The sequence below is a fragment of the Mauremys reevesii genome, linkage group 1 (genome assembly GCF_016161935.1).
Source record: "Mauremys reevesii isolate NIE-2019 linkage group 1, ASM1616193v1, whole genome shotgun sequence".
Classification (NCBI taxonomy): domain Eukaryota; kingdom Metazoa; phylum Chordata; order Testudines; family Geoemydidae; genus Mauremys; species Mauremys reevesii.
Window position 1 is genome coordinate 169497429 of NC_052623.1, and position 132278 is coordinate 169629706.

Genomic DNA, 132278 nt, shown 5'->3' on the forward strand with positions numbered 1-132278 from the left:
GAGTGATCAGGGATCAATTTTATCGCATCTACACTAGTCGCAATAAATCGATCCCCGATAGATCAATCACTCCCCGCCGATCCGGCGGGTAGTGTAGATGTACCCTTAGGGTGGATACACTTCACTGGTATAAGGCACCTTTATATCAATATAACTGCATCCACACTAGGAGGTTTGTACATTAACCCAATATAGTTAAAGCAGTGCAACTTTACTGTGTAGACTAACCTTAGCTATATTAGTACAACTTCTCTAATATACATAAGACATAACCAAAAAAAAAGCAAACCCCACAAACAAAACCCAAAAACAAATATAAAATCTCTGTGAAAGTGCAGTGTGCGGTGCTTCATTTTACCACAAGCTGCAGCAGCTCTGATAGCAAAATTGCTGCAATCTCTGTGCACAAGCAGAGTCCTTGGAAATGCTCATGGTGCAGTAGCCAGAAAAGAAAAGCAGCCCAGTTTCTTAGCCTGGTCTATGCTACGTCAACCTCTTTGTGTACATGCCTACAAGCACATTTTTTTCTGACTGATGTAAGCGCCTCTTACAGAAATGCAGTAAAACCACTTCCCAAAATGGCATGTTGCCATGATTGACCTACTGAGGTCAATGCCGCATCAGTGTAGATACTGCATAACCTATGTCAATCCTAACAATCCTCCAACAGCTGTCCCACAGTGCCCCCATTCCCTGAAAGTGACTATTCCATTCACAATTGTAAACTCCACTGCCCAGCTGTCAAGAGACCAGAAGTTACATCCCTCCTTTAAACTCTCCCATGTGTTTTTTTAAATGCTTTTTCCCAATTTCCCACCTTGGCAAGCACACCTAGCAGTTCACTTTTGTTGTGTGCAACCGGTCGACCACCATGCCAGCTCCATGCACTATATGTCCTCCTGCTTGGAGTAGACAGGAGGTACCTGGTCTCCTGGCCTGTGGCAAGAAGAGGATGTGCAAGCACAGCTATGGTCCAGCCATAGAAATGTGAACATCTACAAACAGATTGTAAGGGGGATGCAGGTGAAGGAATATGACAGGGATCCGCAACAGTGCCCTGTGAAAGTGAAGGAACTTTGTCAGAAATATCACAAGGCCAGGGAGGCCAATGATAGATCTGGTGGAGCCCTGCAAACCAGTCACTTTTACAAAGAGCTGCATACCATACTTGTCGGAGATCCACCAGCACCCTGCACACCACCATGGATACCTTGGAGCATCCCAAGACAGAAACCCATACTGTCAATGGCAAGGAGGGGGAAGGGGAAGATGCAGCAGGGGGTTCAAGCTATACTGCAAGCCAGGGCCAGTTCGAAAGTGTGGCAGTCTAGTCAGTCCCACCAGGTAAGCCTGGATGGGCCTGATGAAGGGGAAGGGAACTCAGGTGAGTGTGTACAGGCATTTTCCCTTTCAATGTTTTAATTTAAAGATGCCGTCCATCCAGCCCATCCCCAAGTTCACAAGACAACTTTTCATAGTTTTACTCGTTTTCCACTCGTTTGAGAAGCAGTAGAGGTATAACAAACAGAGGTAGAGTTGGCATCTGCTTTTCATTCCCCTGTTGGGTTGGGGTGGTGGTCATGCAGAGCAGTTTATGGACATAGGAATGTCCCTTTTCTCCACCTGAGAGATCTCAACGAAACTATCATGGAGGCACTCTGCAATCCTTTCACAAAGGATTCTAGGGGTGGCTTCCTTATTTCTTCCTCCATGATAGGACGCCTTCCCATGCCACTCTGTGATGAGCTCATCTGGCTCCATTGCAGTAAACAGATTAGTGGCATAGGGGTCCAGGCACCTTCAGGATGCCAGTAACAGCTGTGTTCTCGGTGCCTTTGTGACCCTCAGGAGTGAGATATCAGCTAAAATCACCACTGCCTGTGGAAAACAGTGCCAATATTCCACGCCATTGCTCTGTACTCAGAGCCATAGAGCAGGGACTAAATTTTTTTAGCTTCAGTCAACAGAGCAGCCTTCCCCCCATTCACCCCTGGAGGGCCAAACTCACCATGACTGGAGAGCAGTGCTGTGCCAAGCCACTCTAAAGCTGAAGTGTCAGTAAGCATTTCCTGTTAAAAGTGTTTGTGGGAATAAGGGAAGGGAGTTTTGAAACGTATCTTTCCTTTGCTGTTGTAAATCCAATGACACATCTGTGATGCTGTGTGGAACATGGGAGACCATTCATAATAGTAGTGATACCAACATTATACACGAACAGCACAGTTAGCACCACATAATTCATAGCCACAGGAAAACATTTATAAATGTACAGTGCTGATGCAAGCAGCCAAGTATGCATATGCGCAAGCAATATACAAAGTTCAGTGGCTGAACACCAACATAATTTGCATCAACCAAAGTTCGTAGTGTAGACATGGCCTTAATTACATACCCAACAGCATTGATGGAATGTAGTTCTAGAAATCTTGTGCTGGCCGCCCTTCCTGCAGCCCCCATTGGCCTGGAGCACTGAACCGTGGCCAATGGAAGCTGCGATCAGCCAAACCTGCAGACGCGGCAAGTAAACAAACCGGCCTGGCCCGCCAGGGGCTTTCTCTGAACAAGCGGCGGCCCTAGTTTGAGAACCATTGGTCCAGAAGACAGGGCCGGCTCCAGGGGTTTTGCCGCCCCAAGCAGCCAAAAAATTTTTTAAAAAAGCTGCGATCGCGATCTGTGGCAATTCAGCGGGAGGTCCTTCGCTCCGAGCGGGAGTGAGGAACCCTCCGCCGAATACCTTAAAGTGCCGCCCCACTCCGGAGTTGCCACCCCAAGCACCTGCTTGATAAGCTGGTGCCTGGAGCCGGCCCTGCCAGAAGATCTTTGCACACAAATTATCACTTATTTTGCAATAAGTAGTTCATATGCCAGGTTTTCATTTTTCCCTTAATAGAAACTTTTTTACCTCAGAAGTTAATTTAATTGAAGAACACCTTCTTGTGGAGTCTTGCATAGATTTCAGGGCCTGGAAGGGGTTTAATCCAGATTTTGGAACAACAATTCCAGGATATCCCCCAAACTAAGGTTAGAATTAGATCTGACAGTTCCTCAATCCTAACACACAGCACACATTAATGACTGACATTTTTAAATGAAATCAGTTAAAAGAAAATTAGATTCAACGGCGATCCTGTAACTCGACACACTGAGACCTTTTTGCTTGGCTCTCTGAGATAAATGTTGTACACTTGGATCTACTTTTTATATAACTCTGCCACTTAGCCTGTTTTCCAGGGATTAAGGATAAATGCGGTCCAAATGCACCAAAATTTTACTCCCATCCCCACCCCTAAGACTGATTGCTCTCAATACATGCCATCCCAGCCCATCCCAGCCTATATCATCTATATACATCAGCAGGCAATGTGATATATGAACACTTCATTTCCCTTGTCTCCCCCAGCTCCTCTCCAAATTAACTGTCTCTCTCCCACTCCTGAGGCCTTGATCTCCCAAGTGAGGCAAACCCAGCCCACCCTACCAGGCAGCGGAAGGCCAGCAATCACTGAGCACTGCATTACCCCTTGATATTCCATCTCACTACTCTGTCCAGGGGCCTGGATCCCCAGCATAAAGCTTAATCCACTCTTTCCATTTCCCACCTGGAGTTGTAGTGCTTCCTCTCTCTTTGAGGCGCAAATATGGGTTAGATGGGCTCTGGGGCCTACGCTTTAGGTCTCAACAGTCTGGATCTTTGGGGAGGTTCAGCTCTGGATTCAAAATGTGTGGCTTTTGTCTATATAATGGGCTGATCCCAATCACGGAATCCCAATGCATCACAACTATGCGGAAACTCAGCTTTGGAGCCGAGCTTTGCCCTGGCTCCTCCACCTACAATGAGCTGCACCAAAATGTCAGATCCAAACACCCCCCAGGATCTGAATCTGACTCTTGAAGCAGCTTGTGATAAGAATAGCCAAGTCATTTTCTTTCCCTATAATAAATAAATAAATAAATAAATAACTACACAAATAATGTAATAAAAACATTCTCCACTTTGACTGAAAAGTAAAGTTGGTTTGAGTATTTTGTGCAGCAGTTTTATGAGAAAATGCACAATGTGTGTGCTATCTGTTTATTGTCTCTAAGGTTCTGGGAATCATTTTAATAATTTAAATCAACAGATTTACCAGCCACCTACATAGAGACTCCGCGTGAATAGCATCTTCTTTAGACAGCAATAAACATTCTCAACGCAGTAGTGATTAGTAATTAAACAAAGAACACACACAGAGAGCAGCTTTGCTTCAGTATGTGGAGCTTATTTTATAGCTAACCAATAAAGGCTAATTTTGTGGACAAATTAGGCCATTAAAATTCTGTGGTAAAAACTTTAAACCTAACTGGATTGCACATATTCACATGCAGATTGAAAATATCAGTCAGATCAGTGTAGTTCTAAGCATCACACCTATCTCCCATAGCAAGCCCTAAGCAGGCACATATTACAAGACTCCTTGGAAGGGATTCTGCCCTCCTGCTCCAGGGCTCCTTTACCACCCCATCCTTCACATACTCTACAAAATGGCATCCTTCATGAAGTGTGACCTCGCACATACATTGTGTGTGAAGTCACACTGAACAGAGGACACAATTTTGCTCTTTAAAACGGTGTCCTCCATGGTGTCTCAGGTCCTGTGAGTTAATAATTAATTAAAATGGGATCAGGCTGGCAAACAACTTGGGATTCCCTGCTCTAGAGAAATTAAGGGCCCTTGTTTTCCCTTATTTAAAGAAACTAAACTTCCAAGTCTAAAATAAGTGGCACATTATGGGTCAGATCCTGTTGCCAGTGAAGTAAATGGAGGTTTTCCTATTGATTTCAAGAGAAGCAAGATCCGAGCGCTTCTTCTTGCCAAAAAACAAGCAAGTTCTGGAATAACCTTAGGATACTGCAGCCTGCATCTTCTGTGTAAACCAGGAGACATCAGGCTGTGCTGCAAATCTTTAAGGCTGGCTCTGTGTGTCTCCCTAATGACAATGATGACATGATCTCCTCTTAGTCTTGGAAAAATGTGCTACAAAGTGTATTTGTTCCAGGAACACCTCATGTGCTTAACATCAGCTGTTTACATCACTTCCCTAATTAACCTGAGCACTGCACCAAAAAGATCATCATGGGCTTGGTGTACAGACATCCAGCATACATTACAGCCAAATGACCCTTCTATATGTCACTTTGTTGGCTGTACGTCTTAGGTTCATAGAGCATTGAGAAGGCTACAGATCATCTCATAAACCTCCACTCCCTACAAAATACCGTGCCATGAGGTTAACTGCTTTGGAGTGTGTTGGACAGGATGCTGTTTTTCATTTCTGGGAGACAAGTAAAGGACTTGACTGCTTTCCAAAGAATGCTGCAGCACATAAATTAACTGGAGTGTAGAGCATTTGGCAAAAGGAATCCCCCATAGCAAGAAAATAAACACGCTGGCCTCTAGCCTCAAAGTTTATCAGAACCAGAGGAAACGTTTAATAGGCATGTGATTCCCTACAAAGTAGTTATTGCTGAAGGAAACATAACAACTAGCCAGAGCTAAGGGGTGGCGGCTAGGGGGAGAGAGATGTTAATCTTACTTTAATGATTTTTAGAAAGACTGATGCAATTTCAGTAGGCTTCAGTCACTTGGGATTACATTGGATTGGAACTGCACTGGAATGCTGCTCCAACTCTTCAATAAGAAAGGAGATTGTGCTAAGCTTATCAAACTCTAATCATGCTGTATTTGTTTGATTGTTTTTTAAACGTCTGTTGGGGAATTGGTTTCATAGGTGAGATAATAAAGGTGTGAATTTTTTGTTGGTGGTTGTAATATCTGTGATGTTTTCTGACTGGCTCCCCGGCTCCACCTAAAGAGGAGTAAGGGAAGGAGAAAGAAAAGTGGAACAGTGGCAACTTTAGGGGCAGATCTATATGATGTATAGTGCACTGGATCTTTATGGGGTTACAACCTCCTGGAAATTTCCTTTAGCCCACTCATCCTGCTGAAACAATATATGTGATACTCACCCATCTCTGCTGATAACGGTGATAGGGCCCTTTATGAAGGGATCTATTTAGCCATCAGTGCCATTCCCGGAAGGTCAGATACAGTGTCATCATTCCATCAACCCTGAATTTCTCTGCCAACAAGATCATAAATCAACAGGCGCTTGAGTCACTAAAAATAGGACTGCACATATATGTAATTTTCCCAGGTCCCTCTTGATTTCTTCGCTAAACAATGAATTGTATTATATTAGACTGAAGGAATTTCCTTCTTTCCTCAAGGTACCAGTCTACTGGTAACTGCAGAATTAACAGTGGATATTTTTACACCTGTGTGTCGTACCTATCAAGCTTAGGAAAATATTGGGCTGTGAAATAGAAGTAATAAACAGGCAGCGGAAATCTGCTAGAGGCATCATGCAGGCATCGAAGCACCACTGAGGAATATTAAAAGTTTTCAAAAGTAACAGAAAACACTCAGAGGCAGAGACATTTGCTGGAGGCTACTGCTTATTGGTTTGCATAGCAACGTGCTGGTGAAGCTGGGAACATCATCCCTTAACTTGTATTCACATACAAGGTAGCTTATTGCAGTCTCTGGGCGACTGAAGCAGGTTAATGCAGACAACTGAAAGTACTTTATAATCTGTACAGCCACAGTTTGTTTGTTTTTTTAATAGTACAACCCATTTGTTGCTATGTTACCACTATGGGGAAATGTAGAGGGTGTATCTATCTACACAATAGATGGGACTGTTGCAGATGTGGAGCTGCTTGGTAATCATTTATGAACACTGTATGTTGACCTAATTATTAGGATGTTTACTGCATGACTATGTTACGTTAATTTAATAGTGGGCAGTATGGAAAACCATCAGGAAGATAAGATAAGCCTCCCACTAGCAAATTCTTGAAGGTTGTTATGGAACAATGGAAGAGCCATTGGCTCTTTAAAAGTCCGACTTGACTTTCTGATCTTGCTGAACAGGTTTTGACAAGCCAGGCCAAAGTCTAGGAACTGACAAGACCAAAGGGACTCTGGCTGGAGTAAAAGGGATACTATTGTTCTGTCAAGAGGGAAGGTTCTTGCTGGGGAGCTGGGTGGGGGAAACCATACTACCACAGGCAGCTGCTGGGATGTCTGAGGAAGGTAGGCCTTCCTAGTCTGTCGCTTTGACCATGTCATCCCGCTCTCTCTGCATTCTTCTACCGGCTCTCCTTTCTTTATCTCATCAATCATAGCTAATTGTCTTCACTTTCAAGGCCTTTCATGGCCTATCCTCACCGACCTATCATCTCTCATTCACTATTGAGATGTCAACTCCCACTTCCAATCAACACATGATAACAGCCTCCATCACACATGTGTTACATTTTCAAACACTTTTCTCCCATGCTGCCTCTTTGTGTACCCAGGAGTGTCGGTCACCTTGTGACCTCCTGCCTCCAGCGTGGGGGAGTCTTGCCTGTGTCTGGCTGGATGTCCAGTCCATAACACCATCAGCCTTTCCGCCACCCAAGCTGTGCCAGCCCTGTCTTTGCCTTGAAGGTTAACAATAGGTGCACCCCATTCCCAAGTTCCTTTCATGCGTTCCCCTGTGATAGCCAACCTGACATTGGCTACTCACAGAAATTCCAGATCCTCTGCACCCAAAGGTGCAGTGTACCCCAGTTTTACCTTAAACCACCACTCCTGTATACCACATGGCATTTGTGAGTGCTTATAATAAAACAAAAGTAAGTTTATTTAAGAAAGGGTAAAGATTTACCTAGAAATGAAAGGGCTTGTCTACACTATGCAGCTTTTAGCAACAAGACTGTGTCGACACAGCCTTGTCGCTAAAAGTCAGTGTGTGTGAACGCTCTCTATCAGCATTTTGTCGGCACTTTTGCCGACAAAATACTTCCAGCCCCGCAAGCAGCATAAGTTCACACTGCCACTTGTGTCGGCAAAACTTTTGTCTTTCGTGGGGGAGCTTTTTTAAGTACCCGCAAAAGACAAAAGTTTTGGTGACAACGACACAATGTAGACAAGCCCAAAGAAAGTGATGGAAACAAATGGTTGCAATAGAAAACAAAACCCAATTCTGAGCCTACATTTATGAATAATTATCTTTCCTACCTAATAAAGTAGATTTTCCACACCACCCCCCCAAAGTTCAGTCTCTTACAGAGCTGGCTATTTCATAAGAACCAGGATCCAAACGTTCCTGAAAACACTCCCATTCCACAAGGGTTTTTGGCAGTGAATGGATACAGAGTGCTTCTCCCTCCTCTGTGATATACTGAAAAAAGCATATTGTTTCTATTCCAGAAAGGATGAACCCATGTCTTGTTAAGTTCCCTTTTACCTTCAAGTGGTTTTGATTGTTTGCAGTTGCCTCTGATGGGTTCCCATTCAAAGTCTATGTATTGACTGAACAATTGAGCCTGAGGCCTTGGCTACACTTGAGAGTTACAAGACAGGGGGAGGGATAGCTCAGTGGTTTGAGCATTGGCCTGCTAAACCCAGGGTTGAAGTTTAATCCTTGAGGGGACCATTTAGGGAACTGGGATAAAAATCTGGGGATGGGTCCTGCTTTGAGCAGGGGGTTGGACTAGATGACCTCCTGAGGTCCCTTCCATCCCTAATACTCTATGGCTTTGGCTACACTTATACTTCAAAGCGCTGCCGCAGCAGCGCTTTGAAGCGCTAAGTGTAGTCAAAGAGCCAGCGCTAGGAGAAAGCTCTCCCAGCGCTGTCCGTACTCCACCTCCGTGTGGGGAATAACGCAGGGCCGCCCAGAGAATTCCGGGGGCCCGGGGTCTTCAGCGGCGGGGGGCCCCCGCTCAGGGGCGGCTCTAGACCCCAGCGCGCCAAGCAGGCGCGTGGGGCGGCCCTTTCCCTGGGGGGCGGCATTTGGCTCTGGTTGAGCTCCCGCAGGCATGCCTGCGGCAGGTCGACCGGAGCCCGGAACGAGTGACTGCGGCGGGTGCCGTGGTCCCGCGGCTCCGCTTGACCTGCCGCAGTCATGCCTGCGGGAGGTCCAGCCGAGCCGCGGGACGAGCGCCCCCTCCGCAGTCATGCCTGTGGCAGGTCCACTCGTCCCGGGCTCCGGTGGACCTGCCGCAGGAAGACGGGAAACACTCCAGGGGCCCCGGAAAACACTCGTGGGGGCCCCTGCGGGACGCGGGGCCTGGGGCAAATTGCCCCTCTTGCCCCCCCCTCTGGGCGGCCCTGGAATAACGTACAGCGCTGGGAGCCGTGCTCCCAGCGCTGGGGCTTTGACCACACTGGCGCTTTGCAGCGCCGCAATTTGCAGCGCTGGAGAGGGTGTGTTTTCACACCCTGCTGCAGCACTGCAAATTTGTAAGTGTAGCCAAGCCCTACGACAGCACTGTTAGTGGCTTTATAGCACTGTAACTCACTCCCCATCCACACTGGCAAGGCACATACAGCACTGTATCTCCCTGGCTACAGCACTGCTTGTACTCCACCTCCACAAGAGGAATAAAGAGAATAGCACTGGGGTGCCAGTGAAAACAGGGAATAATCTTAGTACACTGTAACTGACCTCCAGAAGCTTCCCATAATCCTTTTAAGTGAAGGTTCCTCTCTTTGTTTTGTTGTGATGCCTCTCTTTATTTTGTTGTGAACTCCGGGCTCCCGAAGCTGCTTATCAAAAAAACAAACACAGCTAGTGTTTGCAGAGGCAGCAGGGGGGCTCCCTTTGGAACCCCCACAGCTAGTGTTTGCTTGAGGAGAGAAGCAGCACTGTGCACGGGAGGGATGGAGCGGGGGTCTGTTTCGGGGATGCTGCTTATCAGCTGCTGTTTGCTTTCAGTGAGTGAGAGAGGGGTGTGGGAGGGGGTCGGAACTTGCAAGGCAGGGACCTGACACAGTGTTGGCTCCAAAAATCCACTCTCTCTCTCTCCCCCATGCTCCCTGTCACACTCCACCCCACCCCCCTCTTTTGAAAAGCATGTTGCAGCCACTTGAATGCTGGGATAGCTTCCCATAATGCACCGCTCCCAATGCCACTGCAGATGCTGCAAATGTGGCCATGACAGTGCGCTGGTAGCTGTCAGTGTGGACAGACTGCAGCGCTTTCCCTACTCAGCTGTATGAAGACAGGTTTAACTCCCAGCGCTGTACAGCTGCAAGTGTAGCCATACCCTGAAATTGCATCACCAGCTAAACAGGTGAGGATGACAACTCCCCCACTGCCCAAATGAGCCATCACTGAGGGCAAGTCTACACTTACAATGCTGCATCGGTGCAGCTCTCCCCTTGGCATAGTTTCCAGCTCACTATGAGGTGGTAGCTATGTTGGCAGGAGAAGCTCTCCCATTGACATAGTGCCGTCTACATGGGGCGTTAAGGTCAGTATAACTACATTGCTTAAAGGTGTGGATTTTTCACACCCCTGAACAACGTAGTTATACTGACGTAGGTCTGTAGTGTAGACCAGACCCAACACGTTATGCCTTGGTAAGTAATTTTTCCTCCAAGTGCATAAAGCATATTTTCAGTATAAATACATTACTCCTTAAATATTACCCATCACACATCTCACAGTGATTATAACTCTTGACAAATTACAAGTTTCTGTCGCTACATAGCATGTTACTCTTTATAGATAAATACCCTGCAAGATATGTATTTGGTGTGATGAGGTTGTCGGTTCCGAGATGAGTGGTGTTTGGCACTGTAGATACTGTGATAAACTCAGGACAGACAGCTGCAAGGGAGGGGTAGGAATCATTCCCAGAGGGTTAAAAGACCCTCCTCCTTATCAACTGGGAGGCAACTACAGGGCAATCAGGTTCAGCTGAGAAAGGGTTACCAAGGTACAGGGCCGCCCAGAGAATTCCGGGGGCCCGGGGTCTTCGGCGGTGGGGGGCCCCCGCTCAGGGGCGGCTCTAGACCCGAGCGCGCCGAAGACCTGGGGGGCGGCATTTGGCTCCGGTTGAGCTCCCGCAGGCATGCCTGCAGCAGGTCGACCGGAGCCCGGGACGAGTGACTGCGGCGGGTGCCGTGGTCCCGCGGCTCCGCTTGACCTGCCGCAGTCATGCCTGCGGGAGGTCCAGCCGAGCCGCGCACGACCGCCCCATCCGCAGTCATGCCTGCGGCCGGTCCACCCGTCCCGGGCTCCGGTGGACCTGCCGCAGGCATGCCTGCGGGAGCTCAACCGGAACCGCAGGGGCCCCAGAAAACACTCGTGGGGGCCCCTGCGGGACGCGGGGCCTGGGGCAAATTGCCCCTCTTGCCCCCCCCTCTGGGCGGCCCTGCCAAGGTAGCAAATTAGAATCAGCTGGGGGGCAGCTACCTGAGGGTAATTAGGATCAGCTGATTCCAACTTGGGGCTGCCTGAGACCTTTTTAAACCCCTCCCTGGGAGGAAGGAGTAGGGAGAGCAGAGAGAGAAGGAGCCCTGCTGCCAGGAGTGTAGGAGCAGCAAGACAGCGAGCCTCACCAGGAGGAGAGGCAGTACTCTCTCCCACAAGAGAGTAAAAATACTCTAAACAGGACTGGTGGAGATACGGGGAGCAGACTTCCCCTGTGTCCCAAGGGGGACCACATTACCCAAGCCTGTCTCACCAGGGCTAAAAGCAGCAGAGGCTGGGGAGACTGAGAAGGTGCTTTGCCACAATACACAGTGTACTGTAGTCCAGAGCCAGGCTAAGAATGGGAGAATCACAGGATTTCACCCCAGGAAAGGTAAAGACACAAGGCCTAATACCTGAGGAGTGCACTCAGAGAGACCAGCAAGCCCTGTAGCTGTGTCAGGGATTATATATGTGTAATCTGGTCCTGAACAGTCATACACTAGATTTTTCAGCTGAGGTTGAGGAGCACTCAACATGGCTAGGAGTGACAGTTGCAAAGGTGGCTTTAAGCCATTTTTGTGTCCTCCCAATCCTGAGCTCTTCTGCCTTGGTCAGGTTCATGGCACAGGTTAGAGTAGCCTGAAGGCTGCTTTAAATTGCACTTGCTGACAATGTCCCTAAGGGGCCATTGTGGCACCTGAGGCTTTCCAGAGCACAAGAATGCCTCAACTAATCTCCCTGTCCCTTGGCCACATGCTTGGCAATGGGGTAGCAGATAGCCCCTCTGCAAATTTGATCCTCCAGTGCCCAGCTAAGTCACTTTAAATTCACTTTGCACCCATAGAGTTGTGCAAAGCTCTCCTAATGCAGGAGAGAACCTGGTGCTATATTTGTGCATGGCAAATTACCCCTATTTTGGATCTCAGTGTATCTAGGAAAACAAGAATGTTTTTCTTAGAATCACAAGGGACAGAGCAGGGTAGAGGTGGAGCTGAACTGCTTGGAGAAATAAGGTTCATGCAATGTGCGGTGCAATGTTTCGCTTTGTTGAATACATGTGCACTAATTATTTGAAGTGGTGCTGGGAAGTACGTATCCAGGTAGAATGTTCATAGCCCTCCCCAATGCCTTGCTGCCAGCAGCCTCTCCACATGGACAATGGGTGCTTGGTGCTTTGGGGTGAATTCAGAGCGAGTGGCTGTCCAGAAGGGGAAGGAGCTGGTTGCAGCAGCTCTAGGCAGAATTTTCCCTTAGGGAACCCTCATTTTTGCAGCAGAAACACAGTGGACATTACTAGCACTCTGAGTCACATATGGCCTCTACACCTTTTGGCAGGGAGTGATCATTCACAGGCACATCAGGCTTCTGGGAAAGCCATACCGTAAAGCTAGAAATTGCACAAGACTACATGCTGCATCTAGAAGACCCAAGAACCATGGGTCTGTCAACAAGATTTCTTGTGGGTCTTTGTGTCTATATAGGGATAAGCTTGGCCCTGCCACTGCTCTAATACTGCGAATACCCCTCTCCTGGCTGAGGGGACAACATATCAGCTTTCCCACTGCTGAAATGAGGGAAGTTTTCCCCTTTTGTGTGTTTTCCATGGAAGGGTATAATGGTACTGATCCACCAAAGCACTTAAGCACACACTTAACTTTAAGTGCATGAGTGTAATGGGACTACTCACATGATTAAAGTAAAACAGTGATTTGCTTGATCAAAATCAATCTGGTTTTTTGCTAGTTTATAAATGGAAGCATTATGCTGCTTAGGAGGATTTAAAGCTCTCACAGGACATATTACAGACATGCAGTAAGGTTTTATACTGTCCTCACTTTTGCAGAATTTGAACAAAAAGCATGTTGCTGGGATGTGGCTCTTTTACTTAAAATTGCCAAAGGTTGTTGCAACAGTTCTCAGGGTACCCAAGATTGTAAGTCACCTCGCTACCCTCTACCTCCTGTGTGAGGGAGTCTTGCTTGTGGTAACTGGGTGTTCGCTCCCTAACATCACCAGCCTTGCAGCCATTCAAGCACTCTCCCCCGCAGGCAAGGTGGGCCATAGGGAAAATGGTGCCCTGGGTGAACTTGTATTTTGGCACCCCTCCATACCTAGTCCCCATGGGCTCCCTGGGCTCCCTCCCCATCACCTCCGGGCCCTGCTGCCTCCCACAGTGCTTAATTTGTATTGAAAGAGATGCCAGAGCTCAGCTCCAGCACAAATGAAGCATTGGCTGGGCAGCCTGATAACAGCGGCTGCTGGCCAGGTGCCCAGCTCTGAAGGCATTGCCACCCTTACTTCTGCACTACTGATGTGGCTCATGGTGCCTGGCACTCATCCTGTTGCTCAAGGCAGGCTTCACACTGTCACTTGGGGGGCTGCATCTTGCCAAAGCCCATGGCCCTCCAGCCACTCCTGGCTCACCAGGAGCACCATTTCAGATTGGGGGGGAGTGGGAGGTGAGGGGCAGCTTTAACTGTGATTCCAGGGGCTACTTAGGCACCTGAAAACTCTGGGGTTTTTTGCTGATAATAATTTAGGAATTAGCTGACAGTAGTTCTGTACCTAATTCCTATATAAAGAAAGAAAAAGTATATACAAAGTCCAATTAAAGTTTATATGTACATTTAAAACAATCAGGGATAATGCAACAAGATATTCCCAATCCCAAGCCTTGAGGTATCAGTCCTGGAGCTTTAACACAGATATCAGAAATAAAAGTTGGATGCTTTGTACACTATGTTTAGTAGAGGGTTACCAGATTTGCCCATTACTTTGGGGTACGCTCATTTATTAGGGTTACTCTTCGGGGGGGGGTGTCTGTAATCCTATCAATGTGCTGCTTGTGTCACTTGTGTTCTCATACGGAGCTCTACTTCTCCCTTCTGCAAGTTCCCTCCCAATGGAGCTATCCTACAGGGCCTAGGTTCCCCAGGGCAGGGTCCTCCCCAGAATCACACACACACACACTAACAGAGCGTGTCTGAGAGGACCGGGTCAATCAGCACTTCCAAGCTGACCCATTATATGTCCCTGGACTCAGCAGGCTGGGTCGAGCAGCACTTCCAAGCTGTCACCCTCATATGCCATGGGCACCGCACCAGAATACAGTATGCCTGAGCAGGCTGGGTTGAGCAGCACTTTCAAGCTGCCACTCTTATATGCCCCTAACACTAGATTTGTTTATGGGTAAACTGATGGCTCAAGGGAGTAAACCAGAGTTGTTTTGCTCAGGCTAGACAATGGGAGCTGATCATTCCTGGCTATGGGCGGTGTTCCTTCCAGGGAGCTCACAATGCAATTAGGCAGCTTCAGTATTTTGGGTATCAATAAAGGATTTATTACTAGAATTGGTCTGATAACTACTGAGCTGGGTGTGTGCAGGCGGGTTCGTTAACATGTGGAGCAGAGATCCCCCATCATGCCGTGCTTCCCTGCTTTTCTGGTCCCAGAGTTCGGTGTGGTTCTTGCCTTGGAATATCTGTTCTCCATTCTGTAGGCTAATGGAGATGCCTCCCTGTCCCATCTTTGATGCAAATGAGGCTAGAGAAGGTTCCTTAATCCTGTCACCAGGGGTTTAGGTGTGTCTTCCACTGCCTTTTCATTGCTTTTTGTAAGTCTTTCTTCTGATCGGCTTTGATTCAAGCAGAGCCTGGGATGAGTGGGGGAAGGTTTTTCATGAGTCAGACAGTCTGGGTACTGCGCCCTGGTTCCCCAAGAGCACAAAGCTGATAGGTAACAAGTAATAAATAAAATCTGCTTACTTTTTCTAACAGACACACTCTGTGTTAGTGCCATTATCTACGTTCTTTTAGTCCATTGTTTTTCACTCCACTAAAAATGTATTTACTTAATTTTTTCTCTTTTATTAAGAATGGGAATTTATTTTTCTAATTATTTTGGCATTTATGTTTACCGACCACAATCATGTACGTGACTCACTAACATTTGACTCCGTCATTGCTATTAGGCTCATACTTGGAACTGCATTTATTTTCATACGGATTTCAAGTTATTTTACAGATGTAACTTAAAATACAATTTGAAAATAAGCAACCTTCATCTGCACAGTGGCTAAAGTTATGTGTTTAGCTAATTTTTTTTTAAACTGGCACTGCTAAGTTTAGTACAAGTTAAATTTACATTCTAGAAGGATACTGTTATTTGATTGCACCATGTGAAATCATGAATGACAAAGCACAGTATGGTAATAAAAATAGTAATGATAATTACTCCAGCCAGGACAGATTAGGCATTTTAGAACTCACTACTCAAGAATTAAATTTAAACATAAGAGAGAAATAAAATTATGAAATGAGGGCGTGTGAGAGACACAGTGTGTGTGTTGGGAGGAGTGTGAGAGACAGAGAGAGTGTCTGTGTATGTGTGTGTGAAAGAGAGAGAGACAAAGTATGTGTTGGAGGAGTGTGAGGGACAGAGGGTGTGTGTTGGGGGGATGTGAGAGAGACAGAGTGTGTGTGTGTGTGAGAGAGAGAGAGAGAGAGAGAGAGAGAGAGGGTATGTTGGGGGAGTGTGAGAGACTGCGCGTTCTCTTTAAGCACGGCACACACTAGTCTGAAGCCTTGTTCAGTCCAACAGCAGCGGCCAGTAGCTCCCGCTCATGTCCCAGAGGCAGCAGCACAGACTCAGTTCAGTGGAGACCGGGTACACAGATGGGGGGATGGGGATAGATCAACATCAGCCCCACACCTTGCTCTGCACAGCAGACAACAAACTCCTGGGAACAGCCTGGCCAGGGGCGACTCCAAGCCAGGGGGGAGGGGGCAGGAGCAGCAGCGGCTGCAGAACAGCAGCGGAAAGAGGGACAGGACACCCATGCTCCAGAGGTGCCTCCCTCAGCAAGGGTCCCTGGGTGGTCACCCAGCCCACCCACCCCTAAGGCTGGCCCTGCCCCAGCTATGCCAGCCCTGTCTTTGCCTTGCTGGTTAACAAAGGTGCACCTCAGTCCCTGAGTTTCTCTGAAGCGTTCCCCTGTGGTATCCAGCCCCTGACCCTGGCTACTTACAGAAATCCCTGATCCTCTGGCCCCAAAGATGCAGTATTCCAAGTTTACCAGCTTTACCTTAAACAACTTTTGTCTCTATTCTTAGACAGGGCAATCTTCTGTCTATTGAAATGGTCTGTGTTTACCTCCAAGTGGTTCTGATTGTTTGCTGTTGTCTTTGATGGTTTTCTCTTGACTGGTCTGCAACAGGACAACAGTAGACAATTGAGCTTTGCATTACATCATCAGCTAACCAGGTAGCGGTGGCATCTCCCTCCTGCATGCGTAGGCCACCACCGAGTATTATCACTTCCTGGTGACTCATCTTAACCTTAAGACCATATGGGCATAAGCTTCAATATAATTCCATTATTTCTTAATATTACCCCTATATACATCACACCATGAATATGACCATCAATAAATGTCCATCTTTCAATAGAGACCATCATGTTACCTTTTATGGACAAGTATCCTGTAAGATGGGTTTGAGGTAATGAGTTTGTCAGGCCTAAGATGAGAGTTGTTTGCAAAGAACAAGGGACCCTTTGCCGAGGGGCCTATCTGTCTCAGCTGTATTCTCCCACCTGCAAATATGTGAGCATCTCAGGAAATTTACCATGAACCTGAGCAGCAGATGATAAACAAGAAAAAAAAATTAAAATACTTAGCATTTCTGTAGGTAGCGCTTCACATCTATCTCCCAGGCATTGTACAAAGATTAACTAGTCTTCACCATGACATTAGGAGGTAGGTGAATATTATCATTATTCTCCAGATGAAAAAACTGAGACACTCAATGCCGATGCTAGCCCATTAGGGGCCCTAAGCAAGAATATTTTGAGGGGTGTCCCCCCCACCACAACACATACTAATAATTAATAGGGGACCCTCTTCAGCTGCTTGAGGCCCTAAGCAGTTGCTAGTCTGCTTACGCCTAGCACTGGCTCTGACTGAACGAAAGAGGTTAAAGGCTTGATTTTCAGAGTTGATGTGTGCCCAAAATTCCTCTTTACGTCAACTGCTGGTCAGCACCTTTGAAAAACAGCTCCTAAGGACCTGATCCAACGCCCAACAAAGTCAGTGGGGGATCAACCGGGTCAGATCCTAAGTGACTTGTGCAAAACCACACATGCAATCACAGTGTTTCATATGTGTTATAGCTGGCCTTGGGCAGCTTGAATAACATGACCATTACGTACCTACGCAGCATGTGGCCCTCAGCTTTGCTGGCCTTGTTTTTCAACAAATTGTACAGCATGTTAGACACACAGCTTTTCTTTCCTATCAGCTACACGCGTCTTCCCCTTCAGTTTGCTTCAGGACAAAGAGTTATTGTGGGCCTACAAGAGAACTCTTACTGTCTCTTAATATTTAATAGAGCTGGTTGAAAATTTTCCAGTGGAAGATTTTTCCATCAAAAAATGCTGATTTCATTAACTCAAAACATCTTGCGGAAATTTATCCATTTGGTTGAAATTTTCAATAAGAAATTATTAAAATGTTTCATTTGGATAGGGTCAAACTATTTTGTTTTAACTTTATCATTTAAATTTTATATTGTAATATAATTTATAGTATAACATAAAACCCTTAACAAATATATAATGTAATAAGTCAAAACAAAATACCTCAACCCAATTAAACCAAAACATTTCAATAAGGTCAAAATTTTGGAATATGATGGGGTTTGGGGGGGGGAAGGGCGGGGGAAGAAAGGCCGAGATCTCTACTTTTCATCCAGATGCAGCATGAAATGAAATCTTGGAATTTCCCGTGGGATGGGAATTCCATTTTTTAAGCAGCTCTAATATTTAACAAAAACAATGAGGAGTCCTTGTGGCACCTTAGAGACTAACAAATTTATTTGGGCATAAGCTTTCATGGGCTAAAACCCACTTCATCAGATGCATAGAGTGGAACAAACACTAGGGAGGTATAAATACACAGCCTTACCAAGTGGGGGGTCAGTGCGAACAAGCCAATTCAATTAAGTTGGAAGTGAACTATTCTCAACAGTTGACAAGAAGGAGTGGAAATCACTTTTGTAGTTCTAATGGCCTAATATTAGGTTCCCTTATGTTCCCCTTATAGTATCCACAGAGTATGATGATGGAAAATAGATTAATGTTTTAGGAGCCCTGGTGTTCGAAAGATCAGTGCCATCGAGTAGCTGAGAGTGTCAGGGAGAGTTGTTATCTGGGGAATTGGAGTAATTTGCATTCTTCATTCTGCAATCTCTGAGCATTTTACAAGTGTAATGAGTATAATTGGCTGATTAACTGGTTAATTCAGGTTCACAGGAAAATGAGCCAGAGGCCCCTCACACTGAAATCACATACCCTTTGGCAATTTAAAGTCTCCTAGGCTTTCCCAGCAAATATTAAAACATATTTGTGGGGAATGGGATACTTAACACAATTTATTGTCATAGATCAGGAATTGAGGGTAAGCCAGTTATTATTGCCCTAGGCAAGCATTTAAGGCCAGCTTGTCACAGGCCCTTACACAGGAGGAGCATGAGGGTGACAAGAAGTGTGTGTGGGGGGGAGATACAAGAAGTCTATTCCCCCTTTCACAGCCCATTCAAGCACCCATCTCAATAGCATCACCCTGTGAGTGGTGGAGCACAGGACCTGCTCCTTTGGATCACCCCAAAAGTGGGGGTAGGGAGGTGGCAGGGCCACAGCCTTGTTCCCCCTTCACATCAACCCATGGACTGGGCCTGTGCACAGCAAGGAGCAGGTTGCACCATCCAAAAAGGTTGAGACAGCCTGTGCACCCCAGGCTGCTAAGGGAGGGATTGTGACTCCCTGAGACCCAACCCCTTCCAGAGCCCCTCCTGTGGTGAGGCTGACACAGCTGCACATCAGTCTCACTCAGACCATACATTTACCAAGCCTTCTTAGGCAGTGGGTATAAGAGGCCAGGGGAGGCTAAGCTCCCCGAACAGCTGGCCCACTGCCTTTGGAACGTGCCACCACCGAAAGGGTGGGTGCCCCAGCCAGGGCTCTGCCCATGTTCCACCCCAGGGCCCCACTCCTGCTTGTCCTCTTCCCCCCGAGGCCCTGCCCTCCCTCCACCTCTTCCCATCCCAGCTCTGCCTGCATGGCGAGGGGGTGAAGAGGCGTGGGTGAGGGGAGGCCTTGGGGAGGAGGCTGAGCGGAACGGGGGTGGAGCATGGGGGAGGGGGAGGCTGAGCAGAGTGGGCCTTGGGGCAGGGCTACAGTCTGGGCGCACCCAGCCTCCCCAAATGAAAGAGTCACTTGCCACCCATGCCCAGGGGCGGCTCCAGGCCCCAGCACGCCAAGCGCGTGCTTGGGGTGGCATGCTGCGGGGGGCGCTCTGCCGGTCGCCTGCAGGAGGTCCACCGGAGCCGCGGGACCAGCGGACCCTCCGCAGGCATGTCTGCAGGAGGTCCACCGGAGCCGTGGGACCGGCGACCGGCAGAGCGCCCCCTGCGGCGTGCCACCATGCTTGGGGCGGCGAAATTGCTAGAGCTGCCCCTGCCCATGCCAGCCCTTTACAATCCTAGAAAAGCCACACTCCTTGCCCAGAAGAGCATACACATCCAAATGAGACAAGAGAAACAAACAAGACACAGGACAATGTGGTGAGAGAGGGGCCTGAGGATGACTGATGAGGGGAGGGAGGGAGAAGGGATTGCTTGAAGAGGGAGGTTTTATGACCTAATAGAACACAATGGGGCAATTTTGTATCCATCTATGCTGCTGCTTTGTGTGACCTGTGGCAAATCAAATTCAGCCCTGTCTGTGCCTCTGGGAAATGGGAATAACAATACATAGATGTCTGTGGAAACCTTGGTAATTCTCAGATGAAAGGTGCTCTGTTAGCATCAGTATCATCAGTCATTGTAGTTAGCATGGTAAGAAATCCATCACCTAGCAACAGAACAGTAACTCTCCTCTCCCTCTTCCATGCTCCCAAGTACTTGCCCTCATCTCAGCTTTCCAGCAATCTTTTCAGCTGGGGCAAGTTTGCAGCTCATGGCTGTTGGTGATATTACCTCAGACCTACCCAGTTCTGGACATTCACAGCTGGTGTCATTTCACTCCCTTCCCCTCCCCTCCCCCCCCCCACCATCATTGTTATCTTCTTTCAGCTCTTTCTTTCCCTTTTCTCCTTCACTTCTCCCCTCCTCTATTTCCTGCTTTATCTCCCTTTGTTCCCAAGCAATTGTGCATTGAGGCTCATGGCCCCCAATTCCCAACGCTTTGGTTGGGTGGTGGCTTTGTGACATCGATAATTATTCAGCCAGTCACCACACACAACAGTTTTATGCAGTGTAATTGTAGCTGTGTTGGTCTTAGGATACTAGAGACACAATGTCGGAGAAGTAATATCTTTTATTGGACCAACATCTGTTGATGAGAGAGACAAGACTATGAACAGAAGTTGGTCCAGTAAAAGACACCCACCTTGTTTCATACACAACAGTTGACATTTGATCCTGTTGGATAAAGTGCCAAAAATGTCTTAAATCTTTTTTTAATCAAGTAAATCTGTGGTCCGAATTTTTTATTTTGTATTTGTTTATTTTAGATTACAGAAACACCTGGCAAAATATATTATTTAGGTGATATCTCACTCACCTAAATCCAACCAGACCTCTGGGAGTAGCTGGCTTCATATATGTGCAGTACAAACAGCTGGACATTATTTTTATAAGCTAGGAAAAAAAATTGTCTTTATTTTACATAATAGTGTTAGGATAGTCAAATTGCTCATTATTATGATTTTGGCAATTCCATTAGCCAGCATGGTGCTTTAGACATATACAAGGACAATGACCCTACCCTGCAGGAGCTCACAATGTAAATTAAACAGATAAAATATCAAATAATGACAACAGACCAAGGTCAAGGGAGAGAAGGAAGGAAAGGAAACACCAAAAGATGTAGATAAAGAGAAAACTACTCATTATTTTACATGGTCAGCAATTCCTTATATCTGTTCTTTTAGCAATGTACCTTTTATCTGTCTATTCTTGTATCTAGTCGGTTTCTTGTTTCATTTCTTTAGGGGAGGGAACAAATCAGAACCTCATATCCCAATCAAGTCCAGAATTTGGAAAAGTTTGGATTTTGAGCTGATTCTGAATCCACATGTTGAAATCCCGACCTATTTCTATGGGTAGATCCCCAGCAGGTGTAAATCAGCATTGTTGCATTAAAGTCAACTGAAACAGCAATTGCCTCCCTTGTGAAATAATGGATGTCATTCTCTATTGCCAGATTCTCAACTGCTTTATTGAAGTCCATTGACTTCAATAGAGCAACACCAATTTTCACCAGCTGAGGAGCTGGCTACAGTGTTTTTGTTACCTTAATCATTTTGTTAAATGATCACACACACACACACACACACAAACCCCAAAGCCTGATTTTAAGGAGGATGTATCTACAGTCTAAAAGAAAGAGAGTTCTGCTCTCCTGCTTGTTATTCCAAAATGCTGGAGGGAGCAAGGACTTAGACTCTTCTACTCTTTGGGAGAAAGGGTTCCTTTGGTAGCTTTAGCTTCATTACTTGAGAAGGGCAGCTCATTGCCAATAAACCAGCATGGTCCCTGTAATGTCTCTGCTGGTGTGTGGAGGCGGACACTTGACAGGAGAATAATGTGTAAACTGGACATTTATTGCACAGTAAAACCCATGCTACTCCCTTAAATAGTCATTAAAGGGGGGATTGTTGGAAATCAGCATTCAATGCATGTCCAGCCAGCCCTCACGTAAAGGACAGCGAGAGAGCCGTCATGCATTGCAAATGTTTCTTGGGCACAATACCGTGAAGCAAACCCACCCTTTCTGCCACACAAAAGATGTCTGGGAGTTGGAGGGGCGGGGGACACTCACAGAGCTACTGATGTATCTGCCCATTGTGAAAAACCTATATAGAGAAAGTTTTGTTTTATCTTTTCAGGAAAAAAAAATCTTCCCTTTTGTTAATTATACTGGCCACATGCAGGAAAACAGGCTCTTTCTTTTATTTACATATTTATATCAACATTTTTCAATATTTCCTTTCTATGTTCTTAGTTAGATGGCATCCATCAATCTTAAAGATATTACTGCTGTGCTGGGTAGAAGCTACGCTTGGTTAGTGGCTATGCTCTTACCATACAAACCTTGTTTGCTGCTCTGGCAATGTCCAGATCCTCATTACATTCTTTCATCCCCACCTTCTGCATCAAATTTAATATCCCCCACTCCTCATCCTTACAACCCTCAACAGTTTAGCTCCATTCTGTATTCACTTTTATCCTTGTCACCATTACCCCACCCTCAGGTTCTTTGCTGCACCCATGCCTATGTCTGGGACCACTTTCCTGAGCCTGTCTGCCATGCTTCCATCCACTCCTCCATGTCACAACTCAAAGGAGACTTCTCCCAGAAGGCCTATAAACCCCAGCACCCTTTTTCCTTCACTCATCACCAGATAGATTATAGGAAATAACCAAATTGTGTAATGAGCAAGACTCATGCTAAGCTTCACTGCTTACTCACATTGCTCTTTCCTGCATCCCATCCCATCATCTTCCATTCATACATCCTCCATCTAGAGTTCCACCTCTTTGGGACTTTGACTTTGTCTTCACAGTGCTGGTACAATACCTAGAACACTGTTGGTGCTCTACATATAACAGGAGCAAACCAGGGGAAAGAATTCCATTGAACAGAAGACATGTGTGTTTCCAGAGGTCCCTTGCCACAACACGGCTACAGGAAGCATTTTAATGGAAGCTAGGGCTCCTAACTGAAGATATACAGTGTATACAACTCAACACCAGAACGCTCATTTGAGTTAGGGGCACGATGATTAATGTAGGAGGCATCAGCAAGACTTAGTTTAAGCTTACTGTGTGTGTTCAAAGAAACATGGCATTTGCCCTCCAGATATTAAATCAAACCTGTAAAGGTGAAACTGGAATAGAATGCAAGCCTTCAAAGGCAAAGTCAGCACCATAGTGAACTCTCTTGGTGCAATATAGACCCAGCCCATCCAGTGTAGGCCAGTCTCAGTGTTAACAGGGTTGTCACTAAGCTGTATTTATACACATGTAATCAAGTATTGCTGGGGGACAGGAAGCGAAGTCTTGAGGGGCTTGACTCAGGGAAGCTGAGGGAGAAGACAATTGTGACTCAATCTGATGCCTGGAGTTAAAGGAGGTGGTTTTCAGACTTGAGAGTAGTGGTTGGAAGACTGGGAAATGCTGATGGTTGGTGATGGGAGCTAGAATTTGTGCTTGGTTGGTGGAAATTAATATATAATATTCTATGGTCATGGAAAGTGCGAAGAAGTGGAAATCAGGACCCACTGCATGGAGCCTGGTGAAGGAGGAGTGTGGGTGAGTATTGGTACCAAACTGAAAAATGCTGATGAAGGGAAATTGGGATTTGAGGGGTATCTGGAGAAACGTGGATTTTGGACTTGCCAGGAGAAGGGAATCAATCTGTACTGGAGTATGGGAAGTCCTGGGAGAATAGGTAGAGAGCCAGAAAGTTTGAAAATGATTACTGGTTGAAGGTTAAATGTGAATAGTATACAAAAAATAGCTGAAAACCTGCATGCTTGCACTTGTTAATGAGGCATCAGCCATCTTGGGTGACCCACCAAGGATTGAAACAAGTATCTCCAGAGCCAAAAGCATGAATTGCTATAGCTTGAGTTAAAGCTTGCTAGTTGGGGCTGCAGCTAGGATTCCCAACCCTCCAGGATTGTCCTGGAGTCTCCAGGAGTTAAAGATTACTCTTTAATGAAAGATTATAGCATGTGATGAAACCTCCAGGAATATGTGCAACCAAAATTGGCAGCCCTAGCTGCAGCACACAGGGAGACCTCTAACACACCAGTGGGTTACAGTAATACCAAAAAAATGCCATACAATCAGTAAGGCTTTAGCATCATTGAAGCCATGGTAGCAGCTCCAGTGTATCAATTACTTTGTCTTTAAAAGAACACAAACACACATTATCCTTCCAGCTAGGTAAATTAACATATGTGCTGCCACCATGTTGCTACGTGGGAATCAGGAAGGACCAAGGCATCAGTAAGTCTGCTCTTATTTCCACAAAAAATATAATCACAACAATAGACTTGTATAGTTTTGGAGAGATAAATTTTGATCTGAAAACCGATTTTGTTTAAATTCTCAGGGTTTTATTAGTAAGGAAGCTTAGTGTAAAAACATTTTAAAGAGTATTTCATGGATGTCAGTGTCCCTTTAACTAGAGCCACAGTATAATCCTCTATAATCACAGTACAACCCTACACTTCTGCTTGGGAAGCACAAGTAACTAATTGGTTTGTATGCTGAGGATTTGATTTCTTCATACAAAGAGTGTCAAAGGTAACTGAATAAGGACTTAACTGGACTTGTCAAAAATGACACTTTTCTAACAGGCTACATCATAGAAGCCACAATTGGAGCAGAAGTGGGAAATACCTAATCAAAATGTTGTAGTGGAAGGCAGCTGTCAAAATACGCAGACCCTATGCTTTCCCAGCTAGTCCACAAAGATACAGATTTAAGATACTTCTTTGCTGTCTAACAGATCTCATGGCTATCGATTTACTGTCCTTCAGTTATCCTAATGAAGTGCTCATCGTAGCAAGACAAAACCACTAATTGACAGTGGATCTAGATGGGCTTCAAGCCCTTACTTTCTAGAATGAAGGTTAAACTTCTCTTCAGTTACTGCTAGGGAAGCCTAGGGCGTGTCTACACTACGGGATTACTCCGAATTTACAGAATTTGATTTTGGGCAACCGATTGTATAAAGTTGAGTGCATGAGGCCACACTAAGCACATTAATTAGGCAGTGTGCGTCCATGTACCGAGGCTAGCGTTGACTTCCGGAGCGTTGCACTGTGGGTAGCTATCCCATAGCTATCCCATAGTTCCCGCAGTCTCCCCCGCCCATTGGAATTCTGGGTTGAGATGCCAATGCCTGATGGGGCAAAAACATTGTTGCTGGTGGTTCTGGGTACATCTTCCCCCTCCCTCTGTGAAAGCAATGGCAGACAACCGTTTCGTGCCTTTTTCCTGGGTGAACTGTGCAGATGCCATACCACGGCAAGCATGGAGCCTGCTCAGCTCAAGACAACAGTCATGAACATTGAAAACACCTTGCACATTATCATGCAGTTTATGCTGAACCAGGACCTGAAAAACCAGGCGAGGAGGAGGCGGCTACGGCAGCGCGGTGACGAGCGTGATGAGGACATGGACACAGAATTCTCTCAAACCACAGGCCCTGGCGCTTTGGAGATCATGCTGGTAATGGGGCAGGTTCTAGCTGTGGAACACTGATTTTGGGCCCGGGAAACAAGCACAGACTGGTGGAACTGCATAGTGTTGCAGGTGTGGGACAATTCCCAGTGGCTGCGAAACTTTCGCATGCGGAAGGGCACTTTCATGGAACTTTGTGACTTGCCTTCCCCTGCCCTGAAGCCAGAATACCAAGATAAGAGCAGCCCTCAGAGTTGAGAAGCGAGTGGCGATAGCCCTGTGGAAGCTTGCGATGCCAGACAGCTACCGGTCAGTCGGGAATCAATTTGGAGTGGGCAAATCTACTGTGGGGGCTGCTGTGATGCAAGTAGCCAAAGCAATCACTGAGCTGCTGCTACCAAAGGTAGTGACTGGGAAATGTGCAGGTTATATTGGATGGCTTTGCTGTAATGGGATTCCATAACTGTGGTGGGGCAATAGATGGAACCCATATGCCTATCTTGGCACCGGAGCACCAGGGCAGCCAGTACATAAACCGCAAGGGGTACTTTTCAATGGTGCTGCAAGCACTGGTGGATCACAAGGGACATTTCACCAACATCAACGTGGGATGGCCGGGAAGGATTCATGATGCTTGCGTCTTCAGGAACACTACTCTGTTTAAACGGCTGCAGCAAGAGATTTACTTCCCAGACCAGAATATAACCGTTGGGGATGTTGAAATGCCTATAGTTATCCTGGGGGACCCAGCCTACCCCTTGATGCCATGGCTCATGAAGCCATACACAGGCAGCCTGGACAGTGGTCAGGAGCTGTTCAACTACAGGCTGAGCAAGTGCAGAATGGTGGTAGAATGTGTATTTGGATGTTTAAAGGGACGCTGGCGCATGTTACTGATTCGCTCAGACCTCAGCCAAACCAATATCCCCATTGTTATTGCAGCTTGCTGTGTGCTCCACAAGCTCTGTGAGAATAAGGGGGAGACCTTTATGGCGGGGTGGGAGGCTGAGGAAAATCGCCTGGCCGCGGATTACGCACAGCCAGACACCAGGGCGATTAGAAGAGCACACCAGGAAGTGCTGCGCATCAGAGAAGCTTTGAAAACTAGTTTCATGACTGGCCAGGCTATGGTGTGAGAGTTCTGTTTGTTTCTCCTTGATTAAAACCCGCCCCCTTTATTGACTCATTCCCTGTAAGCAACCCACCCGCCCCCTTCGATCACAGCTTGCTTTCTAAGGAAATAAAGTCACTATCGTTTAAAAATCATGTATTCTTTATTAATTGATTATAAAAAGAGGGAGAGAACTGACAAGGTAGCCCGGGTGGAGTTTGGGAGGAGGATAGGAGGGAAGGAAAAGGCCACTAAAAAGTTCAAAATAATTACAGCCTTTTGCTTGGGCTGTCCACTGGGGTGGAGTGGGTGAGTTCACGGAGCCCAGGGCCAGCTCCAGGCACCAGCCCAGCAAGCAGGTGCTTGGGGTGGCCAACGGAGAGAGGCGGCATGTCCAGCTCTTCGGCAGCAGGTCCCTTACTCCCTCTCGGAACGAAGGATCAGCCACCAAATTTCCACCAAAGACTGAAGCAGCGGCAGTAGTGCTGCAGATCGCGATTGCGGCCTTTTTTTTTTTTTTTTTTTTGCTTCTTGGGGCAGCAAAAACCCTGGAGCCAGCCCTGACGGAGCCTCCTCCCCACGTTCTTACACGTCTGGGTGAGGAGGCTATGGAACTTGGGAGGGGGGAGGGTTATACAGGGGTTGCAGCGGCACTCTGTGATCCTGCTGCCGTTCCTGAATCTCCACCAGATGCCGGAGCATGTCAGTTTGATCACGCAGCAGCCCCAGCGTTGCATCCCGCCACCCCTCATCTTGAGCAGCTCTCCTCTCCTCATGTTCGTCCCTCATGGCCTCACGTTCACTGGCAGCTTTCCTGTACTGGGATAGGGTGACCTTCCACTCAGTCAGATGAGCTCTTTCATTGCGAGTCAATTCCATGATTTCTGAGAACATTTCGTCTCGCATCCGTTTTTTTCGCCACCTTATCTGAGATAGCCTTCGGGATGGAGGAGGGAGGCTTGAAAAATTTGCAATTGCAGGAGGGAAAAAAAGGAGAGACGTATTTAAAAAGATTCATTTTACAGAACAATGGTTATACTCTTTCACGGTGAACAACACTATTCACATTACATAGCACATGTGATTTCAGTACAAGGTCGCATTTTGCATCTTAATATTGAGTGCCTGCAGCTTTGGTGTTAGAGATCACAGACGCAGGTCCGGGCAACAGAATTCAGCTTGCATGCAGCCATGGTAAGCCATTGTCTTTTGGCTTCCACAGCCTTCATAAAAGCAGCGCCCTCCTTTCCCACATACCAAGCAAAGCCCATTGAGTGCTGCGGTTTTCCTGTTAACATGCAGCAGCAGAAACCAAACTAAACTCCCACCCCCATCCAATTCTCTGGGATGATGGCTTTACCCCACCACCACCACCACCACTGCGTGGCTGGTATCAGGGAAGATCCCTGCTAGTCAAACACGAAAAGCTCAGCGCCAATGCTCCCCCTCCCCCAGCTTGGCTAAACTGCAGGGAAGGATTTCTTTTCAGCCACAGGCAAACAGCCCAGTAGGAACAGCCACCTCTGTCCCCTTAATTAAATTCCCGTATTTCAACCAGGTTACCATGGACGATATCACTCTCCCGAGGATAACACAGCGAGATAAAGAACGGATGTTGCTTGAATGCCAGCAAACACTGGGACCATACACTACCAGGCTTTGTCAGGCAATGATACCAGATTACTTGCTACTAGCATGGCATGGTCAAGTGTCCTACCATGGAGGATGGAAGAAGGCTGCCCTGCCCAGAAACCCTCTGCAAAGGTTTTTGGAGTACCTCCAGGAGAGCTTCATGGAGATGGCCCTGGAGGATTTCCGCTCCATTCCCAGACACGTTAACAGACTTTTCCAGTAGCTGTACTGGCCGTGAATGCATCCCAAGTCCTCAGGGCAAATTAATCATTAAAAAAAATGCTTCCTTTTAAACTATGTTTTATATTTACAAAGTTACACTCACCAGATGTCCCTTCCATGGCTTCATGGTCTGGGATACTGCCTTGGGAGGGTTGGGAGGGTACTTCAGTCAGGCTGAGAAAAAGATCCTGGCTGTTGGGGAGAACGAAGTGCTGTGTTCTCTCCGCAAACTCATCCTCCTCCTCCTCCTCATCTTCTCCGTCTGCAGAATCTTCAGGCATGGCTGAGAGTAACCCCCTCCTTGGAATCCACAGTCAGAGGTGGGGTAGTGGTGGCGGCCCCCCCCTAGAATTGCCTGCAGCTCAGCGTAGAAGCAGCATGTCTGTGGCTCTGATCCAGACCTTCCGTATGCTTCTTTGGTTTTCTGGTAGGCTTGTCTGAGTGCCTTAACTTTCACACGGCACTGTAGTGAGTCCCTATGTGGCCTCTCTCCATCATGCCCGTTGAGATTTTTTCAAATGTTTTGGCATTTTGTCTTTTGGAACGTAGTTCTGCTAGCACGGAATCCTCTCCCCATACAGCGATCAGATCCAGTACCTCCCGTATGGTCCATGCTGGAGCTCTTTTTCGAATCTCAGACTGCATGGTAACCTGTGCTTATCAGCTCTCCACACTGGGCAAACAGGAAATGAAATTCAAAAGTTCACGGGGCTTTTCCTGTCTACCTGACCAGCGCATCCGAGTTCAGATTGCTGTCTAGAGTGGTCACAATGGTGCACTGTGGGATAGCTCCCGGAGGCCAATACCGTTGAATTGCAGCCACGCTAACCCTAATTCGAAATGGCAATGTCGATTTCAGTGCTACACCCCTCGTCGGGGAGGAGTACAGAAATCGATTTTAAGAGCCCTTTATATTGATATAAAGGGCTTCGTTGTATGCACGGGTGCAGGGTTAATTCGATTTAACGCTGCTAAATTCAACATGAACTCGTAGTGTAGACCAGGCCCAAGTCTCTTCCTGAGTTGCCAGTCTCGGCCTTTTCAATACTGAGGCTTTTGGTACAGGTAGAGTAGACATGAAAGATGGCTGAAGTGTCACCTTCTGTGAAGTCAGTACCTCAAGGTATGAAGAAAGTTTCCATGGCAGTGTCAGACTTTTTTTTTTTAAATGCTTTGACAGTCTCCACCAAATTCAAGATTCACAAATAGAGCAAGAATGAAAATGAAATACACTGTGATTCCACAAAGACTACAGAATGTCCTGTCTCTGACACTGGGATACCCATCTCTAGATCTTTATATCCGAGGGGTTCTACTCCTATTTTTTATTGACCTGACAAAGTCATAATCCTCTGTTTGTGACATTACAGTGAATTGCTATGGAGATTATTGCAATGTTACAAACAGAGAACTAGGGCTTCAACTTGCTAATACGCAGCCCAGATGAGCTCTTAGGAAACAAGAATATTGCTTTCATGCAGTTGATCTTAGTAATAACAAATGAAGGGAGAAATTCTCTCTTCCCTTCCCCATTCCCTTGAAAATATGTGCATAGGCCAGGGGTAGGCAACCTATGGCACAGGTGCCGAAGGCGGCACGCGAGCTGATTTTCAGTGGCACTCACACTACCCAGGTCCTGGCCACCGGTCTGCGGGGCTCTGCATGTTAATTTAATTTTAAATGAAACTTCTTAAACATTTTAAAAACCTTATTTACTTTACATACAACAATAGTTTAGTTATGTATTATAGACATATAGAAAGAGACCTTCTAAAAAGGTTAAAATGTATTACTGACACGCGAAACCTTAAATTAGAATGAATAAATGAAGACTCGGCACACCACTTCTGAAACGTTGCCGACCCCTGGCATAGGCAGAATCATTTCTGTGAGGCATTAGCTGCCCATTCAAGTCCTGATCTAAAATGGTGCAGAAGTCAGTGGGGGTTGGAAGTATTCAGGACTTCCCCGGATCTAGTTTAAAGTCCAAAATGCAAGGATACAATCTTTCCCTAGAAGAACACTGAGAAAGTTGGTCCCCTTGTTGTCATTTACACACATGACTATACAGTGAGCACCATCTCATGCCTAAATTATAACTTCAGACCACCAGCCAGCCTACCTCTTAATTCAGGGGCTAGGGCAGTAGCATCTTTCATCTCTCCACCTACAGCTCGGGGAATGAGTTTCCTCCTGAAAGGAATCTAAACTACAAAGCTTGATGTGAACATGTTTTTGTATTACAGAGAACCGAGATCAGAATTTAACTTTGAAATTGACTTATTTCCTGCACCCTGAGCCTGAGCAAAAAGTCAGCCTGTTGCCAATGAGTGCACACTGCAGAACTGTAATCAGCTCTAAGCAGTTTAAACTGTCCTTCTGGAGACTAAAGCTAAATGTGTCACTGTCTCCATTTGGACCAGAAGGCTCATGTCTGAGCTAAAGAAAATTCTGAACATCCACAGGATTTACAAGATTAGTGACTTACTGTGCCAGTAAATTTTAAACATCATGCTAAACACACTAGGAAGTCCTCCACCTCCCATCCCCCTCTATAAAAGTAAATCTGACATATGACCCGCAGGAGTGGGAGAGCTCTAGATGTGCATTACAGTGTATGAAAAGCAGATGAATCCCCTCTGCACTACAGCAGTCTCTGAACAGCTGAATCTACAGTCTGACAGGCAAGGGTGATGAATAAATGCATCCAAAGGCCCCATGGCTATGTAAGTCAAACATTTCATAAGCAGGTGCTTCTGATGTAAAGCCGTCATCACTATAACATATGGAACTCACGGCATTGCCAGAAGTTGGGATACTTATCCAACCAGTGAAAAGATACAGAAGGGTCCAAATAAATTCAGGGATGCAATGTTTACATCGATTACTGTGAAAGGGACTACTGAAGTCTGTTAATGAACTAGGTGCCTCATTTAATCCTCGGATAATCTGATTGTAAAGGGGCATGGTCAGCAATCCCAGACTAAAGTAAATGTAAAGGAGGTGTACAACTACCTTTGCCTCCCATCCTGTTGGGTCCTGCGCCAAGTTCAATGTGAGCCTACTAATGAAACTGGCCCATTGGCTTTATTCAGAAATAGGCAGCAAACCTCAAAAGCTTTGATGGTTCAGAAGAGCACCCAAAATGTAGATGCTTATCCAAACTCTTAGAATTTTGTATGGCTGAAAGATGAGGCTGAAAAATCTCACACGATGCCCCACCCCTTCATGGTATTTGAACACTTCCTATATGTGCAGCATGCATGTCCATTGACTACCATGGAGCTGAACAGTTTGTGAATCAGGGTGCAATTTGTTCCAGTAGCTTTATAATGTGGATTCTTTTCCTGTGCTTAAAGTGGTCTGAGAAAGGTGGCATGGTCTATCATAAACTGGTTTCACTTCATGCACTGGTTTTTCCCCGTCTAAACATCAAATCCTTTCTCTTGTGCACAGCCTACCTAAATGAACATATTTTGCACAGGGGAACTCGGTTGGTGATGGAATTCCCAGTTGAAGTCATTCTGCAACCTCTATTACAGCCTCAGAACTCCCATAATTTTAATAGCAGCAAAGAGTCCTGTGGCACCTTATAGACTAACAGGCGTATTGGAGCATGAGCTTTCGTGGGTGAATATCCACTTCATCGGATGCATAGTTTTAATGGTACCTATACTCCCTAATCTCACACATGGAAGATTTTTAGTTGGTGGAACTTCATAATTTCTGATCCACCGGCCAAACCCTTATCCTGACCTAAATCCACCGCCTTCCGCACATATTACTATACTTTAAGCATCCAATGAAGCACAGCTCCACAGTAGACGAAGTATGGGAATCTCTTTGCACAAGCAGTCTCTGCATCCTAACTCCCCAGCACAGTGGCTCCACATAGCTTTGCTACCTTTAGAGCCATGTGCACCCAGGCAGGGTTGGGCAAGATTTGCCCCTAAGGCTGAACAATTGGTACTAAAATGAACAATAATGACCAGAGAGCATTATCTGGAAGTTAATGACTGGCTGGGGAAGTTCAATGCCCAAGACAAAGCAGAGAGATCTTAACCAAACCACTTCTTAACTGTCAAGAAAACCTCAAGTTGGAGGAGGCAAATCCCATAAAATATTATTTTCCTTTCTTCTATCTGTTGTTCTGACTTTGCTGCTGTGGATGTGAAGGGTTTCTCTGTTAATGACACCAGTCTTTTTCTACAAGTTAGTAGCCAGTACAGTAACCAGTGGGAAAGCAGAACTCGTATCTTCTGCTGGGTTTATAATATGCCTTAAGATGGATCCTGCTGTGCCTTTGATTTACATAGCCACAACCAAGATATATGGACCTGCCCAGCAAAGCCTGTCATAGGATGGGTTAAAATTAGATCTTTCCACTCAGCACACAGAAAATAAGCCCAAACCAGACAGAGCTACTTCTCTCTTTGCTAATAGAGTCATCAACTAGCAGCGATTTCAGAGTGGCAGGTCATATCCTTATGCCATTTACACTCAGCAATAAATGAAAGGGTTTTTTTCTTTCTCCTTGGATGCCTGCCTCTCTGGGAGGTGTTACTCGTTAACTTTTCTCTGCTGGCCTCCATTTCTCCCTTAGGCACTACTGATACTGTTAATGTGATGGGTGACTCTTGGTGAGTTACTGACAAGTATGCACACCGTGCCATCTTAAAGTGTGGCTCTACTCTAGAAAGAATCTGTAAAAACAGCATCTTCATACTCATCAGATCATCTCCTTTGTGTATTCAGAGTGCTGCCTTCAGGGACAATTAAATGTTTACTCCCATTGAACTTGCAGAGGTAACGGGTAAGAGTGAGAGTTAGCTGGAGTCTAATCCTTATCAATAAATCCATCAATAAAATTGGCCCTGCCATTGGAATTGTGCAGCCCATTGAAGTCAAGGAGGTTGCTGCACAGATGTAAGAGCTTGGACTGAGGGACCTTTATTACTGCTGCTACTGCATGAGGAGGAAAGAATTCAGTTGGGCTTTCAGATCTCAGGCTGAGTTTGCAAGGCTGGCTTTAGGGAAGTACTTGTAAACAGTGCAGAGTTCATATGGAAATTATTGAGATACATATATGAAACTTGCTTGCCACAATGCCAATTTTAGTCACTGCACAGAGCACTAGAGTCTAATTTGACATCCTCACCTCTGGGACTTACCACCACATAACAGAACAAAACCTTCAGCTCACAATTGGACCTTGCCTTCAGTCCAGCCTCCAGCCTGATCTCAAATGGTCCAGGAACCCTGTCTGCCTGAAGAACTAGCCCCACAGTCAGCTGAAAGCTTACACTAACCACCCACCTAACAATAGAAGAGACACCTATTCTTTCTTCCTTCTCTCATTGCCAAATGTAGTTGATAAACTAACAGCTGGGCAAGTTAGAATGTCGGTTGCAACCCCATCAACATCATTGAAAAAAAAAGATTTAAAATAAAAGCTGGTTTTGTAACTTGTAATTTTGCTGAATGCCTAAGTTACTAAATAAGAAGGCTTACGTGATGCGTGTGGTTATTAAGAAGTTAAGCTTTAAACCGTAAGTAAAAACCCTGAAGATTTTAGCAGTAGCCATGGGGTTCAAAGTAAAATCTAATTAATCCATAAATCACAGCAAATTGGAGGCTTCTACTGGGACAAGTGATTTAAGCAATTTACTTTTGGGGTGGCTGACTTCTCGCTATGGAAAGCTCGCTGTGAGAAAGTACTTGTTTCACTTCTATGAAACTGTTTTGCGCTATTGTTTTTCTAACTTGGTCTTTGGAATGTAGTATTTGGTAGTGTGTGAGAGAGAAGCTGGGAGAGTTATGATGAAGGCCCTAATTAAAACATTAGCATGGATGACTGTCCCATGTTCATTAAAATATTCTCTGGAGGAGTTTATTCCATAGAATCTTCATGGGACAGCTAGAATTCCAGTGTTCTATTTCATGGGCTTTTAAAGAGACACTGCACCTGTTTTCTTCAAACTAATATATTGATCTTTCAAATGAAAAAAAAATACCTCTCAGTAGACTCTTTTTAACACCCATTGAAGTTGCTTGGGAGTCTTTCCACAGACTGCAGTTGGTATTGGATCAGACTCAGTAAGATCAACTCAGAAATGGATTTGAAAACCCATTTGATCTAATCATTTGAAAATTCATATGTCTCAAATGAGCAAAATCTCTTTTTTTCCACTACCCTGTCAGAGATACCAAGAGAGGGGAAACTGTTTATCTTTAGGGCTGTCAATTAATCGCAGTCAACTCACGCGATTAACTAAAAAAAAAATTAATTACGATTAAACACAGTTTTAACAGCACTGTTAAACAATACCAATTTACATTTATTAAATATTTTGGATGTTTTTCTATATTTTCATATATATTGTATTCTGTGTTGTAACTGAAATCAAAGTGTATATTATTTTTTATTATAAATATTTGCACTGTAAAAATGATAAAATAAATAGTATTTTTCAATTAATCTCATACAAGTAGTGTAGTGCAATCTTTGTCGTGAAAGTGCAATTTATAAATGTAGATTTTTTTGATTACATAACTGCACTCAAAACCAAAACAATGTAAAACTTCAGAACCTACAAATCCACAGTCCTTATTCTTATTCAGTCAATCACTAAGACAAACAAGTTTGTTTACATTGACAGGAGATAATGCTACCCTCTTCTTATTTACAATGTCTCCAGAAAGTGAGAACAGGCATTTGCATGGCACTTTTGTAGCAGGCATTGCAAGGTATTTACATGCCAGACATGCTAAACATTCGTATGCCTCTTCAAGCATTCCAGAGGACATGCTTCCATGGTGATGATGCTCCTTAAAAAAATAATCCATTAATTAAATTTGTTACTGAACTCCTTGGAGGAGAATTGTATGTCCCCTGCTGTTTTACCTGCATTCTGCCATATATTTCATATTATAGCAGTCTTGGATGATGACACAGCACATATTCATTTTTAAAAACACTTTCACTGAAGATTTGACAAAACACAAAGAAGATACCAGTATGAGAGTTCTAAAGATAGGTACAGCACTCAACCCAAGGTTTAAGAATCTGAAGTGCCTTCCAAAATCTGAGAGGGACAAGATGTGGAGCACGCTTTCAGAAGACTTAAAAGAGCAACACTCCAATGCAGAAACTACAGAACCAGAACCACCAAAAAATAAAATCAACCTTCTGCTGGTAGCATCCGACTCAGATAATGAAAATGAACATACATCGGTTCGTACTGCTTTGGACTGTTATCGAGCAGAACCCATCATCAGCATGGACACATGTCCCCTGGAATGGTGGTTGAAGCATGAAGGGACATATATATTTTTAGCACATCTGGCATGTAAATATTTTATGACACTGGCTACAACAGTGCCATGAGAACACCTGTTCTCACTTTCAGGTGACACTGTAAACAAGAAGTGGGCAGCATTATCTCCTGCAAATGTAAACAGACTTGTTTGTCTGAACAATTGGCTGAACAAGAAGTAGGACTGAGTGGACTTGTAGGCTCTAAAATTTTACATTGTTTTATGTTTGAATGCAGGTTTATTTTATACATAATTCTACATTTGTAACTCAACTTTCATGATAAAGAGATTGCACTACAAGTACTTGTATTAGGTGAACTGAAAAATATTTTTTTTTTACAGTGCAAATACTTGTAATAAAAATAAATATAAAGTGAGCACTGTACACTTTGTATTCTTCATTGTAACTGAAATCAATATATTTGAAAATGTAGGAAACATCCAAAAATATTTAAATAAATGGTATTCTAGTATTAGCAGTGTGATTAATCGCAATTAATTTTTTAATCGTGCAATTAATCACGATTAATTTTTTAATCGCTTCACAGCCCTATTTATCTTACATATAAGTGTGGATTTCTGCATCATATAAAATATTACACACACACTCTCACACACAACCCCCTCTATTAAAAGAACACTATTAAGGTTGAAAAGTCAAGTACTCAAAAGTTAGGAAATGCCAGAATTAAGATTGCCCGCACAACCTCAGTCTCCTTGTTTATATGTATTATGGTACAGCCTTTAATTACATGATCACATACTATTTTTTCCACAGGACCCCTGCCTCATTCAGATTTTGATATTCAAATACAAATTTTGAAATGTATTTCTTTATGAACTAAGTCTGCACAATCATTCTGGTACTACTTAGGATCTTAACCTTATTTTTTTAAACAAGCTTTGCAGCTCACCTTTAATCAAGGCAGCTTTCCTTATTCCATCTCTCTGGGGCATACCATTGCGAAAGCATTAGCAAGCCACAGCAGAGAAAGTCAAATTAATTCCAGGTCATATTTTGCATTCTATCCTTCTGTCCTTTGGAATTGTGTTAATTATAAATAATAGAATGCATAATATTAGAAGGTTCTTTTGCTGCTAAATATTTAAAGGACTCCAAGTGATCTAACCTATCTCTCCCACCCCGCGAGTCTGCAAGTCATCATAGTGAAAGACAATTGTGTGTAATGAAAACATGTCCATGGAAAGATGTGCAAATGATAACCCATTTGTCTTTCAAATCAAATGCTTAAGAAGCTCTGTTGCAGAAAAACTGCTACAAATAATACACTCATTTACTGCTGAGGGAGCACGTTTCTCTCATTGAAAAGAGATATCATTAAATGAACCAGCTCCCAGTATTCCTCTGAATTATCCTTGCTGAGCCTTCAGTCTTAGAGAAGGAAAACAAACAGTCTAAGCAGGGGAGACTTACAGACCATAGGAGTCACAAGTGCTTTATGAATTTGACACACTTTGTTATATTTCTGCATACCAAATGATTTATATATTTTATTCCAAAGAACTATGATGACTGTTTAGTAGGAAAAACAGGTGTCTGCAGCATACTCAGTAGTTTCATTGTGCTCTGGAGTTGGGATGGGGGGGAAGGAAAACTGACCCGATGAGGAAACTAAGTATTAAAGAAAATGAGCAGCCAGACAGTCAAATTCACCACTGCTGTAAGCAGGAGTAGCTCACTTGAAATAAATGGAGTTGTGCCCACTTCTTGATGAGTTTGGCCAGAAATAAGTAAGGAGTTAATTTGCTCCTGCCTCAAGAGCTCCACTCAGCACAGGAAATGGAGGAAGGGGGTTGGGGGAGGTTGTCTGTGTCAAGGAGCTAGTTACAGCTCCCTGATACTAAGTCACAGCTCCTGCCCCAATGCCAGGAAGCAGCAATAAGATGTGCCACTGTCATAAAGTCTTTAATGGCCCCCATGCTAAGTGGTGGCCTAACATTGTGGAACTATGCTCTGCCCTACCTGGGCCTCACCCTTTCCTCCACAAAAAAGGCTCCCGTTACCAGCCATAGGTGCAGCCCCAGTTGTCTGTTGGGAATTTGAAGGCAGATTACCTTAGTGGTGCACAGGGGCCATAACCTCTGGCCCACAGATTGGAATCATTTTTAAAATTTGCATTATGCCATGTTATGTCAAGGATAAAGTCTGGAACATCAAGTGTGGAAGTATGGAGGTAATGTTGGCTTTAATAGCAGCGTTTCCTTTAGCACTCATGTTCCCTGGTATTTTAGAATTCATTCCTGGGAGAAAGTGAAGACCAAGTCCCTAAACAGCCTTCTCCGCCTTGCTGAATACATCTGACATTTATTGTTATAGATTAGGCGAATCTGGACAAAGTCACCGTACTGTATATTTTCTGCTATGGTGCAAGTTCATTATGGACTTGATGAAAAGCCCTTTGAAATCAATGGAAAATTTTCAACTGATTTCAAAGGGCTTTGGATCAGGCCCTGTGACAAAAAAAATGTTGTGGGAATAACAACCAAAGAAATATTCTGAATGAAATACTAAGTTTGCCAGCCAGGCTGTAGGGACCAATCTAGCAAAGTGTTAAGCTTACGCTAACTTTAAGTATGTGGGTAGTCCCACTGATTTACCATCAATGACTCCATGCTCACAGTAGATGCTGATCCAGCAAAAGAGTGCTTGCACACATGCTTAAGTTTAAATCAACAAGACTACCTATGTCAGTCAAGTTAAGCATGTGCTTAATTCGCTTCTTAGTTGAATCAGGGCCTATATGCACCAGTCAACTGCTGGATTTAAAGCAAAAGCTTTTGATGGGTGAAGTTAATGTAAGTGATAATCATCTAGATACCTTCATTTTTTGTGCAGGGTAGACATTTGCAATGTAAACATTTAGGTGCATATGCTGCTGGGTGGCCTGGCACACAAAATCAGCATTCCGTTGAGATCTCATTTAAAAAGCACATATATTTAATAGTGATAGCAAATACATTCTTTTCTAAAGAATGAGAAAAATGGATCCGTTGTTTTTTCCTGGAATTTACACTACTATAGTTCTGTAACTTTCTTCTGTGGTCACTGCAGACTGATGGTAAACAGCTGTTGGCTAATTTGGGAACATATTTATGCTTACCAATGTAATACTCATATATTCTATATAAATATAATAAAATAATAAAAGATTTAACATTTGTTTTCATTCTGTTACTTACATATATTTACTGTGAGTTCACAAAAATACACTTCTCTTTCCTGTCTCCCCCAATCTTCTATTGGGTTCCAAAGAAACCTGAGTTTATAGTTCAAGTTAGTATTTGCAATGTATTTAGGTACACAAGTCTGAAGCATGCAAAGGATTCTTCTCACTATGCTGGACTTGAATGCAAGCATTTTTGAATGCAAGCATTTGAATGTAAGAATGTAAGTATGTTGTTGTTTTTCTTAAAAAAGATACCTGATGGTTTACACAAATGGCAGCGGTAAAATGGACCCAGAGGATGCACAGGTGCTTGATGAAAATAAAATAGGACACTTTGAAACCCAAGTATCAGAGGGGTAGCCGTGTTAGTCTGGATCTGTAAAAGCAGCAAAGAGTCCTGTGGCACCTTATAGACTAACAGACATTTTGGAGCATGAGCTTTCGTGAGTGAATACCCACTTCGTTGGATGCAAGGTATTCACTCACGAAAGCTCATGCTCCAAAACGTCTGTTAGTCTATAAGGTGCCACAGGACACTTTGCTGTTTTTGAAACCCAAAAATGTGTAAAAATGCTTTTAGTTATTTTTAAAAATACCATTTGATCTCTCTGGGAGACATTATATATCTATATATTTTCTAGTGCTGGTCTGACAGCCCCAGAGACTTGAACCCTCTGTACATCAAACAGAACAAGGCTCCCTATACTGACCTACCACATAACTTTAGCTGTGACCTGAACAGCTCAGCTTCAGGGGTAAGAAGGTATTTCTTTCTCCATGCCCATTCAGGTCCTGATCCTCTGTTGGCATTGCCAGCAATGGTTCCCAGTGTGGAGGTTATTTGACAGAGAGGGCTATCTATTGCATCAGTAGGTGGACTAACCATTACCTCATGTCACATAGGCCATCAAGCAGGGGCAATGACTTAGGAGGCAGTGTGGCCTAGAGAATAGGGTGCTGGGTTGGGTGTCAGGTCATCAGATTTCTACTCATGGCTCTGTGCTGACCTACTGTGTGACCAGGGACACGTCACTTCACCTCGCTGTGCTCCTATTTCCCCTCCCATCCTTTGTCTTTTCAATTTAGATCAAAAGCTCTTCAGAGCGGGTAATGTCTCTCACTATGCTTCTGCACAGAATCTGACACCATGGGGCCCCAGTGTCACCTGGGACCTCTAGTGCTACTGTAATACAAATAATAACTATGGCCAAGAAGATATGGGTTGGATTTAAAGTGATGATCTTGAGACGAAGGTCCCCAGATTTCATTACCAATCCCCTGAGCCAATTTTTTTTGCTATTTTTTCTGCCTTGTCTTTTAAAAGAGCATTAGAACCCATTGACTATCTGTGGAGGGGCAGGGGAAAGGCGAAACACATACATAATTGGTGGCTACCTGCCACTGACCTGGGTTAGTACTAAAGTTATCAAACAGTCCTGTACACACAACTCATATGCAAGCACAGTACAGACAAACCACAAAATGGTCTTTGGTTAAACCGTCTAAGTTTATAGCAAATGGTTTGCAAAAAAATTAACCAAAAATGTTACCCCCTTTATTCAGATGTATTGTTTACTTAGAAAAAGAATGCCAGTGTGCAGAGTATGTTGCCTGTTAGGAAAGTTAATCTTCACAGCTCAGAATACTACTAAATTTTTGGTACCCACTGCATTACCATCCTTGCAGTCTGAAATGGCACTGGTGTGTCCTTTTAATTCTTTTAAATTTACTGCAGTCTCTCAGAAAAGCCTTCATGTATGATCAATGCTAATTTGCTAAAACAGAAGTTAATGCAATTCTCCCATTACGTCTTCCACAGAATTAGTACAAATACAAAAGTCAGAGGTGACTAGATTGTTTAAATGTCCAAGTTGCAGTTTTGACTATTGTTTTAATCATCCACTTGCAGACTTGTCTTATGAGTCGAGCAGGAAAATGTCAATTTGACCAAACTAGTTTTAAAACAATGTTTCTTTTCCGTAACGTCTCCTACAAAATGAACATTTTCTTTAAGAAAAAGATTCAACTATTATCTAGTTTGTAAGATTAACAGTAAAATCCGCTTTGACAATCAAAGCCTTCACTTGCTCTGAATGTCTAGAACTCAAGCTGTTATCCAACCAAGTTCCCACTGATCTGTTTTTCCTTCTTGATAGAGCCTGTTCTTGAATTAGAAGTGTAGCTCTTGGTCTCAGCAATACAATATCTAGTGTTTTCCTTCTTCTTCAGCAATACTTGTATCAGTACGATATGAGACCAACTGTAGTCTCAATCACAGTTCCTAGCTGGGACCAGCAGTCACGACAGCAGAAAGCCAAGGGCAAGTTTATTAATGCAGGTAACACTGGGTGAATCAAGCTGTTATGCTTGCTCTTCTTTTGAAGCTAAAAATCTTAATGTAATACTGGAATATAGCATCTCCTTATGTAGATTTTCAGTAGATCTTTTAAGACACATTTCACTGTAGAGTCAAACCAAATGAATGTCATCTTTGCTAAATTATCTTAACAGCATAAGTGGGGCCTTCTTCTTTCAATTTCAATAACTAGAACCCATCAAAACATTACAAGCAGACCTTTGATTTGCCAGGCTGGCTGCTATAATATATTATATAGGGAGACCAATATGCCTGCAGTTTTCTCTTTTTCTATAACATTTGAAGCCCTAGAAAGCAGCACTGCAAATCCTAGCTTTCAAGAGTGTCAGATTAACACTGGCCGTTCACAGCATCTGCTGCATTAAATGAAATCTGTGCTGGATTCATTTGCTGCAACTGAGGCATTCTTGCTTCCAGCGACTTGTCAGTGGTTGACTGCATTGTCTGATTCCTTTTCCGTAACATCTGTCCAATCCCCATCATGGGGAATCTACCTCTGCTTTTAACACAGTTAGGGCTCCCCAAAGGATTGGAGAGATTATTTGAAGCTGGCTGAGTAGGAGACATGACTTCTTCTCTCAAAGGACTTGTCTTTTCTTCAAATGTGAAAGAGACTTGAGTTCCATGAACTGGAGTTTTGGCAGGAGATGCGCTTCCAGGCTGAAGAAGGGGAGACAATGTCCTTTCACTGGAGCTTTTATAACCAAAATTCACTGGTGAACTTAAAATTCTATACTGGTGAGAGGGGGAAATCTGGTCTATTTGGTCCTCTCTATCAACAGATTCAAAAGAATGCACAATATTCAGAATCAAAGGAGCATCCTTTGTCTGACTTCTGATGCTTGCAGACTCTTGCTGAGGAGAATCTTGCCTCTTAAGGAGTCTAGGTGTCCTTGGAAGAGGTGGCTGGATTTCAAGATATTCCAGAGAACAGGAAGTGACACAACCGGTCTTGGTTGCCATGGGTTCATGGTAAGGGCTTAAACCACCAGTAGAATCTACAGAACAAAAGGAAAAGAAATCAGAAAAGTGAATGACATTCTCTAATACTTGCTCTGGCCTAGGGCAGAGGGTGTTTGACCTCACATTCCATAGAAGTTTTAGCAGGCAGGATGGATGCAGCATAAAAACCAAATGGCCCTGCAGTGTATACTCAGTGCAGTGATCAAGGAGCTAATGCTCTGATTTTCATTTTGTACTTACGTGGTTGTTCTGTGGGTTTGTTACCTGCCAGTGATCTCAGCAGCAGGACAAGTGCATTGACTCAGTAAGAAGGGGGTTTGAAATAAGCAACCACATGCTGATGTTTAAAATTATGTGTGTTGCTGTACATAAGGAGATGCTATATTCCAGTATTACATTAAGATTTTTAGCTTCAAAAGAAGAGCAAGCATATGTTTCCACAAACATCTAGGTCTAACCTCTCCCAAACACATTATTCACTCCCTTCTCTCACTGCCGCTCCCCCACAGTACTTGCTCCACATACACACTATCCCATTTTCCTTATTGAATGCTCTTCTCTTCAATTCCTTTGTCTTGTCACGCCCTGCAGTGCTCCCTCCCACCTATTCTCTCTCCGGCTTGCCTCCCCTCCAGCATGATTAACACTTTTTCTGACCTCTCTCCCTATTCTTACATAATTTGCTTTCTCCCTTTGTTTTTGTTTTGAGGGTTTATTGTGGTTTGGGTTTTCCCTCCCCTTCTCTATTGGCTGGCTGTTTTCCTTCCTTCATCACCCAGTCATTTCCCCCTGTTTTCTCCAGCTGCTCTTGGTTACCAGAACTCTCCTCCTCTGGCTCAGTGGTTGCTTTCCTTGCTTCCTTTTACTCCGCTCCTACTGCATTCCCTGGGCAAGAGAAAGAAATCTCTTTGTCAGGTTCACTCATCTGCTGACCAAACCAGCAGGGTGCTGGGGAGGGTGCTGTTGCTTTTAAAGTGCTGGTATAAAATAAAGGTGATTTTGCACGCATTTATGTGTGTAGAGGAAGGGAGACTTTAAACAAAGCTATGGCAACTCTATCACAAGGCAAATCAGAAGAGACACAAAACCAAGAGTTCGTGATTATCCAAAATTGTCATTGTGTCTTTCGGGAATTGTGTTTAAATCATGATTTTTCTGTTCAATCCTCTCTTATTTACAACTTCCTTCTATGTGTGGTAGATAGCGCACGCGCGCACACACACACACGACTCTTTTACTAACCTTTCTCAGGAACCCCAGTCTTGGTGATTTTTCGCTCTTTCAGCAGTGCCTTGGGGTTCTGTATCTGTGCGATAAGGCAGGAGGAGGGCTGTCTGTAAGAAGGTGAATTTTTCTCTATTTTCTTTGGAAGTGGGCGGTGGAGAAGCTCCCCCTTCTTTTCTTGTTCTTTTTGCTTTTTGTCCTTTAAGTTATAAAACAAACAAAAATAGTTTGGTTTATTTTAGAAAGTTTACGTGCCCTAAGAAAAAAACGAAATAAAAGCATCGTTTATCTAGCTGAATTCAAAGATTTAACGGGAATGCATCTGACTACTCAAAATAACTAAATCTTCCGTGTAACATTTTCTTCTGATTTGTTAAACATGATTTCATGGCTCTCGTCCATGTTGAAAACTCATGCAGTGTGAAAATTGTTTTCAGAAACTCAAACAAAAGAAAAGCTCTTTCTTCAGAGGCCACTCGATCCTAGGAGAGCTTGCTGAAGTAAGAACATGCAAGATTTGTGCTCTTTCACATCTGAAATTTGCCTCCAAATTTAAACATAAAAAAAGACCTTTGATTTCTGCTTATTGTATTTCCTCTGACATTTTAAAAGGTGAGCTATGAAGCTTTAAAGAAGTTTAAACTCCCAAGTCATTTGCAGTCTGGCTGGGCACAGACCTGAAGAATATGGACCTGATCCTGCAGATTCAGGGCCTGCTACTCCACTGTCTTGCACCCTGCATAGCCACATACACCTGTGAAAAACGAGTCCAACGGGATGTAAAACACTGCAATTAAAATTTGGTAACATTTTAAAGCTGTTATGGAAAGGTGCCTACACAAGATGAATGAGAGTTGAGAATTCAGTCCTTAGGCTCCAATCCTGCAGTGAACTCTGTGTGTCTGACTGGCACTCACTGCATGACTGGGGCTTTGCCCTTTAAACATGACAGATCCATACATCTTAAAACAAATGATTTTATATCAACTGACAGTGGGGGGTGGGAACCACATACTGAGCTTTAGGACTCAGAAGGTAAGTAAAAACACCCTAATTTTCAAAATTAGGTTTTAAAATGGAAATGAATTAGCATTTTTTAGTTTTACACAAGGGGCTTGATTCTGCAAGGCACAGAGCACCTCCACTCCCTTCATTTTAGTGGAAGCTGCAGATTCTATTTTACCTTGGAAAATCAGGCTTCAGATTTGCAATTCACATTGAGTTGCTGGACTGCAAGAATCTTACACTTTCCTAAGAAGACTTTGCCTGGTCCAGTTTTGGACCTGTCTGTTCTTTTTTTGGGGGGGGTTGGGGTGGAGGGGGCTGGAAAAAAAGTTGTGTGTTGTTTTTAAAGCAACGCTCTTCGTGCTGCTATAAACTCTCTGTTTAGCCACCTTTTTTGTTATATTTGATTGAAAAGCCTGTGAAACTACGTGTCTTTTTTTAAGCAAATGCTTCAGAGCTCTTTCCCCATTAAGTCTTTACATATACGTTTTGATAGATAAAATATTAACTAAAAGGGGCCCATCTTAAGATTTTGTTGTAAAAAAATCAATGGTATCAGCTGAGCACTCATTTCATTGCCATCCCTACAGTAACAAATCAGTCCCCACATGGAATAGAGGAAAACCAGTTCAGATGAAGAAGCAGAAGTCAGTTTCAAATCTTCTAGGGGCTATTACAACAAACAACTTTGAGACCAACACATTAGGAAACACATTAGGAAAATAGGTGGGCAAAGTCCGTTTTAACCATTCCAACGGCTCAGGTACTTCATTGTTGCCATCCATGGACCATGAAAAGGAGCTCTCAAATTTTTCCCCATGCTCGCTGCCTTTTGAACTTTGGAAGGTTAAATATTCCTGAGGAAGGGCATCAGTGACTCACTCTTTAGGCTTTATGACCTATTACAAAAGCTGTAGAGGAGACGTTTTTAGGGCTGGAGAAGAGATCTTTCTTAGAATCTAAAGCATCTCTGGAAATCTCTACTGAGCAATAAAACCTCTTTCACACAAACTGTGGACTATGTGCAAACGATCAGATTAACTCCTACATGGATAATGCATTGCATGTGGTTTTAGTTGCACAACTCTCATTTGGTCTAGTCTGTCAATTCTTTGAAGCAGATACACCCAGCCTTCTTGCTTGTCTGCAAAATACCATGCACACGCATGGCACTATATAAATAATAGATCATAAAAATAAAGTCAATGGGAGTTGTGCAGTTAATTCCCTGCACATCATGTTGAATAGTTACATGAGGCTCTGCAACTATGATGCCAAGCCCGGCAGAAATTGGGGTTCTTTCAGAAGCATTTTTTTAAAGGTACTTGTGAGGAGAGGACCAGATGGTGAAATATCAACACAAAAAGGCCATCAAGACTCTCAACAGCTATTTGGTATTTTGAGGGAAGGATTTGCATTTTGGTTGATACAGCCTCAGCGAGAACATTTCAATACGGCAATTATTTTTAATCTAGTGGTACAACAGACAGAGCTAAACCAGAACTCTGCCCTACTGTGAAATATGTTCCAAGTGACCCTGACATTATATTACGTTCATGCTGCTGTAACATTTTCATGGAGCAGTAACACAGCTGTCTTGTACAGACTCAAGTACCCATGTGAAAAGGAAATCCACACATCCTGTGTTATCTGTGAGTTACTTCACTCTGGCTACATGCTGGAAATGGTCTTTTAATTATTTTTAAAATTTATTAGGACTATTTCCTCTAAAAAGTGGAAAAAAAAAAAACCCTGAGTCCCAAAGTGCCAAATGCCATTATATTTTGAAAAGGAAAGGAAGATTTTCTTCAGAGGAGCTATAAATGTTCAGCCTTCAACATACTGTATACATCCAGCTCACACAATGAAAGAGCTGTACCAGTAAGCTATACTTGGGAATATTTGGCATTACCTCATTCTATGCTATTTCCTGTCCTGACCTCAACCCCAAAATCTCCCCTAATCCCAGCAATAGATTTAAAAGGAAGATAACTGGTGTTGATATTGGCTTTGTCTATTGTTATGATAGGACCACAGCACTAGCTCTCTATGCTAGAATTCCTTCAGCTCCCTCCAAACCTGAATCTGATCATGGCAGCTACTTTGCATGGGGAGCATCACAATCATTCCAGCCTCCACGGATCCTGTGCATGGGGCACCCTTACTTTAGCACGACTGTTCCCAATCCCCTGAGTCCTCCCAACACCCCTTCTTGCTTGCCTACACATCTCTGCTAAATATAAATATGAAACAAGCCTTTAAAATACCCTATGCGGGTAGGGAACCTGTATCTTGTAGCACTTTGCACACCAGTTCACAGCACTCTTAGCAACACCACTGCAGAGCTTGCTGCTAACCTCCCCCTTCAATGAGCCCTATGGGAAAGGGGGCTTGCCGTGCTAACAGCTATAGCCTTATTGCAATACTTCCTCACTAGCAATATGAGGCACTACAAGCAACAACCACTATGGCCACAGTCACTTACATTTGCATTTTTTTACATTGCTGCTAAAATGATGTGGAAGAATTTCAGCCAGGTGCTGCAGAACCTTAGGAGACGTCTGTATGACATCTCCATGGCAACACAGCTACATCATTTATCTAGGGACTAGTGCTCCCATGTTTCTCTTTGGGGCTGAAAGGCAGACTGAGAGAGATGCTCATACTTGCAGCAGTGGTGGAAGAACACAGTCAAATTGGGAGATCCCGAATAGCCTAATAAAGATTAGTTTGTAAGTAAACCTTTCCTTCTTGAGTGAATAAGGGGACAGACACTGGATATTTCCCAAAGAATCTGAAAAGACACCCAAAGGATGTCTCCATTACAAAGCATTTGTTAAGAGTCCTTATAGAAACAGGTTTAGTTATAAGCTAGTGATTATTTTTAATTTAGTTTAAGAAGGGAGGGAAGAAGGCTTTCATGTCCACCTTCCAAACAATATCATAGGGCTTGCCCACAAACAAAAGCTGTACTGTTTTAACTATCCTGGTACTGTAAATGCGATACAGCCCACCTAGTGTGGCCATAGATATACTGGTATAAAGGTGTATATAGTTATTCCTATGTGGGAAGGTGAAGAAGCTATAGTATAACTGCATTCACACTACTAGCTGTATCAGTATAGCTATTCCAGTTAAAAAAAAAAATCAAAAAACCAAAATAGTTATACTGATATACGTAAAAATCTGTCTGCAGACCAGGCTTCAGAAGGAATAAGCAGCGAGCCCTTAGCCATGGGAACGTATACTGCCAAAATTGGCAATCGTGGTAGCAATGTCATTAGTTCTTAATTTTTCTTATAGAAATCATACATCAATTCCCTGGTTGCAATTGACAATGGGGGCTCATATCTGCTCCTTGCAGGTTGAGCTGATGGTTGTGGTTTGGCCTTGTCCTTAGCTGGAGGGACGTAGAGGCCCAAAGTCTGAAGGGTGGTGTTAGAATCCTTCATCCCATGTAGCCTGACATCTGTCTGGTTGGCGAAGAGCGCCTTCCCATCAAACAGGATGTCCTGCATAATGGACTGGGCCTCCGTCGACAGTCCAGACAGGAGGAGCCACGACGCCCTGCGCATGGAGATTGCCGAAGCCATCGAGCGGGCTGCCATGTCGGCTGCGTCCGACACCGCTTGCAAGGCCGCTTTCGCCGCTGCCCCCTCTTCTAGTAGCGCCTTAAAGTCCTTCCTGTCTCAGTCTGGGAGTTGAGGCTCAAACTTAGGCAGAGACTCCGACAGGTGAAAGTCAATCTGCTCAGTAAGGCCTGGTGGTTAGCTACCCTCAGCTGGAAGCTTGCTGAGGAATAAATCTTTCTACCAAAGGAGTCCAGTTGTCTGGCATCCTTATTCTTGGGGGTAGGTGCAGGTTGGCCCTGACGCTCTCTGTGGTTTACCGACTCTACCACAAGCGAGTTACATGCCGGGTGGGAATATAGGTACTCATGGTCCTTGGCGGGCACAAAGTACTTCCTTTCAGCCTTCTTGGAGATTGGCGCCAAGGAGGCAGGACTGGGAGTTTGCCACAGGGTGTTGGAAATGTTGGCGACACCCTGGTGCAGGGGCAGAGCCACGCGGCCCAGTGCCGAGGGGGATAACACATTAAAGAGGGAATCTGAGGGGCCCTCCATTTCCTCGGCCTGCAGCTGAAGGCTGCATGCTACTTGCTTTAGCAGGTCTTGGTGTGCCTTAAAATCCTCCTGAGGGATTGGTGGCAGAGGCACAGTTACGGTGTCGTCCGGTGCTGGGGAAAGAGTCAGCGCGGAGCCGTGGGCCTCGGCCGGTACCAGGGGGTCGAGCCCCAGATCAGAGTCCAGGCGCGGGTCCACCAACTCGTGGCCCACCGATCTGTCTCTTAGGTAGCCAGACGAGGCTGATGGAGCCTGAGACGCTCTGGCGACTGAGCAGGCCCCCGTCTGGGCGGGCATCTGCAGCCACGGTGCCTACTGGCACCACTGTCCCTACCACGGGGCCCCTTGCCACTGACCCGGCTGAGGGCCCGGTGCCAGTAGCTGTCCTGGCTGAGCCGCGCGGGCCAAGGATGGGAGGCTGGGTGCTGAGGCTGAGGTCACCGTCAAGCGCATGGTCTCACAGGAACAGTATGAGTGGTGGTGCCTGCGATGCCGCCTCCCTCGGGACCTGGACCTCGAAGTCGAGGAATGGTACCCGCCTGAAGAGCTGCTTCGGTACCTATGCCGGTGGCGGGAGCTCGGGTGCCCCGGTGCCAAGGCATCACAAGAGGAATCTTGAGTGCAACGTCTAGTTGAGCGGGAACTGGAACGAGAACAACGCTGCCTATCCCGTTGAGACCGGCTATGGCAGTTGTGTCGCGAAGGGAAACATTCCCGGTGCCTCTCTCAATGCTTGTGTTCATTGGCAAGTGGCGTAGAGGGTCCCTGAGACTCCCATCCGGGTGGTGACCAGGACGGTCTGGTTGGCGTCAAGGGAGGGCGTGAGCTGCTGGACAACCGGTCGTTGCGCGCTGAACGTTGCGGGAGTGTTCCTCGGAGTGGGAACTGTGATCCGCAGGAGCGGCTTGATGGGCTCCCAAAGGAGGTTTGCCCCGGGACCGGGGACCCATCACCAGTTGTGCGCCTGGAACTGGGAGACTCATAATGTCTTTCGCAGACTGCATCGCCTCCGGCATCAACGGCATCCGTACCGGTGGAGAAGTGCGCGCGGATGGGGCCGGGCTGCTCCGCTCAACACGAGTCAGAGTCCTTGAGCCCAGAGAGGACCGTGGGCTGCCCGATGCGGGACCAGCCTCCCCTCTTTCCTTGTCTCGGCGTCACTGCAAGATAAGGCCCTTTCCCTACTTCTAGGAGGGGGAAAGGTGCCGGCTAGTAGAGGGTGCCTCACTACGTACCAACGGTGCAGCGGTGGGAGCCGAGTCCATCCAGTGTGCCGCGCTCCCGTCGCCGCACCAGAGTTGGGGCCAATGCCGATTCCATCAAGAGAGCATGGAGTCTAATGTCTCTCTCCTTCTTGGTCCGCAGCTTGAACGACCTGCAGATCTTACAACGTTCACTGATGTGAGTCTCATCCAAACAGCAGAGACACTCAGCGTGCAGGTCGCTCCTAGGCATAGAACGGCGACAGGAGTCACACGACTTGAAGCCTGGGGCACGGGGCATGCTGCGAGCCCACTTTAATACTGAAGTAACAATCCACGAACGGTACCACTAAGGTTGAGAAGAAAAGGCTGCAGCAGAGCTGGAGCACAAAGTTCCGACTACCTTCTCTGGCGGCATGAAGGAACTGAGGGTCGGGGGAGCGCGCGGTCCCCCTTATAGTGCGATATACAGGTGCCACTCCAGGGGTTGTCACGGTGCTCCCCCAGTATGGGTACTGCTAGGGGAAAAACTTCCGGCACCGGTGCACGTGACGAACACGCACACCTACTGTGGAATACACATGAGCAATCACTCGAAGAAGAAGCAAATGTACTTCCATTTTAAAAATAACACCAAAACAATCTGCGCGTTTCTATCGTTGCACTATTTGCCAAATAATGTTGCTTTCACTTGTATAGAAATACAAGTGTATGTTCTTATACAATACATTATTATACATATACATATACACAATACACACATGTAAACAATAAGCTAACAGCTAAATTCACATCTCAGAAACACATAAGTGGCTCCCAGTGATTGTACTGGGAACCCAGGTGTATACAGAGAAGAATTTGGTTCTAAAGAGCCCTCAGGAACATCTTGAAATATATCTGATCAATCTATCCACAGCTGATATGTTTTAAATAAAGTATGTGCTCTTTATATAAATAAAATGCAGCACGTGCTTTGCCCTGATACTTCCATCTGGCTTGCAATTCAACTTGTCTATTAAATTGGTAAATGCATTTTTAAAAAAAAACAAACAAAACCAGACACAACATAAATGTGTCCATGTAATTCTGGGTTTGGAAACCATATTTAATAATACAGTGACCACCACCATCATAACTCTGGAAATCAGATTTAGAAAGAGGTATTGGGAATATTGTAATTTATCTTACGGTTGTTAGATGAAACCTGCATAATACTCACATCGCTGTAATTCCTCCCTTCGGCAAACAAAGGAAAGGAAAAGAGAATCCTAAAATCAAAGGGGCCCTGATATCTGGAGTGGATTCCTTTAAAACCCCGGCAAAAAGGATGGAGACAGGCAACACTTTCTATCTAATGAATGGAAAGTATCGTTGTGACCACTGAGAGGGAACCACTGAATGTAGGCACTCCCCATCAGTCAGCGTCCTCATTTACATGACCCATGTTTTCTATCTCCAGACAGAAGAGTACTAGCAGATTGCAGCACACAACAAAACCAGAGTGGCTTTTCCCAATAGGGTTTTTTTACACTCCTAGGTCCCAACACGAGGATGAAGCACAGTTCCTGAGGGCAGAGAACATTTGTACAGTGCCTAGCACAGTGATGTGACTAGGGATTCTAGGCACTACAACAATACAAACAATAAATAATCATCAAAGCCAGTGGTGTGCAATGATAGGCCCAGAGAGGCATTTCTTACACAGAGCTCTCACTGAAGTCTGGATAGTAGGATTGGGCATATAACAGGCTAGCAGTGTTCCTGTGAAACCAGCCCCTGGTTTATCAGGGCAGCCAACATCCAGGAGTGCCAAATCCCCATTTGTTGTCTTTTCCTTTTGCTTGGTTTTCTTTTTGGGGGTGGGTGGGATGGGGTGGAGAGGAGTATGCAGAATGAAGTGATGAACACCACAGTTTTCTACCCTGGGCAACAAAACACCTAGGGCCGGCCCCGCCTAAATGTTAATTAAACATTGATGCAAAACCAAATATGTTGTGGGTTTGGGATGACATTTTTTGGCTTTTGCTTGCCTAAAACTGCAAGTTTTCTAGCTTTTGTTTTTTTTTATCAAGTCTTGAAAAACTTGAAGAAAAAAAAATCTTCACCAAAATTTTTCATAGGGAAAAATACCCATTTTTCAAACAGCTCTGCTCACAGCCTGTCAATGAACCTGGGCTGAATGCTGTCTAATTTTGGAGTGACATTGCTCAAATGCAGTGAAGGCTGCCACCTTGGGCAAGTTACTTAAGTCCTTGGTTCTTTGGCTTCCTATTTGTACAATGGGGATGATAATACTCCGACATCCCAGAGAGCTCTATTCTTCCTCAGCAGGATACATGCAACACTGATTCCCTTCAATCATGCAACACCGATTGCCTTAAATGGGAGCTACTTGTATCTTGGAGTGGGAGACTAGCCCTCATAAATATTGTGAGGCTTAATTTATAAATTCTTGTGAAGTGCTTGGACAGAAACAGCTAGAAGATGTTGTAGAGGAGCTAAGGTGTTTTTTTTATATCCCTAAGAAAATTTCATACAGCCCCATGGCAGCCTGTATTACAGCAGAACATATCTGAGGAGGAACACAATAGCTTTAGTGACTAGCAGTTATTATGAACTCATCAGTGTTGGGAGTGTTCTCAAAGTCAAACTGAGGGGTTCAGAATAGCTGAATGGACAAGTGGAATTCGCTGTCTAGAATATTCACATCCCTAACTTATGTTCTTCACTGTCACTGAGAGTCATATTTAGGCTTACATGTTGGGGGGATTATTCTGACCTTTCTGTCCATTTGTTCTGTGCAAGCAGATCAGTCACTACTTTTTGTTAATGAAGATGCCCAAACCTCCCTGGTAATTCTTTTGAAATGAGTCATTTCATAACTTTCTCTCTTGTAAGCAAGTTTCCCTATTTCTCTGGGCTTGGAATTATTTCTGTTTTCCCCCCAGAGCCAGAAACCCAACAATTTTATTCACAATCAGTGGGAAATTCTTAACTTCAGTCCGGTGTCAAAGTATCATCATAAAAATCTCTACCTCATAGGCATCTTGGATCCCCTTGTATTTTTCTATCTGGTATAGCTGGTTCCTGTAGCAAACATTATCATGGACATCTGACTTCTGTTGAAGAGGGAAAAAAATAATGTGAGATAATTAGAGTCAACGAAACTGATAAACTACAACCTGCTTGGCCAAATTCACTGTGGCTTTCAACAGAGTCGCACCGGCTTATGGCAATGATGGATTTGGCCCATGATATTTAAATATCATTCATGCTGATCTGCAAATGGCCAGCGAGACATCATTATTAAAACATCTGAATGGTCTTTCTAATATAACTATACTCTGAGGAGGAGTGAAGAATCCATGGCCATTCATCAGACAAGGAATCCCTCTGAGATAAAAGAGAAATTAATAAGCTGAAAGGAAAAACCCATAAACCCCTGCACCTTTTAAGCAGCCTTGTAGATGCTTACAGCTTCCTCACTATTTACATCTCAGACCCAGATTGTGCCTCGCTATGCACAGATGCCAAGGGAAGACAGAGTACAAGGCAATCTCAGCCCCTTGCAGACCCCATACACTTGTGCAGGGGCCACCCATTATGTGGCTACAGAGCACTAAACTACCAGTTTTGAAGTGATAATTAAGATGACCCATAGAAGTATACACTAATTAAATTCTATTTCCCTATGTTAAGTTCTCCTCACACCTTCTATGGGTCATCTTAATGATCACTTCAAAAGTTTTTTTTCTCCTGCTGATGATAGCTCATCTCAATTGATTAGACTCTTCCTGTTGGTATGCATCCTGCCACCTTTTCATTTTCTCTGTATGTATAAATATCTCCTGTCTGTGTGTTCCATTCTGTGCATCCAAAGAAGTGAGCTGTAGCTCACGAAAGCTCATGGTGAAATAAATTTGTTAGTCTCTAAGGTGCCACAAGTACTCCTGTTCTTTTTCCGAAGGAGACTGACACCAAAGAGCAAAGACAAGTGTTTGCAAGAACCCTTGCAAAGTGAAATTGCCAAATTTCACACAACCCTAGTTATAACCTATGTGAGGGAGACCCTGGGGCTGCAACTGCACTGTCAGTCTCTTAAGTCACTTATTGCTCCTCGCATCCCCAGTGTAGACATCTATTGAAGCCAATGGGAGGTTTGTGCAGAAACTGAATGCAGAATATGCAATAACAATTTACACTGCAAGAAACCTGCAATGCAAATTGGACAGCAGGATTTTTGACCCAAGGTCTCATGCAAGAGCTATTTGGTATTAATGCCTTGTGCCATGGGCCAAGAGGGTCAAAAACTAATCAACAAACTCTACATACATATTATTTTTAAGTACAACTTTTATCTTAAAATTTTCACTTCACAACAAACAAACATATTTTAATGGCTATTCAACTGTCCCCACCTCTCCTGCCAAGAATCACATTATGTTAATGGATGTTTCTTAATAACAGAAGAATTATATCTAAAGAGCATAAACCCGACACAACTCTAGGACAAAAATAAAGCCTTACATGGCAAGGACTTCGCTCCTTCCCTTCTTTGTCCAGTGCCTACATTTGGAAACCATGTACATACAACCTACAAGCAATTCTTTCCCATGCATGGGAACTCTGATCTGAATTAATGTTATCTATTTACCAGCATTATCTCCCTTTCACAACTAATGTTATATGAACAGTGAATCTCAAGGGGCTACACTTCACTAAGTTAAAGACTCAGAATCAAATGTCAGTGTGTGGGGAAAATGTTGTATATTACAGCACTCTTTTTATATTTATTATTATTGTTGTTGTCTTAAGGAATCAGTATCAAGCAATACTTACTCTCAGGCCTGTCAAATAGCGCTCTAGTTTCTTATTAAGGAGAAAGTAGATGGCGAGAGTGTTGCTTGCCCGATTAGAGAGGACAGTGTTGATCACATCGCTGTTCTTGTAGCCCAGCTTTTCAGTCATATGGAGCAGCACACTTTGGCTGAGGTCTTCTAGGTGAATTCTACACAAAAAGAGACCAAACCAATTATTCTTACAACCCTCCAGATGAGACCTTAGAATGCTTGTTAGCAATGAGGACACCTGCAGAGTATGCACTAGAGATCTGAAGGCCATTATATAACTAAGTAATGCAAACATGACTAGCCTTACATTCTTGTGAAGGTAGCTCTAGTTCAAAAAGCAGCCAAAAATTATTTTAGCGATAAAGAATACCTTCTGATACTTTAACTCCGCATACCCTCTGTACTCAGGGATTTGGGATGCAGTTTTCTATGTGGCTTTCAGCCCTACCACCCTATGCTGTGTTCCATTCAGATCTGACAAACTAAAAAAGGTCAAGGCTAGTTACTACTTGGATGGTAGACTGCCAAGGAACAGCTACAGTATGCGCTGCAGGAAGTGACATTGATCATTAAATAGATGGCATTCTTCCCTCGAGTCAATAGTGAACCAATGGCCCAGCATGGTGTTAAGAGGCACTGCAGTGCTGCAGATGCCACAGTTTGATTAAGACATAAAACCCAAGGTCTTGACCACTGTAGTTATTAAACATCCCCTGGCTCCTTTTGGAGGAGAAGAGCTAAAATCCAACTCAGCTAGCTACATTCTGCTTACCTATATGTTTCTGTTCTTTCCATCTTCATCTGCTATTGTTAACCGTTGCTTGGGTGTTTCTCCTTGCATTAAGTAGCTAGCTAGAGTGTTTCATCCCACAGATCGGTGTATTTCAATGAAGTGAGCTATATGTAACATTTCTATAGCAGTTTGTTAAATGTGTAGAAGTGCTTTGAGGTGGAAGGCACCACAGAAAGCTAAGTTACACATAAAATATGCGTGTGTTTGTGTACGCTCTCAATAAAGGACTCATCTGAGTTGAGGAATGGATAGCAATAGCCTTGTGCAGTTATAACAGTGCTTTTAACAGTGCATTGGAAGGTCAGATTTTCCAAAGAGCTCATTTAGGCTTCTAAATGAATTGGCCAGACTTCCAGGTGTGCCCAGCACTCAATAGCTCCCATTATTTTCAAAAATAATTGTTTTTAAAAAAAGATATTCCTTGTTCTCAATAGCTATTTTAGCCACTTATAGGTGCCTTACTAAGAACTGCTGGGTGATGAGCTTTTGAAAAAAATCTGACCTCTACTTTTAAAAGGTTCATCATTTCCCATCTCGCCCCCTGCATCGCTATTTTTCAGCCGTTACTGCACGTGAGATGGGGCTGTCCATAGCAGGACTCTAAATAATATTCAAAATCGAGTCTGGTAAATCTTGACTAGCAAATGTTTCCCTTTGTTCACTATGCTTATTAAAATTCATTTTGTACTAAGGGACTGCTTTTAGGGTTTTTTTTTAAAGAAGTTAATAGGCAAGCTGTATCTGCTGCTGTATGGGAAGTGTAAGTCTGCCTTCTGGATAGCAAAAAGAACCCAGGTAATTGTTGTTGAAAGTATTCTGTAAAATGCCAAGTATTTTTTGTTGTCAGAGAACTTCTTTAATAAAAGCAAGCTTTGAAAAAGCCAGGGAGAATTATTTTATGAGAAATCTCCTGTATCTCAGTTTTACATCCTCCCCCCATCCACTCCTTCTACCGACTCCCTATCTAAGAAGCATTTTTAGTGATGCCCATAAAAGGACAGAAGGGGTATCCGTGAGTACAATACATTGCTTTTTGTTAGTTCAATACAAATAGTGGTTGGGATGAGAGTGGAGATTTCTTGGTGATTAAGTGGTGGATAAGAACTATGGTGTATAGCCTGCTCACACACTTTGGCATACATCCAGAGGAACTCTTTCAAAGTTGAATTTAATTATGTTACTCCAAATTTACACCAATTCAAATGAAAGCAAAATATGGCCCTAAATATTTACAATCAAGAGGATTTTTCTTATCACACTATAGTATAACAACTTGCAGGTAGGTCAAGTTTGGGACCTAAGCTAGTTAAGAACAAAAAACCACTATAGCGCAAAGATAGAAAGGCAATAATCTACATGACTATGGAACTCAACTGACTTCAGCACAAAAAGTGGGTTAAAATACACCTGGGTCTAATTTTCTGATTTTTCAGAGAGGCGGGTGATGAGAAAAACTGATTTTGTACATACAGTAGAACCACAGAGTTACAAACACCTTGGGAATGGATGTCGTTCATAACTCTGAAATGTTTGTAACTCTGAACAAAACATTATGGTTGTTCTTTCAAAAGTTTGCAACTGAACATTGACTTAATGCAGCTTTGAAACTTTCCTATGCGGAATTAAAATGCTGCTTTCCCCCCCCCTTTTTTTTAAAGTAGTTAACTCAGTACTGTTCTGTATTTGTTTTTTTGTTTGTTTGTTTGTTTGTTTTGTTTTTTGTCTCTGCTGCTGCCTAATTGCACACTTCAGGTTCCAAATGAGGTGTGTGCTTGACCGGTTAGTTTGTAACTCTGAGGTTCTACTGTAATATTTATTGTAAGGGTGATTTCTTAAAAAAAGGGATATCCTTTTAAACTAGACTATGTAGAATACTTCCCCTCCCAGCTAATTCTTCCATTCTTTCTTGTTTTTTAACTGTTATTACATTATCGGATGATAAAATCTAATTGTCCTTAAAGCATAAAAGTTCCACAATGATTTTACTTAAGAAGTGTATATATTTTAAGAGCTGTAAAAGGCACTTATTTTCTTCTAACATCCACCCACCCACACCTCACTCTCTGTATTTCAGGACTCTGGTTTTCATTTGTTCTTATATTTAAGGTTCCTTGCCTTCAAGACAGAATGATTAGTGGTAAATAAAGGACATTGCACTGCTCTTTTCTTTAACATATTAGACTCCAGCTTCCTTTACAAGTCACCTAAATAATTATACAGATAATCAGTTACACTTGTGACCAAACTCAGAAAGAACACTTCCAATACAATCCGACAAAGTGCAACTCAAGTGCATGCTGGGGATTTAAAAATATATATAAATATAAAAGTGCATCTACAAAAGGAAAAGAGTTTTAAATCACATTTATTTCAAGCCTTCTTTGTTTTGTTTTTAGTGGAGATAAGACTAAGAGTGAGAGTATCAAGTTACCCACACAGCTCTCAGTTACAGTTACATTTGCTTAACAGATGCCACGTTTAGTAGATTGATTAAACTCATTATGACAGTGATTTAATTAGCATAATGACTCATTCAGTTTACACTTATTTTCCCTTTCTTTAACACAAAATGTTCATATGTACCATACTTTAGCACAGTCCAATGCACCAGGATTCCTCAAATCTGCTGTGTATGTTTTGTTTTAGCTTAATTAGACTTGGTATCAGGACAAGAATGCTGAAACAATGACTCATCTCACTCTCTGCCACATCCCTTGTAAACCAACCACTCTTATATTCCTTCTTTATATTCCAGCCATGAATGTAGCCAATCACGTTTCCCTGCACCACAACTCTGCGTTCCCCTGTATGCCAGCCCAATGATTCATTGTTTCACCAGATCTCTCTTATGAACTTCCTTTCCAGAATAAAAGACCTCAATCTCACTCAAGTTCTAGCCTCTCATTTTTCGAGAACGAGAAGCTGCTATTCTCTTTGTGACTCTAGGCTTGCAATCCCTGGGCATAAGCCCACAGCTGGTGCTGACTTGCGTATTACACAAAACCTATTACATTTTGAATAGTGGCTACATCCACAAAGGGGATTTAGACTCGTGATTGCAACACCTAACGTTTAGATGCCCTGCCACATAAAAGAATCCATAGGCCTGAGGTAAGTACCCAGGCTTCCTGTACACTGCATGCGGAGAGTTAGGCACCTAAGAATGGAATTCACAAAAGTCATCATGCTGAGCTGCTTAAGCTAGCCAGTAGGGAATGCTACGAAGAAGGGTGTGGCCAGGCCTCTCAAAATCAGATAGGTGCCTAACTGTGGGCTGGTGGGATATGCCCGTCTCCACTCAGGATTCTCACCATGATCCCTCTCCTGGAGTTAGGCGCCTAAACCAGATCTGCTCTTTTCCACAAAAATAAGGAGGCACCCCCTATAGCCTTCACCCAGAATGTCAGAGAGCCAGGTTCAAATCTTCCCCTCTGCCTGATTTGGAACAAAGACGTGAACTGGATTCTCACTGCTCTGGGAGGTGGGGGGCGGGAGAAAGGGGCGCAGCTAACCACTTAGCTACAGAATCATTCTCAGTCTGTGCCTGGCCCAATGAATGTTTAAGGATATTGTACAAAAACTGAACAGCTTAAGCAAGAGAGAGCCCCACCCCAGAGCTCACCAGGGAGTGGGGAGACCTGGGTTCAGGCAGAGCAGGGATGTGAATCTAGACCTCCCACATCCTGGGTGAACACATAAAGCACTGCGCTATAAGGCACAAGGCAAAGGGGAGGGGAGGCAGGACACACACCACGCACCCCTCCTCTGATTGCAGGCTTTGTGTGGGGCCCAATCTGACAGACAGCCTGTGGAAACACCTACTGCATCAGGCAGTATGGATTAGGTGTGAGCTAGACACTGAGCAACTCAGCAGTGTCAGGATGTAGCTGGCACTGCGCATGTCCACTGGCCGAAACTTAGGTGCCAACAGCGTAAGCAGCAGGGGTTTTGAGGATGTAAATTTTGGACTTAGGTTCCTAAAGTGACATTTAAGCACCTAAATCCCTTGGTGGATCTAGCCCTAAGTGTATACCAAAAATAGCACTTTTTTTTTCCCTGACTGCATATACATTTAGCCATGAGATCTGCCATCCACCTGAACCTGGTCATATGTCTCTGTGTGTTGAGGTGTTCAAGATCAATACTCATCTAAGCAGGTTCATCTAACTCTGATCCTTCCCATAACAATTACCATAATAATATTGTATTTATCACACAGAATCTGAGCTGGCATTTTAGAAAGGCAGTAGCTTCCAATGACATAGTAATATCACTCCAACGGCAAACAATGCACTGCCCCCATCAATTCTGAGAGGATCCAGGAGTCAACAAGTATGTGGTCTTGATCTTGGGTCACCATGCAGCAGTATGGCATCTTTCTGCTAGTTTAAGGAAGTCATTTTGACTTTTGTACTAAGAACTCTCTCAAAACTGATATCATCTCCCATTTATTTCAGGCCCAGTCCTGAAATAAGCATAAGCAGTCCTTACTCATGTATGTAATCCCAGTGAGTTCCATGGGACTTTGTTATGTGAGTAAGGGTATGCAGGATCAAGCCTCTAATGGTTTAATGTGTTCTCACATTTGCGAAGTATTGTATTAATTACAATACCTGTTTGGATAAGTGATATTATGCAGTGCTTTCCCAGGGTAATTCTCATTAAGCCAACGATTTGCTAAAGCTTGCTGGATGTTTGGTCTCTTTGCAGGATCTGGCTCAAGCAGAGATTGTAGAAGGTTTATGGCCGCTGTGAAGACATTAAGAAAAGACAACCGCTGTGTCATATGCTTTACAACTTAACTTAGCAACTGAGTTACTATGGCAAATAACCTTACCAAAAATATACTACCAAGCAACCGTTTCCTTTATGATGTGCTCTAATGTCCCTGAAAAAATTATCTGATAAGGAGTTAATCCATATGTAAAATAAATAATGTTTTATAGAATCATAAATGAGAAGAGAGACAATTATCTGTGTGTGCTCTAAAGGTAACCTTCATGCTTCCAGAAAAAAACCCAGCAGGGTGAGAGGTATTTGTTCCAAATTAGCCCCAAACCCTGACTCAGATCAGATAACACTATTCTAGACTGGAGGATCATAACATGCACCAGATCTAATTTTCCATTTAAAAAAAAAGGAAAAAATCTTTGATACAAATCTAATCTAGAGACTTCCCTGTGCAACATATTTCAATAACAAATTGTCTGGGACAAACAGTAAGAGAAGTCAACTGGAATTTTACCTGTCTAGAGATTTGGCCCAATATTAAACATGAGAGATGAGAGAACGTAGCCCCAGTTCAGTAAAACATTTTAGCACATACTTCAATGGGACCTAAGCACATTTTTAAGTGCTTTCCTGAAACAAGGCCTTAGCATTACAAACATTTCTTCATTATTTAAATATTCCCTCGCCAATAACATAAAGGGTTTCTTCCTTATACATCCCTTCAAAAATTCAGCAGAAGTATAATGTTAGAGGCCTAAGGTGCAATCTAAAAAAGCAATTGCATGCGTCTGGTGCAGGGCTGAGCAGCCTCAACTCCCATTAACCTCCAATCAGTACCAGCGCTCAGTATCACACAGCATCAGGCCCAAATTAGTTTCTCAGTTAAAATGGTGCATCCATACTGAAATCAATGGTAGGAGACTCTGACCCAATTCAAATAGAGCAGTAAACTTAGTGGGCTCATTTCTGTTTTCAGATATGAACACCTGTACTTCCATTGATGGCAAGAGAGTTGCAAGAGAGAATCTGAAGGCAGAACTGGGCCTATGTTTTGACTCCATTCCTTTCAAGTTTTCCATCAAAGAATCTCAAAGTGCTTTACAAACATTCATTGACGTCATGCCTCTGGGGCTGTTAGTTACAAGGAGAGATAAAGCGACTGGCCCACAGGAAGTCAGTATCTGAGCTGGAAATTTATCTCCGTTTTGACTAGTCCTATATTTTAATCTCCAGACCATCATGGCTAAATCCTGCCTTCTGCTTGTGCAATCTTAAGGAATTTAATATGCTCTCTACAATTCTTCATGGAACAGACACAGAAACCTAATGCTGGAGATGGGTTTTCTTAAGATTTTGTACATGAGACCACCCACGTGCTTGCAGTCAGCCTCACGTACGCAGAAATTAGACACATTATACGCACCACAGAAGCCACCAAATATAATTATGTGGCTAGCACACATGGGCTACATACTAAGGAAAAAATAGTCAGCCGAGCTGCCAAAAGAATTCCGGATGAATTCCATCGCAAACACCAAAAGCCATGTACTCTCTTCTTGCTTATGGACCATTAATCTTGGGTCACTGGATACTACCCACTTGTTTTATGCCATTTCTGTCTTTTACAACTGAATCAATTTTTGCACTAGAGTAGCAATGGCACAGTCTCTTCACCATCGTCCCAAATGCTCTACCTGGACTGCCATTTACACAGTAATCAATGGGCGTCTCAGGGACCAGAAACACAAATGACAGGCTTCTTTATTCCCGTACCCTCCTTTGTGTTAGGAGAGCAGCATGTTGGCTCTCTAGGCCGGGATGTAACCATTTGAAAAGGGCATAAATGTTAACTAAAGACAAAGTGCACTTGCCTTTAAAAGGCCCTTGTCTGCAGTCATGTTGTTATCCAGTCCCCCCACTTATGTACATCACTGGTCCTTTGAGCATGCTCAGCTCAGGAAGTCACCATGAAGCCTGGTCTATGTGGGGTCAGGAAGAGGAAGTGTGTGCTGAAGCAGATCAGTGGATAACGTATGACTGAAGTTGTGAATTTTCTGTCATATTTTTATGCATGGCAGTGATCTTCTTGGCTTAGTATTGCTACCCAATGGGTGCAAGAAGTTAAAATGCTCCTGTGCCAGAGCAGGGGACATGAGGCATTTGAGATGATAGGAATGGCTCGTTCGGGGCTGACTAGAACCAACCCATATCAAGGAAGGATCCAGAAAGACAACAGGAATCCCCAGCTACTGAACAACTGACACCTAACAGTGGGAAGCTCCAGGAGGTGGAACCTGGGAACTCAGCAGGGCTCCTCAGGAGGAGGACAATAGACAAAAAGGTGTCAGATGTCTGTGTTAAGAGCTGAGCTCACAGAGACACAGGAAGCTCTTGCCTGGGATTGAGAACAGACAAAGACAGAGAAAAGAAACCCTGGTGGTTCCTATAGCAGGATGGCTCAAGGGAGCCCTGGTGTGGGCTACTGCCTTAACCTTTGCTTCTTTATGCCAACTAAGAACTTCCCAATGCTGCATTCCAGTTGACTGATAAACCCTAGTCTGTTCTGAAAAGGCTGCCTGGTGTCACTGCAAATGGGGGGAAGGGGTGGAGTGTGACAGGGAGTATGTTGTATGTATGTGGGGGGATGGTGTGTTTTGGGGGGCAGAGAGTGCGTCAGCATGCTGTCCTATAAGTTCAGAGAGCAGCAGACACACACACACACACGCCTCTCTCTCTCAGACACACAGACCGTAGAAGCATTTCACAGTAATGGTTTGCTTTGTCCTGGAGCAGATAAGCATGCTGGCTGTCAGAAACAGAGCTTTGAAAGGGGATATCTCCATGCCTGCAGCCAAGTTCAAAACAATGAGAAGAGTGGCCACTTGACTTTAGGGGATTATGGAATGTTTCTGGAGGCCAATCACAGCGCAGTAATGCAACACGTCGTCCACACTGATACTCAGGCGTCTCAGCCAGGGCGCAGCAAGTTCTATGCTTCTCGTGGAAGTGGATTACCAGGAGCGCTCCAGCTGCAGAGTCCAGGAGCTCTAAGTGCCTTGCCAGTGTGGACCCCTCAGGAGTTAGGGCGCCTGGGGCTGATTTAATGCACTCTAACTTGCAAGTGTAGCCAAGCCTTCAGAGGCATTGAGGCCATGTGGCCTATCTTTTAGGAACAGTGAGATGCCTTCGAGGTCTAGCACATTGAATGGGGACTGTTTAAAAGCTGGGCCATGGCACAGATCCTGTGGATTCATGACACAAGGAGGGGAGAGATTTGTATTATATAAGTCAGGATGAGGTTCTGTAGGTGCTGAGCTCTACCAACTTGAGGAGCCTCTGTGTTCAGCATCCTACCGAAACGGGGGCCCTGAGAGACTATCCAATTTAGACAGGCCTAATGTCAAGAAGTTTACATTTGGCAGACAGAGAGAATTACGATTATGCAGTTACCAGGTCACCTAAGCATGAACTGTATTTTTGTAAAGTTATTTCTATCTTCATAAATCATTAATTACCATGTGCTATTTTAGCTTAAATCTCTCCTGACTTTTCCATATTTTCATACGACAATAATATTGCAGTAACAGCAGGGAAAGACTGGAAACCTGTCCATAAATCGTTTGGAACTTGATGTTATGGCTGTTCCATGAGCATCCTGCAACTGCAATCCCCATGTCACGTTTCTTAGGTAAAGAATTCTCTATTGTCAAGAACAACAAATCCATTGTTCTTCTGTTTTGGCTTATGACTTTCCATTTTTCCCATTTCCCTAATTATAAAATGCATCTCCCAGTAGATTCTGAGCACAGTTACAACAGTGCACAATGCTTATTGAAAGTGTTACGTAAATAAACTCAGTCCCCAAATGAGTTCAATTCCCTATACAAGCTCCCTTTTCCTCCAGCAAATGACTAAGTGGATGAGACTTATGCCATACTAGAAAGATCAAAAGATTCACGATGGATGAAATGAATTCCAGAGCAAAGAACCCTCCACTGAGATTGCTCTGCATCTAGTATCTAGAAAAAGTACCTCAGCTAATCTTAAGCGTTGTGATGGCACAGAAGGAGAGAGGCAGTTTCTCAGTTAGCCAGGATCCAAACCCTACAGGCATAAGTAGGGCCCTACCAAATTCATGGCCATGAAAAAAGCATCACGGATGATGAAATCTGGTCTCCTCGCGTAAATCTGTTTTTTTGTGTACTTTTACCCTATACTATACAGATTTCATGGGGAAAACCAGTGTTTCTCAAATTGGGAGTCCTGACCCAAAAGGGAGTTACGGGGGAAGGTCACAAGATTATTTTAGGGGGGTTGCAGTATTGCCACCCTTACTTCTGCACTGACTTCAGAGCCGGGTGACCGGAGAGTGGCAGCTGCTGACTGAGGGCCCAGCTCTGCAGGCAGCAGCTCAGAAGGGTGGCAATACCATACCATGCCATCCTAATTTCAGAGCCTCTCCCACACCAGCAGCACAGCCTTCAGAGCTGGGCTCCCGGCCAGCAGCTGCCGCCCTCCAGCCACCCAGCTCTGAAGGCAGGGCCACCACCAGCAGCAGCACAGAAGTAAGGGTAGCAGTAACACAACCCCACTACATAACCTTGTGACCCCCGCCCCCCGCCACAACTCCTTTTTGTGTCAAGATCTCTACAATTACAACACCATGAAATTTCAGATTTAAATAGCTAGAATCATGACATTTATTATTTTTAAAATCCTATGACCATGAAATTGACTAAAATGGACCGTGAATTCGGTAGGGTCCTAGGCATAAGACCTAACACCATGAATTGTATGGAAGAGCAAACATGAAGCCAACAGATTGATCTTTTGAGGTGAAGCATGTTACATATGAAGTCAGAGGCAAATAAAACTGTTATACCATTCCCTTGGTCCATGCTGAACAAAGTAGCTGAGCTAACAAAGGTATAACTGAATTATCCAGCCAACTGTTGTTTATCTTTATCTATAATGAAATCAAACCTTCATTAATAGCTGCCTCAGAAGGATTCTCCAGATCCGCTGGCCAGACACCATCAGTAACATCCACCTCTTGGAGAGGACCCATCAACTCCCAGCAGAGGAAGAAATTAGAAGGAGAAGGTGGGGCTGGATAGGACATACACTACGCAAGCAGCCAACCAACATCACCAGACAGGCACTGCAGTGGAACCCCCAAGGCAAGCGGAAAAGAGGCCGCCCAAGAAATACCTGGCGACGCGACCTTCAGGTTGATAGCAAAAAAATGGGCTATACCTGGAACCAGCTAGAGCGAATGGCCCAGGATAGAAGACTATGGAGATCTGTTGTTGGCGGCCCATACCCCGGTTGGGGTGACGGGCATGAATGAATAAATGAATGATAATGAAATCAAGGATGGTGCTAATCTTGTTAGCCACTGACCTTACATTTGACAGAATTTTCTTTCTGTGGTATAATTTTGGGATAATGTTTGTTCTCTTTATCGTTTCAAAACCAGTATCAGTGTAAACTTAGTTTCTCTTTATATTTCATTCAGATACCAACCTCAGTTTTAAAAAGTTGTAGAACGAGTTTTATTAATAGGAATACAAACATTCTTCTGTTTTGACACTGAGAAGCCACATTCCTTGCAGTGGTCAGAAACAATTTGGTTTCTATTGTTTAGAGAATGCCGAATGTGAATGTCTGCCTGGTGAAATTATGCACAGAGTTTCTGTCTGTACTACTGACCACATGAAACAAGCTAAGGCAATTTCATATCATTGAGCCATAAGTTAGACCCAATTTTTAAAACTCCTTAAAACTGTACTAACAATAGAGGTCATTAGACGGTGCAACTCATTTATGGAATTTTAACTAACACCTCATTTTCTGCTTCACAGGGTTTGCTTAATGGCACATACACTTACACACCCTGGAGATACTGTTTGATAGGCTTTACAAACATAATCACTGGGATGCAGTGATTAAAAGGTAAAATATCAGCGAATTTATGGACTATCAACTGTGAACATAAATAAGTTGTAATACGCAGAGAGAGGGAAAGCCCTTAAAATAAAAGAAACTGAGATTAAACTTGAATTCCCAAACTTTTTAGTACTGCAGCTTTCTTGCAGATATTTAAAAACTTGATGGCTTCCCACAACCAAATGTCTTTTTTTTTTTTAACCAACTCAGGACACTAGATTCAAGAGAGAGACTATAACCTGGACAGTTTGGGGACTTTATTCAACCACATACAGTTTGTTTAAAGATATAATCTAATCTAATCCACACTTTTAAAACTATAATTAAAAATATGGATTTGTGGGTATGTTTGGACGTAGTCCAAGATTTTAGTGAAAATATTGGGTCTGTTTCAAACTGCACAGTTGCCTGATGTTTGGTTGACTCTCTGATAGCACCAGACATAAGTCATTTTTCAAAATTTAAATTATTTCTGTGTTTAGTTGTCACAGAAATCATTGCTGAAAGCCCAGAATTTACCGAGTATGTTTACACTGCACTTACACACCCACAGCTGGCCTGTGTCAGCTGAGTTGGGCTTGCTCAGCTCAAGTTGCAGGACTGTAAAATTGAGGTGAGATGTCAAGCTCTGGGACCCTCCCCCTTGTGGAGTCCCAGAATTTGGGCTCCAGATTGACCCCAAATGTCTACACAACAATTTTACAGCCCTGTAGCCCAAGCCCTGCGAGCCTGAGTTAGCTGACATGAGACAGCCATGTGTGTTTAATTGCAGCATAGACACACCCACAGAGATGAATGGAAGCAACACTTTTATAGCTTCTACTGAGTTTTTCATACCCTCCTTTAACAGAATCCAGAATTCCTGCTTTGTTAGATTTGAAAACTTGGTCTTGAGTGTGTGATCAGTCGTCCACTCCAAGAGATTTTCTTGAGCTCGGAAGCTTCAGGTTGGAATGGAGTCAACTGTTATCGAGAATGGGATTTGAATCCAGTTGGTATTTGGAGATTCATGTTCAACTCCAGAAAAATATTAATCAAAAAGGGAATACAATTCAGACACATGAGCTAATATTTGGTCTTTAAGAGGTTTTGATCACTTTCACTCTGTTCTTTTTAAAAGTCTGATAACACTGGACACATCTTGGTAACTCCCTTTTAAATGTGGCATCTCCAAAGGCAAAGCTTCAAGAATCCCCGGATTTTCTCTAGTATATTTTCTCAAATATATCTAGTATACTTGTATTCTTTCCTTGAAGTATTAGATTCAGTATATTCAATATGCCAAACATGTCCACCAGGTAAACTAACATAGTCAAGTCCACATTCACCCATGTAATTTGCAAGGTCTGTTTTCCTAAGGAGGAAAATTCTGATTTTGTCACACAATTCAAGGACACATTGTAACATTTTCCCATGTGACAACCACCTAACTTCACTGTAAAACAGAAGCTGAGTGTGGGCAGAGCTCTTTGCTTCACACAGAATATTGAAACAACGTGTTCACTGCCCAGGATTTTATAAGTAGGGCCCTACTAAATTCATGGTCCATTTTGATCAATTTCACGGCCACAGGATTTAAAAAATCATAAATGTCATGATTTCAGCTATTTAAATCTGAAATGTCATAGTGTTGTAACTGTAGGGGTCCTGACGCAAAAAGGAATTGTGTGTGTGGGGGGGTCTTGTAGGGGTTATTGTAAGGGGTCTTGTGGTACTACTACTCTTACTTCTGCGCTGCTGCTGGTGGCGGTGCTGCCTTCAGAGCCAGGCAGCTGGAGAGCGGTGACTGCTGGCAGGGAGCCCAACTCTGAAGGTAGCAATGCCACCAGCAGCAATAAGGATGGCCTGGTATGGTATTGCCACCCTTACTTCTGCGCTGCTGCTGGCAGGGCGCTGCCTTCTGCGCTGGGCACTCGGCCAACAGCCACCATCTCCGGCAACCCAGCTCTGAACGCAGCACAGAAGTAAGGGTGGCAATACGTGACCCTCCTAAAATAACCTTATGACCCCCACCCCCCCGCAACTTTCTTTTGGGTCAGGACCCCCAATTTGAGAAACACTAGTCTCCCCCCGTGAAATCTGTATAGTATAGGGTAAAAGCACACAAAAGACCAGATTTCACGGCGGGAGACCAGATTTCACAGTCCATGATGCGTTTTTCATGGCTGTGAATTTGGTTTGGCCCTGCTTAGAAGATTAACTATTTAAACATTGAGGGCCTCATGTACTTCAGGTTGCAACTTCTTTGAGCCAAAGCTTGGTGATGAATCATGCGGTGTGTCCAAATTGCTCCTCGTGCCACTTTCTTTACTCATGCTTCAAGCCCACTGTTCTTTCCAATCACGGCTGCTGCCCCATCAGTGCATAGCCCCCCACACATAGCCCAGTTGAGACCTTCATCTGCTATGAATTAATTGAGGATTTTGAACATTTCTTCACCAGTTGTTCAGATTGGGATTTCTTTGAGGAAGAGAATTTCTTCAACTATTGTACCTGCTTTGACAAATCTTTACATGACACCTAAAACCAATACCAGGATGGATCTGTTGTCCCAGAGGCCAAATGAAAAAAGGATTCCTAAAAGGAAGATTGAACACCAACTTCAAATTCTGGCCCATTGTTGCCATATAGTTGCTTTGGGTGCTCATGGTCACTGAAAATTTTTGAATAAATGATTTGTTATTATCTTTTGCAGATTAGAGTGGCTGCTTGTCTGATGTAACTGACTTTGTATTCATTAAATTACATGTAGACACAACATATACTGCACAGTTAAAGACAATCTTCTGCAAATAATTTCTCCTCAGACCTCTACATGCATCAGAAAAATACTCAAACCGTTACATGGCTAAAGAAAAAGGGCTGTCTCCCTAAAGAGTTAACAAATTCAACAATTTGCCAAGCAGAGGAGCAGAATAGCTGTTGTCTACTGACCCACAGCCTAATAGTGGCAAGAACAAATGTCATTTTAAATCATGGTTTGCCAAATCAGTGAATGTGCAGGTCCCCTGCCTTAAATCAAGAACTGAGACATACCTTTATGTACAGTAGGGTAAAGGCTAACAGATTTAAGTCTGTTCCATTAATCTTCTATCTCTGAAAGCTCAAAGTAACTACTGTAACTCCCACTGGATAAATAAAATGTTACTTTCGCTGTAGAGCCTCATGTCAGATAGCTACAAATTACACAAAGATGCAATTTTTGGAAGAATTCTGATCCTGACAATGAAAATGAATAATGGACAAAGCCCACTGGTCCAAGTACACTAGAAAATATCCAGTAAGAAACAGACCTGCATTGGCAGAGGCCTCTCTGAATCCCAGCTTTCTATGGTTTTAGCACCACATCCTGGTCCCACTGAGGTCAATCAGAGCTTTGTCATTGACTTCATGAGGATCAAGATTTGGGACCTCGTCTAGTACAGCATAAGGCAGTTATTATAATCTTACTCATAACACAATTACTCAGTGGAGCTTTAGAAAGTGGACTAGGATATAAAAATGGCAATTTAATGCAACGGAATCCTACCAGGAAGATTCTGGAATGGAAATAGAGAACACTCTAATTGTATCAGATGGATACTGAGACTTGCAGCATCCCAGCTCACTCATAAAACACTAGCACATGAATCTTGGGCAGAAGAGGAGTGCCACATGCAGGTCCAGGATGAACAAGGAGCAATGCTGACAGACTCCAAAGAGAGCCTTCTTTAGTTCTCCTCAGTCAGAAGACAGAGGCTGGGATTCAGGGCCTGGAAAGCATGGATGGAAGGGATTTAATAGTAAAAAACAGCAATAATATTTACCACTTCTACAAACTTGCAATAACTAGGGGGATTCTCGGGGCTCTTTCAGGCACACAGATATCTCCATAGGATATGAGTTTCTATAGTGAATGTGAAGTAAATGCTGAGGCTGCACTGATGCAGTGCTTCCATGCAGACCCTACCTAGGCCAACAGGAGGGACTCTCCGAAGGGTGTAGGTAGTCCACCTCCTCAAGAGGTGTGGATTTTTCACACGCCTGAACGATGTAGTGATAATGACCTAATTTCCTAGTGTAGACCAGGCCTAAGTGAAATTCACATAAATACCTTCACATGTTTGGTCATGCTCTCTATCTGCATTCCTAATCCACCCCTGAATGTTGGACCTAGCTGCATCTCCTCTGCAACTGCCAATATGCCTTCTCTCCCCAACTCTACATAAATAACTGCAAAAGGAGCACCCACTCAACATGCCCCTAGCTGGTACGCTGCTAATCTGTGGGAGGCAGTCCTTGCTTACAGCCCTCCCTGCTGTTCACCATTTTCCTGTCCCCTTCACCATCTTCTACCTTCATAGTCCCTCCAATAACCTGCACAGATTCCATAGTGCCCCCTCCCAGCTGCAGCATCAGACCCAACTCTGGATCAGCAACTGATCCCCAATCAGGATTCCCCAACTGCATATCCCTACACTCTACCCACTACCTGTCACCCAGCAACAATCCAGTCCTGCTCCCCTTCGGTACCATCACCCACTTCTCCCTAACTCCTACACACAGAGTGCTGATCCTCCAATTTACAACTCAATGCTCCCAATTTCCTGCCACAACAGTCCCATGCTGAGAGCTAGTGATGGTTCAGCAAGTCCCTCTGTCCTCCACCTTGTCCCTTGACTAGCAAATGTGGGCAGTATCTGATAAAAATATATAAAACGGTGACTGATACAGAACAGGCAGGTCGGGAGCATCTGTCCTTCATCTCTGATATCTCAAGAACAAGGGGACATTCAATGAAATTAAAAGGCTGCAAACTCAGAACTGATCAAATGAAATATTTTTTCACACTGTGCATATTTAGACTGTGGAACTCATTGTCACAGGAGGTTAAAAAATTAAAATTCTGTCTCTGTTTGGAAAATAAGAGGAAAGACCAAATTCTGTATAGGCAAATGAAACCTAAGAAAAAAAGCCAGGGTTTTTGACACATGCTGACACAATTTGTATTGAAGTTTAGCAATGATACTGTTGCAAATGGCAAGGATCTACTGTGGGAAGAAATATTTATTATTATTAATAATAACTAATAATTTTGTAATTTAACTCAGTTGAATCATTTGAAATGAAAAATAAACCAAACACACCAAAAAAAGCAGAGCAACTCCACAAATTCCTCTCCACAATATTGCAGCATGCTCATACCTCAGATTCATTGCAACATTGTCCCTTTCTATCTTGTGTTCAAAAAGCAAAGCATTATGTTATTGTGGCACATGCAGATCTTTCTTTAACTATAATGAAAAAAATAATTACATTCTTTCACCGTTAACATATTATGCTAGTGCAAAATCTTGAAATCCACAGTTAAATGCAATGGTTCCACCTGAATGAATATGAATAGACTTGGGGATGCTGTGCTGATTACCTGTGGAGAGTTGAGCAGGGAAAGGATTCATTTCTTTGTCTACCATTTTCTGGTACAAAGCCCTCAGACTGAATGGCTCCACAGTGAAAGGTAAAGTCCCAGTCAACATAGCATACATATTCACTCCACTGAAAAGAGAAGCAGAGAAGAAACAGTTAAGGAACTTAAAAGTATGCCATCAGGAGTGGGGAAAGGCAGGTAGGAAAGTGTAGACATTGTAGTTATCTGCAATACTTTCACTTTAATGTTCAACAACTGTAAAAACAATGTGCAACTTTCATTTCTCTAGGGTCCTCAGAACCTTTGGAATAAGAGCCTGATTCTCCTGCTGCTCTGCATGTGGACTGCTCACTGATGTCAGTGGGAGTTTCACATAAAGGTCCTGATCCAGTGGAAAGACTCCCATTGATATCGATGGACTCTGGATCAGGCCCATAAAGCAGCTCTCTAACAAGAGCTGAACAATTCTTGGTATTAACTCCCCAAAACTGGCCAATTCACTGATGAAAACTCAGGGTTTCATCTATTTCTCCTCACTCCTAAAAGGGCCTTTAAATTAAATTCCCTTTGAGAATTTACTTTTTCCATTTTGCTGGCAATCTCAGTAACTCATGCACAGCATAGAAATGAACTCAGTGTATTATAAGGTGTCATACTCCACAGCAATAGTGTGGTTAGATACAGGGAAGGCTAGGCACTAACTATATTTTTTCTTAAATTAAGAAAATATATATTAGCACAGGATATTTTTTCTGGTAAAGGTTAAGGGTTTAGAAGAATGGCAGCCTTCTGATTGTCTGCATTCCAATCAGAGTAAGAGCTCCAGCATTCCACAGTGCTGGTAACCCCATCCCTGATGTAGACAGATGACCCTGTGCAGGAATGAGAGATTAAGTAGCTGTATGATAGTTTAGCTCTGGATCTCCTCACAGCAGAGACTACAAATTAGGCTCCAACTTGTAAAGCTCCTAAAAAGTAGTTAGTTTTAAAAAGATATGACTGGATCAAATTCAGCCCTGGTGCACTGACGTCAATGGAGTTATATAAGAAATTAACCCATTGGACATAAGCATACATTTGACTATTCTCCTATTCTCTTACTGCTATGTATATCTATGGTCTGTCCCTCTTAGCAGTATTAATACCTAGATAACACTTTACATTTTTAAAGGGCTATAAAAAGTTAATTAGTGAATGCTCACAATTCAGGCACGTAAGTTTTATGATCTCTAATTTACTGACAGGGAAACTGAGTCATGGAGAGGTTAAATGGTTTGCCTGAGGCTGCACAGCCAGTCAGTAGCAGAGCAGGGCTAGAACTTCTACTGCTCAGGAAGGCAGTACCGCTTTAATGTTTGACCTTATGCCACTTCTTCCTGCTCGTGGATTACAACTGTGTTTATTTCCAACCAGGAGAAGAAACAAGTGTCCGTATATACAGCTGACACCACATATGGACCAACAGCTGGGCAAATAGAGGAGTGCAGTCCAAGCCCTTCCAGTAACGCAGACACATTGGCTCCAAAACATCTTTAGTATTCCCCTACCTCAGGCGATGGACTCTTTTGTCTGCACTTTATGGACATTAAAAATCTCACAACATTTCTTGTATTTGTATGAGAAAAGGCTTGTCCAAGTTTCCTCAGCTGAAATATCTTCTCCCTTTACTATTATGTTCTTTATACAGTGATCTGGGTAGCTTCCAGCCTTCATGCCAGAGCTGACTGTATATAATATATGGATTTAGTGGGCAAGTTTGAAGGTCCTTAGTTGTATAAGGAACTACATATGGTATATTCTATGCACTTCAGTGTAAAAACCATATTTTCCTCTGTATTTGGAAAGTTTTTAGCACATTTTCAGCTCCTCCAAATCTAAAAAACCAAAATAAAATATAATAAAGTCCATTTTCTAATCCAGATGTCCCCCAAGCAGTGGGTCACGCTATTCCTAGAGAGTTTGGTTGATCACCGTAACCAAACACTTTTATATATCTACGGTAAAAAAAATAAAAATAAAAAATTAGCTGTGCAAGCTACATAACTCACATGGACCAAACGTCTATTTTGGGACCATATTTTTTCCTTGCAAGAAGTTCTGGGGCTGCATAGGCAGGGCTGCCACACTGTGTGCTGAACGGATCAGAGTAACCCAAGATACCCGCACAGTTGCTCAAGCCAAAGTCTGTGAAAAGGAAAGAAATACTAGATAATACACACATGTACACACACATACGCACTGAAACATTAGTGAAAAGAATATAGTTTTTCCACACATGTTGTCTACTGCCATAATAAGAAATCATCCTGAAAAAGCACTTTCAAGAGTTAGCTACCTTTGTGGATTGAAAGAGAAGATTTTGTCAAGTAATTTTTTTAATTTATTGGAGAAACATAACTTAGGATACATTCTGTTGTCAGATGCACACTTGCAACGGCACGATTTCAATGGGTGTTGCAGAAGTACAGCTGAGAGCAGAATTTGGCCTGAGTGTGCATGTGTATGGGGCAGAAAAAGACCTTAAGATTGTCAAATATTTTATATTATTGCAAAACATTGCTAAAAGGCAAAGTCTAAATCTTAGAGCTTCAAACTTTTCCACTAAATCGTGTAAATGAGCCGTCAACCTTAACAAGAGGTTTTGCTTTCTAGGGTTGTGGTGGTAATATATAAACACAAGGTTGCAGAGTCAGCACTCTGAGCCTGAAATGGCAAATAGGGAAAAATATGGGCGGAAAAAAAAATTGGGGGTTTTTTGTTTAGGTTTTTTGTTTGAAGTAATGTATTTGTAGTGATATATGATCTATCCATGTAAAGTCTCCATTTCCAGTTGAATGTTTTGATTTGATTCATGCTTCTTACAAATTCCCAGAATGCATACAACACATATGGATCTCAGAGTGATTTAAATGAAATTAGTTTAGACAGGAAAACTGAATAATGCCTAGGAAAAAATAAAGTTATAAAGATTACCATGTGAGCTGAAGTGTCTAAGTGAATACATATGAATACTTTCCACTTGACTGACTATTTGGGAGGAAGGCAAGCACAGAATGCATGTGCACTACGCTACATTTGAGCATTCAAAATGTGCTGGAGGGAGTCTGCAGGAGCACATTGTTAAAACTGAAGGACGGGTTGGGACTATTTCTTGCCTCTGATGGAATCCTACCCTGTCTGGATACTGATTAATCATCCCTGCCAAAGATGACTTATCCCTGGAGTTTATACAAATACTTCTGAATATTCTTGTTGTTGTTGTTATCATTATTTTGTGCACAGACAGGACCAGATTACGTCAAGTGTAAGTTAGTTAAAAGATTCCTAGGAAGGATACCTCCATAGACCCATACAAGGTCTTACCCCACCACAACCCTGCCCTTTCAAATTGCACAGCTTTAACACTGTGCTTTACTGACAAAATACTTAATGAGCCAGATTCTCAGCAGGTGTAAATCAGCACCACTCCACTACAGTCAATGGACCTGTGCCATTTTACACTAGCTGAGGATCTGATGCACCATATTTGTTTAAACTATAAACACGCCCAGGGAGTTAACTAAATATAAGGTGGTTTGCACAGTGATGCTGTGTCCTTCCTTAGCTGTGCTTACTGAAACAAAACCTCTTTCCTTGCAGAAAACAAATGAGTAGATTCCCTAGTTCTTTACTCTTCCTTTCTTTGCACTACCAAGAGGTGTGCCTTGGACAGGGATTTTATCACGGACTAAAGGGGAACATTTCTGAAGAAGCTCTTTGTTAAAATATTGGTAGTATATGCACTGGGCTTTTAGATAAATATTTACTTTTGATCTTAATGAGAGAATGTAATTGGCACTAACACTAATAATTGTAATAGTGGTATTGTCTTTATCCAATATCTTTTGTAACCTTTGCAGTTTGCAGAATTAAGATCAAAGACCATCATTGGTTCCTCAAAGTAAACATTATGACATGAGGAAACTCCCCCACTGTTCCTCTTAATGTTGAACCAAGGAACCATCACATTGCACTTCTGTGTTGTAACACCTCCAGGAACACAATAGTGAGCTCAGCATATGGACTACTGATTAAACTAGACCAGGGGTAGGCAACCTATGGCATGGGTGCCGAAGCGGCACACGAGCTGATTTTCAGTGGCACTCACACTGCCCGGGTCCTGGCCACCGGTCCGGGGGGCTCTGCATTTTAATTTAATTTTAAATCATAGAATCAAAGACTTTAAGGTCAGAAGGGACCATTATGATCATCTGAAGCTTCTTAACTATTTTAAACACCTTCTTTACTTTACATACAACAATAGTTTAGTTATATATTATAGACTTATAGAATGAGACCTTCTAAAAAGGTTAAAGTGTATTACTGGCACGCGACACCTTAAATTAGAGTGAAATGAAGACTTGGCACAGCACTTCTGAAAGGTTGCTGACCCCTGAATTAGACTATTACAGTGATGGGAATGTTACTAAATAACAGGGCCATTAGTACTCTCAGACATTTAATATAAGAACTTATGGGTTAATTCAGCCTTTGTGCAAGCAGGCAAAGCTGCAGCAACTTCAGTGGAATTGCATCCACTTACACTAGAGCTGCTTTTGGCCATTATTTCTTGAACAGAATGCCAACCTGTGGTACCAAGAATGCCCCAAGCCCCATAACTAGCACTATGATTGTGTCTTTATCAGATACCTCCGATCAAGGGCTGCAGGCTACAGAGAAGCGCATTTAGTTCACCCGGACCTCAAAAACCCACTTCTCAGATCTGAGTCTTAGCAAGCAGCTGACCAGGGTGACACTTCATGCAATAAAAGGAATATGTATAACAGAATATAACCAATGCACTTAATACAAATCACTAACAACTTACTTTAAATCATCTTAATACGTAGCAAAGAAGAACTGACAACATCAGAAGCCATCATTTTGGCAGTGTGATGCAGAACAGGAGTCAGACTCAAGGAGTTAAGCTCTCATTTGTATGTGTGAGTAAGCAGAGGCATTCTGTTACTGAGATAACTTGTAGTAAGTTCCTTAGGGCAGGCACTGTCTTTGTCTGTGTTTTGTATAATGCCAAGCACCTTGGCACCTAATACAGAATATAACTCTTATGCTGATCAAAGTAAAAAATAAATAAAAAATGTTTTGGTTAATTGAAGAGCAATGACCTAATACAGTCATCTGACTTTGAAAGTTCCTGTTTACTCATGCATTCCCATGGGAACTGAATTCCCAGAGTCCTATTCCACATCAGACTGCAGTCCCTGCCCCAAGGAGCTTACCATAAGTTATCTTAGTAGCTGAACATCTCTGCATATTCATGCATAGAAAGGAGTGCTTTATTCTCCAAATCAGATTCATTGCCACTCAGAAGCCCTTGCTGGAAAGCACCCGTACAATGACAGCCTCCGCTGAGAGACCTTTCATAGTTATGGTGATATAAAATATTTCATTATCATGTATCATCTAAATGAGAGAGTGTGCAGGGGAGTCGGGAGGGGCATATTCTCTCGTCCACAGAGGCCACTTTGTGCTGCACGGGCAACACAAATCAGCCTTCAACCAGCCAAAGACAGCTGGTGGAGAATTCCCCCTACACAGAAGAGCTCCTTTGCTTGCAGAAGACTGGCAGAGGCAGCTCTGCTGCCAGCTGCCCCCTTTAAGGGAAATGTGAGGGCATGGCCGAGGCAGGACAGGGACATGGCATGGATCTCCACTACACTCAGTCCTCCACTTGGTGTAAGTTAGAGCTGCCTCCGTGCCCTAACCTGCACCAGGGCCAGGGGTCATGAATCAGGGAGCTGCAACCAGTTCCCTGTGGTCCCTCTTCTCTGTTCCACCCACACATAGTTCCAATGAAATGAATAAATAGACTTTTTTCAACCTTTTTTCATTTGTGGACCCCTTAAAAATTTTGAATGGAGGTGCAGACCCCTTTGGAAATCTTAGACGTAGTGGGTCTGCCAACCACAGGTTAAAAACCACTGCCGTAAGGGTTTCAGAACAAAATTTTCAGAAATACTTATCTGTGTGTTGTGACAGGTATGACAATTTCCTGCATTATCCAGGACAAACCTTACTGAATTAAGTTTAAGTATCTTAGGAGCTCATTGTATTAAAAATGTTTGTGGTGTGTGGGATTGTATGTAACTTGTCTAGGACACACGACTAATCCAAACCGTGGGAAGGGTTATGAGATTCAAAGGACTCTTAAATAATGGGTTAAGACAAGAATGAGCTGTTAGTTGAGTAGGTTTCCTAGGAAATACTTTGGAGGAGGGAAATGCAAATACCCACTTCCTGACCTGATCTTTTGAGTTTCACCATGGGGATGAGACCTTTGTCTACGAATCACCTATTCCTAGGACCAAAAGGCCCAAACGACATAAAGGAGTAACTCACAGATTCATGGGAGTGCTTGTTCTGAGCTAAAGGAGTTATGAATGGGTAACCACAGGAAAACCCCTGGGTAAGGTTTGAAGCACTGTTCACCAGCCAGAACCCTTGTTGGAGTGAGGGGGTGATCTCTGGTAAGCTGATTACTATGCATGTAGGTTCTTTTATTGTTTTTAATCCGTTTTCTCTGTAGTGCTTTTACCTTAAGAGTAAATGTGCTTGATTAGAAAGAGCTGTGTGGTAACTAAAGCGGCAATTACACTGTGTACTGTCTTTGAAGAGAAAAGTAAAGCAGGCTGGCTTAGGCGCCTGACTTTGCTAGGGAATTTATAGTGAAGGCAGGGAGCTGCGTGGCCTGGAGATACCCTCAGCAAGAGGAAGAGAGACACATGTCTCCACCCAAGAGAGTGAACAGCTGGGGAGCCGGAAGCCTGAAAGTGGATGTCCTTGCTGGACGATAGAGGGGGAATACAAGTGCAGTTGCCCTGAACTGGTGTCGCTAAGGTATCAGGACCAATCACTAAGGTGTCAAATAAAGAATTGTTCGGAGGAGACGCATTAGCCAACAAATTGGTGGATAACTTAAAAGATAAATTCATATCTGTTTTGGATTACTTCATCAAACGGTGGCCTTCTCAAGAAAATTAAATCCGAGGATTTCCTTACAGTAGGAGAACCTGAAACAAGGGGTTTCAGCTAACTTGTGATACAATGTACCTGTTTGGATTGACTGGAAATCTGCTTTTACTTTTAGTCTAATAAACTATTAGCCTAATAAAAAGCTCTTTATGTTCTATAATTTATACAGTTGGACAATGGGATTTAATTGCCTTGTTTTAAAAACACATACTGAGTACAATCTGCTACTGTTAAGCTGCTGTCAGTTGTGAGGACTAGAGGACAATTTATTTTAATGCTAACTAGTCTAAGGAAGATCTAAACATCTCCTTCCCTATCCTTTCCATACCACCCACTGTGAAGAGACCTTACTTATGCAACTGAAGCAAGTAAGACTGTGGAAACAGTTTAGACATTTTTTGTTTTTGTTTTGGCACACCAGTTTTATATCGTATCTGAATCATCTGACTGTGTCTGTATTTGGATGTCAAGTGTATGTACTATTGGATAATCAAACCCCCAAATAACAAGAAAGTTATAGAAATTCTTTAAATCCGTCAGATGTTCTCATTACAGTGTTACAAACCATCTGGTCTCACTTAGCTGCTAAACTGAGATAATGGGTGGTATCTATCATTACTGATGAATGATTCATGGTAACATATCAATATCCTCTTGACCTGCAATTGAGGCAATGCAACATTTTGTTTTGCTATTATCTTTCCAGAGTTACTTGATTCACTAAAATGTAGTGACTAACAAGTCATGGCCATTTTTCAAAACACTGAATTCCTAAGTAGATTTTGGATATTTTAAAATACATTAGCAGTCTCTTCTTGTTTGCACAGAGATGTGTATCGTTCATATGGATGAACTGGCTCGCCTTTTGACCTAAGTTTAGTCAACACTTTTCATCAAGTCTAAGATGACGAAACCTCTCTTTCAAAGACAGAGTGAAAGAAAAAATCTGGCTTCTAAGTAGACAACCAAAGATACTGCTGCTGGAAAATGTGTAGGCATGGAAATAAATATAAACAGATGTTCTTTAATAAGGGGCATATTTTCCTTTCAATGCCCACATTAACATTAATGGGAGTTACACACAGGCAGTGAGAGAAGAATATATTCATAGACGATTAATCTACAATGTCTGCAGGACTTGAATGAATTGAGCACTGCATACAGTGGGTGCCGTAATACAATCAAGAGTCCATTGTTGATTTTATTTTTTTAAACAAGCTTCTAAATCAATTTCTCATCTGACTTCAGCAGAAGCATGTGCATCTGGGGGCAGAATCCAGCACTTAATAAATATGAAATTAACAGGGTAAAACAAATTATTTTTGTGGGATCACTTCGATAATCCTCACTCTGGCAATGCTCCCACTGATTTCAATAGCACTTTTGCCTAAGTAAAAACTGCCGGATTGGACTTTTAATAAATAAATCTGAATTCACTGGAACATTTTTCACAGGGTGCTTTCAGCAACAGCTTGGATGCTATTTGCACTCTCTCAGCATCTCTCTGTAACACCATTATGTGTTGTCACGTGGAGGATTGTGAAGACTCAAAAATTCCCTTTATATGATTGCACAGATTTCTGTTATTGGAATTGCCAAAAGAGTTTCATACCAATAAGCTTGATATTGTTGTCTTCATCTAGCAACAGATTTTCTATCTTCAAGTCTCTGAAAGAAATAAAATATTTTGAGTGAGCATCTGAAATGATGAAACAACTTTTTGTTATTCTCAACTGGTTTTTTACAAGATTCAGAAATAGTAATAGCTATTACGAATTAGGGAAGCAGTGGACATGGTTCCATGGTTAAAGCTGAGTTTAGTTTTACACTTAAAGCATTTTGTTACTCCTCTCCCAAATTACTACCCGTATCCTTTGGGCCTGAGAGACCTACATCTCATTTCTTCATTGTCTGACTGCCTGTATGCACAGACTTTCAGAGAGGCTGTCATATGCTTAACAACAAGGTAGATACTGACCACAGGGAATTAACAGGGGCAAAGCACCAGGAAAAAAGTTGATCTGGTATGAAATCAACAGAAGCAAACAGAATTTCATGCAGTAAAGTGAACTGTCCAGTACTAGACAATACTACATCTCTGAACAGGGAGAGAAACGATTTGGAAGTTAAAAGGAAGTTTTAGGATTAAGACAAAGTATGAGTGAGAAAGAGGTAAGATTTTTAAAAAGGAGAGAGAGAATTGCTAGATGAAATGAAAGCTGAAAATCAGTGAAAAGCAGGCAAAACGCCCACAGAAGGAATAAAAAAGCCACAAAGGTAATTAAAATAATAAGATAAATGAGTGAAAGAATAGAAAGACTAAAAATACATACAACTAAAGACATGTAAAAGAAATAAAGTTTAAGAAAAATAAAAAAAGATAAAGTAAAAGTGTCACAGACAGAGAGAAAAACAAAGTAGCTAAAAATAGACAGGCTGTACCTTAGAGTGCAGTCAGACCTGGTTAATCCATGCTGTTTACCCATATGTCTGCATTCTCAACAGATTTCCCGGTAAGTGGTAACTGAGCTAGTAGTCCATGGTAACTGATCTAGTAGTCCATATGTACCACTAATTTGTTAATCTGAACGTTTTTTAAAATGCAGCACTGTGAACTAGATCGGTATACTTCTACTTAGGGCTTGCTTACACTAGTGTTTCAAGTGTAGACACTACCTATGCCAACAGGAGGGGTTCTCCCATCACTGTAGTTAATCCACTTCCCCAAGAGCAGTAGCCAGGTCGATGAAAGAATTCTTCCATTGACCTACCACTGTCTACACGGGGACTTATGTTGGCTTAACTACATCACTCAGGGGAGTGGATTTTTCATATTCCTGAGTGACATAGCTGGGTCAAACTAATTTTCTAGTGTAGACCAGCCCTTACTTGGTGAACAACTCAGCATTTCGACAGTGGAAATGATTATTGCCTTTTTTTATACCTGAGAGCTGTCGTTCTTTGAAATAAAGAACAAAACCTCAAACCAGTAAAATCAGAAACCAAAGCAACACCCACCTCCCTGTCAAATCAAGCCATACCCTCGCAATTATTTTTGCTTTCAGGGATGTGGACTCTGAGCGTGTGAATGAGTAAGCCCACTCTGTGTACAATGATCCTGTTCAATATGCATGGAGGAGGTGCATACACACCCTTGGGATCAGTCTTTTTGACAACAATATAGCAAATCTGGAGAGGGGTACGTTTGGAGAATATTTTAAAGGAATATTGTCAATAGAAAGCGGTAGTAACAGCGGTAAGGTCCCCTTTTTGTCCCTATAGTCTGTTTATATTTCTAAGAGGTAGTTCCCAAGAATGATTTTTTCATTAATATTCCATTTTAGATTATTATAAGCATATCGCTTTTAAAAAGTGATTGAAGTGAGTGGGGTTCTACCTAAGGACACACTGGATCAGGCCCAGTGAGTGCATGTTTCTTTTTTTAACCTCAGTGGATGAACCCAAAAGCAACAGCAAAATGACTCTTTAAAAACATCCAGCTTATTATCTACCAGCAAGTGAACTTTGGCTCCAATTAGTTAGAAACACTTTTCCCACCAAGTAAATTATGTCTGAGGTGCTGCAAGAGGAAGCAGAGTACCCCAGAGGAGCCTTGTCTACACTACATCTTTTTGCTGGAAAATGTCCTACCATTGCTTACGCTGTATCAGTGTTAGCATTAACACAGACAAGGCACCCGCCAGCATTTATACCACACAGACCTACTCTGAGCAGGGTTAGATAACATGGTGCTTAAGGCTCCAGGCAGTCTCTGGCATTTGACCTATGATGCTTCAATGGAGCTGCAGCGGTGTTAGTAATGATGGGAAATTTTTCAGGAAAAGAGCCACACAGTCAGTGTGGGGCCCTTTCCTAGCAGAGAGAGCACTTACAGAATAGAATATTAGTGAATGAATAGGTCAGTGCCTTGAGAGAGGTGGAGTTGACATGCTATTTATCTCATTTTGATCACAGCTGGTTTTATGCCTGGCTTGGGCTCACCCTGCAGGAACAGGATTGACTGTTAATGCACTGAAATTTCTGTATTGTTTTCTTTTTCGCTCTGCTCTGTTCATTCTGTTTTGAGTGAATGTGTGTGTCCAAATTATATCTTCAGTTGAGAAAGTTCATGAAAATTCATTTGAACTGACAACACTCATAGCTGTATTTGTAAGAGAGAGTAGGAAAACATATTGTGCTGATTTACAGAAAATAAAAAACAAAAATAAAAACAAACACACATCTAATCGACTCTGACTAAGGATGCTTTTAAAATGGCCAAGCCACATAGTGCATATACAACTTACGCAGGGACACAGAAACCAATCTGAAATCAATGGGACTACCCAGAGTGAGTAAAGTTAAGCACATGCAGAAATCTTTCCAAGATCAAGGCCCTAGGTCAATGTTGCAATTTTTGTGACTTTCGCAATTTTGGCATGAGTTTCACACTTTTTGGTGTGTCCCTTAAAGTCCAAGTTCCTGGCGTGGTGGCATAAGACTAGAGGAAAATATCAGTTTTCATGTTTTGGTTTGTTTGTTTTTCCACAAAAGTAAGTTTCCAGCCTTCATGAGTGAAAAGCTTGAACACATGACCTGGGTGAATCCTAAAGGTTCAGAAACCAGGAGACTAAGTAAAAGAACCCGACATTCTTTTTTTAAATCTCCTGATTTTGCAGGGGCTGAGTCAACACTTGGTGCTGGCTGTACTGCTAGTTACTAAGGTCTAGAAATGGTAAGACCTTCAGCACAGACCAAGCTCTATTACTGTAATACAGAGAAACAGAGGATATTTATATTTTCCTGCGCTGTGAAACTATGAACATGCTGTTGTCATTCCCCGTTTTTGAAAATATGTTTCCCTCTTTTGATTTTTTGTTTGTTTGTTTCATGCATAACTTTAGGGCCCACTTTTGAAACACTTATTCCAGCCAGTAGTTCAAGTCTTTAGTTGGGCAGCTTAAAATAAGTTTATAAATATCCACTACCATTTCCGGTGTCACACAGCAAAACTGAGGCTTCTTTTGCATTTTGCATTTTATTTTTATGATAGGTGGGGGGCAGGGAGTCAATGTGTTTGCTGGAAGTCAATGTTTTGTTATCAGCAGGCAACTGCAAAGCAGCAGTGATGGTGGATGCATCCTGCATTACATTCTCCATCACAAAATAAGAAAAGAACCAACCCAACACTAATTCACCCACCCTCAACCACTTTATAGCCACAAGAAGAGCTGGAGGTGAAATAGACAGCAGATTGCATGGATTCAATTATAATGCTTATGTACATTCCAAAGAGACCATTTTTGTCACCAAACAATATTCATTGGGCCCAAGACCATTGAAGTCAACGTGGTAGTATCAGTGTAAGTGAAAAGGGAATTTGGACTGACATCCTTAAAGCAATGCTTAGTTTGTTAATGACATTGTGCTCCAACAGAGAATGACTAATGGTAACTTTGAAATATACCATAAAATAGAATGACAAACCAGCTTTGCATTTCAAAAGGAGACATTCTTCTCTAGTGCAAAGATCTGTCATAAATATTACACCAGCCACCAGACTACTTGCACTTAAAATTAATAGGATGAAAGTTATCAAAGCTAACACATCAAGCAAGGGGTGTCAACGCACGAATCTTATGATGTCCTAAACGACTGAATCCTAGGACACCACCTTCATTCTTTTCAATGTGCTTTTTGTTGGGAGGAGGTGGTGGGGAGAGAGAAGGAGACGGTAGATGAAAAATTATAGATACAGTCCTATCCATATATATTTCTCTTGTCTCCAACAGTTCTGATCTTTTTTAATTGCACAATCCTAACAGAAGGTATGAATATATTTCCATGAAGAAAAAAGATAGAAAAAACAGGGTATACAGAAAGCTATCTTTGCTCCCAATACATTATTAAATTCCTTTCTTTGACATTCTGACAGTAATTGCACTGAATAGGATTGAATTTTGTTAAAATTACTTTAAAAAGGTTGTTGAGAATTTCCTGTGGGATGCTGTTGCAAGCACCCAGGCTTTCACTTCATTTTCTTTGTTGTCCTTACACTCCCAAGGGATTTAATGTTCATCCTGGTTTTTGACAGCATGAAGGCCTGTGTAAACACCCTCTGAAAAGAGAAAGCTTCACCATATACTGCCATTTGGGTTTGTTTTCTTCTGTCAGAGGGAAAGATAAAGATTCCTATCTGAGTCATATTGGAGCTTGCTACTTGCACAATTTTAACAACCAACCAGCTCTTCTCATCATAACAATGATCTACATTTTTTTTAAAATGTTATATTTAGGGTATATATTATCTTGTATTCCAGTAGTGGCTACAGAGTTCTCAATGCTGGCTACACCTTTAGGAAAAGACAGCCCCTGCACTGAGGAGTTTACCTTCTACATCCTTCACAGTCAGTATTGGCCTCAGAAAGGTCTAGGAAGGCATGTGTCTATGGCAACATACATCACTTACAATACATATACACAAGCAATTTACTTATCTCTAAAATAAATGAGGCTGCTTGGAGTTTCTGAATTATAAACTGTTTGCATGTCACTATACTCTTAAAAGACACATTTCCTTTGAATTCAGGGTCCCATATCTGATCCTGAGATCAGAGTGATTTCTCACCATACCAAGACTTTATTATAATGAGTGGAGCTGGGTAAATAATATCCATCAGATAGCTTAGCTGAGTTTCATTATAATATTTCAAATATGTTATTTAACTAATTTTTTTCACCCAGCTTGCACAACCAGGAAGATAATTTGTGAGTATATTCAGTGAATAATTTAGCTGACAAATTTGGTGAATTTTGGAACAAAATATTCAACAATTTACTTATTGCCTTTAAATGCCCATCTCCATTCAAGAGGATGAATGATCAAAAGAACCAGTTCTGAAAGGGGCACCAACAATGTCAGCCCACATGAGACCCCAGCGGCTGTGTTTTCTTTATCAAACAGGGAATGTGAACACCCACAGATCACAGAATAGATTTGAGTGCTGCTATTTTTGAAACGGTTTTAAAAATAACAACAACAACAAGAGAATATTGTCATTGCATTCAGGGTGAGAATGAATCAGACTTCCGCACTGATTCTTTCTTTCTTTCTTTCTTTTTTTTTTAATGCTACTGATTGAGCAGTCTATTTTCAGAGCTTCTATAGCCCAAAGCCCAGTAGGCTGAAGGACAACTCCAGAGGCAGCTATTAGCATTTCTCTTTCTTATGCAAACAGAGATCCAATGCAACAAATTCTAATTATCCTTTCAGTGGGCTTTCTTGTCTCTTTATGATACTCCAAGTATCACATTCGTAATGAAAGACAAGATATTGAATGGTTAAGCCTCCATAGAAAATACTTACAACTATACTGACTGATCCTGCCACATTGTATCAGTCAAGCAGGTTTGGACTTGGTCACTACTTGGATAGGAGACTTCCAAGGAAAAGCTATGGGCAGTATTGTGGTATTAGTAATGCAATAGGGGGCACTTTTTCTTCTAAGTTAATACTAGACTAACATCATGAGACAGATCGTGCCCTCCAACATCTGCGTGTGCGTCCATGCATGGAGCTCAGCCCCTCCGTGTAGATGGGAATTTGGGTGGTTCCAGGGCAGCTCCCCCACTTTCCCCAGCACCTATGGAGAGTTCTCTGTGCAGAAGAGTCCTTCCCATGAAACCTGTCTGGAAAAGTTAATATACCCCAGGTCATATCTCCCCTCCTTGGAGGCACTGCAGCCAGATGGTGCATAGCAGCATGACTCCCTTTGATGTGTGCTGGTGAGGAGCTGAGAGAGGGGAGATGAGGCTTGAGCCACCACTGGGGCTCTGCATGGATAACCAGGGCCTCCCATGAATCCTTGAGATCAGCCAGGTTTTGGAGCAGTAAAGGGACACAAGGGGGACACAAGAGGGGCACACAAACCCCTCCCCCTCAGAAAAAGATAACACCGGAATCTCAGTGAGGAAATCCTTGCAGTTTTCCTCGCCCAAAGCCCCCACCTGAGACTTTTATCTTTGAAGGGCACAATGTGGACCTCAATGTGGTGTGAAGGGACACTGTGCTGCCTCAATTCCTGCCCAAAATCAAGGCCCAGACCATGTGTGGCACTTTTTGCAAAGGTAATGGCAACACTCCATGTCATGGCTCTATTTCAACTTGAGTCAGTACATTCAATTTACCTAATTGTTGCAATGGAACCAGTAGAAGAAATAATTTTTCCCACACTTATTTATATTACAGTAGTGCTAGAAACTCCAGCTGAGATCAGCCCCCATTGTGCCGAATGCTGCATACACACAGCCCCAAAGAGATTGCAATATAAATAGACAGGACAGAAAACAAGTGGGAGAAAGGAATTATACTTATTCCCCTTTTGACAGGTGGATAACTGAAACCCAGAAAAACTAGGCCCAGATCCTCTTAGGAGCCCATGTACCTTGGAGGACCTGGGCCTAAGTGACTTGCCCATGGTCACACAGGAAATCTGAGGCAGAGCCAAGAATTGAACCCATTTGTATGTATATATAACAAGATCATCCTTCTTCTCTAGTAGTGCTCTGCTCAATTCTTGCAATGCTCCTGCCATGCCAATTCTAGATTTATCCTCAGAAGAGATTGTGACATGGACTGAAATGTGCCAAGTTCTGTGCTTTGTTTCAATTTTTAAATCATGTGGCAGTTTTGGGAAGCAACACAATCTAATGGAGTGAAAGTAGGAACCAGGAACTACCATGTTCTAATTCAGTTCTAACTACCAGCTTAATAAAAACAACAAGGAGTCCTTGTGGCACCTTAGAGACTAACAAATTTATTGGGCATAAGCTTTTGTGGGCTAGAACCCACTTCATCAGATGTGAGACTTTGGGCAAGTCAGTTGACCTCTGTGTTGCAGTTTCTCCATCTTTAAAGTGAGACTATACCTATCTACCTTCAGAGATGGCTGGAAGACAAGTTATGTTTGTTCAGTGCTTCGAAGATGCAAAGCTCTAGATATAAAGAGTAGAAGTAGGGCTCTGCTTCAGCAAAGCACGTGCATAACTTTTAGTGTGTGAAATCAATGAGACTACTCGTGCTTACTTAAGTTGCAGACATACTTAAGAACTTTGCTGGGGCTCAAGTGGACAGATGTCCACTATTGTCTAGGATAAGAACATCAATATTAGCCACAAACCTGAACAGAAAATGTTATATCAAAGTTTAAAAAAATAATATATAAATTATCATTTAAATGCTCCTGAGTAAATTCTCACAGGCAGCTCTTTCTACCTTACCGGTGAACCACCCCGGCCCGATGAAGATGCTCCACTGCTAGAATAAGCTGCCTGATATATTTGCGTGCTTCATGCTCTTCCAGTCTTTTTTTCTCATAGATCTTGTGCATTAGATTGCCCCCAGGGCACAGCTCCATGACAAGGTAGTAGCTGTTTTCAGTTTCCAATATATCCAGCAGCTGAGCTATGTTGGGATGTCGGATCATTTGCTGGATCTGCCCCTCACGTCTCAGATTCTTGGTGACGTAGGTGTCCTTCTTGGCTCTCTTCTTGTCAATAACTTTCACTGCCACCTGATAAGAAACAAAGGAGGCATGGTTGGCATCATACACACCAAGGATTTATCAGCTCTGACCTTGTACAAATAACCTCAAAATAAATCAAGGGATGTAAGTACCAACTGATAAGCTGTTTGGGGCACAACAGCCGAGCACAGAGAAATAGCTGTTCTTTTCTTGCACTGAGACCTAATTCCTTTCCCAGCCCCTTGTATGGAACGACAGACAAAAGTTGTTGCAAAGATATGGATATCAAAGGGGCGAAAACACTTCTGTTAAGCAAACTTGAATGCTTAGTCTGAACATGCTATACTTGGTCTTCTTCTTGCTATTTGCTCAGAAGTTTTTGATGATGAGATTTACATGCAACCATGAATGTGACCTTTGTATGTGATTTAGACATGCATATGGCATTGGGCTTATGTTTTGAGATGTCACGATTCCAGCACAAGTTTCTTAAAAGTTAACCGAACAGGGAAGCGTAGCATGTTATGTATTACCAAAAATAAATAAATAAATAAATAAAAAAGAGCACCGCTTCCAGCCTCTGGTCAACCTGAACAATCTCTTTAAAAACATACACTTAAAAACACTCTCTCCATTACCTCCACAACACAATAACCACTTGTGTCTTCCAGGAACAAAGGCATTGGATTCATTCTATGATGCCATTGTTTTACACATCGAGAGGCACTGGTTCTAGTTATTGTGTTGGCAGGTTCATTAAACAGTTTGTAGTAAAAACACAGTCACCCCTTTCGTTGCTTCGTGGTTTTAGATATTTATTTAATTCCTAAGCTTTCCCATTTAGACATGATGCTGCAGACTTCCAGTCATTAGCACCAGCCAATGATTGAACAACATATATCAGCTGAAGAACAAAAGGCTATGCTCAGTCCTTCCCTCGTGTTCTACATTTCCCCTGCAACAACAGGAGTCCTTTTAACTCATGCACTGAAATCGAGGAGCTCACTAACCATTTCTACTGTGACACTTATTAACTTTTCAGACACAGGAAAAAAGAGCTTCGTCTTGTTGCATGACAATGAATTTTATACATTGTTTATTTGAAAGGTTCCTGTCTACATAGGGCCAAATTCAGGCTAGCGGGTGGAATGTGCATATGTACCCTCAAAGTGGCATACATAGCTGCTCCGCAAACAGCATTATTGCGTGCCTGTATCTGAGTCGCAAGCAACTCTGTGTGCACTACCCTTGCCTTATTTATTCCCATTAAGAGCAGAAATAATTAATGCAGGACAAATATCTGAGTTTTAGTGGACTAGTCATTAATCCAGACAGTAATGGTAGTGAAAATGATCTTCCTTCTGCCTCCAGCTTAGCAGGCAACTATGTCCATCCTTCCTCCTGGATGATGATCTAGCCACAGTAATTCATACTTTCAACTGCCTGCCAACTAAATTATTTTAACTCATGGTAGTTGGGGCTGATGATTAAGACAAGAAGTAAACTGTACCTTATACGGATCACATAAGATCACTTTCCTACCTCGAAACAGTGCCAAGAACATATCCTCCAGTGGCTCCTGGTTTGCTTCCAGTGTCAATCCAAAGCACTAGTATAAATATTCTCAACAGGCTGGGACCCTACACAGAAGTCACCTCTCTGTTCACAAACTATCAAGACTGCTGCATTCAGGGCGAACGAGAGGCAGGGGAAGCCGGTACAAATTACCGGGGCCTGGTGGTCCGGAAGGAGGCCTGTGGCCCGGCGTCTCTGGCTTTGTCGGCCCTGTTTAGCCGGTCTGCCCTTGCTGGGGGGCCTGCAAAACATTTTTCACCGGGGCCCGAACCCGCTCTTGGCGGCCCTGGCTGCCTCCCTCTGAGATGATGCAGCCAATGAGTTAACCGTGCCCAAAATGAAGCTCTCAAGAACTGAAAATAACATAGTCAAAGGGGTTCATTTGTGAAACCAACTGCTGGAAGAGGTATGGATAAGCCAAAGTCTAACCATTGTTAGAGTATATTTCAAGACATGCAAAGGCATTTCTGCACTAACCAAAGACAGGGAATGACAACAACAAGATGGCACAAACTAGAAATATATACCATACCTGGGAGAGACAAATATTAAAGTCCACTAGGGACTACTATGCGAATTTTAATTACTGTATTTGGCTGTCAGATACTATAATGATGGATCACTTATAAATGCCTAAGATATCTTAAAACTGTCTTTCTCTGGATCAGCATATGGCTTATAATTTCAGCCAGTGGTTCTGTTGGTTCCCAGTCAACTGCTATGTGTTTTGCTTGTGGGGAAGACTTCTCTGCATTGTTTTACTTAAGTATGTGTGTGATCCAGGGACCTCTTGGTGCCAACTGACAGAGGGCATGGGTTGCATGGGGGTTGCAGGGATTCTCTAGTATCTATGTAGTAGTTCACCAAAGAATGTCACATAAGGTCTCCAATGAAAGCCTGACACACTGTTCCTCATAATCATTGAGAAATATATGTACAGATAATATGTAAGGAATGCAAATTGACTATTGTTTGCTTCACAATAAACACCTATTTACTGTCTGAGCAAAATGCTAAGCAGGTGATTGCAAAGTCTCCAAGGGAGAGTCTAGACAGGCAAACACAAGCAACGGGGACAACTCTGTTTGCAAGTAATGACAATGGATTTTTGGACTATAACGGTAGGGACAGAGACACATTCTGGATCTTTCCCTTGAGGAGGCAAGAGGACAGTGTGCTTGTTTCATGAACAGAAGATCACAGCCAAGCCTGGCTGTAATACACTGAAAAGATTTGGGGTGAGCTTTTGCTCTCTATGACAGGACAATGTCTTGTTAGTTGAGTTTAGGCTCTAGAAAGCGTGTTATGATTTGATTTTATATGTAACTCTTTGTTTCTAATATTTCTGCTTATCATTTGAATCTCTGTTCTTTATTAAATATAATGTATTCTTGCTTCCTCTATAATCAAATCTAAGTGCTGTGTGTTAAGTGGAGCTGGAGTCTACCGTGTAACTGGTAAGCTGTGGAATACTGTATTTTTGCGAACAGAGGACCAGTGCATACTGTGAGTGTTCTGGGGATCAGAGGCTAGCCACTCCAGGGAGATGCTCAGAGGCCTCAGAGCTTGGAGTGTGCCTATTGTTGACCTGCAAAGAGAGAGCAGGGCCTACAGAGGCCTGGAAGCCAGTGCTTGTGTTGACCGTGGCTGGTGAAGTTGAGGAACTGATCCACAGCAGGCACAGACAAAGCTTCCTCACACAAAGGTCAGGTGGTAGTGATATGCTTCACACAACCCTGGGTATCCCCAAGAAGTGTCACAATGTGTTACAAACATTTTCGCAAATGCTTTCTACTACCTATTGCTCTCACTCACTTGTGAAGACCGTATCTTTCCTGGAGCTCCAGAAAACATTACTTAGCATACATTACTTCCACATTAGGAGTGGGTGGTGGTAAGGTGTATGTAATTGTAGTGGGGGGAATGCTTTATTGTTACAAGGGTTTTTTTCTCTGCATACTAGGGCATATGTGGTAGGAACCATAGGGGCCTTCACACCATATAATAATAATGGATATTAAAAAAATGCTTATTTTAATCTTGAAGAAAAAAATAGAAATAGGAATTTGTTACATTCTGCCTTATTCAGAAAGAGCTCTAAGCCCATTTCTTAAAGCCAATGCCCTCTAGGTTGGTTCTCATTCTATGCTATGATAAATAAATGCTTTGTTAGATTAGAAACATGGAAATTGCTTGTAATTCTATTAAATCACATCACTAGCCTCACATTAATGAAATAAGCAGACAAAAGGTTAAATTAATGAACTTTTTTTGAGGGGGCGGAGGGGGAATGCTATGATCTGGGAGTTTTACAACAAAAATAGATCCAAAAAGGACCTGACTACTGTTCTCACAGCCAAAATTCCCATTGAATTCAAGTTCATAAGAAACTGAAGAACTAAGCACTAAGAGTTTGACTTATTCAGAAATAATTACTGACTTTTAATTATCTGGATAAATTATTCAGGTCGGAGGCTGGCTTTTAAAAAAATAGTTGAATTAATACCTTTGATATAAAGATACAGTGAAGCAATAAACACAAGACAGCTTCACAGGTGAAACATACAGCATAGGACTGTGGCAACACTCCCATAAATGTCTGGAAGCTACACTCCTGACTAGTCACATTAAAGAAAAATCATTTCATTGTAAGGTAAGATAACAACAGGGAAATCAGATCTGAACAACTTTTAAAAGCCTGCGGTGATTCACCAAGAAATCAGTATGTTCTCTACCTAAGGAGATAAGAGCAATAACACAGAGGCTAGTGTAAACTATTCAAACAGCAAACTATTAGAGTTATTCAGCTAAGGACAAACAAATTCATTGATATAGAAAGATTATTTGCTGGTTTGTATCATACCAGCAGGAAACATTACTGAAACATGCTGCAGAAGAAGAAAAAAAAAGATGCTGGTATTTTTCATAATTGAAAGATACAAAGTATTAACCACATGGAACATAAATCTGTTGTCTGAGGTGTATTGTGAATCATCTTTCACTCATACCAATAAGTCATCCCTAATTCATTGAATATAAAGGCACATTGCTGAGCACATGTGTATCTCCCACATTCACTATATTTGCTAGGGGGAGGCAGGGAAAGTCATGTGAACGTGCGACTCCCAGACAGCAACTTGGCCATGTTCTTTCACTTTTATCTAGGAATTTGGGCCCTGATCCTGCACCATTAAAGTCAATAGGAGCTTTGCCACTGACTTCAACAGGTGCTGGATCAGACCTTTGGTATGACTGCACACCACCTATTCAAATGTTGTTTTAAGTCCATCCCTTCATTCTGGGCCATCTTTCCCCTCATTTAAGTCCTATCAGCTTCATCCCATCCCATCCACACTACTTGCATTTGGCCTGTAATGTAAGAGTCTAACAGCCAGGGCTGATGTACAGCACACAAGGGAAGCACTGGCAGCTTTGTTTCAGTAACACCCACACACAGGTGAAAGAAAAAGAGAAAGACATAAGTTAAGAATAAGGAGGACCTGAGTCACCCAGCCCTGAGGAAACTACCATTTCTATGCAGCACTGTTTTCTCTCTTGGCTGGGGAGAGAGTGCATCCTGTTTCCTAGCACCAAGTTACTGCAAAGGGCACCAGAGAAATACCTACATATTATGGTGCTTTTGGTATTAGATGCTTCCATTTTTTCCCCTTGGTTTGGTTTGCCCCTGGCATGAGCCTCCCTGCTAGCTCGTTGTAAAGAACATTAGGCCAAGCAAGCCCCATCCATTTCTCCCTCCCCTCTGCACAAGTGGAAGTCCAGTCCACTCTACACAGTGACACCCCCCCACACCCTCTACCCACCCCAGCCAGAGGCTGCTAGAACACCTTCCTGCCCAGGGGCCAGGTTCCGTGCCCAGGGCATACACCTACTTCAGCAGGGAGGGCAAAGAGAAGACATACATCAGAGACACTCTGTAGAGGAAGTGGGAAAAGGAGATGTGGGGAAGAGATTCAAGAAAGAGAAAAGGAGACTCAGGATGGGACTAGGGAAAATACAAATGGCACAGACTAGGAGGAAGAAGGTGGCAGGATTTATAACTCCGCGAGAAGAAGGAAAGCAGGCCCACAGGGTAAAATACGCACAATCTGAGTGAACAGGCTTTGTGCAGCAAAGGGGGGGTTGCAGGGACAGAATCCATCTCTCTGACAGTAGAGGTTCTGCAGCCCTCTTGCGGATGCTATTACAACTTCTGGGCTAAAGCAGGGGACCCCCAATACCTACAGAACCCCTACCTGGAGGGGTATGGCTAGTGCAGGGGTTCTCAAACTGGGAAGTCGTGACCCCTCAGGGGGTCACAAGGTTATTACATGGGGGGAGTGGGTCACAAACTGTTAGCTTCCACTCCCAAACCTCGCTTTGCCTCCAGCATTTATAATAGTGTTAAATACAAAAAAAGTGTTTTTAATTTACAAGGGGTGGAGGGGTGGGGGTTGCACTCATAGGTTTGCTGTGTGAGAGATCACCAATACAAAAGTTTGAGAAACACTGGGCTAGTGGATGTGTGTAATTGTGACCCCAGATGCCCCATACCTCCACGCTGGCACCCACCACCTGGTAGGATACTTTTCAGATACGTGTTTTAACATTTCCTAAAGATCCCCTGAAATGGGACGAGAGCAGGACTGCTCAAACAGCCATTTGGAGGATACACATCTAACATCTGGAATCCAGTGCAGGCTGGTGCAGGGATTGGTAACCTTTGGCCCGCGGCCCGCCAGGGTAAGCACCCTGGCGGGCCGAGCCGGTTTGTTTATCTGCCACATCCACAGGTTTGGCCAATCGTGGCTCCCAGTGGCCACGGTTCACCGTTCCAGGCCACTGGGGGCTGCAGGAAGCGGCGCGGGCCGAGGGATGTTCTTGACAGAACTGCTACCTATTGGCCTGGAGCGGTGAACCGCGGCCACTGGGAGCCGCGATCGGCCAAACCTGCGGACGTGGCAGGTAAACAAACTGGCCTGGCCTGCCAGGGTGCTTACCTTGGCGGGCCACGTGCCAAAGGTTGCCAATCCCTGAGCTAGTGCCATCTGAAAGAGGGCAGGCAAGGCAAACCTTACCATTGGTGTGGGGAAGAGGCCCAAAAGAAAATTTGAAAATTTGCAGTCATGATCTTGCATCAGTAGCAGCTGATTACACAGCACCTTCCACTCTCACCTGTTTCCATGAACAGGGCAGGCCTGGCCAAGGGGCAACAAAGTCTAACCAGCATTCACTGAAGTAACACGTCTCAATCACCGCCACCAGAAGAGAGAGATGGAAAGAAATGGGGGAGCACTGAACAGATATTGCAAGCAGTGATCAGCAGAATTGAAGCCAGCAACTGAGGGAGGGGAAAAAAGAAAAGAAAAGAAATGACCATATGGACTGTCCAGAAACCTCTGTATTTAAATAAGCCTGCAACACTTAAAAAGAAATAACAACAGACTAAAATGCGTACCTACCCTAGCATCATCTGGGTATTTTCCTATAAAGGTTCTAGTTCTTTTGTCTCTCATTCTATCTAGCCCATTCCTTGTTTTTATTGCCCCTTTTCACTTTATTCTTTTTTCCTATGTTGCTCTCCTTCCTGTGTTTCCTTCCTTTCCTAAATGAAAGACGCCGATTGGTGCATGGGCTCTGCAAGGGTCCCCTTCCATGAGGTAGGTTGTTTTTGTTTTATGTTCTCTATATAAAATAATAAATGTTCCTCTCTCCCCCCACATCCTCATATTGTACCATGTAAAAGAAAACTGAAGGACCAAACTTTGCTCTCCGTTAAACCAGGGAGAATCTGGAATTATCGTATTCACTACAATGGGGTTACTCCATATTTATCTCAATATAAATAAGTAGAATACGGCCCTACATATTCACCATACACCGTTCCCCCCCATGCTGCAAACCTCACCCACCTATAAAGAAAAAGGCATTTGCCACAGATATTAGCTAAATATCAAAACAAATTTAGGGCTTCAAAATCTGCTCAGGGAAGGTCTCTCATTTTATTTATTTGCTCTTGCAAACCTTAGACTGGGAGCTCTCTGAAACAGAGACTGTCTTTGTGTTTCATGCACAGTGCCTAGCACAAAGAATCCCTGATCACAGTCCTTAAGCTGTATCACAGCAGAAATGATAATAAATAATAAAGCAAGAGATTAAAGTGAATCGGTAGAAACAGTAGTTCTTGACATCCCACACTTCACTTCTGGTTAAATCTTTGCCATGTAAATAAACAAATGGTTTAGGTTACTGTGTGTTTTAAGATACACAGATGAGTAACAGGCCTTATTTGGGTTTCAGTTTCCCAGAATTATATTGTTAGAATCACTCCCTTTCCTGAAATTTGTTCTGTGCTGTAACACATCGTATGGGCAAATTCTGCTTATCTGGATTGTGGCAATAAAATATTGTGTTGAGTGTGTATTGAGGATGGTGTGTAGTGGGAAAGGAAGGGGTCAAATTAATCCCTAGCCTAACCGGTCCTACTGAAGCCAATGGAGTTATATATCAGGGACAAACTTGGCACAAAAGTTCCTCATCAGAAATGCTCCTCTTTGGTCATATCTAAACGCCACACAACAGTTGTAGTAAAGATAGCACTGGGTATGCCTGAAATGGAAGTGCTCTCACAGATTCCTTTGTCTCCAGTGTACGTGTCTGGAAAGGAGAATAAAGGTTTTCTTTCCTCCCTGCCTTCTCCTTCCTCCCAACCCAATCTCCCAAAGTGTGGAATGCTCCTGGGCAAATGATATTCCTGGGGGAATGCCTTCTCCTACAGACAGGTCTTGCATTTAGATCTGAAAGCAGTCAGGCTCTGATCTCCCCTAATCAAGTGTTCCACATCCAGTGCCCAGCTGCAAAAAATGCTTTGCCCCTACATCAGAGCATCTTGTCTTGGGCCAGTCTAGAGTCCAATAAGAGAGTCTTATCCTGGGCCAGTCTCATTGTTTCCTGATTGAAATCCCAGCACAGAATCTACCAGGTTGCGAGGGAAGCATGCTGCCCGGATCAGGGACTGTCCTCTGACACCAACCCAAAGCCCAGCAGTTGAGCTTTTACACAGTGTTGGAGAGGAGGAACTTCCATGTGCTCACCGGATGTATGTCAGGAAACCGTTCCCTCTCCCCTCTTTCTGGGTGCGCCAGCCACTGTCATATCTGGCTATTGTTTGCTCCCTTCCTTTAGAATCGAAGAGTGAATGGGGGGACAATGGGAGCCAAAAAGTTGCGCTTCTGTTATTGAAGACAAATATTTTCTGGGCCAGTACAAATGCACAGAGCTAATTAGGTATTTTCCTAACTGTTCTATGCTAACATGAAAGCAATATAGCTCTGTTAGACAAGGGGCTCAGTCTTATTTAGAGACAGATTTTTCTTTAAACCACTTCTTTGTAAACACCCCATGATGCTAGCAACTTGCTGCTAGAAAATTTGTATTCTTTATGCCTAAACCTCAGTCCTATTCCAATAAGTAATTCAAGTCATGGCATCTCTGAAACGTCCTGCTGGTGGGAAACCAAATGTTGGATCCCATCACAAAGTAGGATGCTAACCAAACAAAGTTTTAAAAAAAAGAAGACAAGCTCACTGCAGAGTTGATCTTCAAATACATATAAAATTGCTAGAAGGCATTAGTACTTTTAGCAGCTAAAGCTTTATCTGAGATGTTTTTACATTAAAAATGCCAATTCCTCTATATAACTTTCCATGACAAGCCTCAAAGACTTTCTTCAGTTAAGACACAATATCATTCTATTGAATAAGTAAGTGGAACCTCTTATAAAATATTCCAGTGGCTGGTCAGTAACACACTGCACTAGCACATGGGAAAACCAGGTTTGGTCGTCAGACAGGAAGGTGTAATGCACATCAATAGAAGCAAATCCTACTGGCTGCAGAACACGAAATCCCTGGAGGGACTGGCCATGAAGCTGGGATCACGGTGTAGTGGATAGGGTCTGAGGTGAGATGCTTCAGAATCTCCCTTTACCAAAAGAAAACCAGTTGCACACTTAGGCCCTGATCCTATAAGACTTAAGCATATGTGTAACTGTACACTTGAGTAAAAGCACACACATGCATTTGCAGGATAGGGGGCCTAACAATTTAAAGATAATTTTGAATGAATGTCCCCTTTATCCCATACACTTTATCTTATAAGTTCAAATAAGAGTCAAATCCTGCAGTCCTTTACTGAGGCAAGCCTCCCACAGAATTAAGAGGAGGGATGCCTTAGTAAGGGCCAAATAAGCATTGTAAGGTTTGGCCCTAAGTAATAAATGTAACACGAGAGAAGAAACGGCAGTTATGGGCTGATGTAGACGTAGCATGGCACCCCCAGATGGTTTATGAGATGCAGAGACTGAACCTAGGTCCTCTAGATCTGAAAGTATGAACATTTACTGCCTGAGGTAAAACACCTAGATCTATAAACTGACTCAAACCTCTATGTAGTCCAGCCCCTAGAGGAAAACAAAGAGGCCCACTGTGTAAGCATGGACTATGTTACATACATTTATGTAAGTTCATCTCCATTTGTATTTTTTAAGATACACATAAAGCATGGATTTGCCCTTTTTTGCCCTGTGTATTTTCTTTGGGTTACATATTTTACATCACCTGTATCTTTGCTTTATATTCAACACTACTTTAACTAAAAAATATCTGACAAAATTTCAGGATAGACTAGTGATTTTGGGTGTCCAACTTGAGACATGTTAAAGAGGCCAAATTTTTAGAATGTAGGATGCTCAGAGCTTTCTGAAAATCAGGACCTTTTAAGGTATCTCAGGTTGGGCACCCAAACACCGAGGCACCCAAATTGACTAGTTGTCACTTTTGAAAACATAGGTCTCTGTTACTTTGATTTTTCTTCAGTAAAATGACTATTGCTTTCAATAAACGAATTAGAAGCATCCAAGGATTAGAAAGTGTCAGCTTCATTAAGTGCTGGATCTTTACCATTTGCTCTAGTAGACTGTTCAGGCTCTGTGGTGTCTTTAGTTATTTGTTTCTTAATGTTGTCTTTCAGATGACAGGTTCCAAGGTCTTAAAAGATAGGTGTGCAGATACAAAGATTTTTCAAGCGAATCTATTACTGAAATTGACCAACATTGCCATTGTTTGAACAAAAAAGAAAATCCTTTCATGTAAGCTGCCAAAATGTGATGAGTGTATATCCAGCTGTGACTGCTCAGTTCTCAAGAGATGGAATTCATAGTTTTGCTGTATCATAGTAAGACTTCTTGCCCCAGGGTCACAATTCAGTAAGGTACTTAAACACATGCCTAACTTTAAGCACGTGAGTAGGCCCATTGAAATCAATAAGAATACTCATGTGCTTGAAGTCAGGCATGTGCTTAAATACCCTGGGGTTTACAGCACTCAATTCATAGAGCATTATTAACTATTTGTGTCTGTAAATTTTAAAGTGGCATATTTTGTGAATCCCTTTACTACAATTTTCTAAAGGATTTTTTGACCATCCTGCGTAACATCATATTTTCCCTAGCAACAAGTCTCCTTAATAGATGTTAGTGCTTTATGTTGTTGTGCATCCTTCAAGTTATGATTTCTGAGGAAATTGCAGACATTCCTTAAAAGTATCAACAGAAAGTTAACCAACTCTTTATTCACCCTACTTGCAGGTTAGCTGTTCATTTCAAGGAAATCAGAGATAAGCCAGGCCAACAGCAATCTGCAAAAGCAAACTTGTCCACAAGTATAATCACTGTCTGTTTCGCCTCTACTCTGATGGACTGACAAATAACCATGAATATGTGGATCCAATGCAGGAGCATGAGTTGCAACATTTTGGTGTCATGTAGCCAGTGTATGGCCCAGCAGACTGGAAAGCAGTATTTTGCACTGCTATATTGTAAACCTGGGTATGAGAGGGATGATGTGATTCTCCATGGACGAGTAGGATTTCAAGAGTCATGGAAGAGATCCACTCAGTCTTAGACAGAAAGAAGAAGGTTCCATTGACTTCTCAGTCTCTCCTGGTCAACCAATGAATGGGGTGGCCATAATGGTATCCCAGTGACATCAGCAAATTTTCACTTATTAGGTATCTGAGGCTATATACAAGTAGACCAGGGACAAAAATAAACGATAGCCCCATAATGATAGCATAGACTGGATATGAAATCCTTACAAGCCTGTCAAAACGAGCCTTATGGTCTGGATTAGGCATAGAGAGGAGAAAATATACACATGAATGTCTGAAACAACATGATTTGCCTGGCAATTTAAAGTGTTAATCAAATATCACTCTCCAAATATTGAATATTTTTCAAAGAAGCATTTCTTCCCATACATAAGGTAAAGCTCACATTGCTATAATGCTCTCTGTCACTCAGCAAGAAAACTAGTTGGAGCACAAAGTTTAATCAAGTCAGAGGAAAGGAATTTTCAGGGGCTGTTACACAAATGAATGAGGAGTGATATGTGATCACCGTGGCAGATGGAAAACTTGTTAAGGCAAGTGTGGTCCCTATTCTGTGTTGACCAAACTGATTGCTACACATGACCGGTCATGGGGGAAGCCAGCGTGACAACTGTTACAAAACAGAGGTCTCTTGAGCTAAACATGGCCCTTTTAAGTTGTAAGAACAACATAAAACAGCTATGTCTAAAATACAGCAAAGTGTCGTTTATGCCTTGGTCACAAATGAACTATATCCTACACAGCTGTTTCTGATAAAGTAAAACTTGCCTTTTTAATGCTGACAATTTTGTCTGTCACAGTGAGATGGATGAGGCTCTCAGGTTACATGTGAGAACTGATACCAGATAATAATGTTGCGTTAACAGCAACCCTTGCATGAGAGCCCCTGCTTATGAATCTTCTAACATCCACATTCATGGACTTGTAATATGTTACACATTAAACTGTCCCAGTTTCACATTTCAGTGACGAAATGCATAACTAGGTATGCAGAAAAGTCAGTCTCCCTCATATAATAAATTGCTTTAATACTGATGTAGCTTTATAGTTTTTCTAGAGGAAAATTTACACTTACCAGAGCCGTAAATGCTTCTGCTTTTCATGCACGGAAGGTTTAAGTCTCAGCACCATTATTTGTGTGGCGTTATAACTTGAGTGACAGAAAGTTCAAAAATGTTGAGACCCAAGAGTTTCAAGTCAGCACAATGATTACATATTTTGTCTCCCATAGCTGCATGGATATCACACATAGAAAACCGAATGTGGAAGATTTATATAAAAAAAATACAACAGGCAGATAGTCATGAAACTTTATTTATGTATTACTCTTTTCTATTCTCTTCATTTGGAGACCTTTTCCATAGCAGTAACACTTCTGATCCTATACTAAAACAAAGAACAGCATTACATGATCTAAAACTAAAAACCATATCTAAGGGCAAGGCAAGGGAGTGAAGCATTCATAAAAAAAGGAATCTTTAGTAAGTGCAACTTCAGCTTTCTGTTTATTTTTCATAGGTGGTCCTCTTCACAGGCTCTGTAAACCTCTCATAGGATCTTTACTACATTAACCTCCCCTGTAGTGAAGGAAGGGCTAGACCAGGGATCGGCAACCTTCGGCACATGGTCCGCCAGAGTAAGCCCCCTAGCGGGCCAGGCCAGTTTGTTTACCTGCCACGTCAGCAGGTTCAGCCAATCGCAGCTCCCACTGGCCGCAGTTCACTGCTCCATGCCAATGGGGGCTGTGGGAAGCGGCAGCCAGCACTGCTTCCTGCAGCCCCCAGTGGCCTGGAATGGTGAACCGCAGGCACTGGGAGCTGCAATCAGCCGAACCTGTGGACGCGGCAGGTAAACAAACCAGCCCAGCCCGCTAGGGGGCTTACCCTGGCAGGCTGCATGCCGAAGGTTGCCGATCCCTGGGCTAGACTCAGCTCCCTCCATTAAGGGCTGGTCCACACACAGTTTTTGTATTGTTTTAGCGATATCAGTTTAGAACAGGTATAATTAAAGTAGTACAAACCCCCAGTGTGGACACACATTTTTACTATATAAAGTTGCTCATACTGAGATCTGTGATTCCAGGAAATATACCAAAATAAGCATTTTCATTCGCTTTATTGGCACATCCTGAACCAGCCAGCTAGAAGAGTCATAAGCTGTAACCCACTGCCCATCAGCAGACAAAATCTTGTTTTGGAAGGTATTAGGGAAAGTGTTTGAGAGAGACACACTACAGCAGTTAGGAGATGGTTCCAACTTTAACCTTTATGACCATACTACCCTTTGCCTGAGGTTGCCACTGATGGGAGGAATAAGAAAGCCAATGTATTTATTTAAAACACTATTTGCTTACTCTCAGAACATTAGATTTCAGCATTTTAATCTTGTTTGTGATTTGATTTCAAATACCAAAAAGTGTTCAATGGAGGTGGACAGAGCTTTAAATAACCCTAGTACTGAATCTTCCACCACTTCCCATGGGAAACAATTGGACAGGCAAATAAATCGTGCTGTTAAGAAGTATTTGCTGAAGGCCAATGCAAGTTTTCCTTTGCTCTGTTGTATCCATTTATTCCTACTGAAACACCCTCAGACCACCCTGCGTAATTCCTCTTCCACCTTGGCACTGACACTCTTCAGATAATTGTAGATATTCCCTTGAAAAACTTGGAGAAGGGTGTAATCAACATAATAACTAACAGTTCATTTTTTATATTGCTGTTTATACAACACGTAACTACGCAGTTTTAGATAGACTATTACAATTCACTTGTTATGGGATGGTTTGTCACAACAGTTAAGTGGCTCCTTGACTTAGGAATTTACATCATCCCCCTAAATAATGAAGATAAATGCTATACGCTATACCTTCTATTTTCCTGCATTTGGGATAACCACATAACTTGCAAATGGCAAAGGGAAGGGGAAATATAAGTGAGTTGCTTTATGTCTTCTGAAATGTATGAAGATAAATAGTAGCAACCCACTATTCACCAGTGTAAAAGCAACCTTGGTATAACTTCAAGAGCATATACCAGGGATGAATAAGACCCCTTCTGAGACAAAGAGAGCGGGACACATTTTAATTAACAAGACATTTATATTTAACACATGCCTCCAAAACCAGGCACACAGCTTTACACTTCATTAAAAACGTTAAAAATACAAAGCTTTCAAGAGCAAATACAAGGACCCAGATGTGAGAATCACACAAAAACTTACACCTGGTGTCAATTTAATCTAAACACTGGATATTTCCCTCTATTTGCCACCAATAACAAAAAGTATGATGGTATATATGAAAAGCAAGCACTACTGACGTGCACTGTTAGTGATGCCTTTAAAACTGCTGAATGTAAACTTGAAAGCAGATTATCTCAAGAGGATAAGCAACTGCCACATGTGCATCAATTCAGATCATTGCAGAACATGTGAGAGCTACAGCTGAAAAATATTAAAACAAGCTTCCTGGAAGACAGATTGGAATAGTGAGCAGCCTCTCTGACTATTAAAGACCATTTTACTTACTCCAAATATAAAACATAGAACAACAGGCGGTTAGAGGGAAGAGTTCAGCTTTGTAATAGGCTCCTGTTGAAACTGCTTATTTTCCAGATGAATCCATTACAAGCAGGTGATTACATAAGAAATAATGAACAGGTGATTGCACATCAGCAGCCTGGTGTTTATCCTGCCTTATGTTAAAACCCTTAAATGCTCCATAACATGCGTTATGCCACGCTGTGCTGACAAAGTGCCAAATCCTGCCGTCCTCATTCAAGCAAAACTCCTACTGAAGTCACTACAACTTTGACTTAAAATCCTTCCAATTATACTCTAAATAAAATTATGTGATAAAGTACAGTATTTCACATTTACATAGGCATTCGTTCAATAATTTAAATAAAAATTACATACAAGAAAACTACATGAAAAGAACATTATTACAACTGCAAAGTCAAGCACTCCAAAGCTAAGCAGAATTAAAATTGTTGGCGAACCTTAATTTGGCCCTCTTGTCCATCTGTGTTATTATACAGTCTTAAATTATACGATCACATAGAATTTGTTCCACAGGATCTCTGCTTCATTCCATGTGCAGAATGGCCAGTCCTCACTTAAAGAGCAGCTGTTCAATATTTTGTTTTAGCCTCAAAGTTTAATGTATACGTGGCCCAACATCACAAATCTTGTTCTAACAACAGAATTATTCATTTCCTCATGGGTTTTTCTGTGGCGCTCATCACTGCAGTAACTGAGTGCTTCACAAACATTTATGTCAGGTATGTGCTTTTTGCAATCCCCTGCCAAATTTCAAGTTCCTGCTCCAAAGAATGGGGTCGCTAGAGCTTTCAAAGAAAAGGTCACCATAATTTACTAACATGGGTCTGACAAGCTGCTGGGAATACCCAGAGCTGGGAGACCCTGTGCTACCCCTCTCAGCCTCAGTAAGTGGGAGCTTTGCGGCACCTAAGCTATGTGACAACTACCTGACACACCAGCTTGTCTGCCTTGCCAACAAACGCTTCAGGGCTCTCCCAGCCCTAACCTTGCCCAGCAAATAACCATTAGTGAACTCTAGCCCCCGAGCACCTCAGAGATGTCGCTCTGCAATGCACAGGCCTTAGCACACTGCAATAACAAAAGAGATTAAGTTTGCTGCTCCTTTAAAGAGACAGAAACAACAACTTGTTGCCTTGACTGGAATTAACAATCACTTCCATACAATCAAAGCACTGGGTTGGAGATAAAAAGTAAAACAAGTTTATTTAATTAAAAAGAGATTGATTTTAATATGGATTCAAATATATGGGATAAAGATAGAAAGGGTTACAAAAAAGAACAGTAAATTACACTTTCTAATGGCTAAGACCTAACTTAACAAGCTACAGTCTTTGTAAAAGCTGGTTTCCGCAGCAAATCTTCCTTTTCCAGCAATGGATGACTAGCTTTTGATCAGGAGCCCCACACGGATTCCCAAGGCACTAGTTTTCCATGTCTCCTCAGGTAAAGGATAACTTAGGAGAGGGTCACTCCCCCTCTTTTTATAGTCCTGTAAACCTTTGAAATACATTCTTCTGAAATGTATCCCCAGATAAAGTTCCTTTCCCCAGATGGGTGTGGATGCCATGCTGTCTGGTGTAGACTCCATGCTGTGTAATCCCCCGCTGGGGTACACTAAGCCAGTCAGGCCAGCTGATAATCACTGCCAGAGACCAGGGAGGCAGTTGCTTCCTGATAAACGGATGCTGTTAGGGTCACAAGGGGAAAACAACATATTTTTTCCTAGCCCTGTTCTTACGAAACAGCTGAATCGTTTTGGCTGAAATTTCCCCTCAAAACATCATCCTCAGGCAGGGACCCAGAATGAAAAATGTCATCCCGAACAGTTAAAATAACAGTTCCCAAACTTTTGATGGTCATTTTCCCCCTTATCCCTGACCGTGGCCCTCCCCTGCCCCCCAGAGCCAGAGCCAGGAGCAGGGTCATGGCTCCGGAGGAGTTGGGGGCAGATGCTGGCCCTGGCTTAGCTCCCCAGGATATTCCTCCATGCCCCCCCTGGGGGGAGCACCCCATACTTTGGGGACCTCTGGGTTAAAGTCTGGCAAAGTTCTACACAACTGAAAACAGCATCTCATAATGGAAAGTGTTAGGCAACCATAATATTAGGTAGCACTACCAGCTCTACCTACAATAAAGAATTAACCTGTCATGAACTGTTCCACCTTAGCAGCCCCACACCTTATTTTAGGTACTTCTTCCATGACTGAATTTCCTCAGATGACCTGTCTTTGTTATACTCCACTTGGGCTCTGATTCTGCAAACACACAATTGCTTAGTTTTACTCATGTGATAAGTTAATGGGACCACAAGGTACATAAAGTTGACCACATGAATTCTTATACAATCAAGGCTTTAAATGGTAAAGTCCTCAGAATAAAGAAAGTTTATTTAATTACTATGTAAAACATCATGTACACCTATGGGGCTATATATACTGAACACTGTATATTCCCATTTGTGAGATGAGGGGGATTAAATTTTGCTGCTTTAACTTAAGCTTTTACAAACAAAAAGGAAAGATTTCTCATAAGTGGTAGCTTTTAATGGAAAAAAGAGTTCCTGCAAGAAGGTCACTGTACCAATTTTACAGTAAGTATTTTTCAAAACAAGCTCTTCTACATCCATAAAATTTAAAAAATGTGTTGAGAATCCAATGACAAATAAAGCCACTAATTGAATGTTCATGGTGAGAAACAGAATGCACCTAGAAAACTAACATTACATATGCAGCACCGTGGGAAAAAAGACAAAAGAACAGGCCGAATTTCTAACTAAGGATCTGTGTCCTGATGCCACGAGTCACTGAAAGCAATGAGCGTTGCCAACTCTCACAATTTTCAGTCACACAATATCTGGGGGTTTTCTTAAAGCCCTGCCTCCAGGAGTCATGTGATTATGTGTTCCACAGTTTCATTTTCAAAAAGTAAGTTTCTAGCCTGAATGGTTGAGGAGAAAAGCTTGAAAATGTGACCTGAGCGTATTCTAAATGCTCAGAAAGCAGAAGGCAAAGAAAAAGAACCCAAACCATATTTTAAAAAGCTCATGGTTTTTAAGCCAATCTCATGATTTGGGCGGGGGGTGTCTTACTCTTTACTTTTGAATGCTTAGGGTTGGCAATGACACATTTGGGTGCACAGCACCTTGCATGAAGCACTCAACACCTGTCAGAACCAAGCCCTAACTTTCTAAAAAATGGCAGCAATGACTGGGGAGACAGTACAACTAGGGAATGCATTGACTCAGCATAGCTTCTGCTGGCAATACTCTTAAAAGAGTCTTGGCCACCAATGTAAGCTCCCCTCCCTTGGACAGAATTCCAAGGCACTGCAGGTCCAAGAGTGACTCCACAACCACCCCTGTCAGTTCCTATTCCTCCTCCAGAGCAAGTGATCACATTCAGTGGATCTAACCCAGCATGTTTAAAACTGAACCAAAAGTATTGATCTCTGAAGGACACTTGTAGTACACCCCAACAGAACAAACAAGTTAACAATCTAAATGTATAATATTTGTAGTATTTCACACAGAGTCACAATCTTTCCCTGGTGTAAACTGGTACAGCTCCATTGATGTCAATGGAGTTGTGCCAACTCACACCAGCAGAGAATCTGACACACTGTATTCGCAGATTTTGATGTGTATGGTCTTCAACAGAGAGGCAATGGTTTTGAGTATAATCTTAACTTCTCCAAGACAGAGATACTATTGTATCAGAACATGAGTGTGCACACTTTCGTTAGAAAGCTAGAGACCACAGGCCAGATTTCCCATTGCTTCCTGTTCCTGTGCTTAGCACAGCAACATGCATTTCCCATATTCTAATATCAGTCCCCAGTGCAATTTTACGCCTGCCAGCAACAGCTGGGCTACAGGTTGTTTCGGCCAGGCCCACTCTCTCAACTGGCACACTCCCTAGCTCATTTAAAAAGAAAATTGGTTCATTCTTTCTTTTAGCATAACTTGCTGTTCTTTGGAATCTCATTACAAAGATGATTTTTTAACCTGATATTTTAAGCAAGAGCCGGGTGTTATCAATTTAAAGATTTTTTAAGGCCAGAACAAACCATTAGATCATTTAGTCTGACCTCCTGTATAACACAGAGCACAGAATTTCATACATTTATCCCTGTATTGAACCCAATAACTTGTGTTGGACTAAAGCATTTCTTCCAGAAAGGCATCCAGTGAAGACTTGAAGATTTAAAGACTTCAAGAGATGGAGGATGCACCACGTTCCTTAGTAATTTGTTACAATGGTTAATCACCCTCACAGTTAAAATTTCTAATTTGAATTTTTCTGGCTTTAACTTCCAGCCATTGGTTCTTGTTATCTGTTTCTCTGGTGATGATCTGACACTGAATAGGTCTATGCTACAATGTTTTCTCGGCATAATCACATTTGTCAGGGGTGTGAAAAAAAAACATGTCAACATGGTTCTTGTAATGGGAAATTATGCCTCACCAACCTGTTAGAATTCTTTGAGAAGGTCAACAAATATGTGGACAAGGATGATCCAGCTTAGTTAGTGTACCTGGACTTTCAGAAAGCTTTTGATAGGGTCCCTCACCAAAGGCCCTTAAGCAAAGTACGCTGTCATGGAATAAGGGGGAAGGTTCTCTTGGATCAGTAACTGGTTAAAAGATAGGAAACAAAGATAGGAATAAATGGTCAGTTTTCACAGTAGAGAGGTGTAACAGTAGGGTCCCCCAACGATCTGCACTAGGATCCTTACTGCACGACATATTCATAAATGAAAAAGGGGATGAACAGTGAACTGATAAATGATGATATAAAATTACTCAAGATAATTAAGTCCAAAGCTGACTGACAAGAGTTACAAAGGGATCTCACAAAACTGGGTACGAAAATGCAGATAAAATTCAATGTTGGTAAGTGCAAAGTAATGCACATTGGAAAACATAATCCCAAATATAGATACAAAATGTTGGGGTCTAAATTAGCTGTTACCACTCAAGAAAGAGATCTTGGGGTCATCGTGGATTGTTCTCTGAAACCATCTGCTCAATACGCAGCAGCAATCAAAAAAGCTAACAACCATTAGGAAAGGGATAGATAATAAGATGCAAAATATCATAATGCACTATATAAATCTATAGTACTCCCACATCTTGAATACTGTGTGCAGTTCTGGTTGCCCCATCTCCAAAAAGATATATTAGAATTGGAAAAAGTACAAAGAAGGGCAACAAAAATGATGAGGGGTATGGAACAGCTTCTATATGAAGAGATTAAAAAGATTTAACTATTAAACTTAGAAAAAGGATGACTAAGGGGCAATATAATAAAGGTCTATAAAATCATGAATGGTGTGGAGAAAGTGAATAAGGAAGTGTTATTTACCCCTTCAAATAACACAAGAATCAGGGCTCACCCAATGAAATTAATAGGCAACAGGTTTAAAATAATTATAAGGGAGTAATTCTTCACACAATGCACAGTCAACCTGTGGAAATAATTGCCAGGGAATATTGTGAAGGCCAAAACTCTAAGTGGGTTAAAAAAAGATACGTTCCTGAAGGATAGGTCCATCAATGGCTATTAGCCATGATGGTCAGGGATGCAACTCCATGTTCTGGGTGTCCCTAAACCTCTGACTACTAGAAGCATGGAGTGGACAACAGCAGATGGATCACTCAATAATTGCCCTGTCCTGTTCATTCCCTCTGAAGCATCTGACATCGGTGTGACACTCTGTATCTCGGGGACACACCTTGCACCCCCAAGTTCATCCTTACCATATGATTGTGTGGTATCAAATGCAAAGTTTGTCATGTCGAGTGTCTTCAGAAGGCTCATGATGCACTGAGCATTGTTGTTATAGTAAGGTTATAGTAATGATATAGGTTGTAATTTCATGTATATAGTTATGAGGCTGAAAATGTATCCTCATGGCTTAAAACAAGCCCAAGCAAAAACTCTCCAAGAGCAGGGGTGCAGTTCACAAGTCCTCAGGGCATGTCTGAGACAAACCCAGCCCAGCCTCACAGGAACAAAGGACACGGGCCTAGGCAGCAACAAAGGATCCATTGGACTCTCAAGTGAACCACCCCTCTTTCCCTTGGTCAGTCAGGGACTACAATGAGGTAATGCTCACCTGACCCTGAAGTGGGGGAGGGGGGCGAAGCCAAGAGTGAAGAAAGAACATGCTAAAAGGGAGAGATGTTTGCCATGCTCTTCCTCTCTCTTCCACCTCCATCACAGACATCACCACCAAGCGACTGAAGTGCTGATCAAAGGGGAGAGCCTGGCTGAAGGGCAACCAGCCAGCCTGTGGTGAGAAGCATCTAGGTTTGTAAGGGCACTGAAAGTGTTATAATAATAAGAGATATACCAAACTCCTAGAACTGGAAGGGACCTTGAAAGATCATTGAGTCCAGCCTGCTGCCTTCACTAGCAGGACCAATTTTTGCCCCAGATCCCTAAGCGTCCCCCTCAAGGATTGAGCTCACAACCCTAGGTTTAGCAGGCTAATGCTCAAACCACTGAGCTATCCCTTCCCCCCCCTGATGAGCTTAGAATGCATTTTGCTTTTATTTCATTTCACCAAATCCAACCTCTTGTGCTTTGACTTATAATCACTTAAAATCTATCTTTTGTAGTTAATAAATGTGTTTGTTTATTCTACCAGAAGCAGTGTGTTTGGTTTGAAGCGTATCAGAGACTCCTCTTGGGATAACAAGCCTGCTGCATATCAATTTCTTTGTTAAATTGACGAACTCATATAAACTTACAGCATCAAGCGGGCATAAATGGACACTGCAAGATGGAGGTTCCTAGGGTTGTGTCTGGGTCTGGAGATATTAGCTATGCCATTCAGTTGCACAATCCAAGGAGCAGCTTACATTCCCGAGACTGTGTGTGAACAGCCCAGGTGTGGGGGTTCTCACAGCAGAGCAGGGTAAGGCTGGCTCCCAAAGTCAAGGATTGGAGTGACCTAGCCGATTACCGGTCCAGATAACACCAGGGAAACGTCACAGTGGTGCAGCGAGCAGGGTGTATGTACAACTTGTTACTACAAGTGAAGTTCACACTGTAAGCACTGATATTTGTGATGTTAAGTCAGTTTTGAGCGCAATCGCTAATAACACTCAGGAGGAGGTCACAGTTTTGTTATTTTCTCTTTGTTTATTTTGGGTGAGGGAAATAAGCACAAGAAAGCAGAAAAATGACTACCAGTGAGGCAGCTACAAAACTAGAGCTGGCCAGACTGGAAACTGCAGAGAAGGAAAAGGACGGCGAGTTTCAAATGTGGCAGGCAGAAATGAGGCTCAAAGAAGCAGCTGCGGCCAGGGAAACTATGGAGGCAGAGGCAGAGGCAGCCAGGGTGGAGGCTGCACAGAGAAGGGCCATGGAAGAAAAAGAGAGGAAGTGGGAAGAAAGAGAAGGAGAGCGAAAACATCAACTAGACCTGCTAGAGAAGCAGAAGCAGAACCCCACCCCCACCCCAACCACTCCAAAAATCCGAACACTTATGTCCTGCATACAGTGAGGAGGACGATATTGCTGAATATCTGACTACCTTTGAAAGGCTGTGTGTAATACATGAAATCCCTGATAATAAAAGAGTCTCTACCCTGCTCACTGCACCCCTGTGACGTTCCCCTGGACGGTGATCTGCTACGTCACTCCAATCCTTGACTCTGAGAGCCAGCCTTACCCTGCTCTGCTGTGAGAACCCCCACTCCTGGGCTGTTCATGCACAGCCTAAATGTAAGGGAGTAATTCTTCACACAATGCGCAGTCAGCCTGTGGAAATAATTGCCTGGGGATATTGTGAAGGCCAAAACTATAAGTGGGTTCAAAAAAGATAAGTTCCTGGAGGAAAGGTCCATCAATGGCTATTAGCCATGACAGTCAGGGATGCAACTCCATGCTCTGGATGTCCCTAAACCTCTGACTACCAGAAGCATGGAGTGGACAACAGCAGATGGATCACTCAATAATTGCCCTGTTCTGTTCATTCCCTCTGAAGCATCTGACATCGATCACTGTCGGACGACAGGATACTGGGTTAGATGTACAACTGATCAGACCCAGTATGGTCATTCTTCTGTCTGTCCCACCCAGAAAAAGCCACGCTGCAATCTACAGCCTCTTCAAGTGTTTGCATATGGACAGTAGGGTGGTGGTCTGTTCGGTAGGTGATATGAGACAGATAGAGACTTACTCTCCTATATACTGAATCTCCCAACATTCTAAGTATCCCCACACACTTAAATGTAAATGGCTGTTAATATAGCTGCCTATGTCTTTTTTGAGTCACAGTAAATTCTTGGCACACAATTGCCTTGGCTGGTCTAGAACAGCCACAGTGTAACTAACTCTCTGAGTGAATCTCATTCAGGCTCTATGGAAGCCAAATAGCACTTCTATGACTCAACACCTGCTGAGAAGATCTGGAGCGATACTATTCCCTATACGCCTATTTCAATCATTCATAAGCACTTCAAAAGGTAAAGCAGGCCATGAAGTTCAAAAGAGAATGTGCCCGCTACAGCAGTATGTAATTTTGTAAACTGTATGCAGAGCAATCTGTCATTGACAGATGACAGATTCTACAGGACCTGTTATGCAGGTGATTTTTACAAATACTTGCTTTATTCAAGAAGTACCTGCTGAGGGTTAATAGGAATTTCCAGCTCTCTACAGAGTGCTTGTTCTTCCCACGTATCCCACCCTCGCATTTCCAGGATTTTAAAATACACAAGTTAGCACCTGTTTGCTACAAAAATGTATTCTAAAAACAGAACTTACTGTGAAAAGGCCACCTCTAATATTAGTCATTTTACCTTTATGGCAGAACCTAGAAAACTATATTTTTAGTAGCTACTTCCCACTAAGTAGTTAGTATTGTCATGCAAAACACTTGATTACTAGGACCTAAAAATGCACCTTTTTAAGATCAACAATAACTCTAAAAAAACTGATAAATAGATTTTTCAGTGGATTAGGAATCAAGCAACTCAATTTCTGCAACTACTTGTGTAGTGCCTAGACCTATCCCAGAATGCAATTAAATATCATTTCAGTTCAAGTTCCTTTATACAATCTTCAGCTCTAAAACATTCTCTAGCCCTAATATGTTGTCATCCTATGATACGACACAGAGGCTTTCATATATCGTATTAGAGTACACAATAGATCATCCAGCCTCCTCAATCTACTGAAAGTACAGACAGTCTCACTCAATTATATTCAAAGGGACATAGCCTCTTCTGTCTGCATTAATGCCATAAGGAATGATACCTTGTGAAATCTATTTCTGGCAAATTTTCATTGCTCAGTGGCTGGCCATTCTGAGTCTAAAGACAATGAGTTTGAGACTACCTGAGAAAATACCATGAGTGAGCCTCCTATCATTCACTGAATTACTATATAGCTAACTCAACCAAGATTTCATCATCACAATTTAAGAATAAATCTAAATTAGCATGCTACTAAAAGAGAGACTGCTTCCTTAGAAGTAGCAAGAAAGATTGTCGGAACTGAAGAATCTTACAAATCAATCCTGTCCCCAAAAATTTTCAGATTGTATGCTGTGATATTTTCATCTAAACAGCAATGGAAAAAATAATCTGTTCAATATTCTCCTATACTCAGCCTAAATGCATTTAATTGCATCACGCATAACTAGTCTTTTTTCATGACCAGAAAGTAATCACATGCCTGTTGTTATGAAAATCTTAAACCACAAAAAGAACGGTAAAAGGTTTGACCTAAAACCCTCAAAAAGTAAAGACATTCATAGCTAAAGCTGTAAAATCTAACCTTAATTCACCGTGTTGTGCCTAGGTATTTGCAAGAAGTACAGGACTAAATCCAGGTTATTTTACTCACAAGTGTAGTCCCATTAGTTTCAGCAAGACTACTCTAGGGAGTAGCGTTACCAGGATTTGACCCAAAGTACATAATATATCACAGGCTGTCTGAAGGTGCCTGAAACACCTACCAATGATGGGGTGAGGTAACAGCAGAGTTTTGGCATTCACTTTGTATTGCCTTGATCTTGTTCTATACACAATGCATTGTAATGCATCTGAACCTAGTTGGGGCCTCATTAATCCAAAAATGTAATGCCTAAGTACATACATGTATGAAACAATAATATGTATTAACTCCTCCAGAGCTGTTAGGGTCTCCTGCATCATGCCTCTTTGGGTACCTTAATTTACTTGGAATTTTGAATTACTGTAATGGGCTCAGGTTGTGCCAATGCAGCCACCAAATATTAGCACTAAGGCTTCACATTTTTATGGCATTTTTATTGAAATCACATCAGTGCCCTTGCTCAATAACTGCTTTACAAAACAAAATCAATTGCCAATTTATTTTTCTTTTTTCCAAAATATATGAAGGGCACCAATCAGCATCATGGAATCATAGGCCTGAAAAATGTCAGTTTAGAAAAATACAGAAACTACCATGATCCTGCAAACTGTTCCACATGAGAAGACCTTTATTCCAGCGTGGAGCCTCTCTCAAGTCAGTGGGACTCCACCTGCAGGCACACGTGTCTGCCCACGCAGATCAGCTTACAGGTTTGAGCCCTAAATGATTTCTTTTTTAAATCTGCATGGGCTAAAAGGTTTTACACAATGGTTTTCAGGCCTAGTGAGAGAGCTGTGCACTGCCAGGCAGCATACCTGGATTTTAGTCCAGACTCCAGACCAAGCTCAACATTCCCTCTTAACTGTACAACGAGACAAGTAAGATGTCACACCTCGTGAACATTTCTTGCAAAGCAATCACAAATGTAATTTGGAGGGGCAAGGGGAAATCAATGAAGTAACTATCATATAGAGGCTGGTCTTACATGCCTTAAAATAGAGCTCCTATTAACTTCAATGTGGCTTTGGCTGTCTGATCTGGGTAAGGAGTACAGTATTGAACCCTTAGTCATTTAGGGCAAGAGTCTGGTACTTTTGTGTTGAGTAGTACGCTACTCCTCAACTTGCCCCACCGCAGTCATTGAGAATTCTCCAGGAACTACTCAATATAAGGCTGGCAGATTCCAGCCCTAAAAAATTAAGGCTTGATGAATGAGTAAATTAATCTGCCTCTTAGTATATTACCATGCAGGTGGGGAAGGACATTGACATAACAACAAGCTACTTATTAAGTAAAACTTCCCTTTTTACTGACCCATCTCCTGTGCACTGGTGTCATTCCCTTCCCACTTTTATTTCTCCTCCCCAAGTGACTCTCTCTTCCAATTTCATTCATGGAGGTGCTTGCTCTAATCTCCTCCCCCAAACCCCACACACCAAGCAACGGAGTCCAGGAAAGCAGATGTTTGTCTTCCCCACCTCATGCTGCAGTCAGGGCTCAGTTGCCTGTGCTGGGCTCTGTGTAAGCTGGCTGGAGGCTCCATCAGAAGTTCAGTAGAGGAGTATGTACAGGAGAGCTGCGTGTCCATCAGCTCCATGCAGGGGCTGAAGTTCAGGTCTGGGGTCATGTGTGCACCTGAAAGGGAACATTGTTGCTGCTCTTTGTTCCCAGGGCAAACAGCAGGTATGTGAAAACTGATCTGGCTAAAGTTAAACCTTTTGGGGGTTCAGAGAAGTTCACATCACTATTATTATTATTTATTATTTTATTACTTCCATGCACTCCTGCTCTTCCTTAGTTTCAGCCAGAAATAAAAGTGGAGATGCCAAATATCACAGGAATTTTCCCTGTACTTCCAACTCCAGTATTCCAAAATGTACTCACATTCTCACCAAAACATTCCGATTATTCAGGCAAAGAGGTTCACGTGAGTTTTGAATAACAACTTTAGAGGCTTACTTGACACAAGCCAGCCAGGGCTTGGAATGCCAGGGAGATGGAATGCTCAGCCTCTAAAGAAAGGTGGATGTCTTGAACACTCAAAGTCAACGTCAATGCTTCTGTCCAATCTGAAGGCAACACTGACAGGCTCAGAAGAAAGTCACATCTAGTTCTTCACTGTATGAAAGATGCAGGTCCCAGAAAACAACTTAGGGTCTCAAGGTTGGGGGCCCTGACAGGTGTAAAGAAAGGAAAACATGAGAGGCCACTGATAGCTCTGAGAAGAGCAGGGAGGATTTGATAGGCAGGGTGTGATAGAATGTATTTGGAACCTCAGGGGTTAGGGCAGAACCCTCCTGAGATAACAACATCCCACCCCAAGCTGGTCTCTACCACCACCCCATCTCCCTATGCAGTGGTTTATCCAGGAGAGCAGGAATTAAACAAGGGGGTTTGTTGGGAAGGTGGGCCTTTTAACCAGCAATTAGAAGCTACAGGCCTGATCCTGTGTCTTCTGAAGTCAGCAACAAAAACTTCCAATGACTTCCATGGTGCAGGGTCAGCCCATCTGTGACTTGCTGACTTGACTAGGGGAGCTCAGGAAGAAAGCAACTTGCCTGTCCACAAATAAGGACACTAGCCCACGTAACTGAGAAAGGTGTTTCTCCAACACTTTTACTGTTTGTTTCTTTTGTTATAATTGCTGTTATTCAAGACAATGAAGAAACTATGAGTCTGGAAACTGACAGAGAGAGGCCAGTAGGGGGGGTCCCCTTTTTTTTTTTTTTTTTTGTTAACAGACTGAAGTAAATGTAGCAATCCAGAAAAGGGGAGGTGGGAAGGACATGCACGTGTAGGTGTCTTTTATCAACCACAGAATTAGATGTATTTGCTACTTCGGAGAAGCATGGGGTTGGTAACAGAGGAGAGCAGGAAAGGAATTTTTTTTGCACTCCTATAACATAATAATCGCTAACCCTATTATTGTTGCCATGGTGAGTTTCAGGGCAAGTCTCATGTTAAATTTCAGCCCGTAACAAATTTCTTCTATAACTGGAGTTAAAAACTTGAGCACAGGAATTTATAATGGAAATTATGACAATCTTAACGATAGCTGCATTTACAGCGCCACTATAATTAGAGTACATTATACTCTTGTCATTTGCTTACCGTGATCTGACTGGTTAAAATAAGCTGTCAAACTCACTCTGAACAACTGTAGAGAAAACTCTTTTTAGGATTTTTTAACTCATTTTATTATTGTTTGTATTTGTTTGCATTACAGTAGCACTAAGAGGCACCAATGCAGGTTGGGGCCCCATTACGCAAGGCACCATACACAGTAAAAAAGCCTTTGCCCCAAAAGAGCATACAATCTCAATAGACAAATCAAAGGATAGGAAGTGAAAAAGAGGCTTACTGAGATGAAGTGACTTGCCCCCAGCCACCCAGTAACAATGCTGGGACTAGAACCCAAGTTTCCTGAATCCCCATGTAGTATGTTAGCCACTAGTTCTACAACTTATTTACCATTATGGGCCGCATATGCAGCTCTCTGTGTGTTATGGGGGGTGGAGGGGCCCACATCCACACAATATATATACTACCTGTATGGCCCTGAGGATGTCACATGGGTCACAGCTGGGTGCTGATTGGGTCACAGGTTAAGAACCACTAGGGTGACCAGACAGCAAATGTGAAAAATTGGGACAGGGAGTGGGGGGGTAATAGGAGCCTATATAAGAAAAAAAAAACAAAATCAGGACTGTCCCTATAAAAGCGGGACATCTGGTCACCCTAAGAACCACTGCACTAGACCACTGTGTCTCCAAAGTAAGCCCCCATTTTTGTTACTCAACTATATTTCCATAGGCTGCATATAAAAATTAAAAAGATTTTAAAAGACTTACGTGAAAACCTTCCTTGGAGAGAAGTTTCAGGTCAATGTGGGACACCAACATTAGTCATTTTTTCATCACTTGTTGCACATAAGTAGGAAGGCCAGATTATCTCAAAATTAATAGCTTTTCATTAGCTGGAAGGTGCTCCCTTTTTTGGTTTTTGCCGCCATATCCATTTTATCAGGACCAGGGCCGGCTCTAACTTTTTTGCTGCCCCAAGCAAAACAAAAAACAAAAACAAAAAAACAACCCGAGCGCCGCCCCACTGAAACAACCCCCTGAGTGCTGCCCCGCCGAAACAAAAACAACTCCCCTGAGTGCCGCCCCGCCGAAACAACCCCCCAAGCACTGCCCCGCCGAAACAAAAACAACCCCCCTGAGCGCTGCCCCACCGAAACAACTCCCCCAAGCACTGCCCCGCCGAAACAAAAACAACCCCCATGAGCGCCACCCTGCCGAAACAACCTACCGCCCAGTGCCGCCCCGCCGAAACAAAAACAAAAACCCCTGAGCGCCATCCCACCGAACCAAAAACAACCAAAATAAACCCGAGCGCCATCCTGCCAAAACAAAACAACAAAAAAGAGCACTGCCCCACCACCCCAAGATTGGCTGCCCCTTAGACGGTGCCGCCCCAAGCATGTGCTTGATAGGCTGGTGCCTGGAGCCAGCCCTGATCAGGACACATATTATGCAAAAGCCCAATACACCCATGATGTATAATTTCCTTGGTTTCACGAGTTACACCGGGAATGAACTTAGCTCAATAGGTCCAATGAGGTTTTAGTAATCACAAAGTGTCCTGCATTAGACAAGTCTGGTTGTTCTCCATTGACAAACTGGCTAGAAAAAGGCACAGATTTATGGGCTCAAACAAGGCCGGACTAATTGTATTGCTCTTTGTCAACAAGCTGGTTTTCCTCCAGTGCTCCTAGTACTGACAAACCAAGTAGTTACTATTCTTAATAATATTGGTGACCTCATTTTTGATTGCCGTAGGAACTGGAAGTGGAAGAAGCACAGAGAAGAGCAACAAAAATTATTCAGTGTATAGAACTGCTTCCATATGAGGACAAATTAAAAAGACTGGGACTGTTCAGCTTGAAAAAGAGATGAATAAGGGGGATATGAGAGAGGTCTATAAAATCATGAATGTGCAGAAAATGAACAAGGAAGTTTATCCCTCCACATAACCCAAGAACCAGGGCTCACTCAATGAAATTAGTAGGCAACAGCTTTAAAAACAAACAAAAGGAAGTACGTCTTCACACAACACACAGTCAACTTGTGGAACTCATTGTTAGAGAATGTTGTGAAGTCCAAAAGTATAACTGGGTTCAAAAAAATAATTAGATAAGTTCCTGGAGTATAGGTTCACCAATGGCTATTAGCTAAGATAGCCAGGGACCCAACCCCCGTGCTCTGGGTATTCCTAAAAAAAGTGGGACTGGATGAAAGGGGATGGATCACTCAGTAATTGCCCTGTTCTGTTCATTCACTCTAAGCATGACACCAGCCACTGTCAGAAGACAGATACTGAGCTACATGGACCAGTGGTCAGACCCAGCATGGCCATTCTTATGTTCTTATGCTAAACGATTCTGTATAAGATAGTAATAAACAAACAAAAATGAGTCTCCATAAGATGACTTCAATTCTTACTAATGTCCTCTAAAAACTAAACTATGTGCTACACATTCCAGAGTGTGACAATGTCAACAACTTCTAATCATAAACACAGTCAACCCAAAAAAACCTAGCTCTCATTTCAATAAGAAAATAGTATCTGTCTTGCTTGTAGACATACCAGATTACACAGTGACCAATATTGCAACAGTTAAAGAGGCTGTGTTCTTTACCACAATGTTTAAAGCATATTTATAACTAAAAGCAAAAGGTGAAGATAGAGAATTGAATAGTCTATATTGTATTATAGTGATTAAGACGTTTTATAAAAAAACAAAATCTATAATTCTCAAAAATCTTGGTTTATTGACAGATTGAAAATACTATTTTTGTGTTGAATGTTTAGATAGTCAAACTAGTCATAAAGTTCAGTATACAGCAATTCAGATATTTTCTTTTTACTGTCATATAGAACCATGCTAATTTTTTCTTAGGCATAAAATGCTATCTATCAATGGAAGTGACCCTCAAAAACCCCATGATTTTTCATTTTGCACCTCTGGGTGCTGGATTAATAGCCTTCTTGCAGACACAAGTACCATCTAAATTGTAGAGCACAGGCATAATGCCCAGCCAATGAGCCTCAATCCAGTTAGAGGGACTACCGCTAGCAAAAAGGACAGTTTAATCAATTGCTGTCCTTTCAATCACAGATAACACTCAGTCCTAGTGGGAGCATCTCTCTGCTCAGATTGCCAGCAACTATACCAATTGGGATGGGGGGAAGGGGTGGCGGCAGACCCTTATCTGCCCCCTGTGGAACTGGGAACACCAAACTCATTTCACATAGGAAACCAAATCCCAGAAACCCACTTAGGAACAAATGCAATCTGCAAGAGAGCTGTCCACAACATGCCAGCAACAAGGAGAGGGGAAAGTCGCCTCAGTTCGCCCTTAAATAAGCAGAACTGACTCAAAACTCAAATGAAAAAGTGCATTCTCTTTGTGAGTGGGGAGCAGGAGAGCTGCTCTCAAAGTGTGGAGGGAAGCTGTCCATGGGCGAGATTGGGGGGGGGGGGAGAGTGAGGGGAGGAGAACTTACAACACATATACAGTAACACTGCGGTATCACAACTGTAAATGGGAGCCTTTGGGGCCGTAACTGTAGGGACACCGCAATATTCCTTGCCAGGAGAGGGGCTGGTTTAACAGGGATCTGTTCCGGGGTGGGGGGGGGGAGTAAACTGGAGGAACTGCCCCTTCTAGTAAGTCTGCGGGGAATGGAGAGGCGCTAGCCCTTTGAGCACACTGAAGGAGATGGAAGTGGGGGAGTGGGGAGTTGCCCTCGGGAGTCCACTTGGTGGGGGTGCGCAGAAGGGAGCTGTGCCTGTGGCCAGGATGGGTGCGGCTGGGGAGGGACAGTGGGAAGCTGCCCCTGTGGCCGGGATGGGGTGGACAGAGGTGAGTTGCCCCGTGGTGCTGCACAGTGGTGAGCTGCCCAGCGGTTAGGGTGAGTGTGATGGATGGATAGTAGAGAGCTGCCTCCGGGATCGGCGTGCATGGGGGGGAGGGGGAGAACTGTCCCTCGGGGAGCGGCGTCGGGGTGCATGCCGCGGAGAGGGGGGGCTGTCCCTGGCAGCAAGGTCGGGGTGCATGGGGGGAGCTGCCCCCCCGGGGAGCGGGCTCGGGGGTGCATAGTGGGGGAGCTCACCCAGGGATCGGGGTGCATGGCGGGGGGGAGTTGCCCCCTGAGGAGCGGGGTCGGGGTGCATAGGGGGAACTTCCCCCCGGGGAGCGGGATGCATGGGGGAACGGGGTGCATGGAGGAACTTCCCCCTGGTTAGCGGGGTGCATGGGGTGGAGCTGCCCCCCGAGGAGCGGGATCGGGGTGCACGGGGGGAGCGGCCGGGGCTGGGCAGGATGGCTAGCGGGGTGGGTGCGGGAGAGCTGGGGGTCGGTACCTTCTCGCCGGTCACCACATGCAGCCCCTCGCGCACTTTGGCGAAGGACCCCTCTCCCAGCTTCCTGCCGATCAGGTAGTTGCCGACGCGCTTGGTGTGCTGGAAATCGCGGAGCCGCTCCCGCGCGCCCGCGGCGCTGACCCAGGCGGCCAGGAAACTTCCCTCCGAGCCCAGGGGCGGCTTCCGCGGCTCCCCGCCATCGCCGAACCCCGCGGCCGGCGGCTCGCTCAGCAGCCCGTCTCCCGCGGCCGCCGGCATCCTCCTGCCCCGCTGCCGCTACTGCTGCTGCTGCTGCCGCCGGGCACCTTCGCTCGGCATCGGGGCAAGTCCCGCCTCTGCAGAGTCCCCCCGCGGCCAGCGGCTCTGGGCGCCGGCCCCCAGCTCTGCACGCCCCGCGGACAGGCTGCAGCCAGGCGCTCGCCTCCCGGGCGCACGTGGGGATTGGGATGGGGTGGCGGGGGGCGGTGCTCAGGCGCCTTCTCCAGGCAAGGAGAAAAGTTCCTCCGACCAGCCGCGGGCTAGACTTGGGGGGAGGTGGGGCGGCCGCTCCAGCCCGATCCTCTCCGGAGAGCGCCGGCAACAATGCAGCGTGCAGCCAGCCTAGCAACTACTGAAGGCGAGCGAGCAATGCTGGCACACAGCGCATCACGTTGAGGAGCAAGCGAGAGCCAGCTCCCGCAGATCAATTGTCTCCAGTCCCCGTGCAATCCGGTTTCCCTATTGGGTCTGTCCCTCTTTACCCCTCCCCTCGCTCTGTGTGTGTCTGTCTCCCTCGCTCTCCTGGACTGTGCAGAGAGAGGTGCTTTCTCTTTGCTTGAGGCGCCCTCTCGGCCGGGGGAGGGAGGGGAAAAGCCTCATTCCGTTTGAATGTGCAGTAATTTAATCCGATCACACGCGGCGGGAACAGATGTGATCTAAACTCAGCACAGCAGCCTGAACATTTTCAAACGCTGGTTGCCCCTCCTTCCCCCTCTGCTAGTGCACGGCTCTCAAAACAGGACACCCCAAAAACCCTCTCCCAGAGAGAAAAGCCACCTGAAATTCATGGCGGTGCACCTCTCTATAGATAATTAGACTACAAATCCCAGCTCCCAGCCAGATACAGACAGTCTACGTGGTTCTTTTTCTGGACATGTATGTGTGGGGTTTTATTTTCTCGTTATGTTTTATTCTTGCTTGAGAATATTTTTATGCTGCTCCGCTTTCCCCACCTTTCTGCTTGTGAACACTTCAGGTGTGTGTTTTTTTCCCACTCCTTTGTTGGTGGAATGTGCTCCAGAGCTGAGATCGTGACAGTTCTGCTAGTGAATGCATGAATACTTCCCCCCCACACACGTTGTTAATAAATCCAGAGAGTGCCAATGCAGTTCCTATGCAGCTTTTTGAGTACCACCCTTTTGCTTCAGTTCAAATTATCACTTTATTTACAAGTGGGTTCTACATTTTTAAGTTCTCTACATTGATTTTGTTTTTACCGATTAATTCCAAGTTGCATTTTACAACATAACTTTATTTGGTATAGCTTCTTTCCTATAAACTGTATCCTAAAATGTTTTACAGTGCTTCATAATACACCTGCAGCATTAAATAAAGCAAGAGGGGAGACAGAGTTGGAGGCATGGGTTCTGATCGCCGTTCCCCCTCACCCCCCACCCCCTTAGTGGAGGTGGAGCAAGGGCAATCCTTTCTGTGCAGATCTTCCTCATCCCAGGCAAAAGGAGAAGAAATCAGACCCTTCCATTCTCCTCCCCTTCCCTCTTTTGTACACAGTATGTGCAGGTATTTACAGTGGCAATCAGGGACATATACAAGGGAGGATAATAGAATCTAGAGATTTAAAAGACCTATTGGATCATGAATGCACTGAGGTCCTGACCCTAAAGCTAATCACCCCTCAACTTACACTGAAGTCCCTGGGAGCTGAGGACATTCAGTACCTCACTCAGGTACTGAATTACTGTATATACATAAAAGCCCTTCCTGAGCTGGCCCAGAAGGCCACTGACCTCTTCTCATTTAAATTCCTACCTAAACCCTCCCTGTACCATGACACCCACAAGAAACCAAAGATGTTTCTCTTTATTTACACTTAAAAAGTCAAAATAATTTTGCTCCACCATGTACACTAACCTTTGCTAAGTAACTGAATAATCTTTTTGTTGTTACCACAGTGCTTCCTCCAGTCCATTTACACCCTGCTGTTTTGCTGCCCCCTACATTGCATTATGTGTCTGAAACTGCTCTGTAAGCTCTTTGCCTTAGAGTACAAATAAGAAAGTGCCCCAATTTAGCATACTGTTAGAGACTGTGAAATAATGAATACTGAGAAAACTCTTCCCCCTCTATGTGCAGGGTAGAGACATTCCCCAACATGGGTGACATCAGCTATTATTATATTGTTGGTGACAAGATAAGTTTTCAGCTGAGATTTCAAATTAGATGGAAAAGTAATGAGGGGAAATATGGGCAGGAACTGAAAAGAAGGGTCTAACACCAATAGAACTTATTTTGATGGTTTCCTTTTGGTTTTAAAATATACACACATCCCATGCTCTGGGCACAGGTACAGTATTACAATATACCCAAACAGAAAATAACAACCAAATTACCCACCAACTCTCAGTTCCCACCCCTTTTCCAGAACTATATCTTCCCCTTAAGGAAAAGTCTGGGAGAACAAATGACTCTTTCAGCTTGTCCTGAAGTTTAACACTTCCAGGCTCTGGCATGCCAGACCAGGGAACAAATGCCACTGCTGATGATATCTGACCAAGATTGGCCTGCTCATGCCCCCTTTCAGTTAAACCAAGAGAGACCATAGATTATTAGGGACCTCAAGAGATCATCTAGTCCAACCCCTTGCTCAAAGCAGGACCAACCCCGAAATGGCCCCCTCAAGGATTGAACTCACAATGCTGGGTTTAGCAGGCCAATGCTCAAACCACTGAGCTATCCCTCCCCTGCTATTGAACATGAATGGCATCCCACCCAACCGCATCATCCTCTGGGGCTTCTCGCAGGGCGGTGCCCTATCACTCTACACGGCGCTCACCTCCCAATACCAGCTGTCTGGTATTGTGGCTCTCAGCTGCTGGCTCCCGCTGCACAAGGCCTTCCCTCAGGCAGCGAGCAATGGCATAAACAAGGATATCACCATCCTGCAGTGTCACGGGGAGATGGACCCCATGATCCCTGTCCACTTTGGAGCCCTCACCGCCAAGAAGCTGAAATCCGTCATCACCTCCACCAAGGTTCAATTCAAAACCTACCCTGGATTGATGCACAGCTCCTGCCCTCAGATGATGGCGGTGAAGGAATTCATTGAGAAGTTGCTGCCCTGGATCTAAGCGGAGCCACTCAAGACTGTCACAGGGAAAGGACGCAAGGTCACCACCTCTGATCTTTCCCACTGATCCTGTCTGCTGCAAACGGAAGCCATGGCAACCAACCTCAACTCCAGTTGTTTTCCCTCCCTTCGATCCTTCCCTCTTCTGTCTCTTCTGCACCCCCGTCCCTCAGGCATGTGGGGTGTTGCTCCCCATATCTTGAATCAGAGTAGCAGCCGTGTTAGTCTGTATCCGCAAAAAGAACAGGAGTACTTGTGGCACCTTAGAGACTAACACATTTATTTGAGCATAAGCTTTCGTGGGCTACAGCCCACTTCTTCAGATGCATGCAACTGTGGTGGTATGAAACAGGAGAGAGTCTATGTGACAGTCCACAGAAGGTGACAGTGCAAGATGAGAAGAGGGAGTAGAGAGAAAGATAAAGTCCATGGAACAGGTAGCAGCAAGTTCATGGAAGGTTTTAAAAACAAGGAGGATTGATATTCTCTGACCATGCAAATAATGTGGCCCTGACCAACTTTCCACACTTCAAACAAACAAATCACCACTACCAGTTCCTCCCGACTCTAGCAAATCACTTGGAGCTGATAAACTCTCCCCTCCCGCTCCAAAGCTATACCCTTCAAATATAAGTGTTGTAGCTATTCTCTGACTTTGAGGAGAAACTGGGAAGGCTTCAGGACCATCCTCTTCACTAACACCAGTAATGTTAAGCCCTGCTTGCTGCACCACTGAGAACAGACTGTCAAGAGGAGGGACACCTTCCGTGACTGACACCAGGTCTACCCTAGAAACTTTCTGAACATGTCAGGAGTACAGCTGACCAAATAACAGATCTTTTTAGTTTGCTGGCAGTTCTGAAAAATCAAAAAAAATTGTTCCGTTTGTGTCATATTGAAACCTTTCTGAATTTTCAGCAAATTGAAATGTCAGAAAATTTTCATTTTGGATCAAACAAAACATTTTGTTTCAGGAATTTGCAACATAGGCAAAGGCAATGAATGACTACACACACAGAATTGGAGGAGGATGAAGAACCTCCCTCCTAACTTCTAGTCCAGTGGTTAGAGTACTCACCTGAGTTGTCACAGTCCCAAGCTAGAGCAGGAAGTAGAACCTAGATTTTACCACTACCAAGTGAATACTCTTACTACCAGGCTAGAGGGTATTCCAGAGTGAGGCTCACTCAATCTCTCTTGTGGCAGCTGTTCCACTTGAATAGTGGAGCAGTCATTGCGCCAGAAACAGGTAATAGCCAGGTGTTTAGAGCACTTACCTGGAAAGCTGAAGACCTGTGCCCTGCTTTGGAGTGGGGATTTGAACCTGGATCTACATACCAGGTGAGTGCCCAAACCACTAAGCTAAAGATAACAATGATGGAACCTCTCGTTCCTCCTCAGTTTTGTAAATGGTACCTAAATCTCCTTGTGACTCTAGCCTAGAAAATCAAAACATTTAGTTCTGGAAATGCATCAACATTTCTGAATTTTTTTTTTGATTGAAACAATTTTCCAAAATCAACAAGAAATTGCAAAATGTTTCAGTTAACCTAAATCTGCATTTTTTGGCAAAAAATGTTTCAGCCAAAAAATTTCACCCAGGTTTAGTCAGGAGTACAACTGGTGGGACACTCATCTGGCCATTGGGACCATACTTTGAGGGAGGGGCATATATTACTGTGTTTGTACACACAAAGATACATGTCAGCTAACACAAATGTAGTTTTGGTCACTGTGAATAGAGTTCAATAGAAGTTAAGCCTATAGTAATTTAAACTTTCAAAAAAAAAATTTTTTTAATGGATGTTGCAGAGACCATGAGAGGAACCCTGAAAGAGCCTGGCGACTATTTTTAAATTTTACTAAACTTGTGGACTAAATAGCTTGACAGTATCTTTTTAAACAGGCAAGCCTCTCACCTCTCTCTGGTTTTTATCCTATCCAGCTGTGCCCATCAGGGTGCAGTCTGGATGGAAGGGGATTGCTGGGATCAAAGGCTGCATTTATTTCTGTCAGGGCTTTAATTTAAATTTAACTCCTGTGTGCTTCAATCTGAGCTGTAGTTGTCCTAGGTAATGACATTTTCTGACTAACTGTTGAAATTACTAATGAATTAAAGGTACCAGCCTAGTTACAGGTTGGAAAAGCTGTTATAACCAGATACTAAAAATAAGTAAGAGCCAGATTTCTTCCCACAAATGCAAAGAAATTCAAAGTTGTTTTGTCCTTCACTAATTTCATTGTTCTAAATTATTGCAGTTTCAATCAGTGCTATGAGATCTTTATAACAGCTAGGAACAACGGGGTCATTTAGACCTTGGTCCTGCAAAAGGAAATGCATGGGTCAGAGCAGACCCCTCTGCAGGGTCAAACCCCACGGGAGCCTTAGCACAAAGTTTAATCACTAACCTCTTAGCTACTTCATTTTGCTACACTTGTAAAAGCAGCATTCTAAGCACTTTTATCTAGCGGTTGAAGCAGTAGTGTGGATGCTGGGATGCCTAGATTCTATTCCCAACTCAGCCACTAGGTCCTTCTATGACTTTGGCTAAGATATGTAGCCTTTCTGTGCCTCAAGGTATGTCTACACTGCAATATAAGCACAGGGTCAGACACAGGCTTGAGCCCAGACCCTCTCTTCTGTCTACACAGAGCTCTGTATGACTTAGACCCAGGCCTCAACACCCTGCAGGATGGGTGGGTTTAAGCATGGGTCCTGCTAGGACTCGGGCCCAAACTCCATTATTTTGCAGAGTGGATGCAGTTTGGGCCTATGCCTCCTGGACTCGGGCCCTAAGAGTCTGCCAGTGCTATCCCACAATCCTACTGATGGTGTTGTTTATCCTCTCTATTGCAAGAGTAGTCAATCAACTCCCAAGAAATGGTAGCAAACCCTGTCCCCCCTTGTTCAAGTACAGTAGCTTCCATTTTATTTTGACCTCTGAACTGCAAACACAATGAATCTTCTCCTGCGTTTGAAATGGCCACTGACCAGAGGAAGATCTTTGCCAAGTGTGCTGCTTCCCGGTCGTGGGGGTTTTGGTGTATCTCTGGTGCAAGGCTGGCACCAAGTTTGATTTTAGTTAGAGCTCCAGGAATGACTACACATACCAAGAGACAGCAAAGAAGCTGGCAGTGTTGGCGATTCACTGGACCAGTACAGGGAGAGGATTAAATGACTGAAGACTGACTACCAGAAAGTTAGAGATGAGAACTGCACCTCTAGGAACTCACCATCATCCTGCCCCTTTTATGAGGCATTTGACCAGGTGCTGGCTATTGCACTAGGTCTGCCAGTTTTGTTGGATGTATTCCTGGAGACTTCATCACATGACATAATCTTTAATTAAAGATTAATCTTTACTTCTGGGGACTCCAGGCCAATCCTGGAGGGTTGGCAACCCTATACTGCACTGAGCATGGCGCCAACAATGCTTCACGATGGGCTAGTCAGCTGGGATGGCAACCTTCTCCCCCTGGGTCCATTATAGGACTGGAGAGGAACCAGCAGGTGCTGGATCAGGCTAGTGAAGTGACTCTGGTGCTGGAACCGGTCACTGTGAAGGCTTTGCCACCAGAGTAGCTGCAGCATATGCTGGGTCCTTATTTAGGGGAGCTTTTTTATGCCCCGCCCACCCCTGCTGCAGCACTGACAACAGAAAAGGAGAAACAGGACATGCGCCAAAGCCTGGTACGTTTCTGGCTCTGTGTTTGTTTTATTAATGTAGGAATGGGAGGGATTTCCAGGTTATGAACCAATGCAAAACCACGGATGGCAGCAGGTATCTATGGCTGATTACATGCCAGTACCTTGGCATCCCCCTACCACTATGGAACTCAAAATGAAGACAGGGAAGCACTTAAAAATGAAGTTTTACTAGAAATTTACACATTCTTCCTCGAATGTGCTGGGGAGTTAAAAATAAGAACCTTATATTGTCCTCCTTGTTAGTACACTGCTCCCTACCAACGCAACGGTGTAATGAGCCGCCTGTAAACACAGAACTCTCTGGGAGGGGGGAGGTTGAAATGAGTCCATTTATGAATGTAGTCCATTTAAGCTATAAATGTAGTCCATGGGTGACAAAATCGTTTGTCCAAAATATGGCTGGGGGGTTGTATATAGCCCAGAAACATGCTCTGTGGGGGTGGGGTGTCACTGTCGCTGTGGAGTTCTTTGCAAGTCCACATTAGCATGTGTGTTTGCATGCAGTCATAAAAGGCTCTATCAGAAGCCATGGGGAGGCAGTAATCCATGTGGACACTAACAGAGCATCCTGCTGATTCCTCCAGGAACTTTATCCCAATCCTGGGTGCTGACAACTGCAAATATATTCCCCTAGCAGGAACGCCAGATAGTCACATTTTGGGGAACAGTGTATTTTCCCAGGGCACTGTGGTAGCTGACCAGCCCTCTCCACTCATAGTTGTGCTGTTCAGTCACCATAAATTTGAGTATTTCGGTGGCATACATGGCTGGCTTGCCCCCAGAAGCTGGGAATAAAGTCTCTCTTTGTCATTCAGGAACCACAAGAATTGTTATGTCCTCCAAAATGTGGAATGTCTGAAATGATAGAGAAGGCTACACCACAGCCACCCACCTCCCCTAGAGCCCAGAGTAGTCTGCAATTTTTAAACAAAATTGGGATTTTTTTAACTTACCATTCTCTGGGCCCTCTTTTCATTGTGATTAACCCAGTTGTGTTCACGGAGTTTCTGGGATCTGAAGCATTCCTCTGACAATATACTGACATTCAGTTTTGCAAAGTATCATTTTTTGTCCCTGAGATTCTACAAGGATTGACTTGTTTTTTTGTTTGGTTGGGGGAGGGGAGATTGTGCTCTTGCACTGAACCAATAATGCTCTGTTTTATGTCTGCTTGCAGGCATCTCTAGTTCTACTGGCCGTTGTAACCGGTAGATCGCACATACTCCAGCAGAAGCCTGGGTCTCCATACAGTTATGGACCAGTCCAAGAGGAAACGATTTCTATGATGAACTTTATGGTTGACATTCTGAACATGGCCAACAAGCATGTGCAATTCCAAAAAGAGAAGGATTAATGGCAAGGGGAGAGGCAAATAGAGAGGCACAGGCAGGCTGCAAAGCCGGAGGACAGAATGGCAACGTGGTTCCAGGAATGCTGGTTGAAGGAGGATGACATAGTGCTGCAGAAAGACCTGTTTGAACAGCGGCTTTTGCTAATGGCCACAAGACTGCAGGCTCCAGCTGCCCCCGCACTGTGGCCCGAGTCACCTCCACAGTACCAGGGCCGATGAGATGGGGGGGAAGCCAGTACAAATTACCGGGGCCCGGTGGTCCAGAAGGGGGCCCGGCTTCGTCGGCCCTGTTTAGGCGGTCCGCCCTTGCTGGGGGGCCCGAAACAATTTTTCACCGGGGCCTGAACCTGCTCTCGGCGGCCCTGCACGGTACCGTGTGCTGCATACCAGGAACACTTTGGACAATTCTTTGTTTAGGTGGCCTGTGCAACTGGAACTTAACAGCAGCTGGACAGGGAATATCTACCCCCCGCATACTTCTACCCCTGCAGTGACCCCCTCCCCTCTGCATACTTCTACCCCATGCTGTTCCCCCTACACTGCATGCATCCACCGCTGCACAGAGCCCCTCCCCTGTGCAGTCCACGACTCCCCTGCAGGCCTCCACACCCATGCAGCAGCGGTAAGTGCATGCTAAACACACAAGAAAGGGAAAGGAGAACGTGCCAGGGGACACATCCAAAATTAGGGGATTTTTTTATGGCACTGTTTGCCCTGTTCAGTGTTTCGTTTATGCATTTTGTTTTATTACTAGTTGTAAAGTTGGTTTGTTACTGTTATTTCAGTGTTCTAGTGGCAGCTGGCCTGCCTGGCAATACGTTAATATAGTTATTTTTGTAATACAAGTAAAAGCTTTTATTTTATTAAGAAAATGTATTGCCACCTCTACATCCATCTTATAATGTGTATTTTGAATAATAAAGATAAACACAGGATAAGGCACAATTGACAAGTTGTATTCAACCACAATATCTCAGTACATCTATGTACATCAGTCAATAATGTAAGTGCACTGTTCCCCCACCCTCATTACATTAACAGTCATATCATCCAAAATAAAAATGTGGGACAGTCAATACCCTCCATTCACTATGTACAGTGACAGTACCCCTTCCCATGTCATTGCACCATGTGACAATGCCTCATTTACTGTAAATATTGCTGTACGAAAACATTGATAAACATACTATTTTCCCTCTTCCATTGGCCCATTCAAGTCCTTACTGTGGGAGCACAGAGCATCCTTGATGTCTGTTGCCCAGGTGCATCCTGTTCCAGCTATGACCAGGGCACTTTCTGGCTGAGTGTATCAGTTCAGGAATCCACTACTGTCATAGGGTGATTCAGGGGCAAATGGTTCATCCTTGGCTTCGCAAAGATTGCAAAGAGCACTGCAAGCCACAATAATGCAGGCAGCATTGATAACACTGGAATCCAAGTGGGATTTCAATCTGCCAAACGCACATTCAACCACATTCTACACCTGCTGAGGGTGTAATTAAACTTTCTTTTGCCAGGGCCTTTGAGATCAGGATGTGGTTTCAAAAGGCAAAGCAAAAGGGGGTACATGGGATCCCCAGAATAACAACGGGGACAGTAACTCCATTTATGACCATGTCATTTGGTGGGACTAGTGTCCCCAACCTATCCATGAATGTGGACTCCCAACCAATGGAAAACTTTGGCATTATGAACCTTTCCAGTGCAGCCCACACTGGCATCCATAAATCATCCACAAGGGCCTGCATAATAATGGAGTACCCTTTGTGGTTCATGTATTCATTTGCTCCCTAAGGAGGGCAAACTGTGGGCACATGAGTCCCACCAACGACCCTGGTATTGTTTGGAAAGCCCATTCTCTCAAAACCAGCAAATACCCAGGAATATTATTTATGCCTAGGTTAACTAGATGTCCCAATTTTATAGGGCCAGTCCCGCTATTTGGGGCTTTGTCTTATGTAGGCACCTATACCCCTCACCCCCATCACGATTTTTCACACTTGCTGTCTGGTCACCCTATTTATGCCCCCCACCACTGCGTACATCCCACACCTGACCGCTTCCATTCCTGCCACCACTTTATCCACAGTTGACTTTCCAATACTGAACTGATTAGCAATGGACCTGTAACAGTCTGGGATAACTAGCTTCCAGACAGTTATAGCAACCTTCTTTTTAACTGATATGGCCACCCTCATGTGTATGCTGTGATGCTGGAAGGTCGGGGCAAGCAAGGCAAGTTCTGGACCCATTGATGGTCATCCTAGGTCCGTATGACAATGTGATCTCACCAGCCTACACTTATGGCCCTGCTCCAGAAGTGTCAGTCAATGTAGGGGGCATCAGCAGCTATATTGAGAGTCATGAGAAGCATCAGCCAGTTCAAATCTTCCATCTGTATCATCTTCCTCCTCCTCTTTCTGTTCCATCATTAGCCATCATGGACTCAGTGGGTCAGAAAACACTGCCAAAGTGCCCATCAGCATCTCATGGAACCTCTGCCTGTTTCCTGAAACAGGAGCAAAAGACCAAGCAAAGGAAGTTCTTCCTCCATGTTGCTGGCTCCGGTTGCTGGGAGTATTCAGACCAAAATGATGGCTCAGCAGAATGTGTTGGTTCAGCCATATTGAACCACAAACAAAGGGCTCCAGCACCACATTTTGGGAGGGCAACAGGCAGTCTGGGATATGGTTGGTTGAACTTGGGTCTGCATACTGCAGTGGGGATGCTGAAGCACCAGTGTGGGGTGTGGGCTTGAAAATACTTATCTGAGAGTCACTAATGAGTATGGACGCTCAAGCTCTAGGCTTTCAAACCCAGGGTCTGCAGATTCAAATCCCATTAACTCTGAGCTTATGTTGCAGTGTAGATATACCTTCAGTTTCCCCATCTGTAGACAAAGTATACAATAATAGCTCATACTTGCCTTTCTAATGTGCTTTGAGATCTGAGAGTGAAGGAGCCAAATACCTAAATCCTTTTGTTTTGAGGATCTGTGCCTGTGAGTGCAGACAGTGAAATCCTGGCTCTATGGGAAGTCAATGGGAATTTAGCCATTGACTTCAATGGGACCAAGATTTCACTCAAGTATTATTAAAGAGACGCTCACTTCACTTCACTTCTTGACTCCTTTTCCCATTTACATGGGGGCAGAGATGCCCACATTCTTCACCACTCCTTCCGGCCCATGGACAAGTTCATAGATCTTGGAGATCCAGTCCTTTGCTCTTCAAACTTCTCCTGATAGAGTGTTTCCATTGTTTCCTTCCACATCCTTTCTTGCTGTCCCCTTCCTCCTATGGTTTTCT

General features: G+C 43.4%; 1 protein-coding gene and 1 long non-coding RNA gene across 2 annotated transcripts; both read right to left on the bottom strand.

Moving 5' to 3' along the window:
* Positions 1-14810: 14810 nt before the first annotated feature.
* On the bottom strand, positions 14811-20366 carry LOC120395870. Its single transcript, XR_005592866.1, has 3 exons — positions 20328-20366; positions 16447-16501; positions 14811-14947 (listed from the first exon to the last, which is right to left on the bottom strand). It is a non-coding gene; the product is annotated as an uncharacterized LOC120395870 (long non-coding RNA).
* Positions 20367-39638: 19272 nt separating this feature from the next.
* HUNK (hormonally up-regulated Neu-associated kinase) lies at positions 39639-121294 on the bottom strand. Its single transcript, XM_039522760.1, has 10 exons — positions 120565-121294; positions 87956-88248; positions 80289-80344; positions 73693-73828; positions 71645-71772; positions 60171-60306; positions 54754-54922; positions 52950-53033; positions 43603-43783; positions 39639-42395 (listed from the first exon to the last, which is right to left on the bottom strand). Exons 1-10 carry the CDS (start codon positions 120820-120822, stop codon positions 41728-41730), a joined length of 2109 nt encoding a protein of 702 aa, XP_039378694.1. The 5' UTR covers positions 120823-121294; the 3' UTR covers positions 39639-41727.
* Positions 121295-132278: the final 10984 nt, after the last annotated feature.

Bases quoted from the DNA above. Each gene is read 5' to 3' on its own strand.
- HUNK (XM_039522760.1), bottom strand. From the start codon at position 120,822: ATGCCGGCGGCCGCGGGAGACGGGCTGCTGAGCGAGCCGCCGGCCGCG. The intron at 88,249-120,564 runs GTACCGACCCCC...GTTTCTTATCAG, and splicing joins ATGTGGTGACCGGCGAGAAG to GTGGCAGTGAAAGTTATTGA. The intron at 60,307-71,644 runs GTAATCAGCACA...ATGTCTTCACAG, and splicing joins CCCTGCTCAACTCTCCACAG to CGGCCATAAACCTTCTACAA.